This window comes from Athene noctua, chromosome 4 (genome assembly GCF_965140245.1).
Source record: "Athene noctua chromosome 4, bAthNoc1.hap1.1, whole genome shotgun sequence".
Lineage (NCBI taxonomy): Eukaryota > Metazoa > Chordata > Aves > Strigiformes > Strigidae > Athene > Athene noctua.
In genome coordinates, this window is record NC_134040.1 from 28,414,580 (window position 1) to 28,558,758 (window position 144,179).

Consider the following 144,179-nt stretch of genomic DNA (forward strand, 5'->3'; position numbering starts at 1 on the left):
CCAGTTAAATTATTCAGTAAAACAAAGAGAACTAGGGTTTTGTTTCAGTTTGTTTTGGTTTTCCCTTAGAATGATCTTAATCTGTTCAGATACTGATTCAAAAAAAGTTTAATGAAGGAACGCCAGATCTTTCATCATCAACTGAGCAGACCAAAAGTGAACCTGGAAACTGCCAGCTGTAGTAACCCAACAACAGTGTGCTTTTCCTATAGAGTAAAAGTGTCTCTATCAAGCCGTTTCAAATCATAGTTCATGTTACTTCATAGACAACCTTATATTCCTATTATTTCATGTGGACCTCAACAACTGAATGCATTTTTCTGTACCTGCTCAGTATCCTGGAGGCTCATACCTGAGAAGTTTGTGCACTTTCCCTGTTGGCAGATTGTAGTGTCTCTGTTAAGGTGAAAAGATTGGTTTTGGAGGTCCTAAATTGATCAGGCAGCTTGGGCAGTAGTTTGGAGTATGATAGCGCATGTTGAAGGTTATGTCTCAGTCAGGTGGAGAAAGGGAACTTGTGAAACCCTGGTTTCTCTGTGGATTTGTTAGAGAGCCTGAGAATGTGGGAGGAGCCTGTGTTCCTCACGCCTGAGCTTTGAATACACCGTGGCTATTCAAATCTGTGGAAGGCCACAGCAGGATACACTAGAATTTAGGCACATATTGTCACCAAGGCAGTAACTGTTAACTGTAGACAGGGACTCTGTGTTTAGCCATATTCTGGAATCTTTTGTGTCTTTTTTCATGTCAGTCATACCTCTCTTTTCTAGAAGAAACTTGTTTCAGTCTTGCGGCAAAATGGCGCGAAACTAGAGGGAGGGTGTTTTCAGTGAACAGGGTTGAAAAGCTGTAGCACTTTAAAATAAGTGGTATTTGGAAGCCCAAACCCAATGTGAACTCCTTACCAATCTATTAAATTCTAATGTTACACAGGCACGGTCATAACCCAGAGTGCATGTGTGTCTTAGTGACACTGGTATATTACTTATTCTCTTCATTATTACATAATCACATATCATTACATGTACTTATATGCAAACGAATGTGCCTGAACTATACTGTCACACATCTGGTTGTTTAACACAGTGTTACTTAAGGGGTAGTTCATTCTGCATAGGGGTAAGTAAAGCTTCTCTCTCTAACTGAAGGGGAGTGTTTGCTTTTCTCTGTGGCCCTTTAAGTGTCTTTCAGCAGCACAATCAAGGCAGTTACCCATTAAAATGTTAGATACAATATTTGAAACTGTTCTTTTAAACTGACTGAGGAGAAGTTTAGCTTTAATGAGTACAGATTAACACCTCATCTGTCTTTGTACAGCATATGACATCTGAAAAAGCTAATTGTAATCTTCCTAAAAACACATTCAAAATACTGGCTTGCTTAATTCTTTAGGGGTTATTTTGACAGCAGGTTGTATGAACCTTGTATTGTGGATTCTTTTGTGTTGTGTTGCTTCCCCACTGATCTAAACACTTACCTCATGTCTGTCTGCCAGTGCCACCAAATGCCTGTTGCAAATGAAACAATTGCCCAGAAGCCAGTGAATTTTCAGACCTGTGAAGGAACAGTAGGAGCTTGATATGGGCATCCAATAGGAATGCAATAGGAAAGGAAAAATTACTCCTTCAGAGAGAGCTCTGCTGTTCCCAGAATAGAACAAAAACACTATTAGCTGCTAACCAGCCAGACATCACAGCTTTACAAAGAGCAATCTTTCTAGGGGAGTTTTTCTGTAGGCTCAGCAGGCAACCCCTAAAGCAAACAAAAAACTTTGTGGAGATGTCAGGAGGTACATATGGATGCCCAGAATTGATCCATTCCTTCTTTTCTGCCTGCTAAACTTTAAGAACTGCATCTGCAACTGTGAAGAAGTTTCCCTGATGTTTCTGAAATAACTGCAATCTGCAACACCACAAAATGTAAAAGTTAAAACTGGTAAATATCTTCAAATAGTATGACAAATATATTCTATATTGGCATCCTTTCTGAATGCTAAACAAGTCCTAAAGCATTTGATTTTTTTTCTCCATCTTTTCTCAAGCAGGAGTCACTGTAATTTAATCTTGTTTGGGGCACTGTCTTAACTCTGTCCTTCCCCAGATGTTAGCTATCAATAAAAATACCTTTTTCTAGAGCTACTATGCTATCTCTCAAATATGTCAATGTATTTGCTATGTCTTCTCAAGCTCTATTGATTTCTAGTGATGTCTTTCTTGGGCAGTGTTTTATGACAGGATCATGAGGAATGAGTCTGAGGTTTCTGACAGATCTGAGTGTCATACCGTAGGAGTCAAGACTGTGCTAAGGGCACCGGGACTGTGCACAAATGGGTCAGGAGTGTACCTTCTGCCCTCATACCTTGGTGAAGAAACTGAAACAACAAAACCTAGCAATAACAAAACAACAGAAAAGCAGACGGATGTACTGACAAAGCCATTCACTGCACATCTCACGCTTATTACTGCTCACAGGTTAGGGAAAAGAATAGAACTGTGAAAAAAAGCTCTAGACCTTATCCCTATTTAATTTTATTTCTGTATGCCACAATTTATTAAATTCCTTTCTTTAAATAACACTTGTAAAAGGCACAGTAATAAGTGTACTTATGCTTTACAGATATCTGCACACATGACAAGACTACGACTAGCAATTGGAGGAGAAATTTTGTTTTATTTTTGACTTAGGTCGGGGGAAGCAAGACCATGTTATAAAAGCAGCTTCATACACATTATTCTCAAAGAAGAGCACAAATAATAGAGAATACAGGAGTTAATGCAGCTGCAGAGCAGGCTAGGAACCACAGATTCAGGCCAGGTAACTGCATTTAGCAATCACTCTGTGGGGTATACTCATTTTGTCATGTGAAAAGGCTACTGAATAGGCTACTGCAGTCCCTCTCCAACACATCCCCTCACCTGGACATCCTGTGGTGGTGAGACCTTACTGTCTGTGTGTCACAGAGGTCTGTAAATGAATTTGAATAGAAGATAAACACTTCTCACTGCCTTTTTGTCAACATAATTTGTTGAAACAGAGGATTTAATACTATGAGAATCATATAAGCTATGTCCTCCCCAATCCTTTTTCTCTTTGCTAATACTGAAAAATATTACAGGTTACTGTAGCTAACCAAGGCCCAAGAGATCATTGATTCTGCCAAATGAGTAAATAAAGGAGTTGTTACTGTCAAGCTAAAGAAGCATATTACTAGCTTGTAGTTGGAAAAAAACGCAGTTTAGTTTGAAGTGAGCAGTAAACATCCTAATGCTCCTGCTTCCAGAGCGACAGATCAGGGTTTTCCATATCATGCCAATAGCCATGTGTCAACTTGTGCATAGAGTTTCATATGTTCAAAACACTAGTAAAATGTTTCCAGTTAAATAGCAACTATCACAAAATGCTTTCAATTAAATAGCAACTACATAGGAAGTGGCTAAATAAATATTGGACTGTAATTATGCTCTAAACATAAAAATGGAATTAAAACAGATTCAATTGCAGTCCAATCTACATTATTTTATCCAGTTATAAACAAAGAGACATATTATTCAGATAGACAGTCAATATTTACAGAAGAAACAAAAGAAAGGGTTTTTTTGGTTTTGGTTGTTTTTTTTTTGTTTGTTTGTTTTTGTTTTTTGTTTTTTTCTTTGATGATACTGAATGTAAATGCATCTTCAAATATCAGTTCTTCAGTCCTTGCTAAAATTCAACAAATCTGGAGTTTGGGCCAAGTCATATATTGCTGTGTAAGAACATACAAAGCATAGGTCAGAACAGCAATATGTAATGGATTAGTGAAATAATATTGATAAACCTAAACAGTTTAGGGTCAACATCATAAAAAAAGTCATGTAGGACACTATAGGGCTGGTAGAGTGATGTGTGTTTATTACATTGTCAAACAGACATCAATCTGGCAGAGTACAGCTAAAATATTCCCCAAAGTATCAAAGCAATATATGATCAAAAGGACATCAGAAGAGGCGAGAGGGGGCATAAGTAGATCTTCTCATTGACAAAACTGCTCTATCCTGGGTAGTTATTTGCGGTGGATGGATAACAAACTCTCCTTCCCTGAAGGATAATGAATCTGTCACAACATATGAAACTTCATTTCTAGTTGGAAGAAAACAGGTATTTCTCTTCATGTCTAAACCCTGTCTTAGAATGAGATAAAAATAAATCTGTTGGGGCTTTGTTTGTTTGTTTGTTTGTGGGTTGTTGTTTTTTTTTTAATTAGGAGTAGTTTTCTCAAAACAATTTATCCTAATTCTGAACACCAAAAATATCTTCTGTATGTTTCCTCCAATTTAATGTATGCTGTATTTTCAAAGAAGATTAATTTTTGTCTTGTACATTATAGGATTCATGCATATCTCCCATAATAATGTAGGGATTTAGTCTTCTCTTTTGCAGAGTCTGAATGTATACTTTTGTAAATATTTTGTTCAATCTATGGCTTTCTGAAAGAGAACCTGCTCTATTAGTTAAGTAACTCAGTGCTGCATGAGTGCAAGCTATCCAGGCTATCCACATGACATCATGTAATTATTGTGACAAAAATGTTTAAATGATGTGCAACTTTCAACATACTTCACTGAGACTATATTTCAGACTTTCAAATAGAAACCTTGATGGATCAGAATACCCATATCTGGAGGGTAGTTCACAAGTCCCATGTGTAAAATCATTGTTCATACATAGATAAGGGTCATGTCTGCAGCTAGCAATTGTTTATATTTCATTGTATCTGGCTGTTTTGTGGAGGAAACCAGTTCTTTTCTGAAGGTCTTGCAATAGATGTCAATTAAACTTAGAGAAGTACACTGATTTTTAAAAAAGTGTCAGTTAAGCATAGAAGTGTACAACAATAATAGCTTAAGTATGTTGCTACATGTAAGCCTTTTTACACCGCAGCATGACAGAAATGCACATTGGGAGAGACTAAAAATATTTGACCATTAAATGTTCCATCTTATTTTCCTACAGAAAAACCTGTGTGGATTATTTCTCCCCTGTATGTATATATCTTTGTGTGTACAGTTTATGTAGATATTCTTTTTAATTAAATAAGATGTTTGGCCTTCAGACTTTTAGATTTAATTGCATATGTAATCACATCACAGCAGGAATAAGAAAAAAAATAGAGATTTAACACTGAAGTCAAGGAGGTATCAAACACTTGTGAGTATCATGAAATTCAGTCAAGTAGAAACTCCAGATGACTACGAATTGGGTCATCTCTGTGATCATAATGAAATATCACTGTTAAAGGAAAAAGGTATCAGATTATTCTTGCAACTTCATTTTTGATGGCTTTTTAAAGCACTCTTTTGAGATATAGTTAGCTTGAAATGTCTTTTTGAGAAAAAAAAGATAATTAGCATAGAAAAAGGCTTACAGAGGCTATGCTTCAACTGTTGTGGCTGATGAAGCAAATATTTAGTCATTTTATAAGCTGGCCCTACAGAATTTGAAGTATTAGGTTGAAAATTTGGAGTATATCTGAAAGATAATAAAAAATGTTTTGATTACTCAATAATTGTCTCAAAGAAATAATGGCAATACAATCATTTGTATCTGTTAATTCCCTTGAATGACTCTTGTGCTGGTTTTAGCTCCTCCCTTTCTTTTCAGAATCGTGATATATGATGTCCATATTTATTTTTAGTTTTCCCCAAGCATTTTCTAAGGCTTAGAGTGTTGGCAAAACATCATGATTCTGACCACTTTGGCTGTTCTCTGTAATCTCAACTCAGATCAGATGGTGAGCCTCAGCTGCTGTGTGAAACAGGTAAATGAAAAAAAACCCAAAACCTATGAACACTTAGAATGTTGGCAGTTTCATCAAAGATACCTTCCAGACAACAGGTGTTTGTTGTTTGTTTGGTTGGTTGGTTGGTTTGGTTTGGTGTTTTTGTTTTTGTTTTTTGTTTGGTTTGGTTTTTTTGTTTTTTTTTTTGTCTGTTTGTTTGTTTTAATATTTATGAAACTATGTATCATTTAGAGCTAGAGGAATTTGACTGCTGAGTGATCAATGTTGTTATCCTTTTAGTCTTTTATGGATTTTTCTTCTTATTCCTAACACAGCCACTGCAGCATTACATCAACAGTAATATTACCGTATATTACCTTGTTGTAACTTGAAGGGTTTCAGGAGAGACTGCAGGCAGGACTGGGGTTTTGATTTTATAAATAAATTAACATATTGAATTTACATGTCCTATTGTGCTTTGATACTATATGATGTATGCAGGACTGGAACAAATGCTAAGCACAAATAAGGTGAAGAGTTATCCAGAGCAGCAGTTACAGGTTTAAGAGGTTTCTAGATAGAACAGGGGTGTTGGGTGAGTGATATGTTTACCCTTGGTACAATAGTTCTTGGCTGTGTTGTTTGAAGGAAGGCAGGTTTATTTTTTCCAGTCAGTGTTAATGAGACTAAATTGCTATATTTTTTGTTCCTTGGTGATGTTGAAAAGAAATTCAAACCTTAATTGCTCTGATACTAGTTGGATGGCTGAAGGAGGTGTGACTAATTACAAAGGAGTAGGATACATGCTGTGGGTGCACAGAGAGCTGCAGCTGGATGTTTTTACCTCTCCTAGGTATTACACCATGGGCACTGCCTCTGGACCTTCTATTTTGTTATCTTTTCTGCATGTTCTTGTTTTTGCTCCCCACGCTATTCCTTCTGCTCCTTCTACAAAGTTTCAGAATCTAGAAGACAAATAAAAGCTCCAAATGGACTATCATAGATAACTTCCTGGTTTTTTAAAGGTAGCCTTAGGACTTTGAATCCTGTTACTTTTGAAAGTGTAGAACTAGAAAAACTTGACTGTAAACAGTAAACTAAGATTTATTTCATATCTTGTCTTTTTTTTTGCCTTTATGCCAGAAATAAATGTTACCTCTAAATACACCTTCATGTATGAAATCTTTTAGCTGGTTAATTTAATAGAGGCCCCTCATGAAATTTGCGTCATGGTTGGGAGCACAGGGTGAGAAAAGTATGAATATGTATTAACAGTTCCAGAGCAGAAGCTTCCTCTCGAAGCTGAAGTGGAGACAAGAGCAGCAGAGAGCTCAGGGTTAACCCTGAGGTTAATAGAAGATGGAAACCATTACAGTTTCAACAGGGCCTTCAAAAGAGGGAATGAAATCTCCTTAGCAAAACTGTGTAACAAAATATATCACTGATGTTTGAAAATACCATAATTCTGTTTTTTTTGTCCAAACTTTGTCAGGTTCTTTGTTGACAGTCTTCAAAGGTAACTGAAAGACTAAGAATTCTGTTAATGAAAAAAAATTTTTGCTAAAACTATGATTGTAGTAGAGTAACTGCATCTGCTTTTTGGGACTGAAGTGACACTATGCAGTCTGAAAGCAAATAATGTTGAGATAATTGAAAAAAAAAAAAACAAACCAAAACCAAACCTGAAAAAAGATCTTGGTCCTCTTTCATGAAAAGACTTCTAACTGGTAAGAGTTGGATCAAACATTCCTCTGTGAATAAGGATAAATGAGTGTGTGGTGTTATATTCCTTGATGAATACAAATTCTAGCTAATACTGTGTTCCCTAGAAACATATCAAACTATTCTCACTAAAAACATCGGAATGCCAAGCAGTAGATTTTTGGATAGGTCCTTCATTAGCTTCCTAAGGGTTGTCATGTCAACAACTGTAATCACAATTTAGTAAAATGATACTTAAACCAATGTGAATAGCAAAGCAACATACCAAATAAAATCACCATTCTATGACTGGTGGTGTGTTTGACTTATATAAATGCTGAGCTCAAAAGACAGTGTCAGATTGGTTAAACCTCATAAACCTAGTCTGCTCTGACCAGCGCATGCATGCACAGGCCAGGGGAGTATCCATCTGGCTGGGTAACTGTGTCACCAGAACCAGTAGCCTTATGCATTGGAAGTCATACACAGAACTACCCACTGTTTACATGGTTATACTTATTTAGCAACTTCTACTTAATGTAACGTAACATGACATAACACAATATAGTCATGAACATACACACTAGCTGTTATTGAAACCATTCTCTGTTACTGTTTGTAAGTGGGGCAACATCATCTTGCTCTGCTATAATCACTATTTCAGTTGTATAGAGTTTTTATAACAACACTATGGAAAAAAGATCAGCTTCTGCCATTCTACGTGAATATAATGAAACAGAGTGAATAGACCAAGTCTAGAATGAGCTATCATACTCACAGTGAATCTACTTCTGATGCATAAGGATCTGAAAGTGAATGTAGCCTTTAGGAACTATATAAAATATTTATAGTAACTTGTTCTTTATTTATCAGTGCCACCAGCAACAAAACACTGCTTCATTTTACAGAAGCTCCATTTAAATAGAACTGCATAAGAGAAGCAAGCAAAAGTAAACGGACAGAAAATAACCCTGCCTTTCTAAATGGAATTTAAATTAAAAAGCAGACAAACACAGCCCTGAAAAAAATCCAGATCTTTGAGCTTTAATTATCTTTATGTTATATATGTGTAAGTATGCATATGCCATATATATTATGGTCTCAGCTGCTAGATGCAAATCTGTGTATGGCACTCTTCATTTGATCCCTTCTGACTGCTTGTGTCAAATGGGTGACTTCAGTTTGGATAAATTATTTCTATATAAATGCTTTATATAAAAAAAGAAAATACTTAAGGATTTCTACCAGATTAGATGGAGATCTGCAATTACACATATCCAATCCCTATGGCTGGCAATAATTTACTCATTCAAAAGCATGAGGAGAAGGAAAACTCAGGAAACACTCAGTGTTCAGAGGTTTGTGCATGCAAGAAATTATATACATAACATGTGCATTTCAGTTTATTCTTTTAAGTGAAAAACACAGACACACACACAAAATAAAATGAGAACATTTTTCCTGCACCACTTATATCTTTGTCATTTTGGCCTATCAAAATCCTTGTTCAACAGAGTGGTCACAACACTTTGCTCTTTCTCAATAACCTGTTCATTTGCCTGCAGATTCATGCTGACTGATTCCTGTGACCAGTCTCTTCATCTCTTTTACTTTAATGCTTGCTTTAACTATTTAAAAAGCAACATAAAACTGACCACATCAGTCACAGGCAGGCAGAGGCCCATTAACACATATCATGCATCATTACTGTGAATCATTTATAAAATGGAGCACCGAGAAGAAATAATGGTCTGAATGTGACATCATAAAGCTGAAATGTGGATATGACATCAGTCTCTTATATCAGTGCTGTGTCTTGCAAGTCAGCTGGTCAAGCCAGAGCTTGCGGAGACTATTTCCATGGCAGCTTTTCCTGAGAGTTCAGTCATAGGGTGAGTGTGGTGTTAGAAGGTGATGAGGAACAGACTGGAATGAAGAGCCTTTCTCTTTCACTAGAAGACATGCCAGATCAGCCATCAAATATTAACCCTAAGTGAAGTGGTCTTATAAACACTATAGCACCCCTGAAGTGAAGGACTGGAATGGTCGTGGTCTCACAGTATGCTAACATGCACTTTTCTGTCTGGATGTTATTCTATCTCAGGTGGACACGAACTAACATTTTATATCAAACTGGACTCAGATCATACAGGACCACAACATTTCTTTAGGTATTTTACTTCATAAGAACAACAGACTGGTTTACAAAGGGAAAGGAAAGCAAAATCTCGTTATGCTGTTATTTATGAATGTTTCAAAATGCCTAGCATTATTTTAAATCTTTGTGTATATCTGTTTTTGTCTGGCTAATCAACCTTCATTTCCTGTTTTGGTGGAAAATTATTGATCATTTAGATCAATAAAGAGCATTAATGATTAAGAAAACTTTCTAAAGACTCCTCCCGTGATGAACCATTGAAGGATTATGCCGTTGACTAGTGTTTCATAGAAAGGCTTATTTAAAATAGAGCAAAAATCTTGACACAGCTAAGACTTTACTCAGTTCCCTGAGCTGCCTTTATGCAGCCAGTGTCTTTTAAATACTGTTACATAAGTCAGCTCTCATCCTATTTCAATAGTTAAGGCTTTTGAAACAAACTCTTTTGACAGTGCAAGAAACATTAAAAAAAAAATCATATCTTAGGAGGGACTTTCTTCTAGCAGGATATGTGTGTTCAGTGGTTCTTTTTTTCTTTATAACCCACTGTCGTTCAACACTGTTATTAGTCCCAGAGAGGAAACCTAAGTTATTCATATTCTGCAATGAATAACAATGATTTTATTCTTTTGTAGATTATATATTCATCTGGCCTTTTCTAAGGTAGGAAAAAAGTTGCAGAAGAAATAAAAGAGACTTTTGCTCCAGTTGCTAAAGCGAAAAAGAAAAAAAATATCTCAAGAGAAAATTAAAAGGCGTCAAAGACTTACATTATCCTGGTTTGGTTTATTTTTTATTTTTCTGTGTGGAAATAGTTTGTGCTCCTCCCTTCCTATCATCTTAAGGAAAGATGAGTGGAACAGGTCCCTCATCTCTTTTGAGAAGAGTAGTGATACAATTTCAGCTGAGCAGCTCTCTAGGTAACATTGTCAATTCTGCTTTGACAATTAGTGATGAAGGAAAGTGTCCTGAAGCAAGTGATATTAATATTTTAGTAGGTGGCATCCTCTCTACTAAGTCAGTATTGCTAGAGGGCATTTTGATGATGGTGTTTCAAAATCTAAAGCTGACATCCTCGTCCCTTGTAGCTGTTGAGATACAATCCAGTGATATTCTTACGAAGATGCATGATAATAGGGAAATCTACTTGTGATCTGCATGATAATAGGGAAATCTACTTGTGATCTGCTTCATTTTTGCTTAATGTAAAATGAGCTGAACACATGCTCCTAAAGACCTATACTCTTTCAAATATGTTTGAATGTGAACTATGCACCGACAGTGCATAACTACACTTAATTAACATTAATATTGGATTTATATTCTTAGACTAATGGAGAAAAATTTATATGAATCAGGAATTTTACTGAGATTTAAGTAAACATAGGTCTGGACTGCAAAGAAATTTCCTTGGGAAGAAAAACTGCACAAATGGAACTTAGCTCTTACAAGGCTTCTTTCTGAAAACCTTTAAGCAAATCTCTCCTTCTGTAACTCCTGCATTCTGAACTCCTTTACCTGATGAGCAGTTCTGTTCCTGAGCAGTTTGTCAGTCTGGGTTGGGATAATGGGCATTACCTTTACATTTACCCTCTCTTGAGAAAATTGATTTATATGTTCTCTGTGTGTTGGGGTGAAGAAGTCACAACTCAGATTGTCATTCTACAAATGTGGCCTGAGTTTTTAAAAATCCCATCTATTCCTGTGTACAAAGCAGCAACTGACTGTACTGTAACCATGGAGACCTGCAGCAGATTCAGGAGCTGATTTTAACTCTCATGCTTCAGATCAGGAAATGTTAGATACAGAGGTGACAGTCAGCCTTAGGGAAAGGCCACTAGCGATGCAACACACTGGAGACCCTCCAGAATCATTAGGTGTGGGTCTGTTCTCAGAGAAGATTTTCACTGTGTCAACCCCAAAAAATGAGAATACCCGTAGAGTTCGAAGAGTGAAAAAATCTTTTATGCTGTTATTTGATTTTCAAAAATACTTCAAATCGTGGCTGTGATCTGGATATCCATGATATATTAGCTTCTCTTACAAGGGACCTACCCCTTCCCAACCTTTCTAGTGAATAGAAAGCTATAAGCTGTAAGACTACAGAATTATTTCTCAAACTTATGTCGCCATGAAAACTTTCCTTATGAATGACATATGTCAAGACTGAATTCATCATGTGGTGTAAACTACTGATTTCATTGTTGCATTACAGGTACATTTTATCCTATATAAATAATTTTTACACTATGGCTCTATATATTTTTCTTGTTCTTCCACAATATTCTCCTATCTTAGCAATTTTTATTAGAGAAACTTTATTTAGATTAGACCATAAACAAATAACAGCTTTAAGGAACAGCTCCATTAGGATCTCTAAACTGTGTAACACTGTGATGGAAATAGCTTCTGGACGTTCCTTGCTGGGTATGATCAGAGATAGGGATGAAACAGCTTTAAACATTGATTTAGTATGAGAAGCTATGCAAAATCAAGGCTGTTTAAACAGCAGGAAATCAGAAAAGCAATTCAGGGATTGAAAAAAGAATAATGACTAGCTGGGGAGAATATAATAAAAGTGTTTTGGTAAGGGAAATAGAGGGGATGGAACATTATAGGATCTTTTCTTCGCCAAAACTGACCCTCAGTATATATCAGTCTTATTTTTCTATTCAGACAGCAGAGCTTTCAGCATTTGGCTTGGCTTACTCAGTATCAATAGCTCTGATATTCCAGTAAGTGATATATGGCTGTGTGCCTCAGAATAAAGGAGACATATTGATACTTGTGGCTAATATTTTTTCTGGATATAAGGTAGTTATATTATTGAATGGTGCAAATGATTCTTTAGAATGTCATTGCCTAATTGAGTACAGAACAAATGATGCCAGGAAGAAAAGGTTAGACATGAAGAGTAGGGTCTTTTCTATGTAGCCACATTTAAGGTTTCAATCCCTGAACTCAAGAAGACAACTCAGGGGGTGTGCAGTATCTTTTTTGCCCTTCCTCTTTCATTTTTAGATCATTCTCAAGCAGTGTCCAATCAAACATTTACTTGCTCTCTACTCCTGTCTATGCACAGGAAATTCTGTCTTTTGTTTGGTGTGGGTGGACAAAAGCACCTGCAGGATGAATTCTGCATTCTTCTCCGATTCTGCTCATTGCAATACATTGTTCCTGGTTTAACAGTAGGGAGTGATTTTGAGCATTAAATACTTTCTTTAGCAATGTGCTGTGAGGATTGGTGAGTACAGCTAAGAAGTAAGACTATGAGTGGAAGCTGTTGTAGCCTTCACTGAAATAACAGCTTCTCCCTGCTTGCTGCCAGCCCATCTCTTAAGACGCACATGCAGGATGTCTATGCAACAGTTGTCCTCTCTGAGGGTGAAATGCTCTCAGGCATCGTTCCTGCCCTGCCATACATAAGGGCTAAAGAATTTGTCCTGGCCATGGATCCTAAATACACTAGATCCTTTTCTGAAAAGTCACTTTCTAAGAATCCTCTGGCATGGATTGCTGCATGGGCTTATTACTTCCCAGATGCAGAACTCTGTATTTATCTTTGTTGAACTTCAGTAGAAGTGTCAAAGAAAGAGTGGAGCTTCAGAGGACGATGAGCAAAAAATATGCAAAAATCAGAATTGGAGAAAAGAAGCAAAGAAGAGATAAAAGAAAATATTTTGGAAGGCAAAAGTCAAGACAGATAATAAAAATATGGATAAAAGGAAATGAAAAAGCAACATGCATTTTTATGGTTGTTGCGCTTTTATATTGTATTTTCATTCTAGGAACATATCAGATCTAGGCAACAGGATAAAAAAGCAGTTTCCATGTTATATTTCAAATCCCACATTTTTTCTTGCAATGGTTGGATAAACAATGTAAAAAGGTTTGTATGGTGCCACAGGAGTCTGAAGGTACTGCTAGTTCTCCGATGGAATCTGTCAAATGTAAAAGCATATTTATTAAGGTCATGCACTTTTCTGCTTCCAGCTCTGTGAGGCTGTGGCATTTTTCCATCTGTATTTCTTGTTAAAGATCCGAATGACTCATCCTTGAATTTGCCTTTGAGGTAGACAGTTTTCCTATGACAACAAAATCCAGCTGGTACACAAAAAATGTGTGTGTCACTGTCAAGGATGGATCATTCTTAAAAGAACTAAACTCAGTCTTAGAGTTGGAATTTTATTATTAATATTTCAGTTAAATTTTATTGGTTTGCAGGTTTTTTGTATAATAACATTTTAAAGTAACAGACCAAATATTAATACCTCCCTATATAATTAAACTCTTCCTAGGGATTTTTAAATAAGCATTAAAAAGAATCTAAATCTTACTGAATCTCAATTTTCTTCTCTGAAAATATTAGTATTTTCTAATCATGACTAGTTCTACTCGTAAAAGCAAAAAACCTTTCCCTCTTACAAATCAAACAAAATTCAAATTTTCAGAATAGTTTTAAGGTTATTATTTAGCAATTAAAAGGAAGAATCAATTATGCACCAGTTTTGTTGACTAACTGCATTTTGCAGACTCCCACATACTCTTTTTTATTAGGAAATGCTTTTATTTTAGCTAAGTTTTTTAAAGTGTGGTGCTTACTCAAGCCTTCCTAAGATGTCTGTGAGTTATTAAGCTCTTTTATCTCTGTTTTCATAGGCTCAGTTAACTGTTTTCTTTGCAAATGAAAGAGACGTGGACTTGAAATATTCAGCTGCTGCAAAACAGAAAACTTCAATGCTGTTAAAATACATAGTACTCATAAAGAATAGCATAACAGGGAAAATGTTTACTATTTCTGTTGCAACTTCAGCATTACAACCCTGAAACACTTGAAATGCATTTATGAGTTACGACTTATGAAATTATAGCGTACTAAAGAAATATAGCCCCAGTATAACTAAGCATCTAAGGAAATTACAAGTTTTCTCTGATTTTGAATATTTATTTTTTTTTTACTTAAAAGTTTAATTAAAGTGAGTTACTGCTGGGAGGCATTTTGAAAAAATTTGAATTCAAGAATGCCATTTAGTTCATGGAGTCTTCTTTAATTGATTAACATATGCTAAAGAAGTAGACTGTCTTGGAACAAGTTTGAAAATCCTAACTACAGAGTTCACATCTTGATAGTTAGAGCCACACACACTGTTTGAAATTGATTGAGTGATACAATATGTGTCCCAAAATGCATTGGGGCTTTTTCCCTTGCAAACTTTATCTGGACAGATGAGGCATCATACAACCAGTCTCACTGAGTCATTGGCTGGTGTGTGCTAGGTGCATATTTGCAAAGCATAATGAGTCTTCCTCTGAGAAACAGGCCTGAAATGTCTAAAAAAAAAATAGGAGAACATGAACATGTAGAATCTGAGACACTGAATTGTCTGCCTGTTCCAGATTTAATAGTCTGTCTAAATCCAGATCTAATCCATGGTACAACGATTATCTATGGAAGCTGCTAGTGAACAAGCAACTGTCTTCTGATACCTTCACATCCTGATGTGGTATTTTGGCAGCTGGCAGTAGTGTGTTTATTGACTTTTTCTGGGGAGGAGTTTTAAGGTAAAATTATCACCATTGAGTCTGGGATTATCACCAATAGTCTGATGAAAAATTAGTATAACCGTATTTAAAATGTGCCATGAACTTGTTCAAGCAGATCTTTTGTCTGTCAGGTATTAGATAACTGAATAGATTGCTTAAAAAATTTCATTTGCCCACGAATGTTGCAATATTGGCACTAAAATGTGAATGTGTGCCACTAGTCATCACACAATTTGTGAAATACCACAGACATGCCTGTATGTAGTTGGAAAGGAACTCTGCACTACTCCATACGGTACTACTGAGTGATGTTTTCAACAGCAAAATGACCTTATTTATAAATAGCCTGTATCCAGATCAGAAAGAAATGATTTAAAAGCAGTAACTGAATTGATTCACAGGGGAGCTGACAGAATATGCAACATGGCACTTAATGTTATGTGAATTCTGAAAGACTTAATCATAATGGGGACTATAATATATATATTACACTGCATTTAAACAGTTTGAGAAATGAATCCTATCCACAACAGGAAAACAGGTTGTCTATATTGGAATACCACAGAGTGTGTACTCCATAGTATTGACGTTAAAATAGAAACATGAAAAGGGAGAAGTCTTGGCCTTGTCATTAATACTTTACAAAGATAAAGGTAGCAAAGAAACTATTTGCATCTCTCCCAATGAAAAATCACAAGACAGTGATCACCACACTTCTGCATTCAGCATCACTGTTTATCCAAATATGTCATGGAGGTGTTCAGACAGAATGAAAGCAGAAGCGGTTAGGGAAAATGCCTTTACTCAAAACAAGATAATACTACATTTATCACTAACACAGCATTTCTAAAGAAAGATTCCTTCTGATAACAACTACAATAGTCATAAATACCCAGAAGAAAACAATTGCAAGATGATCAAACTGAACACATGGGAAAACATACTGATCAGTGTGAAAAGTACATGACGTGATCAGAACGTATAGGTGTATTTGAATAACATATAGATGTATTTGAATATTGAGAGGATACTCTACAAATCAATATATTGCGTTTTAGCATAATAGGCAAATCAATGCTTCAGGAAACAAACCCACCAACATCTTAATTTTCTAGGATATTTCTGCCAGTTGGTACAAAAAGGCATGCATATTCACTTGAAGTAGGTTTAACAAAAAATAATTTTAAAAGTTAATCTAATATTAAAATTAGTACTTAAACACTTGGGACTATCTTTAATAATAAACCTGATAGAATTATCTCGCATGACTGTCCTGGCACTTGAGTGAGTTCCTCTAATTTATGATATTAATTTCTGCAGCTGCTGTCACCTAGTAGTCAGCCCCGATCCTTCTGAACTGTAACAATTTCTAAGAAAATGCTGAAGCTAATGCTACAAACAAAAATTACACAGATGAGACTAAATCCATGTTGTAATCACCTGTTCAGTGACCTTATCCAGTGTACTTAGATGAGGCAATGAGTTACCAGAACAATGTAGGTAGCTTTGCATGCTGTTTCTACATAACAGAGAGATTTCTCGATGCAGCCAAGAGGTATGAAGCAATTATCCTTAAAGCCCTTTTGGTGTGTCTTTCAGATAATGAAAAAAGTCTAAATTAAGTAAAGTATGTAGTTTGTTGTGCTAGGTAGAAATTAAAATGAGGCTCAATTAAGACATGAATATTTACAAAATGCAAGTATGAGTGTAGGTGTATTTTAGAGCAAATTTTTAAAGTGTACACCTGCAGCAGATGGTATATGCTGTTGTTATTTTGTTACAAGTGTGTTAAGTCCCAGATGTCTGACTGTAAGCATTGACCGTGAATGTTAAAACACACGTGTATCGTTGCCAACAGCATAGACATCTTTCCCATGTTACAGTTTTATGGTAAGAAGGATGACTGAGCTTAACTCTTTTGCCCTCTTGTATTAAAAAATGTCCTCACTAGTCAAAAAACATGATGCACCTTCCAGAACATCTGATTATTAACAGAGGCACAGATGTGCCCAGAGTTTTTCTCAGGTCTGGCAGATTTTTGTACAAGCAGCAGGCAGGAACAATACAAAATAACATAATATTAAATCAAACTTATTTTTGCTTTTGTTTGTTTGTTTACCTTTTGGCTTGTTTTATAATATATGTTGGGGGTATGAACTATGAATTAAAATACACTTTGCACACTGAGTAGACCATGAAATTGTAGCTGTACCCAGGAAGGGACTCTGGGAGATACTTCACCTCTCTTACAGGATACTTTCTTTCTTGCGTCTCAACAGCTTTCACAAAAGTTTGCAAAGAAAAGTATGATAAATGCAGGTCTTCTGGTGAACTGAGGCAGGTTTCTACTGAACACAGAGCTGTCCTCAGGATGACACCCGCTTTGTATTAATTTTCTCATCAGCTGATGTTGTGGCCCACATGTGATTTTGCTGATGAGACAAGGGCAATAGAATAACTCTTCATCCTCTCTCTGAATCTGTGGGATCTTCAGTAGCACAGAAATACAGCAAAACCTTTTTTGTTGGTGGTGGTTTTTTTATTTTTTTCTTTTTTTTTCTTTTATTCCCCAATTACACTTGAAGGTATGAAAGGGATGGTCAGCTAAAGAAGGTGTAATCAAGATGTGGTCCTGCAGGATGCAACACAGCAGCTATAGCCCAGGAGGAGGTTCAGACAAAACAGTTTTCTTCCACTTTGAGGCGCCTGAATTAGTAGCAGTAACAGGAAAAAAAGCAGCCCAGGAAACCAGAGTAAGATTACTTTATGATATGGTAATACAAGCATCATTCTCAAAGGTGATGAATGAAAAACAGCATGCATGTACTTAATTCAAGATTTTATTTACATAGGCTTTATTTTTTGGCAAGTGACCCTTGTTTGAGAACATTTTAATATAATAAGTCTAAAAATACTCTTATTGGCATCATTCACAGCAGTGAATAATAGTAGTAATAAAGGTTAGTTAGGAATTACTTGATGATGTTTTGTTGCTGTGAAGTTGTAATTAATTTTTACTATATTTAAAGCAATGGAGAGCCTTTATGTCTTTATAGAACATGGGTTTGAAATGTTCAATTTGATCATGATTAAAAAACAAATCTGGTAAAACCTTTAATATAGCACATAGTTGCTCAGAGTTTGAGACCTTTATGAAGAGGTGGGTGAAAGGAAGTAGGAAAATACTATGCAAGTACATTTATTTGCCAGATCGTATTAGAGCTGTAATAATAATGTTGAGCCATATATTACATAACTGCACAAAGTACTACATAGCTGCAGAAATGTTTTAATTTATCCTCATAACACAAATACAAGAGAACATTGTTACCCTCCTTGCTGTAAACATCTGGCTATGTAACATGACAAGTCTTAATATTTAACAGTTTGCTTTAACAGAAAAATTAATTAGACCTGTTCTCAGATTTTACCAAGACTGTGTGTCCTATACTTACTTTAAACTCATTAGAGAATATTTGGAGAAATGAGAATTAAAACGATTTTGAATTGCAGAGTTGAGTTTCTAATTTTAATATATATGTAATTGACGTTTAGTCTTATCTTAGTAAGCACTGGACTTCTTAAGTGGAATGGGCCAGACTCGTCAAACTTTTCAATCTAAAAAAAAAAATTGTATTTTTAAACGTGATAAAACCTTAGAGAGTTTTGTGTTTATAGTGATTTTTGGCGGTGGAGAAATGAAATGTACATTTCTGTAATGCTTTTATTAGAAGATTCATGTAAAAACTTGTAGAAAAAGTTGTTTACCAGAACCTATGTTATTTGGATACATTAAAATGCCTGATTCATTTGATGATTATTTTGTTACCTTAATGTATTTTTTCTTTCCATATGCTTTGCATATTTTTGAAAAGAACTGGGACAGAGAGAGAAAGCTATTAATCTGCCATAGTACTGTGGGAAGAAGCACTCTAGCCTGCTCATGAAAATTTTATATTTCTGAATTTTTTCAGAAGTGAGCTTGATGGCATTAATGTCATCAACAAGCAGAAAATTATAGCAGCCTGGGGCCTTTTCTTCCTTCATTTCATATCATAATACAAGAAATGTTAATTTGTCAGTTCACATGACTAATAATGACCACCTTGATCCAAGAGGCAATGATTACAGTTACATCCATGGGGAATTGCTTGACTTATCATATCTCTGCACTGAAAAGAATAATTAAATATTATTTTCCATGCCCCTCCTTAATTTCAGAGAAGGAAGAGGTCTAATTAAGGTGTTCTGAATCACCTCCAACTTTGTATATTGTTTACTGAGTCAGTCTGAGAGGACTAGCTTTCTGGTGTCTGAAGTTTGTGTGTCTTAAGAACAGACATGGTATGCATTTGTGGTGAAAATCAGTAGTTACAAATATGAATGATGACAAACGAAAATGCATTATATTCACAGCGGTTTGTCGCACTAGGTGGGCATCCACTGAGAGAGAACAGGTAATCTTTTCTTCAGTTTCCAGAGGGGATGAAATAGAAAAGATTTGAATGTTTTCCCTGAGCTTTCTCTCAGTGAGAAACCATAAAAATATGGTGGAATTCTGAGATACAACAATGCTGGAATCAAGAGACATTCAGTCCAGCCCATGGAGCACTGCTATTTCATAGAAGATCTGCAAGCCCAGTTGGAAGTATCTCAGAGATTGTTGAGAACAGTTGATTGTATCTCGGTTCTTGGTGTTTGTCATTGTGTGTGGTATCAAAGTTTTCTGTAACGATGGAGGGTGTAATAGGAATTGTATTTTCTGGTGACTGAGCTTGACACAGAGAAAGTCTGAGTTGCAGCTGCAGATTTTTGCACTCACTTATGTGGTTAGAACTGGCCACCAAATAAAAAGCATCTCTTTCAACTACATTCTTTCCAAAGTGTTCACTGAACTCTACAATGGCAGACCAAAGTGGCCTTCAGGGAGGACAGGGAGTCTACTGAGATCATAGCAGAAATGGTAGACAGCAAGTTCCATCCTTGGAACAATGTATAGTATTCATAAAGTAAGATCTGGTCAGAGGCTGAGTGTGATGCTTGCCACTACAATGAATCAGGTGTCTGCCTAAGGGAGTCGCAAAATTGTGGACAGCTCAGGGAAGCAGTATAACTCTTCTTAAAGTTGCCTTTTGGAACAGGAAGGTCATTCGTATGGAAATGTATGAAGTCTGTGTGTTGTCAGAATGCCAAACTGGTTAGGGTCATTTAGTAACTCTTACACAAGTGATAAGTACCTAAGACTCTTCCTCGATGATGTAAATCTGTCATTTATTTAAATGAGCATTGAATTCTCTCTCTGTGTTTCTGTCCCATGGACAAACACCGTAGACTGTATAAGCCATACAACATTGCAAGTAATATTTAATTTTTAAATTAATTATATCTAAGTTTCCTCTTTAGCATCAGAACATTGTCAGATCGGTCCAGACTCTGCTTCCTTTTGAATATTTACCTTAGAAGAGTTCTACTTTTGAAATAACAAGTTCTCCTAAGAACATCTCAGTGAGTGCATCCTTTTGGCCTCTGCATATACCTTTTAAATGTTTGTCTCTGAAATTGTGCATCAATACAAAAAGATCTTTTGACAACAGCTATGTAAAATAAATGGTAGTACTTGTTACTTCACTGAAGGGAAGAATGATGGAATTGTTCACAACTGGAGTCAGGGATGCCTGGAGACCCACTTGCATGCATTTTTCTCTGAGCTATTTGATCTCTGTTATGTGTGTGAAACTTCAAACTACTTTGTTGTTACATGTAACTTTTCAACACGGGTCTTTTGTAAAGAAGATTAGAAGGTAAATATTATTTTACTGATTTTTATATGATGAAACAGTACCATGACTTACAGAAAATATCTTGTCACCCAACAACAGAGTGATCAAGTCTTTAACAGTATCCCAGTTCTGCAGAATCTTATACTGGACCTTATCCATCATGACACACTGAATTTGAAAGTGTAGAAACACAGATACTTGTTATTCTCTTGTTGTACATGATCCTGGCACTCAACAAATATATGTAAATATATAACTATAAAAATCAAATTAGAAGGAATACATATTCAAAGTCCCTTAGGAGATGCTATTGTGAATGTACGTAAGACACCATCAGTAACAAGCATCTCTGATAGAGATGTCTGAGATGCTTTTTTCTGATCCTTGTAAAAAGAGTAGTTTTGTCTACTGAATCTACTGTATTTGTTTAAATTAAGGGGAGGAATGCTTTAATTAATGTTTTTTGAAGTACATAGAATATTAGCAATTTCAAAATTACATTCTACATCCATGTTGAATAAATGTGGAAATCTCTAAGTAATGCTGCAGATTAAAATAATGTTAGTCATTCATTTAGAATATAGCTATTATGAGGTAATCATCACATCAGTTATAGTCTGTTATCAAATAAATGCTATTTACAAGCAGAGAAATCAAGTTACTCAGTGTAACATTTAAGTCTAGCTATGGAATTAGGTGCAGTATGAAGTGTACTGCAATTAACTGGACTGCACTATGTGCATTTGTCTTCTCCTATATGTATATGACACCCCTGAAAAGAATGGAAAGATTGTCTAAAGATCCATGCCCCAACTATTTGCGAACAAATAAAACAAGATTGACCCACAGGATTGTGTGATTACCACAATGGCATAAGATGCCAGAGACTGTCTCGTTTATCACACTCCTGAACTGAGAGACTGTAGGGGCCACTTTGGTCTGAACATAATCACTGATCTCTTCTCCGCGGTATTCAGTGATAGGACATGTGGGAATGGTTCAGAGCTGTGTCAGGGGAGGTTTAGATTCAACATTAGGAAGCATTTCTTTACCAAAAGGGTGGTCAAACACTGGAACAGTTTCCTAGAGAGGTGGTTGATACCGCAAGCCTATCAGCGTGTAAGAGGCATCTGAACAATGCCTTTAATAATATGCTATAACTTTGGATGAGCCCTGAAGCAGTCAGGCAGTTGGACTAGATGATCATTGTAGGTCTCTTCCAATTGAAATATTCTGTTCTACTCTAGGCTAGGCTAGGCTAGGCTTGGCTATAATTACTGATCCTTAGGTGCAGTTCAAACACCATAAAGTGCTTTAGGAGAATCTCCAGCTTTTGGTTAGCTACCTTCCCATGCACAGGCAGAGGTACATGATGAAGAGGTTATCAGAATGATTCAATAGGAATCTTGTGCTGATGATTCCTAAACCAGGAATTGCTGCTAATGGTTTAGAAAAAAAAAAAAAAATAAAATTTTTTTTAAATTTGAAGTGTCCCAGGGCAGTGGCCCACTGATAGAGATAAGAATCTCTTTTAGCTTGTGGTCCTGTGGAAAGAAACTTCTCATACAATTAGATGTTTAATGGCTGTATAAGAATAAAAAAAGAACTCTTCTAGAAATGCATTATCTTAGTACTCTGAGTCTTGGCTTGAATTCAGATCCCCATCCTGCTGAATTCAGTTCAGGAATTGCAATCTGTATCCTCTAGGAATACCCATCATTAAATGATTGAGTGTTTTAACTTGAGCACCTGTTTTCTCTTCTGTTTGAACTCTTCCACTTTATATAAATGATTAATTAAGTGTTGAAAGAGTGATGTGAACCTGCAGCTCTTATGTTCCAGCTGAACTTTTAACCACTGGCCTATCAGCTGCAGCTAACTCATGCCTGTTTGCATTAGGTATTCTCTATATGGAGAAAAATGTGCTTATGAAACATTTTTCACATGAGCGAAACAAGGCAGAGGAGAAGAGGTCTATTTTAAGAATCTGATCACTTGGGGTATGTAGTACTTCAAATAGGATCAAAACCCTTTACAAGATATATGACAGGCTGAGGCCTTCATAGCCAGTAAGTAGCTGAATCTGAGTTACTTAAGGAACTGTAACGCCAGCAATGTTAGATAGCAGCAAAGCATCATTGACTGAGGAGTGTAGCGCCCATCTCAATCTAAGGAAGAAAGCTTGTCTTCACTAGATAAACTTGGTTGGACAGATAATATTAATGATCTAATTCAGATTATTTCATAAGGGAGTAACTGCCTGGTTAGTAGGCAGGTATTTTGGACAAGGGAAGCTGCTGGCTAGAAACCAGTTTAATATTTAAAATTAAGTTTATATCATTACTGATGGAAAAGCAACACCAGAAGAGAGAATATGGTTGAGAATTTTAAACTCCTGTATTGCTGCCTAGAGTCATTACAGCAGATGAGTACATTTGAGACTCTGGAATTGACTGAAATCACTAGTCTATATGACCTAGACTGTAAAGTCAAACTTGTAAGGTATTTTTAATTTCATTTGTTTTAAACATCCTGAGCATCTTTTCTACTACAAAGCTCTGCCTTGCTTCTTATGGTATGTTTATGTATCTTACAGCATTGTCAGACATCAGTTTGAAAACCACTGAGTAAATCAAAACACAAAGATTGTAGTTGCTCATTTTAGCTGTCATTGATTTGTTGATACTATCTTCAACATACAGCTTTTAGAAATTTCTTTTTTCCTTTTACTTTTGTGGTGCTACCAAGATAATTTGGACTTCATGTTTGACATGTTTTTTGTAGTCAGTGGATGCAAGTCACATTATTTTGAGGGACTGCATTTCAAAGAAATGCTTGTAAAGAAAGGAACCAATATAAATTAAAAAACCTCATCTTGTCAGGCACCTTAGCTATAAATACTGTGGAAATGCACCACAATTTTGTTTTCTTGGCTGTAAGATCTCAGAATTTAAACATGCTTCATTTAGATTACTATTCTGTTTTCTTCCCTTTTTAATGTCAAACTAAGCCTATGGGTCTCTATTTTAAACAGAAGTCTAAAGGTAATATTTGACTGAGGTAATATTCAGAAAAGTTCATGTTAGATACTTAGTGTTTTATGGATACCTCCATCAGAGCACTCCATATTAAAGTAGTAAATGCGGTTGAAATTTGCATTTGCTGGTGATGCTTTACAAGACCACTACTTTCAGTGCGACTCAGGAAGAGATGAAGCATCAGTGATTACTGAAGATCCCTGAAATTAATTGTTTTTCATCTGCCTGACTTTGAGTACCCACGTTCTCTTCACTTTTCTGTCTAGTTTAATCTACTTCTTTGTGTATATGATGGAAATCTGCCAAAACAGAGGGATTTTAACAGTCAGAAATACCAAAATGTCTTCCTTTTATACAGATAAATCTTAAAATACCATTACAGCAATATTTGAGTAATCTGATGTCTTTAAAAGCTGAAACATACAGAGTATGAGAAGGACAGGGAAGGAGATATCTTCAGTGGGAAGGAGCAGCAAGAATAAAGAGAAAATTTAAAAACTACAAGTTATGAAGGAAAATTATTTAAATACCAAGAGATAGCAACTCTAAACAGAAATCAGATAGACACCAACATTACTATGTCACGAAATATTTAGCACCCAAAAAACTCTTCAACCTGTATATGCTACCATTTTTAAAGGGCATCAGCTGAGAAAAACTCACAGAAGCTGAGGTTCATCACAGAATTTCACTTAGTAGTTGCTCCTAAATGCCATTCCTGAACAGTTGCCTAGAAAGCAGCGAAATCCGTATTTCAGATTGCATTTGTATAATAAAGATGATGGTATTACCTCCTTTCGCAGGACCAGCTGGGGCTGATTCTCATCTTAGACCAGTAGAAGCCAAATTTTTTTTAGCTGGAATCTGTATGAAGGTACTGCTGCAAGGGGAAATCAGGCCTCTCTTGTTTACTTAATGTATTAGAATAGTGGTTTTTTTTCTCCTTTCTCCCTAAATATGATAGTTTTTCTTCATTTGTATTAGCTATAGTGAAGCATATTCAAGTTGAAGTATACAGACCTCTCATAAAAGTCATCATATATTCATTATTCTGAATATCTCGCCAAGCACATAATCTGTGCTTGCTTGAAGTATGCAGTGATTTTTCTACTGCTCCGTTTTGTTAGAATATCAACACATTAATTTATTTTAAGTTTTTAAGAATTCATTGCTTCATGTAGGGCTAATATTGAACTGTTTCTCTCTTCAACAAGATTTAAAGAAAGAACAAATTTAAATATCTATAATTACAGAATTTAGAAATGTTAAGCAGGTAAAGTAAATTTACCATTGATGCATATTTACTCTCTGTGGGGATATTGACTTTATCATTTAACGGTTTAGTTCTGCAGTTATTAAAACAATTGTTTTCTCAATAGCCATTTTAATAACTGCTTTTGCATTTGAATGCTAAATAAATCTGATGTGGTTCAGCCTGAAGTGACAACTTTATACTGAAACTCTGATCTAGCTCACTCCTCTCCTGACTGCTCCTTCTTTTCCATTTCAGTTTATGTCATTGTTACTGGTCCTTGATCTTATTCTTCTTCCCTCTACCATTTCTCAGAAACACCCCACAGAAATAATGGGAAATGAGAGCTGGAAGAGACCTTGAGAGGTCACATTATATATCTTCCTTTTCTCCTCATTATGTGGATTTTACAGAAAGAACACAATTACAGAGAACTTAAATTACATGTTTGGTTCACTTGTATATTCTCTGGTGAAGAAAACACTGCTTTCCTCCTTTTTGCTGTGGGAGTTTTACTGTGAATACATGCTCTAAAACAAAACTGCGTTTCTTCCAAGGAATAAAAACACACAGCCAAATAAAGACAACTGTGCAGTCTTCATCCTGAGGCAGATAAAAAAATCTGTCAGGCTGAACTAATTTCTAATAATCAATTTACACCTGCTGAGATATATTATGTACTTTAAGGTTGATTTGCCATAGTGTTTTTCATTAATCATCAATTATCTGTAGACATGAAAAGACATAATTTTTCCCCTCTGGAATCTACAGCCACCTGATTTTGAGCCCAGACAGATCTTCTCATCATTGTCCAGCCATCTGGAATGTTCAGCATTCACTTTTCTCTCATGCCTTTGAGGCTCATGCCTTTTTTTTGTATTTTTAATGTTTTTGTATAATGCAATGGAGAATGGTTCCCTTAGAGGTACCACACAAGGTCCTGTTTCAAATTACTGGCAATCTATTTTTACTACCAATTATTGAGATACTATTAATACATTCAGGCAAAGGGTCAGGTGATGCTAAGAGGTTGTGAATGGTCATAAGAATGTTTCAGTCTCTCCTCCCTTCCATCTTCCTAGTGCCTCTACACTGATCTATCTGAGGGCTAGGGCTAAACTGGATAAAAAGAGACAAGTCAAGACAGGGACTGAAACTCCTTCTTCCTCATCATATAGGAGTCTGGGACTAGAAAGAAGTGCAAAAGATAGTCTGCTGAGGCACAAAGCAAACGTTGTGAACACCATTATGCAATGGTACCACCAGTGCCAATAATTATGGTAGCAGTTGATATGTCATTCATTGAAAAGTGTGATACTACTGTGGTATGGATGTATCATATCTCATTACTTCAAATCAATATGCAATGAGCAAATAAACTAGAAAATATATTAAATCTTACATGTCTTATGGATTCTAAGCTTAAAATTCAAGTTTGACAAAAATACAACAGATTTGAGGAAAGGAAATTTGTGCCTTAGAAGTCCTGCAGGCCTGGTATACATTGTAAAGCCACAATACTAGTCTATCAGTATGAACAGAGGTATGAGTTACAAGATAACTTATTCTTCAGTGGATTTCTGGTCAATATTTAATTTGCTAAAATGCTTCATAGTAACCATAGTCTTTACAACAATTTTTCCGCAGACTAAGCTCTGAAATTCTGTTTCCTATTGGGTAGTTATCCCCCTTATGCCACAGGAACTATGATGCATTATGATGCATCTGGAGCAAATGTGACAGAACAGAACTATGTGAAAGCCAAGAGAAAAAAAAGGAAAGTAATTCTTGATGATTAATGCAAAAGAGTGGAAAATTATATCAGACTTTTAATGAGCCTTGACTTAGCCACAATAATCAAGTACTGGAGGTGGTCATGACATCCATCAGTTATGGCCCTCTCTCTGTGAAGGAATATTTTAAAATCAGTCAAATACAATTATGTTTTATGAGTATAAAAGTGCAGTAAAATATCATAATTCAAACCCAGTATCTTTCTCATTAATGATGTTATTCTGAATAATACCAGAAGTGACTGCTGTGATTTGACCATTTGGTCAATAATTTTAACAACTTTTCCAAATTTACATCTGAATATAACCACAGTACTTCCTCATCATTTATGCTCTTGCTGTGATTAATTTGCCAAGACATTTAAAATAGGAAGTAGCCTTCATTTGCTAGAGTAGTTTTTCATTTCTTAAATTTATTTGAAGATTTAAACTTACTAGTATCTGTTTAAATAAAATATTAGAGTGTTAATTTATACTTAAGGAATCATGCATTTGTGTTCATCTGACACTAAAACTGTGAAATGTTTCTTTTCGGAATATGTATTATAGGCTTTTTTATGTTATGGTATGAACCATACATCATACTGTGAGTTTAATCTTATAAAATGTCTTACTAAAGTCAGCTAAGAAGCTGTAAGAATGAGACCTGTGTTGTTTGTGATTTGATTCGAAACTCTACAGTATGAATAACCCTAAGGAGCGTGTTTAATCTGGAACTGGCTGTTTCCAGGCTGCAGATGCTGAAGAGCGTTATACAAGATGTAGACTAGAGGAAGAAAGTCTGGTGGTCTGTAGAGCACACTGAAGGAAGGCAGCAGAAAGATGTTGACTTCAGGCGAGGAGGCATAGGATCAAGCGATGCATCAGGATAAGTGGCAGAAGTTTGACACTTGTTGGGAGAAAAAGGCATCAACAAAAGCAAGGGATTTGAGGAGAATTGAATGGTGAAGCTCTGGTGAGCAAGGCTAGACTATTCCTAGGAGGTACTAGTTCTTGAAACAGTTTGTGATCTGCCCCTGCGAGAGCTGCAGTACAGACAAGATGTACTTTCTTTTATGTGTCTGGAAGCTATGTTGACTTTCTGTAGTCACTTGCTGACACAATGACTTCACTCCCAGCCTGCACAGATACATATTACTGAATAATATTTATGCCTTATAGTAAGCTTTTAGTTTAGGGTGGCACACCGCAAACCATGATATTATTGCATAATGATGATATGTCACAAAATGAAAGAGATAACTGTTCTGCACAGGTGTTGGGTGTGGTGAGAGGATTCTGTCTGGATCTCTGTGAGAAAGTACCAGCAAGAAATGGCTTAATAAAATAGATGTTTTAATAAAACAGAATAAAAAGAGGAATATAGATAGAGAGTAAATCTTCCATCATTTTAGATGCTAAGAATATTGCTTTCATGCAGCATTAGACAGTCACTGGATGGATTCTCCCACTGCATGCTGCACAGGTGCCATCCATGGAGGGGTTCCTCCTCTCTCCCATGCTGTGGTGTCTTTTATCTTGTCTAAAACTTAAAGCCATATATTTTCTCCTAACAGACTGGATGTTATGTCTGTCATAACATCCACTAGTGTGCGTCATGGGCTGTCATGGGGCACTCCAGCAGGTTCCCTTACAGCTGCTACTTATGCTAATGTACGGGCTTCTTAAACCTTAAGTACAAGGCCCAGTAAAGCACACGTGGCTTATCAAAGATCGCTAACTCCTCAAACACAATGTCTTCCACAAGGCTCCCAATAGAATAACCAATTGCAGAAGCCCAGACAAGAGTTCAAATATTTGCAGTGGATTTTTGGCTGTCTTCAAGCCTTTTAATTATTTCCTGAGATGTCACTTTCTGAACACTCAGCAGACAAGGTATCCCAAAGAGGGGAATTATAGGTCATACATATTGTATGGGTTTGTTGGCACTGAACTGACTTTTACTGTTTTAGTGTGAGCCACTAAAGAGTAATTTGAATGTAATCCAAGCTGCTGCACTAAAACTTGCTGTGAAACATTTAATGTTTCTATGATGACGCATTGCATTTGGTAGGAAATGAAGTGCCATAGAAATTAAGAAGTGAACCTTTCTATCTTCAGGTGATGATGCAACATAAAAGCAAAGTACTTTCTGCTCCATTTTCTTTTAAAGACATCTCTAAGACCACATCATCACGGTGTTCAGATATTTCAATAATAGTTCAATTCACACAAATACCTTGAATACAACATGTCAAGGATGTTAATACTAGACAAGTTTGAAAATTAGGAAGACTCAGAACCTTAGCCTCAGTGAATCAAAATTTAGGGAAAATCAAAATAAAGTAAAATATTTTGCTTCCAAACAAACATTCTGTTTCCCAACTGACTGATGACTTCAGCCAGAAACTGAAGACAATTCTTTACTTTCAGTTGTGGATCTGTGAGTGTGTCCTCCTGCTTCTAGGACTACATGTTTAAGAAATAAGTCTCTGCATCTTGAATGTGTGCAAGTTGGATGTTTGTAAATTCCAAATATTTATACTAATTAATTTTCCTGAAAAGCAGGTTTAAGAGTTTATTGCCTTCTTCTCCAATCTACCCACTTTATTATAACATCTTGAATAATTCTCTGAGAAAGAAAATTCCACATTTTTAGCTCAAAATACAATTTTTTCTTTCATTATTCTTAATTAAAAAGATAAAGCGAATTCAACAACAAATTCTAAATGTAAAAATCAAGACATTTCATTTTTAAAATATCAAAATATTGTTCTCATGGGTTTTAGCTATGTGATTTCTTTTTGAAAAACATACACATTTTGTAATTTTAAAAAATCTTAATAATATACATTGTTTCAATGGCATATAGTTTCAGAAAGGTCCACAGATTAACTATTACATATTTCCTCTGGTTCCAGAAAGGATAAGGACTATTTAATTATGTCTTACCTCAAATTGCCAATAAATAAATATAGACTTTATTGCTATTATTAAAACCTCTATGCTGTCCAAAGTTTTCTTTAATTTAATAAAGAGACTTAAGTGCCCCAAAATAGGATTTTTTCCTACAAATGCATTTCACAGTGCATGAAAAAAGAATTTTTGTAACTTTGATTTTTGTAAAAATAAACGACACAAAAAATAGCACTTTTTCCCACACACAATTACAAGGTTCTTAATAGAAGCTATTTAGGAACACTTAGTTATAAAACTTCCCTTCAATTTTTTTTTTTTTCCTTTTATAAATTGTATTTTTTTTTCTTTCTCCATTTCTCAAAAAAATGTTGTGTGATAGCTTCCTCATGAGGCAGATTGGTACTGATTAAATGATTGAGTCAAGGACCTGAGGTTATAATAATAATAATAAATAATGCATTTCACTTAAATGGAGTTTTTCAATCTTCAAAGTGCTTTTCAAACATTAATTAATTAAAGAACGAAGGAAGAAATTAACTTTAGGGGCCATAGACTTCTTGGTTAGCAGACATACTTAGGAACAGGACAACCTAGGCTCTCACCTAGCACTTAAATTGTTTTGCAGAAGGGTAGGCAAAGTTTACCAGGCCTAGGTTTATCAGTGTCTCTGTTTCTATACTGGCTACCCATGAAATCGTTCAGTTGGTGATGATTTCTGCATTTGTGGTTGTAAGGGTTAATTGACCTCTGCAAATGAGTCTTGAGTAATTGGCGGGATAGTTCAGCTCTTGTCTCTAGAGGGCTGTGTAGCTGTCCTGTGGGGATTTTCCAGATCTTGCATTAAGTGGCCCATCCACATTGTTTCTGCATTTGTCTTTACTGGTTTCTCAAAGGAAAATAACAGACAACCACCTCTGAGAAGAAAGTTGGGCATAGATTTCTCCTTGTTCCTACATCATGTTCCTGTGTGTCATTGGCTTGAGAGCTACCGAAAATGTCCATGTATAGACAACAGTGTGAAGTTTTAAATAATGCTATGTGTTTATTGTAAACAACTAAACACCACTCTGGCAAAATTGAACCTGTACTTTTTGTGGCAGCTTTTTCATGGGAAGAAGTATCTGTGATTTTGTACTAATGGAGTCCTCATGGTGTTCAAAGATCTCTTCATCTATGGCATTTTACGGCTGACAGCAGAGGAAACAATCAGACTGGGGTGTGATTGTTTCTTATTTTTGATTTCTTCTTCCACTATTGCAAAGAGACCACCAGGTAGTCTGGATGCTCTTTGGAGTGTGAGGGGTCAGAAAAATCACTTTCTGAGTCGAGATTTACTATTCCTTTGTTTCAAATGTTTCCTTAGTGAGTTTCAATTGTTCTCATAATTGAAATCTAATTTGTAACCTTCTCTTGAACATTTCCAACTGAATGTCAGAAAAGTAGCTATTAATATTATGGAATATACACAAGAAGAAAGAAAAAGATCTTCACCTTGTCTTTGCAGGAAGGCAGAGAAAATAAAAGTGTGGTTCTGTTCATCCAAAATGTTGGAATCCTGATGACAGCATAACCTCTGGAAGGATAAGAGATTATTTAAGTATAATTTGACAGGATAAAAACATTTCTGATGGCCCCCCAAAAAACTAATGATGAAATACAGAAAGATGTTGGTATCACTCGTATGGTAGTTCTTATATTCTGCTGCTCTTTTTGCTCCTTCTCTGTAAGAGTATACTAAGAGATAAATTGTTTAAGATTAGATGTAACCAAGACTTTAATAGCATGAGATTTTCTTTATTTTTAAGTCAGCCAGCTTGATGCACTTTTGACAGACCTAGGGATTTCTTAGATGCTGTTCTTGGTTTCCTGACATGTGATCCATCGTGCATGTCTTGGGGAACAGTGAGGAGCTGTAGTGATGAAACATCATGGGGGTTTTGCAAGTGAGCAGGTATTGATGCCTAAAATAAGTTGCAGAAAGGGATTATATTTCCAGATATTGCAGGACAAAGACAAGGTTGTGAGGATATAATTGGCTCTTTCATCTCAAATCAACAGGAGAGAGAAGAGATAGTGGAATTATTAATTTAATGACAAAATCATGGGTTTCATCCTTCAACTATTTGTTCACATAGCAACCTGACCTTTGGTGACATCTTTAGTGACATAAATAACATCCAAAATCACCGAAAAAGATTTCAGGAGTATAGGATCTCAAAAGTCTTTGAGCTCAGTTCTATTTCATAAAACACTTTATTCTGCTAGAAAACATCAAGGGGAGACTTAGCAAGAGGAATAGCATCGCATTATCTTTTACATCGGTTGGAGATTGGTTTCAGAAGCATACACATGGAGGCAGAGAGTGAGTAATCTGAAAGGACCTGATAAATCCTGTAACTGGATTTGGATTTATTTGTTGTTTTCCTCTCCTAATTCCACTCTCCATCACTAAATTACTTTTTCATAGGATAACAAGGAAATGAGTTACAGGAAAGAGAGAAGTAATAAGGAGTACAAGGCTGACTTTTTAATTCTTAAATATCAGATTTGACCATCTCATCAGCTGTTATTTTTCATTATCAAAATGGACAATTACCACTACAGTTTAACTGGGCTTTTTATCTGTTTATTTTCAGATATTTTTAGAAATGTATTTAACACAGAAGTGTATATAGTCTTTGATTACTTTTCTGGATGCTGCCCAGTGAATGTACTTTTCAGCAGATTGCCTCTGACCACTGATGCTTCCCAAAGTGCTGTTATTTCTATAGAGATTTTCCTTTTACTTCCCAGGAGTTGAAGGAGACCTCATATATCCAGAAGACAGCAAAATAGATGGCATTTGACTTTGTTGAAATAAGGGTATTTTTTTGTCCTATGCACAGTTAAGGCCAGAAAACCCATTCTTTCACTGGGTTTTTTAATTCTACATTTTATCTGACCTTTCTTCATTTTCATTCTTTCTCCTATTGCTTCTTTTTTTCCTCTCAGAGATCCCTGAAGGATTCTGTTCTCTGTTAGTTCTAACATAATATTGGCCAGGTTTAAAAGATTATTTCTTATATAACGTGATATATTGTTGGTTTTCAAATCTATTTCTCACCACCACTTTTCAGTGAACTCTCCATAAATCCAGCTGAGGGCAGGCAAGATCCATGTAGCTCTGAGAAAAAGGGTAAATCTAATTTACTAAAGATTCATAAGTTGTTTCCTCACACCCTGCCAGCTATTATACCCAAGTATAGTGTATCTGATGGAATTACACTGAACATGAAATAGTGTTTCTGCAGCAACCGAATGTGAGAAAGATCACCACGTCTCCAAAGAAATAGATCTTTTTCTCTTAATTTACTATAAAATATAAATTCATTTTAGTATATGATTCTAAAATTAACTGTAATGACAGTTTAATTTCTTCAAAGACAACAATGTACTCCTGCCTTGCATGATCTGTGCGAGTTTACATATAGCACAACCCATTCCCTGCATACTCGAAATAGAGAATGAATGCAAACCAGATAGGATTCAAATAAAACTGGAACTGATATTGTTCTACTGATTTTAGTCATTTAAATTTGCAAGTGTTTGCATCTGTGTATCCAAGACTGACTTTTTTTTTTTTTTTTTTTTTTTCCCCATGAAATGCCTTGGCTTTTAGGGACCAGCACAGCAGCTGCACAGGAGCAGCAGCAGCTACAGTCACATGCATTAGGCATCCAGCTCTTGTTGCTTTCTTCATCCCTGCAGCACAAAGCATGTCCATGTCCATACTCTTGTCAGTGGTAACCAGGTGCTTGAGAAAGAGGCATGTCTCTCTTCCTTGCTTGGACCTACCCTGACTGACAATCATTGGATTAAGAACCATATATAACAGACCATCCACCCAGAAAAAGCTGCAGCATCCCTGGCAGTCAGGCAGGCAACGATAATTTGCTTGTCCTTCTGTACTATGGGGAATAGTGATAGAGGCAGGAGACACTTTGCCAAAGTATGATCCTCCGATGTTCAGCCATTTATCCTGCTGCATTGCTCCAGTACTGAGGAACAAAAACATTTTCCACACTTAGTCGTATGAAAATTAATGGTATTTAAAACTGAGAAGCAGAATCTCTTCTGTTGTAGTGTGTTTCTTAGCTATACTACTGGGAAAAATTTGAAATCTTTCTATATGCAATACAGAGGGTTGCTGTCTCTTGTATAATCTTATAATGCATGTTCTAAAAGTCAAGTATGTAAATTTAGTTTATGTCTAGGGTTATTTTCCCTTGTCTACCCCTCCGTCTCCCCAGGAAAGCTCAAACATACCATGTTTTCTAAAGCTGAGAAGGGCTTTAACTACCAGAAACCTATTTTTGCATTTTAGTTGAGTTGGCCAGGCCGCTCAGAGAGAGAAAAAGAAGAGATATCTCTTCATACCTCCTCACTGTTCCATGAATACATCAAAGCAAGGGGATACCCCACTCCTATGTGATTTTAACAGTAGAAATACGTTGTGGATATTAAATACATTGAACACTATTAGAAAATTGTTCTCAAAATTCTTTATAAGACAAAACAGAATCATTCTTACTCTTCTTACTTCTGAGTTTAGTACACAAAATACGTGAGTCTTCCCACTGTTTCTTACCATTACACTTGGAATATGCTTTTCAAGGGAAAGAGATTTAAAGAAAATAGAAGTTGAAGAATTATATTAAAACACGTCAGTCTGGAAGAAAGGTGGAGAAGCCTTGATGAGAACATAATTATGGATTTTAAACTGTATTATTTATGTAAGGGTTTGGACCAGGAACAGTGTTTTATGAAATTGTGATTTCAGCATAACATAAAGCAAACAAGCCTTTTCAAGTGGATTATGAGTACTTAAGTGGTCTGAACACAGAGCTATAACAAATATTGACTAACAAACTGAAGAGAGGGACGTAGTAGGCTACATCAGAGGGCTTCATCCCTGTCTATATTTATTTTATGTACCCCTGGCCATTGAAAATAATGAAAGAAATGTGGCTTTATAAATAAGCCTCTTTGGGAAACAAAATATTAACCTTGATAAGTGCCTGCTGAACAGCACTGCTATCACTTTATATCCTAGAATGGGAAAAGATTTCTTTCCTTCTCTTCTGTCCCCCAAGGAATCCTCTGCCCTGCTTTCTTATTCCAGTGCACAGCCCTGTGACTCAGGCTGTGCTGCAAGATAACTCCTTGACCCCACAAGGCTAGATAATATTCTTTATATACGCCTCACTGTTTCAGTCCTCTTAACATGGAATGATAGCTCCTAAGGGGATAAAGGGTGTTGTTATCAAGCTAAGTTTCTTTAACAAGCCAATGGTCCAATCCAATATAAAAATCAATTTTTCAGAGCTTCACAATGAAGTATAATGTATTTTTATTGGATCTAGCCCCGAGCTATCTTGTCAAAAGTTAGTAAAATACTGTTCACCACCTCTTATTCAATCAGGGGCTTCTGAGCTTTGCATGGTTTCCCAAACACAGAGAAACCTGTGAAGGAATGAAAACAGTAAGTTATGCTAGGTGACAGAAATTAGTTATGGATTATTTAAGTTGGCAGCTTTCTGGAGAGGTTAACCTAATAAGTTTTGGTTTGGTTAGTTGTTTGTTTTTAAAGCTAAACTGAAAATCCAGGTCCACTGACAGAGATGGCCACAAATGAAACTCGAAACTAATAATATAAAGTAAATGACCTTATGCTTTCCACTCATGAGGACACTTTCCCCAGTCAACAGAGTTCTAGGTCACTAATTAATATAGAGCAGCACCATTTAATTTCTGTCTCTTCAGAAAACTGCACAAGAGGAACTTCTTAGTTTTAATCAAGATTTATTCTGGGTGGAAGGAGGAAAAGATTTTTGAATGTTTCAGCTTAGAGTTAGTTTAATCATATTTTTTATAATACATTATATTCATCACCCATTTCATGATTCTAGCATCATCCTAATCAGGATGGGAAAAAAGGCTAAAGTCACACTAGCAAACATTCTTCTCTCATTATTACTATTTTGTAAATTAGACATTTAATTTATGTTTTAGACATTCACCTCTTTTTGTTTAAATAAAGATCAAATATCAAAGTTAATTTCTATCTAATACACAGTGGTTTTTTTCAGTGTATTCTCTCAATTATGCTTGCATTGTTCTTTTGCAAGAATATGCATTAAATGAACATCACTGAAATGCAGATGAAAACCAGTGCTGGAGCCTTAGAACTCTTGAAATCTCCTGAGTTTCCTGTGTTTGTCTTTCTATAACAGTGAAGTCTTATTTCCAGTTTGACATTTCTTTTAATCAGCAGATTGGTCATTGAAACGATGACATAATTTAAATGTGGGGAACTTAACAGGACAACATGAGATTAATTTCCTTGGAGAACACAGAGCTATTCTGGATGTAATTAGATATGCACATTCAGTCAGAGAACTGGCCAAAACCCTAGTGGAAATTTACTTCAAACCATTATTTTTTTCTCAAGCCAGAGAGGAGCTTAAATCATTACTCTGATCTTCTGTTGAACTCAAAGGGAAGGAGTTGAAATGACTGAAGTGGTGTCTAATCCTGACTAGCTACTAGAACAAGAGCTTTGCTGATTTGAATGCTACAGATATCCAGAAGAGACACTAAGGGAAAATAACACAGAGACCTTCCTTCTCTAGTATGATTTTAAAAATTATTTTAACTTGGTTCAGTTTATTTTTTTACATGCACAGATTTGTCTTCATCAGTTGGGAACATTTTCTGTCAAGCCTGACTTAATAATTCAAGGCTGTCTTCTCATTGAGGTATTTTCTGTATTCCTTATTCATTAAGACACATTATTTTAAGATTTCCTGTCAATTAATTATTCTTAGCAGTTTGGGCATAGCTGTAGCTGTGAGGCACTCCATTGTCACTTTAGCCGTTTAAGAAAATCTGACATGCCATACAGTAAACATACCGGGTAATCAGAGCTGCAGAAGCAAATCTGCATCATTTTAGCTGCAAATATATTATGAATTTTACAATGGTGCTGATTTGGGCTGAATAATGTCTTCTAAAGTTTCTTATAAATACATGTCTATTTCCATTTTTAGCAGCAACATTGCATCTGAATCCTCTTTTTTTTTTTTTTTTTTTTTTTCCCCCAAATATATCTCAGGTTTCAGAAATTATGCCTTTTTGCATATTTTTTTAAAAAAAACTATACAGCTTTAGGGTCTGGTCCCTTGACCTGTCATTCAAACATGAAATCTTATTACCTTCAGTGGGATTCCTTAAGTGAGCTGAAAATCTGGGGCAAGCTGTGCTTAAAAGTTTGAGGAATATTTCCCTTTACAGATATCTGTTTCTGGAGACACAGAAAACACAAATCTTTAACTGAAGGCTTTTCAGTGCTTCCTCCTAATAACTGTTAAAAAATTTATATCCTTGTCTCTAAACTCTTAATAAACTCTAAACTCTTCCTTCTTCATGATAAAAGAAAACAACAATGTATTAATCGTCACAAACTGTTCATGAACAATAAACTGTTTGTAAAGAGGATGTTTCGACCAACTCGAGTGGGATGCCCTGTGGGGGGGAAGTAGAGCAAGCTCTGCGGAGGTGGGGTGGTGGGCTGCTTCTCTCCCCATCCCTCCTGTTGTTGCCCAGAGACAGAACTTGCCTAACTGCACACGTAAAAGCCAGAGTAAAAGAGAACCTTCTGGAACAACCTATTGTGCATGTATAAGAAAGACTATATAAAGGCAATACCCCATGTGTGTCTTTGTCAACCTACCACCTACAGACCAAGCTGGCTACTCTGTGACAATGTGGGATCCAAGAGTGGTGATTTCCCTTTTTCCTGTCCCCTCCTCTTTTTCCCTTTCCTCTTTCTGATCTCTCTCTCTCTCCTACATAAATTCATGCATGTAAGTTATGTAGGAACTGAATTGCGATCGGTTGATCATTGTTGGGTTATTAGGAAAAGAGTCTCATCACCAAGGGGCCTTTATTCATTCTCTGGATAGTTATCAGTTGATTGTTGCCAAATTTTCTCCATTGACTCACTGAAGTGATCAGTTAATAAAGTCACCAGTACAATTGTTCCTCTGAGTCATTACGGTGACTCGGTCTGCCCTGCGGCTCTGCCGAGGGACCGGCTCTTCCACCAGCATGCAGGCTCTTGGGGAATTCGAAAGATTCACCCCCCCTCATAACCCACTGCATGGGACGAGACAATAACATTTTTGTAGCATTCACACCCAACGGCCGATATAACGCAAATATGCCCAATATCACAAATGACTTTGAAATGTATAAAAATATTTGAATTTGAGAACTTTAGTTGTCCTTAATTTTTGTTGTGGAGATTACCACTTTTAAATATTTGTAATGGGTATTTCCCTTTTGCTTTTTTTTTTTTTTTTTTTTTTTTAATTTTGTTTTAAACACATAACGTCTGAATATCTGATTCACAGTATTTCCTAAGCCAAATAAGATTTGCAAGTACGAGCTGTATTTGGATTTTCCTGTCTGCCTTGAAATGACAAATCAAGGAATTTCTAGTTACCAGTAAAATAAACATTTTCAAAAACTGAAGGAAGAAAAAGTATCACTTATTATGGTAGGTTACAAACACTAATTACCTGACTACATGACATTTAAAATGCTCAGACTTCAATTGATTCCAGTAAAGATTTTAAAAATACAGAGTGTGGTTATTTCTCGGCTTCCACTTGCATTTTGAATTTGATACTATATTCCCATTTTCAACGTTCAAAATCTGGTTTCCCATTGTATTATATCTTCTGTCAAAACATATTATTAATTCCTTGATTGACTAATAATGACTAAATCTTTTTTAAAAAGTCATTACTTCCACCTAAAGCCTTCAAGAGCTTGTTAGGTATTTGAAGTTAAAGTTTTCTGAAATATTTCCGCATTTACAGAAATGTCAACAATCTGGAATTTTCATATGACTGCCTGAAAAAGTTTTAGGCTTCCATACATTTCTACTTTTAAAAATCAGGATTAGTTTCTCAGCTTTTGAGGACTATTAGCTCTTCATGGTCATATATTCTCACATTTATATGCAATACTGAAATGCACTGTTTTTCCCAAGCTCTGCAGATTACTGATGAATGAACTTTTGTAGTGTCATAGCAAGCTTATTAAAATAACTAGGAGCTGTTGTAAGCAACACCAAAGGTAAAATGGAAGTCACATATTTGCATGAATAACATTAGAAAATATCTTCTGAAGTTTGGGGAACTAGGTACGTGTATCCAGATATGTTTAAAATTATTAAGTGGTCAAATAAGAAAAAGTGGTTTCAGGAACAGAGGGAAACATAAAGAAAAAATCCTGCCTGGATTTCACATACTCCTTACAACAATGTGCTTACAATTGTAAATACATAATGCCTCATTATGGCCTGGGTCCTCTGCCTAAATTCCATTCTTCAGCAGGTGAAGAGGCATGATAAAATGTTAGATATTTTAATTTCTCATCTTTATATGTATGAATATTTTAGGATTAGCACCACTGCCTGCTTAATTATCAAAGAGAGAAATGATACTGCAGTGATCAATCTCAAAGCAGTGATTTCCCAGGTTCTCTTGATTAAGGTAGTCTACCACTTCTGATATGATCTACCTTCTTAAAAATACTGGCCATCCAGGAAAAAAGAACATTTTTCTCACATACATGATTTTTCCGGGAGTTAAGAAAACTGTAGCTTTATCTGTTATTACTGTCTCTTAACAGGATATGGGAACTTTTATTCAACCATAAGCCTCTGTCTTTTTCTGGTCTTACTATTCCAATCTAAATGTATTTATTTTGTAGAACCTCTACTGTTTGATCCATTTCGGATGTTGTGTTAATGCAATGAAGCTCAGTCAGAGCAGAGACACATTGTACTCTCCTTTTCCAAGCTAGGATATACATAGGGGTCATTTCCCCAAGGAGACAGCAGTCTCTAGCCCTAAGGAGATAGCAATCTGCAGCCCTAAAACTACATTATGATCTCTGCAGGCAAACTGCTACCTTAGCATGTAGTCTCTTACCATCAGAAAGTTTCTGTGTATGGACAGCAAATCTCCTGGTCTCAGTGAAGAGCTGTTGACCAGGAAGGTATGGAAGAGATCTAGGCAAAGAGGGAGATTGAGAAAATAAAATCTGAAGAAAAAGTAAATGTATAGTAATTTAATTTTTACTTTCTTTTAGAGTGATTTGGTCACCCTTTGGAAACAGCATCCATTAATTTGGAAACAATTTCTTTGAGCTTTGTGAATCTAGATTTTTTAAGTGTGTAAAATATAATGCCAACATTTTCAATAACCTATCACTGAGTAATCTGAACTACATTTTGATTAACTCTAAAAAGCATAATATTATCTTGTCTACTTCCATGTTCTGTAAAAAGCTCTAAAATGGCAGGATCAATTAGTATTGTTTTCCATACCAATCAGTCCAGATGGTTCCCATTTTTTGTGAAGATAGCTGCAAACTGAATTTTTTGAACCCATAACTCACATTTTGTAAAAGATGATACTGGAATATCTTTTTTTTTTCAGAATAATCAGAGCTGAAGCCTGCCTAAGCTCACCTTTCTCCAGACTTGGAAGCAAGTTTGAAAAGTACAAAATACTGTTTTAAGAAAATGAAAAAACAGGCAATGTTACATTCTTTTAAGGGGAGATGGAAAAATGTTTCCCTAGATAATTTCTTAAGTGGTTTACATACTATCTTATTCCATGGTATTAGGAATGATGGTGGATTTTACAGTGTCTAATTTACTGCAACAGTGCAACAGTGATTCTAGGCATAAACCACTATTAGCACTCAAACATGACTATAGCTGAACACAATCTACAGTCTGATTGTTGTTATATTATAGCAAAACACTCAGAAAAAAATATTTGTAGACAATGTTAATCTAGCAGTTAGTGCAATCTTGCAAGGGGTTCCCCACAATCCACCATGATCATATAATTTATCTGAACAGCATTTAATAATACTCCTTCACACTTACAAATGAGAATTTAAGCAGTTCTGGTTCCTGAATAGTTAGAGCATATGAGTCCTAAATAATTTCCTTATATCATGTAATGTTTATTGGGTTCACAAATATTACAGATTTCATCCCACGACTACCTTTGGAATGTTAATTGAAACATTTTACCATTCCCCTTGGGTAATAAGAATTGCAGAAAGTTGTATCTACACATGCACACAAACTATATGTAGATGCATATTAGATCTTTACATACGTTATCTTTTTATATATCTTTTATATATATGTATATATAATATCTTTGAAGGTACCATTATAATATTTTCTTTAAAAGTCACTTGAATTTTCTATCTTTAGTTATTTATGAGCTGCCTGGAAGATTTGATTTAAAATATCTGGAGGAATTGTGCAGCTTTTCATGATCAAATAGTCAAAGCCATCCACAATAATAGAACATGACCTGTAACAGCCAAATTACTGTTAAATAGCAAGATAATACCTACATGGAGACAGGTATAAGTCATTATTACCTGTATCTTTTTTTATATATGTTTTAGAAATTATTGGTGTATTAATCATATCATTTGCATATCTCAAGAGTGAGTTTGAAGCATCCTCAGCTGTCTTGCAGTAGACCAAAGGAATGGGAATTTCAAAGGCAGTTAGTACTGGTCTTTGCAGTATTTGGCTTCTGATAACAAATTTATCTTTGCATGCCAATTAACTATCAGACACTTATTCCACTTTTACTAATGTGATTTCGATTTCCCAGTTCCATGATTTTTCTTTGAGGTTTTTAACCTGATTGCCAATGAAAACAAGAGTTGTGTGATTACATTGTCAGCCTCTTTTTCTTCCCCTTTGATAACATTTGAATTCATTGACTAATTACAATCCAAATTTGATAGGTGGACAGAGGTTTCAAAAATAATTAAATTCCTACAAGCTTTATAAAAGTAAGCAGCTGAGAAGAGAGAATCTGCGAGTGCCTGGATGAAGGGAATGGCAATTGTGAGCGTGTAGCTAATTAGACACTGGCAAACCCACAGTAGTCAGAGATATAAATGTCTCCACTGCTGGAAAAGCTTCAGCAGGATCTTGTACCTTCTCAAACACCAAAATAATTGCAACCCTGCAAGTAGGAAATGAAGCTTCTTGTTTCTTGGTATTTGGAAAAGGAGGCCAAACTATTATCATTAGAAACATTTGGAAACCAGATGCTGTTCTCACAGCTGATTTTTACAACTTTTTTCTGAAAAATCAACACCTACTACTTATTATGCCCTGAGAAGTTTTACATTTAGATGCTCCTGCTTAGAGAAGCTGTGAAGTAAATGAGATTGAGTAGAACAACTAATTGAGCCTTTCAGAGACTCTCAGACCTGAGGCCTAATAAACACCTTGCAATGTCAGTAGAGGTAATTGGCCTGCAGCTGCTGAAGATGCGGGCTTAGTTTTAGGGGGAAAGAGAAAAAAAAAAAAGAAGAGAGAAAAGAAAGTCAAAAAGTCTTGAGCATGAACTATTGGGTTTAGGTCATGTGGTTAGGTACCTGTGCTTGGAGAATAATTGCTAGCAAATAAATATTAAGACTTATATGGAAACATTATATAATATGAAAAACATGTAGCTGTGTGTAATGCAGATAGAAATGACCTTGTTTTGCAAAAATATACTTGTCTCTAATTGTTATATGATAATCACAGTAGCAATGAGATACATATCAGCTTTATTTTGATACTGTAGAATTAGGGTCATCCTTAGAATAGCAACTCATTTGAAGCAAAATATCCTGGAAAAACACCAGAGAACTGTGAAACAAAAAGCACTAAAAATTCCTGTCTCTCATGATAACTCTGCAGTAGCTGACACCTGCAGAGCTTCATGGCTCAGAGGTCACTAGGAGTAGAGCAGCCTGTAACCACCAGTGGCCATCAATTTAATCAGCACAGTGTGAAGAATTGCTCCAGACCGCATCTCAACCAGGCAGAGACACCCTTAAAGGACTTTAATTCTCCAAGACAGACTCTTTCTCACATTTTTTTGAGGATTTCTCTTTGATGTATATCATTTAAAGCACAAGGTATGAAGTGTCCTGTAATTTTTACAGTGCCCTTATATTTTTTATTTTTATTTAGTTCCTAAAGGGTTTTTTTTTGTTTTGTTTTGTTTTGTTTTTTTTTTTGCATTAGGAAACAATGCTTTACCTAAAAGCTAACGGATATTCAGCATAATGAATGTTGTCCATATTTTACTTATGTAAACCACAGCCAGGAGAATGCTTACAATAAATCAACTGCTTTTGCAGCAGACATGAGCAGAACTTACATGCCAGAACATTTCTGGTTTAAAATCAGTCAAACTGTGCCCTGGAGCTGCAGAGGTTTCTCAGGCTGAACTGTGCAAAGCACAGGCTTATTTACATCAGAGCTGATGTTCCCACGTGCAGGTTCACTCCTACAGCAGCAGAAGCACAGTCAGAGATTGTGGACCACTTCTTTAAAAAGGGTATTTAGAGAACCACTGAAATCATGGTTAATATACTAGAGTGCCTGCTTTTAGGTGACAGGTCACAGGGCTTTGAACTGATTTAAAGATAAGTGAATCAATGTGTTTAGATACACACATATGGCACAGTGTATTACAGAACACCTTCTATCTCCATTGAATTTATCGTCTTGTAATCTGGGCTAGACTTGCAGGTACCATGGGCTAGTGCAGATGACACACTATCCTTCTTTTTATTATAAGATTCCACATTTCAACCTCCTAGCCAACTGTGGGAGAGAAGTCTGGACAGAGGATTTCTGGAGAGGGGAGCAGTCGGAGGTTCCTCCTGTGTGACATTTGGGGTCACCAGTGTTTCCTACCATCCCCAGATGTTTTTCTCCATGCATAGCCAGGCTTTTTCATTCTCACTAGGGCAGGGATGAGAGGAACACATTCTTTCTAAGACCCTCTCCACAGATACTCTTTCACTAGATATCTACCCTTGGTTTCTTCAAAGCCTCCAGGAGGACTGACCCTTGTATTGGTAAGATAGATGTTTATTACAGCATAGTATGGTCAGGGCCTCTTTACAGTCCCTTACTGAGCAACTGGTTAAGCTTTTCAGAGGTTGTCACAGCTAATCACATAAAGCTGCAAATGTCTGAAAGATCCCTACATGTGTGTGTTTGACAGATAGAGAGAAGAAGAGGAAGAAGGTGGTAGGTCCGGAGGGGAAGATGCAAGAGGAGACCAAAATCCTTATCTTTTTTTCGCATGGTACATGTCAACAACAAAAAAAAGCCAGTGAATTATAGAAGAAGTAACATAATTCATCTGCCTTTATTGCTGATGAACCTCACAGTCTCTTCAACATAATTTTGAGGCTGTTACTTTTCACTGTTACTTCTCATTCTGTGAGAAGTGTGGGAAATTGTCCTGTGCTTCATGCACTGAGGCATCCTGTCCCCCAGTACATGTTTCTGTGTGTTCTTCTTTCTGTATGCTCCTTCTATATCAACAATATCAGTATTTCATATTTCGTTATTTAAAAGACCCAATAGCCATATAGACATATACACATATGCAAACAAATATATGTGTATATGGTATAATGCCTTATATATATACCATATATACATATATATGATATAATGCCTTGTTTCCATTTTGTCAATTTAATTGATTTGGTAGGCCTGTGGTTTAATAAAGCTGGATCTTTAACATGGAAACTAAATCTATTCCAACACAGTTGAGATTACATCTTTTCTACCCAGAGCTCACGTCCTTAAACATGGAGAGAACATTTGAGACAAACTTTAAATCGGTCTTAAAAGTAAAAACAAATTAAAAAAACCCAACTTTATCATAAATATTTTATAGCAGAGGCATATGAATTCACAATATTCCCATTATAGTTTTTAATTTATTAACTTTCTGTATGAGGCACTTCTAGACATGATCCATCTTTATTGTGAGTTCACAGATGAATGGAATTAAATTTATCCTTACATATTGCAGTTTTAACATAAATATGTCTTCCCATTTATATAACCTGACCTTGAATACTGCTGAGGAATATTTGAAAGTGTAAATTTCACCTCTAATTTATCAGGATGTTATAAGCAAATATAAACATGCATATTATTGCATGATCTGTAATAAGTTCATTTTCATAACCCATAATGTTAGAAAGGAGTTGAGTAAAACCTGTAAAAATGACAACATATTCCCCAGTTTTATATTACCTTTATGTTATAAATGTTATAAATATTTTTATAAATATGTTACAAAAGCTTTTCATGTTTTTGAACTGATGACTTTCAAAGATACACAAATGCACAAATCTTTGGTGCTGTGTAGACAATTGTATGGATCTGACTCATTAGAACAGGAGATTGAGAAAGAAGAAAATATTACTGTGTTCTAAATCATAGAATCATAGAACCACATAAAAGTTTCGGTTGGAAGGGACTTTTAGAGGTCATCTAGTCCAACCCACCTGCAATGATCAGGGACATCTTCAACTACATCAGGTTGCTCAAAGCCCCTTCCAACCTGACCTTGAATGTTTCCAGGGATGAGGCTTCTACCACCTCTCTGGGCAACCTGTGCCAGTGTTTCACCACCCTTATAGCAAAAAATTTCTTCCTTGTATCTACTCTAAATCTACCCTATTTTAGTTTAAAACCATTACCTCTTGTTCTATTGCTACAGGCCCTACTAAAATATCTGTCTCCAGCTTTTTTTATAAGCCACCTTTAAGTATTAGAGGGCAAATAGAAGAGCTCAAAAAAAAAGTGCACATAAATAGTAAATGAAAGGTACAATAGCAATCTTAAATTGCATTATGTATTTTATAGTCTTTTACAAGCTATTCCATAACATTTTGGAATGAATAGGTATTAAACAAATGTTTAACTGCCTCACCAAAGCAGCAGTAAAATTATGCTACATTGCAAGCATAATTCACTACACATTTTTTGAAAAGAGGAATCAATTGGCCCAGCAAACTGAATGTGCCAACTGGTTTAGCAGCTACACATCCCTGTGGCCAAGGTAATAAATGCAATATGTAATGAATGTCTAATAGACAAATCTAGTCAGTTTTTCAGTCTACAGATTTTACAATCTTTTTTTCTGATAAACACATAGATGAAAAGAGTTTTACATTATGATGAACTGTTTTATAATTCCATTTTAAAAAACCAGAGTTATCACAATGTACGCAGTAGTATTACATCTGATAGGCACCTGGTGGAACTACTCATGAATTTTTGGTTCAAAATTGACTAGTGCATGTTATTCTGTAAGTGGGATGGGGTCAAGTACAATACCCTCTGCTTAAAACAGTAGGTGAAACCCGTACCTCTCCCTAGGCTGCAAATAAAGCTAAGATCAGCTGTGGTGCTTGAACAGCTCACAGATTCAAAGGTCAGGAAATTGGGAGCATTCTCTGCAAACCTTGGAATTTCTGTTCTCCACTGTCAGACTGATTTTGACCTTTAAAGGACTGAAAAAGCCCTGTCTCTCAAATATAGTAAGACTCCCAATGCCCAAGCACTTCCAATCCCTACCAGAGTTAATGGAGCAAATATTTGCTCATTGGCTGTAATCTACCTCTGATTTAGGACTGGTTCTAATGTACATCTTCAGGTGAAAATTAATCATATTTTGGTAGATGCATATGAGTAGAATAAGGGTGAGTAGGTTTTAAAGGGTGTATGGGAGTGTCAGGAAGTCAGAGAAGGAGGAATAGGAGTTGATGCAAAGATGTTCAATATGCCCCTTCACTGAATTTGAACCACAAGTGCTGTTTGCCCTATAACAAGTGATACTGATATTTTGCCCAGAAGTATTTGAAAGGCTATATTTATTTTGCTTGTAATACATATATTCATATTATAAAATGCAACCTCTTTAGCTGTTAAGGTAAATGCTATGGAGAATTTATCCCTGCTTCATATACAGTTCAGTAAACTGATTTTGGCCACCCAAAGCTTTGTAGGAATCACTTCAGTTGGAGGTCAGTACACCATCATTCTGACTTGCTTTGCTATCAGAACATAGGCATTTGAACCCTGGCAGAGGCAAAGCCTGTCAGAAACACCTTTCTCTCTTTGGGATTTTCAGCTGCACAGTCTCTTCAAATTCCTTTTTGAATAGGGTCAACACCATGTTCAGTGAACGCTGTGAAAGGGTGTCTTGGTGCCTGATTGTTGACTCCCATCATAATTTTGGCTGAAGCTCATTATATGAGTATAGGAAAAATCACAAGCTCCATGATTGCTGTTTATCCTCCTTGTAGAGCTCCTATGTAGTAATTCTGCAAGAAGGACAAACTCTACATACAGATAAAGCATGAGTACTTGTGTACATAATAAGGTGTACTGAAGAAATAATTTGATCAATACAAACACCAGTAGAGAAAATCATCATCTCTGACTTCACTGTTCAGTGAGAAAGGGTAAGATAATGCTGAGAAAACATTATCACTGCCTGGCCTCATTTAAAAAAATCGCCTTGCTTCTCATTCTCATCAGATAAAGGCCAGTTTATTTGGTTAGGAATGTTGCTTTAGAAGTAAGGAGCAGTATTACATTATTTGCATTCAAACAGCTGAGCAATTTTGTTTCTTATTAGAATACTTTTTTTTATGTACAAACAACTACAACACTTCATTACTGAACTGCAGAGGCCTAAGGAATTATGGTTTCCACTGTACTGTGTACAGTAAGTGGTTAGGGATGGTTAATATTTCAGAAATTAATTTAAGTCCTTGATTTTTATTGGTGATTTGAAATTAGAATATAGCTTTCTTCAAGCATAGGATATCATTTTTGTTTGCAAACTCTATCCTCTGAGCAGCAACAATCTTTATATTTTTCTAGACAAAAATCATGACTACCCTATGCACTTTAATTTTTCCCTATTTCTGTGAAAGGCTTAGATTTTGTAAAATGAATTTTTCTCACTGAAAACAATTACTTTGTAAAAATGGTTTCAAATACGGACTCAGGTAGCTGATAAAACAAAATGGATTAGTAAATCAAAAAGAAAATATGACTTGAAGTGAAGAGGGTGGCAATTTTCTTCCTATTTAGCTCAGGAGGCACTTGAAAAGGACAGTTGCAGCTTGGTGTAACATTTTGAATATGAGTAGCACTGTGATGGTATCTTTAAAGTAAAACTGAAATAATTACATTTGAAGTATTGAAGACCTGAAGTGAAGTATGAAAGCCTTAGTCTGGGGAAGGACAAAGGGGCTGAGAAAACCACATTATATTATCGCATACCATCACCACAACCATTCTGACCAGAAAGGAATATAGTCTAACAAATTGCGTCTGAGCTAGGGAATGAGGGAACCTGGTTTCTATTCTTGGCACTGCTGATGACTAATGGAGTGACCCTAGTGAGTCATTTCAAGTCACTGTTTCTCTCTTTTCAGGACTGGATTGGAAATGCTTCTGGGTAAGGATTGCCTTTTTTTGTAGGGTTTCTATAGTGCCAAAACAGATCTGGGTCTTCTAAAACCGTGATAATATGAATATACTTAGAGAAATCCTTTGCTGAAACTTGAGGTGACCCTGAACAAGATATTTTTGGAGTATCAAAAACAGTATGAAAAAACCTCTTTCCTTGTTTCATTGTGTGTTCTCATAAAATGTTATTCCTGCCTCCGTATATAGGAACAGAAATTCAGTCTTTAAAATATCTCAGTATCAGCTGTATTCCAGTATTTCTCTGCAGTTTTGCACCCCAGAGTATTTCAGTCATTCAGACTTTTGGGTCTTTAATTACACATTGTCACTGAAGTGAACTTTCAAACCTTTTTATTTCAGCTGGAGAGTTTTTTTTAAAAAAATGAAGCAACTTTTATGTACAGTGTTCATTTTCATGATTTTTTTCAGATTATTAAACACTGACTTCAAAAAACTATTTCTTCAAAGAATTGTCTGTCTTCAGAAATGATGAGAGGCATTCCTCTCTTTAGAAACTTTGCCCCTCCAAATGTAAGATATTACAATATAAGCAGACACAAAATTCAGCTTTAAACAGTGTAAGGGTTTGACTGCCTTAAGTTTGCAAGAGATATAACCATGACAGGAAAAAAAGTGATGTTTATCTCATTTGATAATATTGCTTCTACTCTGTAAGTAGCTGGCAGTCTTACAGGTAAGCCCCTGAACAGACGAGACGGGTAAAATAAAAGCCTTTAATCATCTCGAAGTTAAGGTTAGACATACACATCAGTGAATACACATCAGGGCAAGAACACTACCATTAGCAAAACCAGTCATTCTGAAAAGTAAAAAAAAAAAAAAATAAAATAATTATTTGAAACCCATATATTTGCAGCTTGCTATTTTTTTTGTGAAAAAGAGAAAGTCGTTACACCTCTTTTTCTGTAGATCTTAGCAGTTACACAAGGGTATAAAATGTATACTCCCCAGCAGTGCGTTGGAGCTCTTCTCAATCCTTGCAAAACTCAGATTTACTAAGCTTCCCCCTGAAACCTTATGTGTCTGCTCAAGAATCTGATGGCCCACAACCCTTACACAACCTTTACAAGTCTCCTCGGGAACTTCTTAAATATCCACCCCCTCCTGCAATCTTTTGGAGGAGACGGCTCATGATCTCACACCCCTGCTGGGTCAGGAGTTCTGTCAATGCATTTTTATCTGCATCCTTAAAAGCCTTCCTAGTTTTACCAGGTTCCATTGCCATCTGTGGTAAGCTGTTGGGGATGCTCATGTATTCTTTGATGAAACTCACTGGTTTTAAGCAGCAAAACAACACCCCCTCTTTGTACAACTCAAAATAATCACATGAGAAACTAGAATAAACAGATTGTACTTAGGTCCTTTAGCATCTAGCAAACCTTAAGACCATGGTAATAATGACGCTAGCCTTAATTAAATAGATGAAACTGTGACTATGTCTTTCCAGATATCGCTGTTGCCAGAAATTAGTGTTTTGACTGGGCTCACAGGTTGTGTCATTATGTATTAGGTATTACCTATCATCAGGTGTTTATAATTTAAATTTATGGCTGAGCTAGTTACTGAAGCTCCATTTGTAATCAGTGGGGATATATGCAGAAGAGTCAATGAAAGTTAAAGTGTGATTCATCTTACCATATGTTTAATTTTCTTAATGGTAAGATAGATGAACAGTGTTTCCAGACTTAAATCTGCATTGATTTTAGTAGGAATCCAAATGATCCAATGAAGTCCAGGTGGTTTTAAATGGAATCCAAACTTCTTGTATTATTCCCAGCTTACCTTACTGTGGTAGAAACCTTTTGGGAAATGTCCAGTTTTGGGACTACCTACTCTTTCCTCAGTAGCAGTCTGGGATGTTCTGGTGCTACTAGGACATTTAATGTGGATCTTCTAGATAAATAAGACATTTCCAGAAGAACTGATATATATTCATTATCCAGCTAAGTGAATTAAAGCTGTGTTTTCCATCAGTAAACCTAAGAACCATTTTGTACTTGGAATTCACCTTTGAGAAAAGGTATCAAGACTTTTGTGTCTTAATGATATCTCAAATATCAAGAAGTTAGTGCAAACATTTTTGATTTATAGTAATTTAATGGGTATTGTCAGAGGTATTAATTTAACAGTTTTTATTCAAGTATTTGATCTTTACCACATGCACTGCAGCTTGGGTCTATGACTGATGAAATTAAGTCTTATTTCACCCTGTCATGTTTTGCTTCAGAATAAAAATAAAACTTTTTCATCTACAGTAAACATCTCTATATTTAGATTGCCATGATCTCAGCATCACTTTTTAATTGCAGTCAAATCAAACAAAAGTCCTAATACAAATCATGCTTTACTTTGTTTCTTATAACAATAAACACAAATATATCCATTCTTATTTTTCTTTCTCCCTCTCGCATACTCACTCAGCCATATATAAGGCTGACTAGCCATTCTGCTTCTGTGCTCTTTAGCTCATTTCTATCATTACTTAACAGCCCTCCTTTTGGAGAAGAACAGCTGTAAAGAGTAAGCAAATTTAGCAGTTCAGTCCATCAAACAAAATAAAACAGATTTCTTCATGCAGAGGTAAAGAATATATGACATTGCATGTTTTCCCATCTGGTGACTTATAAAGAAAAGTCTTTCTGCTTTATAATCAAGAATTGATTAACACATTTATCTTGATTTTTAAATGCATCTGGGCTAGAGAGAGCTGAAACAGAAATGAATGTTAAGTAATTGACATTTGATGGTTTCTAAAATATTCCTGAATTTCTTGTTTATTTGCAATGTTTGTCTAGATTTTTATTCTCTATATTTGTAACTGAATTTCAGTCATGTGAACCTTCAGATACAGTTTTAACAGACATGACAGTACACTGGCAATATATCTATGTGACGTCCAATTTTTCAAAATAGGTTTTTCAAATTGAATCATCTTTTTTCCCTTGAAAAATCTGTCCTGAATAAATAAATGGTGTGTTACTAGAAGGGAGAAGATGTTGTGTTTTGGTTTAGAGTTTTGTTTTTAGTTTAGTATTTGTCATACAATGACCAAGACATTCATTTTTGTTTAAATATGTTTTACCTATATTTTCACAGGAAGACTTTTGACAACACCATTTATAATAATAGGAGCAGAACTAAACAAATTGGATAACCTTCTGCAGGTCTCTGAACACTCATGTTTCTCTAGTACATCCACCGTCTTAGAGAGATTGAAACAGAGAAAAAGTTCTTTCCAAGACAAATGTGTCCATTTTGCAAATCAGATTTTCACTGAGAGCTCTGTATCATCAGCACTTTGGGGCTACATGGCACAGGGAATTTTTTTTTTTTTTCCAAATGTAATTTAATACCTCTAGCTATGCACTTCAAAAACTCTACAGATAAGTCAATTCACGAAGAACTGATGGAGCTGAAAGGTATGTAGAATCAGCTGACTGTAGTGTGGATATCCTTGCAGAGTGCAGATCTCAAAGTAGCAAAACAATTTATGGAGAGGCTGAGAGAACCAGCAGTGATGAATTTTCAGGGTGGTTATTTAGTGTAGCTAATTCCAGAAACGCCCTGTGTCTCCATACTTTTCTGACTGTTTGCCTATCTGTTATGGACACTGACTCTGCAGAGATGGTTTCTGTGTTTTCTGTTGATACTTCTCTCACCTCCACTGTATATATATATATATATATATATATATATATTTTTTTTTTTTTTTTTTAAACTCTGACTTGTACCCATACTACCCTACAAACGTCTTTAAAACTCTTCCTTTCTAGGTCTTCACCAAAGATTTCTTATTCTTTTTGTCCTGCTGTAAATTGTTTTAAACATAATATTTGCTAGGAACTCCACAATAGAAACTTATTTTAGCTCTGATTTCCTCTTTTGCTAATTTTGAATTAGTTTCCTTGTTGCCTCATGTATTCTATTTTGGATTAGTTATTGATCTTTCTACATTTCCTGTCAGTCATGGCCCTTTCCTAGTACTATTCCTCAAAATGTGTCTTACAATTCAAGCAGAACCATAGGTTCTTTGTACCTGCATGACATGTAAAGCTTTCAGTCTCCGAAATGATACTGGAAGAGGTTACTTACATGCAGCCATTGCCAGAAACCTTTAAAAGTCTCACAAAACTCCTGGAGTCCATATTCCTCATTCATGTTCCTTATTTATCTGTATATAAAAGCCAAGAAACAAACAGGAAAACCCCTTTCCAAAAGGTCCATACCACTGTCACTGATCTGAAAGGGAGGATTTGTTTTTAAATGAAGAGTGTTTTCCACTATATAAGCTTTCCCCTGTCTTTTATGGATCAACAGACTCATTATTTTTCCTCACTTATCCTCTGCCTGATAAACCAAAGTAATTAAACTTGTCTAAAAGACTGTGATTTCTGCATTTTGGGAATAATTTATTGATACCTTGAAGCTATTCTACAGTTTGATATTCACCATTGAGAACTTCTTTTGATTGTTTATATTTGATTACTCAGTCCTGCTATGAGTATAGCCTATTACTCTGACACAATTATCTTTATTCAATTTATTTTATTTTGAAATATTTTTCAAGTTTGAGATTTATTTTGTCTGTATTGCTTCCAAGAGATTGTTGTGTTGTCCCAGAAAGAGGACAAGATTTAGTGGAGAGAGTTAAACTTAGCCATAGCTTTTCTGGGCACTAGCTGGGATTAGAGCGCCTAGGACAGTTTATCACTCCTCCTTGAGCTGTTTCTGCTTATGAAAGTGTCCCTTCCTGGTCATGGCAGATCTTCAGCCCTGCTCTTCCATGTGGGACTGAGGGACTAAGGGAAAATGAGAGGGCATCCTTGCTGTCCTAGGTACCAAATTACTTCTGCCCCAAGTGCTTTGGAGAACTTTTGAGGTTTATTAATGACAGACTCATCTATAGGATTATCTATATTATTTTAAGTGGGACCAACTGTTTCTGTTTTGTTTTGTTTTGTTTTGTTTTGTTTTCCTTTGTGGTTAAATGTTAGAGAGTTCAGCAGTGGCTGTGATGTCCTGGTGACACTGCTGGTGGGCTGGGAAGAAGTGTGAGAGGAGTGGGTGAGTCCTTCTGCTCTGCTTAGCTCTGCCCTGCAAGGACTGTGGGAAGCAGAGTGAGCTGGGAAGGGCAATGTCCCCTGTCTCACCCAGACCTGCAGTCAGGGCAAGGCCACAGGACATATAGACCTGTGATGTATGAAGGAATAATCTGGTGATTAGCTATAAATAAAAGATGTCAGAAATCTAACAGGGATTTTGCTGCAAGAAATTTGTCCTCAAGTTGCTTTTCAGAAATTGCTTGTAAGAGATTTTTATTTACAAACAATACATTCTTGTGTATTCGACTTGATATGTGAAACCGTACACCAGTTTATGCCAGTTTACTTCTTGGTAAATAAATAATACTGTTTTTTTTTTTTTTTTTATTAACAGTAGCAGTGTTCTAATCCAAGATATTGTTCCTCAGATAAAGCTAGAAGCTAGTGCTAAAATGAGTCATATAACATTGTGTGTGCTCAATAAAACATTATACTCCATCCCAATAGATCATTTATCAAATTGGTAATTCTATTTTGCTAGTTTACAGTTAAGAAATTAACTAATAAACAGCCCAGCAAGTGCATAACATTAGTTTCCCATTCAGCAATTAGAAAATTTCATCAGATGGTGGATCCTCTATTCTCTACCCTAACCTAACCTCAAGGATGAAAAAAGACCCAACTCTATTTTCTCCATTGCTGTGAAAAGACATTACACCTTTTCTGGTCATTTCTTTTTCATCCCATTCATTCAATTAAGTTACTGGCTGACCATTTCAGACTGATGGATGTGCCAATCCTGGTCTTTGTCAAACATTTTCTGGACTCTTATTACCTCCTTCTTGTCTGGCTAGATTAAACTGAGCATAGGTACCTCGGTTTTAATACTTATAAGAGTTTCTTACAGAGTACTGAATCAAGTATTGTGTTGGGTAATATGGTTTATTCATGGATATTTAAAAAAAAACCAACCCTGAAGAGGGGAAAGAGTCAAACACTGAAGAAAAATTGTTGGGGTGCAGTTACTTTAGTTAAATCTGAAACTGGATTGTCACACTGATAGGTGACTCTCCATGGCATGTAGTGTTTTATATATGAGATATAGGCACATGAACTCATTCTGGGCTTTCATTTAGGCACTGGGACTCACAGAACTATTTCAATATTGTAACGGTACTGGTATAGATTTACCTTTATGGACTTGTAATGCCTTCTTTGACATTAAGGTCTCTTGTTACACTGAGATCACAATAATTTTAGGCCTATACAGACCCATGGCAAATCTTGTTCTTTCCTTGCACCCAGTTCTTCTTCTTGGTTCTTTCACACATCTGTCTACCCCCTGAAAAACTCAAAGTTTTGCAATCCAGTAAATTAGTATGCACAATTACCATACTGTCCTATGTTATTTTTCTTCTGTTCTGTTTTGCTTTGTGTATTCCACTGGCCCAGGTACAAACTGTTTTATTTTTCCCTCCACCATTTCCTTCTTCCCTCCATGTGTCCCTCCCTTTCCTCTCCTTTCCCTCTTCCTTTCATTCACCCAGCTTTACAAGTATTTGAAAATAACTGATAATCTTAGTGTGTCTTTTCACATTCACTTTGCACACAGAGTTGTGTGTATAAGCAGAGAGAGAGAAAAAATAATGTGGATACTTCTTCAAGAGTGCCTGTATAGCTCTATTGCTTCCTATTTTGGAATAATTGCATTATGAAATCTACATTTTTCTGTTGCTTTAAGTGGGTTAATCAAGAATTCAAGTCAGATCCATGTGCAGTTTGACACTTAGAGACCACAGGTTACTAAAGCTTGGTGAGCATCTGCTCATACTAGCATTTGTAAGAAATTGCTTGCTTTCTTTTATGACAATTTTCTGGCCTGCAGCATATATCTCTTCAGCAATAAGTCGAGCATAACACAAACAGAAAGATCTTTTAAAGATTATTTTGTAGGTCATGTACTGTGCTATAACTGTGGCTATACAAAACCGTTAGAACTTTAATCATTCTAGTAGGACAGGATTTGGATAGGGTGATGGAAATTTTACAATCTTTAGGAAGAATAAAGGTAAAAGATACTCAAAGGTGATGCTCCCAAATGCCCTTATCTGAATTTTCTCTAGTGCTTTTCGTTTATTGTGCAGCAGAGCCAGGTAAAGACTAGCTATACTACAATGGAAACTCCCTCTTCACAGCTTTGTTGTGACTTCTTTTGTTGACTTCTTCCACATAACATCAATACTTTGACTTGACAGGAGGATGAGGAAATATTTTAGTGAGAGGCTTTTGGAGAAATGTCAAGCATATTTTGAACTGATGTTTTCAGTCCTCTTTTCTGCTTCCAAAAAATTGTTTATATGCACAAATTGCACATGTATATATATCTGTATAAGAGTGAAGAAAAGATGCACACTACATTTACTTGGTATCAAATTATAAATTAATTTGCATCGTATAAAGCTAATCACAAGTAGCTGCCTATCAGTCAGATTTACAAGTGCTTCTTTTGTGTACTTGTCTATCTTGCAACACTGCACAAGTTCCTCACCACCCGTGCAGCATCTTGCAGTGCTCTGAGGCCAGGCAAGCATCTACAGCAAAAGAATGTGGATCTGATTCCCTGCATCTTCTCTGGGCATCTCCTGGCCCTCAACAGTGTACTTGTAGGGAACCAGAAGCCTCTGAATATGTATATACATACACCATGTAGCAGAAAGAAATTAGCCTGAAAAATGCACCCTAGATGTGCTTAATTTGCCATTTTTTTGTCATTTCTCCTTTTATGGATTTTTTGTTATTATTTCTGGCTATAAGTCAATGATTCTGGAAACTTGCTAATAGACACATAAAGAAGAATTTCTACTGTCACAAGAATAAATGCCCACACTCAAGACTTCTTAGTGAGTGTGCCTGCAAGTCTAATGCTGATCAGTAAAGGTACGACAGAGTTCAGACTGTAGGGGTGGTTTAGTGCAGGCTTTGTACTCTTTGTTTATTGTAATGTTTTGTTACTTATAATGTTAGTGTTCAAAGAAACTGGTATTTTGTTGTGCTTTTTGCTTTCTAGTCTCTGCTGCATGATTAGAAATAATAATCCGCCCTAAGTTGCAATTAAATTTGTCTTCAAATCTGGGGAAATAAGAAGTGTTAGTGGTCTTCAAAATGTCAGCTGGTAAAAACATGAAATATTCTACATTTCCCCTTCACAACTGTTACCTGATTTGTGTATTACTTATATTACTTGTATATTACTGACTTGTGTAGCCTATCATGTCAGGAATAACTTACAGGCCATTGCATTTATGAAGTATCTTTTCTTAAATAGGCCAGACCATCTCCTGTTCAGTGTAGCCTCTGTGACTGTCATGTCTGTTTGTCATCTGAAAGACAGCTGCCAGCCAATGTCATCATCCCAAGGGAGCACCTTCTCTTGTCCTCTGCTGCAGGGAGTGATGGTATCACTGACAGGACTGGGAGAAGAATCTGTGCCTGTCTCTGTGGTTTTTAGTGTTTTTCATGACTTGAAATTGATAGATACCCATGACGATGGGTATTTATTTTAGTTGAGTTCTTATTCATTTGCTGAGCAATGAAATTTAAAAAACAGAGTTACGATCTTTACATTATTCTAAGTTACCTTGATGGAGCCTGAGTAATTTCCAGTTACACTGGCTTAACAGTACCTTCATGAATGAGTGATAGTGGTGTAAATAAGGCGTTTTAAAGGAAGGAATCACAACTCCCACTTCCTAATGCTTTAGATATATGCTGGAGAGCCCTTGAAAATCAGTTACAAGACAGCGTAACATTTTCTGGTACTGTAAATTACTTGCAAAATGGTTGTAAGTCTCCGTGCACCTCCTTGGTGACTTAATTTTCTAAAAAATCTTGAATATACTTATATGAGTAGCTTTATGAAGAATTTCTATTAAGGTTGTCAGTGATGAAATTATTGAATCTCCAACTGTAATTGGTGTAAGAGAAATATATCATCCTCTTTGGGGACTTCTAGTAAGAACAGACTAGAGAAACAGGGATTCATCTGAGAAATTTCTGATAACTGTGCCTTCAGGACATGTCTACATCACAGTATAGAATGTAGCTAAAATTAATTATTAAGCATGGTTGAACTCAGTTGACATATAAGCTGGCCAGAGGTAAAATTAATTGTTGAAAAATGTGTCCATGTAATTAAATTTCTGCACACAGAATATAAGTGAGTGAAAGAAAATACTGAATAGTCCAGGGATTGTAGATTTTTTCAGCACCGACTCTAACACAACTAAAATTAGTTTTAAAAACTCTATTATGCAATGATGTTCTGGTATTACATGAACTGTTTTAGCCCTCAGTTCTTCTGGTGGAAAAATGTCTTGTTTGAATCAAAATGGAAAGGGAAAAGGGAAAGGGAAAAGGGAAAGGGAAAGGGAAAGGGAAAGGGAAAGGGAAAGGGAGGAAGAAAAGATAGAAAAGAGCAAAAATGAGAGAAAAATTCTTTAAAAGTTAATTGGAAAATCAGTTAAAGGCAACAAATTATCATAAGAGAACAGTGCACAGCAAATATATATATATAAATAAATATCTGCAAATTTTAACAGACAGTATTTTCTGCAGAGCTAAGCATAGATTAACACTTGAAATAAGAAATTAATTCTTTCTTTTTTTTACAGATTTCCACAGGAGAAATTTCACAGTTGCTGATGATGCTGCTGTTGCCCAGAAAGGACTTGGCTTCTGTAGCAATTGAAACCAAACCTTTCGCAACCCCTATGAGCTAAGGTCCTGCTGGCCACCTTGTTTCTAGCTGATATCTGAGAAACAGCTCAAAGCCAAAAGAACTAAATGGTACAAATCTAAATTAAAAATAATTGAGTAAACTAATTCAGTCAAAGATACTGCTAGTATTCCTGCTTAGTTTGGAACCAACCAGTTTATAGAAGCTTAACCATCCATACACTGAATGGGAGCTGTGTCCCCTAGAAGGAATGAAAGCCAACACCTCCAGGACTGGTTCAACCGGCTGAGCTCAAGAGGCAGTAGGTCAAAGGAAGTGATGAATAGACGATAGCAAGACACTGTGTCCAGTGTTGGGTCCCACAATGCAAGAAAAATGTAGCTAAATTGGAGCAAACTCAGCAGAGGGTCACCAAGCTGGTCTGGGCAGGAACACTAGTCTTGTGAGAAGCAGGTGAGGCATAATAGCTTGTTCATCTTGGAGAAATATGGCTTTGGGAACACCCAAAAGCATCCTCCCGTAACTGTGGTGATGTGATCAAGGTGACAGAGCCAGGCTCCTTGCCGTGGTATATAGTGGGACAATGAGACAATGGTCACAAAATGAAGCAAAAAGCTTTCAGGCTAGATGTAAAGGAAAGCTTTTACCTGGTGAGGACAGTCCAGCGGAGGAGCAGGATGCCCAAGGAGGTTGAGCTGTCTCCATCCTTGCAGATCAGCAAGACCCAGATAGATCAAGCAATGAGCAACTTGGCCTGACCTCAGTGCTTGAGTAGGAGGCTATACTAGCAAATCCTTGTGGTCCCTTTCAACCCATGATCCTATAAGCCCAGTTGTCTTTACTAGAAACACACAATTGGGAATTTTTTTAGCTCATCTGTCAGTTCTGCTTAAATGGAAGTCTAAGGACCTCTCAGATCTTGGAAGTTGGGAAGATCAAGAAGTCCTGTTATCATCAACAGTGAAGTTTGCTGGAAACTCTCTGAGATCTCCCATGTAAAGTGATAGTGTAAGTGTAACAACTTGACAGATACATGACGTTTCTACATCTGATTGCTGAAGGCACACAAAGCTGAAAATAGTTTGTACCCCTAAGGGGATATGAAGGTACCTTGGAACTAGTTTAATACAAAGTTTTGGTCTGCTAGCTGAGCTTGAATCAACGATATGAGTTTCTGAACTGGTTACTGTTAGTATTTGTATCATTTTGTATTGCGGTATGGTTCATGGCAGGTAGTCTGTCTGAATAGTCGCTCAGCTCTTTAATCTGAAGGCATGAAGCTGATCCTAGAGAATGAAAGCCAGCTCCCTTCTTCTAAGAAAAACTTAATGTCTAAGTAAAAAAATGAAGGGGGCTTTCATTTTTTTTTTTTTTTTTTTTTTTACATGCACTAGTCCCCAAGATGTATTCACACTTTAAACCATGTTTTTTTGAAAACCATCAAACAATTACAAGTCACAAATTGAGTAAGTAATTATACCTCTTGAACTTTTTCTTGGACAGATGAAAAGGTACATATTATTTGCCCTCCAGTAATTTTTTTATAGCTGTCCATATGAAAGCTATTAAAGCCTTGATTTAGAAATCATCACCACCAATGTGTCTGTAGGTTAATTCACGTGGCTGAAATTGTCATTGTTTCCCACATGCTGTATCCATAGAAAATGTTCAGCCTGAACCATAAACAAAACAATTACTAGATAAAGTGTTAGACAGCAAGGAAACTCATTTGATTAGGAAAAGTAAGGTTTAGGAGAATGAGAGTCAAACTCTCTGTATGACCTTAGGCATGCTGTTTAAACTCTTCGTTTTCAATTTTCTGTCTGTAAACTGAGGATCATAGCAATATCTGCTTTCCTGAAGGGGAACCTGATCCTATATTCAGTCTTTGCTTTGACAAGCTTATCAACTAAATAAAGAAGATGAAGAGTCCATTAACATATGCACATACAAGACATGTGACAAAACTCCATTGCTGGACTTCTAGATATTCCTGTGAACATCAATGCAAATAATCAAATAACATCTGAGTTGAACACTACTGTCTAAGCTGGGCTTATTTCTCATAAGTTTTTAATATCACATAGACATTCACCCCATTGGGAGTATGTTTGGAGGTTCAGTCTTTAAAATTGCTGCAGTCATGAGAAATGACACATGAAGAAATCTTCTCACTTTCTAACTGAATGAAACTTTTTTTGCGTAGAGTAATTAAAAATAAAAGGTACTTCTGTTGCAGAGTTTGAATAAGTCGATTTCCTAACTGATCTATGTAAATTGATGCAGATTTTAAATTTCAGCTACCTATGTGCATGTAAAAAGCATATAAACTCACTAGATGAACTTTACAACATATGTCATCTTCTTGCAGTATAAATATGTAAGTTAGCTGTTTTATTATAGTTTCTTAGAGAAAGGATTTTGAATACTCCAGTACTTTTTTAGATTATTTGCCACCAGCAACCAGTGGTTCCAGGGATTAGACATGCAGATTGAATTTTCAATTAAAATTATTCCGTTTTTCAAAAACATCCTTGTCTGCAGTCAAAAGCTACAGGTACAAAGGTTTCTCAACAGTCAGTGGTTTTCAATATCAAATCCATTTTTTGGTACACCTGAAATAAATAGCATTATACTGATGGTTTTAAAAAAACAATGAAATTTTGAAACCTTTAATTTGATTCTGAGCTCAGGATAAAAAAGTGGTATTAATAGAAGTTACTTCCTTTCCACCTATCAATTTACTCTTATGTTCAGAGGATAATTGCCTAACTTTTAAAGCAAATTTGCTGTTTGCACAAAGCTTTTAATTGACAGCTTTGGAGGCTGAACTCTCTTACATAGCCACAGAGTATATGTGAACTGAGCAACAGCTGCACAAAGCTTGCAATACTGCCCTCCCAGTGTGGCACACATCTGAATAAAGGGAAAATTGTTTTTAAAGTTTATTTGATAAACACCATGAACAGAAGGCATTTGCTATAAGATACAAGTATCTGAAAGGGAATCTGGTTCTATGTTCCATTTTGGATACAAGCCACCACTTATGACAGTTTTTGATGCTGCAAACATTTCCAAGGAAAGAGAAGTAAATATCTTTGTGCTACACCTTTTCTCCCTCTGTCCACGTCAGATGCACATGTAAAAAAATTTCTTGTTATGATTTTGCATATGTTTTCTAAAATACTTAAATGTTATGCAAATGCTAGTCATCTCTCTGATCAGAGTCTCAAATATCAAATATTAGAGACTTGAAAACAAAGGCAAAGAGTAGTACAGAGACTAGATTGTCTGAAAATGTAAAAAGAGTGTGGGGGGTTTTTTTTCTTGTAAAGCAGAGCAATAGGATAACGGAAAATGTTCAAAAAGTATTTCTGAAATGGCAAGAAGTGTGAGATATTTCAGTTCAAAGACTATGACTGGCTGAGAATAGAAGTACCTTCTCAACCTCTGAACCATTATTCTGGGGCTAATGGTATATGTATCTATATCTACACCAAAAAAAAAAAAAAAAAGAAAAAAAAAAAAAGAAAAAGCTATGAGATATAAATATATCAAAATGCACCTTAAACATCTTCACCCTTTGTATAATAATGTGGTTTATGTCTAAAAATACTTCATGGTACATTTTATTTTCAGAAAGGATCAAAATGTCAAATCTAGGAACAGTTTTAGTACAGATGCTATTGTTTCTCTTAAATTAAAAAAATGCAAAGGTCTCTGAATAAATTAGCACAGTTGCCATGGAAACATAGTGGGCAAGAAATATTTATAGTTGCTGCAAGCAGTAATTTTGCAGTGTAATACTTTAAAATGTCAAGAAACACATAATCTCTAAAACAAAATAAAATAGGGGGTCTTTTGTTTATTTGTCAGTGTGTATATTCACAAATTTCTGTTAAAACATATTTTCACTTCTTAGCTCCAGAAGGAAAAAAGCAAGCCCTCACAAAAAATCAAACCCCAATATATTCTGCGGTTGGCTAAAAGCATTTTTCAGCTATAAAGATAAATAACATCTTGTCAGACTTAGGCATGCTATTTTACATGTGTGATCATTAAAGTCAACAACTTCAGATTTTTCAGAGCTAATTAAGAACCTTTTTAAAGTGTCTAAATTCTAACACTAATTGCAACTAGCAAAACTGTATGTGCCTCATTCATAAATGCAAGATAGCAAATATCTAATATTCTTATTTAAATAATTATTATTCCTAATTTTTTTTTAACTGAAATAGTGCATTATTATAACATATAGGGAAGCACTGGGAAATTATCTCAGTATATATTGGATACAAGAGATCTGATGAATTTCCTTAATACTCCAGTATCTGTTCTCATCTAAACCCAGTAATCTTGGCAGGGAAACAACACAATTAGGCTCATTATGTTGATACATTGGTATGAGCTTTGTAACAAGGAAGAACTAAGTCTTCACTTTTCCTTAGTTCTACCCAGCCACAGCATTTGAAAACTCTTTTTCTCAGTTCTACATTCACTCATCATCTATGTATTATAGAAAGGATTCTGCATAGTGGAAAGAATTGTGTGTTGTGAAGTGATGTACGAACACATGGGATGAAGGGGAAAAGTTGTGAGGAGTGAGAAGGCAGCATATTGGTATACTCAGGTGTCCTTAAAAGGTGCTCTCAGAAGATCCTAATAACAAAATAAGACTTGAGATCCAAGTACTAATAATGATGGTTCTGGCATTCATCCTACAATTCTTTCTCACAGATGTTTTGTGACATGCTGCACCTATCCACAATTTTGAAATGCTCCCTCTTATCATACCTAGCCTTGTTTGACTGTAAGTACTTTGTAACAATGGGAGAAAACATCAGACTATTAACTATCTGACTTTCAGCACGTATGTGCTGCTCTAAATCTGAGGAACAAAGATGGGCATTATGACAGCTGATAATTAAGACCTTCCTTGGTGGGCCTGAACATCTGAAGGTACAGCTGGTAGACACCTAAATGTTGTAGTGAAGTTGAAGACTGTCCCCTTTCCCTCTCACTAATGGGATTGAGAACAATTCTCATGTACTTCAAAGTAACACAGACTATTGCAAAAATTAAAATATTTCCTTAAGTTAAAAATTCAGTTTCTAGTTTATGTACCACTTCAGTACAGTCTATTAGATGGAAATGTCTTTTAAACTCTGACTTATTTAAACATTTGAGAAACTGCCCTACAGACTCTACATTCAAGTGGATCCTGTTAAAGCACATCACTAAACATGGGCACACTTGCACATGTACAGTTATCTCTAAGGAAATCAGAGGGTGTCAAGAAGATAGAGAAGAAAAACGCCAAAATAAAAGTAGATAGTTTCTACTAAATTCCTTGAATGATTAAAGAATCCCTTTTAAAGCTAGAGGGATTCTTTCCGTATAGTTCTTCTCTTTGAATAAGGGGTAAAAGCATAATTAATCTAATCTGTCATAAATTATGTGAAAGAACAGAAATAAGACATTCACTTCTGATGTACACTCATTCATTTTCAGGATTTGAAACTGAAAATAACTACAAAATGCTGTTAATTGTAGTGGCAAGTAAGCTCTAAGCAAGGCGAAAGTATTATATACAATATTGCATTGGATAGAATCGAACACATTTAAGAAAGACCACACCTTTTAAAAGTTCATATCCTCCCATTCAGCAATGCAGATCCTGAAGTATTAAGAACATTACTCAGAAACAGAGGCAAAATACTGAACAGAAGCAAGAAGAGCTCAGGTTTCCTTCTTTCAGGAAACTTCAGACAACCGAGAACTATGTATGATTTTACCATCAATCACAACAGCAACTGCTAACTGTCTGCTTTGTTTACCAAACTGGAAATTCTAATTTCATAATTTTCATAATTTATATAACATTCAGGGAGAAAAATGAAGGTGACATTTCTGCTTGCATATTGAAAGTGAAATTTCTGAGTGCTGTTTGTAAATAACTAGAAGGCTTCATGTTAAAAGATTTTGATTTCTTGATGATAGTTTTAATGTGCTAAGTTGCTTAAGAAGATTTTAAAAAAATTTTAGCCGTGTTCCTCATCTTAAAAATTATTGGTTTGCTCTGTAAGTTCCCTGTTAGAGAATTGATTGTTTCCTTATGTTTTTGAAGATGTGCCCGTAGCTTGATTTCTTTTACTTTTTCAGTTTAAATAACATATTTAATTAAAGGTTTCTAGAAATAAACAGATCTTGCCAGCACTTTGCTAGATAGTTAAATTTGTTGTTGTTACTCATGATGAACACATTGGGATTTTAATTGCCATTGCTGTACACCATATTCTTAAAAAAATATTTTGATTTTTTTTTTTATTGTTTTAACAGATAAAATATTTTTAATGTGTATGTAGTGAATATCTTAATGTGGATATGTCAGCAGTATATTCAAGGTATTGTACTGGCTCTGGCTGAGCCGGAATTGTTTTTCCCCTACAGCAGCCCTCCTGGTGCTGTGTTTTATGCTGGGAGCTGGCAGGGTGTTGATGGCACCCTGGTGCTGTTGCCACTGCTGAGCAGCACTTACACAGCACCAAGGCTCTTCCCGACATTTCCCCCAGTGGGACCGGGGGGGGCAAGATCTTGGGAGGGGACACAGCCAGGACAGCTGACCCGAACTGACCAAAGGGATATTCCAGACCATATCCCGTCTGCTCAGTATAAAGCTGGGAGAAAGGAGGGAGGGGCTGGGGTCACCCTTGGTCCTCCGAGGCAACCACTATGCGTACGGGAGCCCTGCTCCTGAGAAGGCCCGACAGCGCCTGGTCATGGGAAGGAGAGAATAAATCTGTTTTCTCTTTTTTTTGCTCCTGCTTATATTAAAACTTCTTTTGTTTTACCCATGAAGGCTGGGATTTTTTCCTATCTTATTTTCTTTCCCCTTTTTGCCCTGTTGAGAAAAAAGGGAAAAAGGCGGGGGGAAGTGATAGAGCGACTTGGTGGGTACCTGGCATTTAGCCAAGGTCAGACCACCACAGGTATACAACATCATTGGTGATTCAGTGAAGTGAAACATTTTTCATTGTAGCAGCAAAGTTAGAAATAACAATGTGTATTCAAGGAACATCATATATTTTCAAAAAATAAATTGCATATTATGTAACATACTGTGAAGCAAAGGATAGAAGATAAAGTGTGTAGCATTGCTTCTGATCTTCCAAGGAATCTAGATTAGGAAACATTGCCTCATACTTATTTGCATGTCAGCCTCCAGCAGGATGCAGCTTGACCTCAGGTTGACTCCAGAGTCACAAGCTAAAAGGAACAGTTATGCAACTGAGAGTGGCTAAAATTAACCATGCGGAAACCCCAGAAGGCTGGGGTGAGGGTACCCAGAAACCATGTAATTTAAGGAATAACAATTTGCTTCTTTCACTGAAAGAACTGTCTTGTATTACTGCAGTGTCCATCTTTATTGTAATTATAGATGATTATCTTTCAATTTCTTGGCAAATTTTTCTATTTGCCAGCTCCTTTATTGCAAAATACAGTATTCTTCCCTTTAAATGTAAGTTGTTTAATGAACGCTCAGAAACTTGCTTCAATTTAAAAAGCAAAGGAAAGAGAGAGAAGGAGGAATAGAGAGACATAAAATTTAAAATGAAGGTGGGATTTTTCTTTGAAAGCTTCAATTTTTTATTATTATGTGTATTCCGGTCTACTGTTTCTCCAGTGAGAAAAGCAGAATTCCTCAGCAGAAGACATACTCAGAAACTGGTGGGAGGACACAGATGGGAGGAGGAGCAGAAACTCCCTTTCCCATTTTTGCCCTTTCTGTGACCAGTGCAAGATTACCTGCAGGCAGGGTATGGCAGAGCTATTGCTCCACAGAACCACTTAGGAAAGGGGGAGTTACTCCCCATAGTAACCATCTTTGTCCTGAATCAAGAGTCTGAAAATTTCTAGTAGGTGGGTTGGGAGCTCATAGCATCTACTGAGAGCCCCTTTGAGGACAGGATGACAAGGACAGAGATCATCACAGGTGATTCCTCTGAAACTTGTCTTGCCATGTCAATCAGTGTTGGAGAACGGCTTGCAGAGAGCAAGGCCATGGGTCTCTGCAGAAGCTGATTGCAGCCATCTGAGGTAAACAAAGGAAAAAACCCAGGGTACAGTTATGCCAAACAACAGACTGTTATGTTAACAAAGAGAGAAACTGAGGTACACAATGGCCTTGATGGTAAAAACAACCTTGGGAAAGGAGGCAGGCCAGAAGAGGGAAGATGTTGTGACATGTCTGAGATGCCACAGAGGGCTGGGATATTATAATGTAGCCTTTTACATGTATCCAATAGATTTGTGAGTAGTATGCATGATTATTGTAGAGTGCTTATATAAGGTGTGATTTCTTCCAATAAAGTTGAAGCTTGCTCTATCATTCACATTGAATCGGCTGCTTGCTTCCTCCGCCCGCCGCAAGAGCAAGCTTCAACTTTATTGAAAGAAATCACACCTTATATAAGCACTCTACAATAATCATGCATACTACTCACAAATCTATTGGATACATGTAAAAGGCTACATTATAATATCCCAGCCCTCTGTGGCATCTCAGACATGTCACAACATCTTCCCTCTTCTGGCCTGCCTCCTTTCCCAAGGTTGTTTTTACCATCAAGGCCATTGTGTACCTCAGTTTCTCTCTTTGTTAACATAACAGTCTGTTGTTTGGCATAACTGTACCCTGGGTTTTTTCCTTTGTTTACCTCAGATGGCTGCAATCAGCTTCTGCAGAGACCCATGGCCTTGCTCTCTGCAAGCCGTTCTCCAACAAATCAGTATCTTAGAAGTAATAGCACTTATTGATTGTCTACTAACTAGCTCGCTCTTTTCAGAATAACCTGAGGTTCATCATGGGTTTATGCACATGCTACACTCCCACAATTAGTAGCTGTGGCTTCTGGAGATTTGTATTTCCAATTTTGCCCTCAGAAACAGAAGCATCCAGTATAGCTTATTACACAGTAAAGGCATGGACTAATCGGAAAACCTGAAAAGCAGAAAAATAAAATATTGCAGAAAAAAATGGTTCTTCATACAATCCAAGGCCTATGCCTTAAAAATATAAAATAGCATGACATCAGAAAACAGTAGATCAGAATTGTTATGTTAGAAAATAGACCTAACTAGCAATTAATTCGGGAGAAGAGAAGACTACTCTGTCCACTGCTACTTTTAGCTATCATTGCAGGAAGGATAAGCAACAGGATTTAGCAAAGTTTGTTATGATTACAGACACCATGCCCAACTTTCAGACCCATATCTCATTTACCAGCTTTTGCACTGAGATCTGTCCTAGAGCCCTGAGGCTTTGTTAGTGTGGGAAAGTGAAAGTCATATGAAAAGATTGGGTGAGAGATAAACAGAAAAGACATCATCAATGCAATCTGCATACTTGTATTCTTGAACAGAACCTGGAACATGAGTCTTGTGTTATTTCAGCCAGATCTTCCTTACTTATCCTTTCCTTTCATCACCAATTTATTTTCTTTCCTCTTTTTGCTTCTTTCACCTTCAGTTTAATAAAAGTCAGGCTTATCAAAGTAAGTCGTTATCTTTTGCACACTTTTCTGTACTGATGACCAGAGAGACTAAAGAAATCAAAGTTTAAAATAGTTCACTGCTAGTCTCAGATAGAGAGTCTCTACCTGTTATGTAGAAAGGTGATGCCTTCAAGTTAACCCAGATGCAGAACAATACAACACAATACCGCAGAGACCTGTTGTGGAGCACAGGAGGTAGAAACTGCAGCTGCATGTGTCCTGTGTCCAACTCCCTCATCTGTGGAAACTTCACTGCAGTAAAGTTACTGCAGGAAACTTTACTACTACTTCACTGTAGTACACTGCTAGTGCTGCACAAGAGATTTGTGTTAAGGCTGGTAAAGACTCGTGTTGGGTTTGTTTTTCCCTAGCAGTGAGGTTGCAAGTAAGGTAACTTTAGAAAAAGAAACTGTGTTTTCTATCTTTGCAGTACTTCTGTTTGTATTGAATGGGTTTATGGGTTGGTGTCAACTCTGATGATAAGACCAGACATTCCAGATAATTTTAGAATTATTTTTTTTTCCCCACATATTTTCACGGTCACAAGTCTTTCAAGCAAGGCAATAAAAGCTGTGGAGAGGGTGAAGCAATGTTAAAACTGAAAGCTTAATTCTTCACTGTTCAAATGTTTAACTGTATTTCTGGGTGTTTGGGGGTTTTTTGGGTTGGGTTGGGATTATTTTTCGGCATTTTGCTTCTTTCCAAGACGTCTAAAAGAGCTGTAATGGTCCTTATCTGACAAGATACTGAAGTGCTAAGGCTTAGACAACTGGCCCAAGCCAGAGTTGACCTATAGATGAATCCTGTATATTTTATAAGTGATAACCATTGTTCTAATAGGTATTATACTGAGTTATAACAAACCACCTATTCTGATGTAAAAAGTGGAAGTATTGAAGCCTGAACAACAGGCCCTGAGCCAAAGCTGCTCAGTATGTAATCATTAGTGAAATATGTATGGAAGATGTAGCTATCTTGAATGTATCTTTCTCTTTCTTTTTGTGTGGATAAGATAACAGGGTCATGGAGACAGTTTGTCTGGTCCTGTGACCTGATATGTGACCTTGCTCATAATCCAATTAGATAAACAAGGAAACACCCTGAGCTTCTTCCTTCAGCCCTGGCCAGGATCTGGGGGAATCTAATGTGAGAATGAAACCAGATATTTCTGTCTAAAACAAAGATACCAGCTATCCTGGCCTGTCGATCTCTGGTATATAAGGCTGGGCCCGTTTGCAGCGACTTGGGCAGCCTCACCTACAGGTGGATGCACCGCGTAGGATTTCCCCCTTGCCGGGACAGGCTCTGCAAACCCTCGCTGTAACCGGGGCTGCCCAGCCACTGCGGGGCTGGGTGATGGGAACGTATGCAAGTGGTGATGGATCTGTCTTAATCAGTGTTCTCTCTCTCATGTAGTAATGATTTAATGCATTATCCTGTATTTTCTTATTTACATGCACTGTTCTGTCTTTTCTTACTGTATGTTTTCTGTGTTACATTATTTAGTTATCCCCGGTAAAATATGCCTACTCTTCACTCTGCTGTCCAAGTTTAACTGGTATCCTTACACAGCAAAACAGATACTTAAAAAGCCTATCTCTATCGTTAAAGCTTCAAATCTCTAATATTGTAAAGTGAAAGGTTCATGTAGACGCTTGTGTGAAATGCAAACACTTCCTGGAAAATGATATGATCCAGGGATATTAGTAAGTTGAAATTCACAAAATCCCTGACACCAAGACATTTATTCTGGTGTAGAGAATTATTAATTTACTGAAGTTCTGACATTATATTAATCTTTTGTATTAAACACAGGGTACATCTGAAGCCTAAGGAGTATGCAAATTATAAAGGCAGATGGGAAAAATTTCAATGACATACTCTACAATACAATTAGGAGATAGGGTTTAACATAAGCATATAAAGAACTTGAGGACTCTTTTCCTTGAATAATGTATCTACAGTTAAAACTTCACAAGCTCTAAGCTACCGAGTATACCTAAGAAGGAAAGAAGAGACTAGTTCAAAATTAAATCATGACCAGTTTTTACACTGCAAGGCAACAGATGGTAAAATCTACTTCACACTACGAATTTCTTGTTCTAGGCCAGTAGAAGGCTTTATTATACTGCTGTCTGTCTAGTACTATCAACAATATCATAGATAAAAAAGAAAGTTACTGAGGCCACGATGCTGCAGTAGTATGCTCAGAAGTACCACCTGTAAAGAGAAAACATCAGGAGCTTGTTTTTACTTGTTGAGATTCCTGTGTCATTTCTCCATCTAATAAATAAGACTACATGACATTTTGCAGAGCGAAAACCACTGAATTAAAGACTCTTTAGAGCTGCATTTTGTGTAAAGCTCTTTAATTCACACTACCTTTGTTCTACTTGTTATTACCCTTGCTTGGAATATCAAAACAAATCCATCTTGTCATTTAGGACAAATACTGGGTAACTTGAAAGTGATAACGTGACATGATGCCTCTTGTAAAGAGAGCCTGAACTCAGTGATGTAGAAACTTTCTTGCAAGCAGGTGTCCATATACATATGCATGCACACAAGCCAGGCTTGTTTTCCTCACCTAGGAAAAGGCTGAAGGGTATGCTCAATATGGGAAAGGAAGAAGGATAAATTGTTAAGGATTTTTTTTCTGATTAATGCATTTTTATGTCAAAAGAAATATCTGAGTGTAGTATAACATATCATACGTGCATTCTCATGTTTAGAAAAAGAAAATTTGTGAAGCATGTCATTAAAGATTAATATTAAATAGAAATTACTAGTAAGCATTTTGATTTCTTGATCTCTTTAGGAATACAATCACAGGCATCTTGGAAGATGTCTGTGACTGTATTCCTAAATTCAGACTTCTTATTTCTTATGATATATTTCCTACTTTTAGTGATTGCAAAGTAAATTTAGTGTTTATTCAAATCTTTATTTATTTATTTAGTTTTAAATCTAGGTAGAATACTTCAGTGCTGAAATATGCAGAGAACAAATGAGAGAGAAAAAAATGTCATGTAAAAATAATTTCATTCTTCTTTGAGCTCAGAATGAAGATAAATGACAGCTGTAAGTGTATTACTTTTCAATAAAAGAAGTAAAGCAAAAGCTATTAAGGGAATTTTATAAACTTGTATGATTAACAGAAAACATTTGATAAAATGCACTTTAGTGTTCTATTAGAAGAAAGTAATCTTTTTTTGATTGAAAAATCTGCCTTTTTATTTTTCATGCCCTTTTCAATCACCATCAAGGCTTTGCAAACAGTGAAGTTCACATTTTGCAATCTTGACAGTTATCACTTTTAAATGATATGGGGGAAAAAATACAACCCAGAATCCAAACAAGATCTGCTTTTTCCTGTATGACTGTTTGTCTGTGTATGTATATATACATCTCTGTGTATGTAGGTGGTGGGTGTGATTGTAACATTTGAGCTGACGGCATCCCCTATAAAGTTAAAGACGTCTGGGATTCTTTTAAATTGCTTATGACTTGGCCAAAACTGAAATGTTTGGACTGAAATTTTCTGCAGTAAGTTTATGCATCAGACAGAATCTTATTCAAAACATTCAGACAAAATAGTTCAGCTATTTCAGAGAATAAGATTAGGCAAAGTATGTTGTTTTACCAGTGTTAACGAACATTAGAGAACAGTGTCTTACAAAAGCTGGAACAGAACCCAGAAGCTGTTAGTTATGCTATATTTTTCTGGCAGCAAATAGTAGTAAAACCAGCTGCTGAGTGAATGTCTCCTTTGCTTTCTGATCCACAAATAGGAAAGGGGAATATGTTTGCTATCAGACCAGGACTGATGGTGCTGCAGGTTAATTATGTAAATGTTGCAGTTGTGCCCTACAAAGTTGATATTTCATTTTAAATACAAGTTATGAGAAAGTATAGAGAAGAGGAAACCAAGTTCCTGCTAAACTAGTTAAAATTACAAGTCAAGTGACAGAAGAGAGCAATTGCTGAAATTTCCACCCATACTTCTACATTATCATGTTGTAGATGATGACAGACTTTTTTTTTTTTTTTCTCCTTTCCAGAAAACCCTTGTTTCATCCAATGATTAGTTGTTCAGTTACTAAATATTTTTCTTTTCACTATGTAATGTGATGTAACATTGTTGGATAATGTACCTCAGATCTTGACTTTACTAGACCAACTTTAAAAACTGTCCATATATGAAGTTGAAACTTATTTGTATTTATGATGCAGGTCCTTATCGAATCCGAAAGTGCAGATGTTTGGAGCATGTTCATTCTATATTCCTTTCTGGGCTTGACATTTCTCCCTTAAACCCTTAGAGCACTCTTGGCCCTTCCAGTCCCCCATACATATTTGTTTTACTATCTCCATTTCCTGTAAAAGAGGAAAATTGTCTGGGAAACCTCATACAGGGGCCAGAGCCAAATGCTTGAACTTCTCAGTTGCCAAGGCTTGTCAGTTCCTGTACCTGAAAATACACACAGGACAAGAGGATGAGTCCATAGCTGCATGGCTTAGGCTGTAGGGATGGTCTGATGGAGCAGAAAGGTTATTTCCCCACCTTAACCTCCTAAGCCACAAGATACTGCTGTTCCCTCTGTCATTTTGTCTGACAGAAGGATCCCCTCTTTGAAGGAGTCCTGCAGGTCTGAAATCACCAGGACTCACCAGGGACAGGCAACAGACATAAAGAGGGAGCAGAAGGAAGGAACCATCTTCAAATTTGTGTTTGGGGAGATTGTAAGAGTAAGGCAACAAACAAAAAAACAGTGGAGTACATAAAAGCAATTGTTATGAGTGCCACACATGTTATTCCTAGCAAGGTCCTGGGAAAGGCAACTACTTGCCTCTCTCACAAAAGCTTTAGACAACAAAATACACTCCATAAATATGTAGACGTCTAGAAGTTACTCAAAAATACATTGAAAAAAGCTTACTTTTGGGGACCCAAATGACAGAGAAGGTTACAGATCACTCTGTAACAAATACCCAATCTCTCTCCCTAAAAATTGTTCCTGATAGTTTCACAGCCTGAGACAGGTCCAGTCAGGATTCAGGTACAGGATGGTCCAAACTGCCTCAAGGTATGCATACAAGTGTGGAGTGGTCATCATCATCAATGTCATCTTCCTTTTCTATGCTAAACATGCTGCTCTCATGGCATCCGGACTGTGTATCAGGAGCTGGACTGTGGCGAATCAGAGACTTTGGCCCTAAGGACATAGCAGAGCTCCCCTGACAGGACAGGGTTATGCCACTGTGCCATCTTAGTCTCCATGCAGTCTCAGTAACTTGGCTAGGCCCAGGATTTTATTTCTGCTATGTATCAGATAATTGTTAAGAATGCATTCCTATAATAACAATATTATTATCCCGAGTAAAGAAACATTAATGTAAAGACGTTTTAGCTATATTCTGCATCTTAATAGTACCCTTCAACTTTCCTGGGCTAAGCCCATTCTGTAGTGAATGGCAAAACTCTCACTAACTTCATTCAAACCCCAGAAATATATGGCTGTGGGAGAGAGACTACTCATCTTTCAGGGTAGTGATACATGAGTATTCATCAATCATCACTACTAAGTCTAGAGCTGGCTTCTGGTTGGCACATTCATACATAACTCCCTACAGACACACAGAAGCTATGTGCACTAATGTCTCCTTTTGCAAAATATTGTGTCCTAATTAAACACCACAAAATCCACCAAGGGTTTTGTTGAGCAATCTGTCAATTACCAAAAAGTAAGTGTAGATCTATTTCAGATTATATTACCTTTTTTAATAGCTCTGCTTCCAACTAGGTGAGGCAGCATCATTCAATAAACTTCATTTATCATAGAATCATAGAACCATATAATAGTTTGTGTTGGAAGGGACCTTTAAAGGTTATCTAGTCCAGCCCTCCTGCAATGATCAGGGACATCTTCAACAGATCAAGTTGCTTAGAGTCCCATCCAGCCTGACCTTGAATGTTTCCAGGGATGGGGCTTTTACCACTCTCTGGCCAACCTGTGCCAGTGTTTCACCACCCTTTAAAAAAATTTCTTCCTTACAGTTCTTCCTCTAAATCTACTTTATTTTAGTTTAAAACCATTACCCCTTTTCCTATTGCTACAGGCCCTGCTAAAATGTGTATCCCCATCTTTATAAGTCCCCTGTAAGTACTGAAAGTCTGCAATGAGATCTCCCTGGAGCCTTCTCTTCTCCAGGTTGAACAACCCCAACTCTCTCCGCCTGTCTTCATAGGAGAGGTGCTGTTACACCCTGATCATTCTCATGGCCTCCTGTGAACCCACTTGAGCAAGTCTAAGACCTTATATTGGGAGCCCCAGAGCTGGGCACAGTACTGTAGGTGGGGTCTCATGAGAGTGGAGTAGAGGGGGAGGATCACATCAAAAAGTATTTTTGAAATCTATCTGTCACATTATGAGGCAGATGTGGTTTCACTGGAAAGCATTTTAATACTAAGATAATAGGCAGAGCAAAAGGTTATCAGTCAAACTCTGATATTAGTACTTGCAACTGCCACAGTAAGTCTGCTTGTGTTTACATTTTTATCTTGTATTAAAGACTACTTCTTCTGAAGTAAAATATAATTAGTTAATAAAAGAGCATATTAGATTCTTCACAGAGTTATAACATATGTGGTCCTGACCTTTAATCAGCTGCCAGAGTTCTGCAAAACCTGAAAGATCAATATTTTTCTTGTTGAGAGGAAGGCAGCAAACTGTGGCACATGCAAATTACAGAGACCATCAGAATGGAGAGAAGACAAGTCATGAAGAAGAGTACTTCTGCAAAAATCTACCCAGAAAAAGCAGTTGAGGACTAAAGTTGAGTGAGGAAAGGGGGAGAATGGGTTTTCTGGGTTAGCATGTATATGTGTATACCTATGTCTGTCTCTGGGTGCAGTCAATTGGAACATCATAGTTAATTTGGTTTTCGTTGAGGCATAGAATTAACATAAAAAATTGTACATGGTAAATGCAATAAATTTCATTCTTGTCAAGTATAACACTATTTTCTTCTCTATTCTAGTGAACAACACCTCTGAAAGGATGCAAAGGTATTAGTGCCAACTTAGAAAACACCTGAGCAATGTAGCATAGAAAATTCTGATTTGGGTTCACCTTAAGAAATTTTTCTAAAATGTGTCATGTACCAATGACATAGGGCTTGGGCTAGTTGGGCATAAAATCCAAAGACTCAGAGAAAATCAGGGACTTCAGAAAGATGCCTCCAAATCAACCTACAATCTAACAGTGCCTCAGACACCGTAGCATTTGTCCCTAATGAGGTCAGCATCCCACAGCACGAGGAGTGCAGCTCTTAGCCCAACTCATTGCACTTCAGTGATCTGTTTCAAATCAACACAGAATTTACTCATGCCTTTTACTACCTAAACCAATTGCACTGTATTTTCAAACAGCTCATCTTTCCATATTACATTTTTGGAACTCAGACAAAATATAGTGAAGTGCTTTGAAGACTGGTCTTTTCAATATTTTCATATAATGAGAAAGTACAGATTGAAGAGCAGGGTTGACTTATACCTAAACCACTATTGAGCTTTTGAAGTCTTTTTGCACAGATCCTCAAATTTCTCTAAACTGCTCTAAAAGTTCTACCCCAGGTAGCTTGACAGCTCTGTCCTGATTCATGTATGGGGGCTAGCAAGAAGTTGGATCCACTTGTCCAAGTGGGACAGCAACATGTTTGCCAAGAGGCTTGCCATTTTACTGAGAAGATCTTTAACTGTGTCATGCTGGGGATCAGTGATAACATCTTATAATTAAGCAAGAGAACATAAATCAGAGGAGGTAAATACATGCATCAGGTCAACAGGAGATACAGATCCTTCAGAATGAACAAGATGAGTCAAAAAGGGGCCCACTCCAAGTGCCTATGCACAAACACACACAGCCTGGGGAACACACAGGAGGAGCTGGTGCTCTGCACGTGGACGCAGGACTCTGACACGAGTGTAATAACTCAGCAGTGGAATAGCTTATATGACAGGAGGTCTGTGATGGGTGCTATGGGCTTTGCAGAAATTATGGGTGGGGAAAAGAAGAGTGTGGGTTGTCATTTACAAGAAGCAGCAGCTCGAAGGTATGGAGCTGAGTGATAAGAAATATGAACTGGCCCAATCCATGTCTCTTCTGTTACTGTTTTCCTTATGTTTCATATCATATTTCCTCAAATTTTTGAAGCTATGTGTCAGTGTGCTGTTCACCAACAGCCTGCATTGAAAAATTATACACAATAAGATGTGAATTAAATTAACACAGATGTGCTTCTGAGAGTGATGTCATTATCCCAGCATAAAAATTCTGTGTGGTGATCATATGGTGTTTGGAATTGCCTTCTGACATAATATAAAAAATCAGATTGCAGCAATAAAATTCTACTTGTTATCTACTTCTACGTTTTAAAGATACATTTTAAAATGCACAATCTTTTTCGTTTCTTTGTGTTTGTGCTACTTAAGACAGTTTGTGACCTAGGTAGAAGCAGAATTGGATCCATTTGATCCAGGGTGAATGACCTTTTAATCTTTTGCTGCTTCTTTTTTTTTTTTTTTTTTTTTTTTTCCCTCAGAGCAGTTTGCTTAACAACTTTATTCAACAGGTTTTAGTTTGTAAGACAGAGACCACTGATGGGAGGTTAACAAATAAACTGTTTATATAGAAAGTTAGTGAGATTATTGCCAATAAGCTTAAATTTGCTGCATAGTAGTCCTTTTCTTCAATGGAGCATGCGTAAAATTTTATAAACTGAAATATGCTTTAATTTGGTACCTTAATTAGTACTTTTCTTAGTAGCATTTACAGTCTTATTTTAGAACAAGAGAATAATAAGAGTAGTAGTAATAGGGATAGTAATAGTGACAGTAATTGCTACCTCTGTTACTATTGCTACCATGACAACTGATTATACTATACTGGCTGTCATATTTTCCTGAAGTCAGAAATTAGGATTTGAACTGGCAGTTCTCCATCAATTTCAGAACTATGTTGATTTGTACTAGATGAGGATCTGTCCCAAAACTTCACAGTCAGCTCCAAGCTCTTCACTCATTTCTCGTTTGTATAGTACTTTGCACAGAATTCAGCAGAACTGCTCAGCAGTTTGTATCTTGTCATGCTGCTGTCGGTCACAATAGGCAAAACAAACTTCTGACACGCTTTGACCCTTAGACAGGTACCTGTGACTTGACACCAAGTAGTGAACATATATCTGTTGCTTGTTTTTGAAGACAGGCATGATGTCTACATCTTGTATTTTAATAAAGATACTGTACATGCTAAATTAGACAAATATTTTATATTAGAATATTGTTATCACAGTATAGTACTGCATTATGAAGACTTTGATTCTTCTGTCATTTTCACACATGCAAAGGTGTCTAATGTATTAAATAGAATGACACCAGTTTATCATAAAAACCCAGACTCATACTCCCTGAATATAAAAATGTCATGAGTTACCCTAAAGTATAAAAACTATGGTATCTTTTAATTGTATAAAAGTGAAAAGATACAGAATGTTTTTATGCTGATCTTAGAAAATGCAAGCAAATTACACCTAGACGGGTACAATGTAAGAGTACAAAAAAGCAAGACAGGGAAAAAAGATTTTTCTAAAAGAGTTAAACATTTTATCTCTCTCCCCAATGAGCTGAAGGAAAATTTCTCATTGTGCTTAAATTTAGACCAATGTGAGTCCCAGATTTATAATAGGGAAACAAAACATGTTTTTTAAAATCTTAAAGATTTTTGACACAATGGTCTTTTCATTAAAAGATTTCTTTATGAATTTCTACATTATGCATACTCGCTGGAAGTCTAGTGTTAATGTTGTTATATTAATGTTGTGTTGCAGATGAACAGTATGTAGCATCTTGGATGTCATTCTAGAGTGTTTTCCTCAAGACTTTACTGACTGATGTGAATCTCTGGGTTAAACTCACTTCCTTTATACTGAAGTAATTGAAGCAGTGGAACAAGCAGCACAACACGGTGAGAAAAGCCAGAACATCTTCCTCTCCCAGGATGTGAGAAGTGAGTCATGACCACAAGTTGTACAATCGAAATGTCTGGGTTGAAAAACACATGTATGTCAATAATCTCATTGTGAGCTATCCTGAGACAACTCTGTGTGTGCATAAAGCTATATAGATACATACACAGCAGTCTGGAGAACAAGATGTGGCATCCTTGAAGTGTTCTCTGAACTAAGTGTAGTTATTTGGGGAGCTGCAAGCAGAAATAGATACTATTGATTCTTTATCCTTACTATTTAAGCCAAAATGTAAACCAATTGAATCAATTTTTTGGATAGAGTCTTAAAGCTGTGAGGTGAATTTAGCACAGTCTTGGGTCTATTTTACACTGGCAATTTGTCTACATAACACACAATATGTGGTGACCAACGGATGTGTTTCTGCAGAACATGAGTGACACCAGTTCCTTCCCTTCTTCCACAGAAATAGTTTAGTGTTCATCAGCCAGCAGCTGTGCTCAAGTATCTCTATCCCTTTTCCAGATCCTGAGGAAGCATAGAGTCATAGAATCATAGAATGGTTTGGGTTGGAAGGGATGTTAAAGCTCATCTAGTTCAAACCCCCCTACCATGGGCAGGGACACCTTCCACTAGACCAGGTTGCCCAAAGCCCCGTCCAACCTGGCCTTGAACACTGCCAGGGAGGGGGCAGCCACAGCTTCTCTGGGCAACCTGTGCCAGTGTCTCACCATCCTCAGAGTGAAGAATTTCTTCCTTATATCTCATCAAAATCTACCCCCTTTCACTATAAAACCATTACCCTTCCTATCACTCTGCTCCCTGATAAAGAGTCCCTCCCCATCTTTCCTGTAGGTCCCCTTTAGGTACTGGAAGGTCCCTACAAAGTCTCCCCGAAGCCTTCTCTTCTCCAGGCTGAAGAACCCCAACACTCTCAGCCTGTCTCCTCATAAGGGAGGTGCTTCAGCTCCCTGATCATCTTTGTGGCTTCCTCTGGACCCACTTGAGCAGGTCAATGTCCTTCTTATGTTGGGTGCTCCAGAGCTGAACACAGTGCTGCAGGTGAGGTTGTGATATGTTGTTGCTGCTCATGGGTTTCATCTTGTGCATACACATGCTTGTTGCTGACCTTAATAAGTTCTTAGTCTCCATAGTATTTTGTTGCAGAACTCCACTGCTAATTGTGAAGGTAATGCTTTCACGTCTCAGCATAGATTTTCCTGCCTTTCCATTTCACTGAATTTTTTTTATTTCTCTATTATGGAAAAAGATTAATTCAAGTTCCTTAACTGTCTCCTCTATCATGGACCATTTTATCTTTCTTTTCTCTGAAATAAATACTCTGTGTTTTTAGAGTATATTGCTATGAGAGCCATCCCATGCACGCTAACTTCTCATAATGATATGTCAGGAAGAAAGTCAGTGGTCTGAATGTGTCCCTTGGGGTGATCAGCTCAACGGACCAGCATTAGCTAAAGAGAAGAATTAATGAACTGAGACACAGGGTTACACATTTGAAATAAGTTTTATATTTCAATCTCTTTTGTATTTTTTAAATTATAATTTTAAAATATTACAGTATAATTAAAGCTTTTTTAAGCTGAAAAACACCCTGTCTAAGGCAACATTGAAGATCTTGAGTTGAATAGGTGCTCTGGGCTATAACAACATTTATTCATGCATTTAACTCAACAAGAAATTTTCTAGCCCTTTACAACAGAAACAAAATAAGGGAGTTTATTGTGATTACTTTATATGTGGTTTTAAACCTGAATATAGCAAGTGTTAAGACTGGTTATTTTATTAAGTGATTAAAGTGAAAAACAGTGATTAAAAAACCTTCAATTTTAAGCAGAAAATAAAACTTACATAGCTTTTAAAACTTTCAAATACCCCACAGATATGCTAAATGAATGTGCAAATTAGCCTGGATTTCTCTTTGCAACTGGATTATATTCATCCTTCACTCAGTTATCCATCAAATTACATATCTCCAATACTGAATCACTTTTCTTATCAAATTACTTGCCTCACCTATCAAATCAAATTATGTCTATCTTGAATATACTACAAACTCCTTATCATTATTTAGAACACCAGCTATAAAATGATATTGTATATCGCTCAGTAAATGATTAGATTAAAAAAGGTATATGGCATACTTGATAGTAATATAATTCAATACAGTTTTTATAATGTAATATGCGGTTTGTCAAAGTTGAACTTCCTTGACACTTTCAGAATCTGTGGATTTTTAAGCCATATGATTATCTTAGTAAAGGATTACTGCTCCTGACAGTTCCTGATGAATACTGGGAACTGTATACTTGTAAAATGAACATGATTCATTAGATACTTTGTGAAATTCTTGGTGGTTTTAGGTCAAAATAAATGACCATAATTGCCCCTTTTCAATTGTCCTGGTTTCAGATGGGATAGAGCCATTTTTTTCTTCCTAGTAGTTAGAATAGTACTGTGTTTTGGATTCAGTATGGATATGGTATGAGAAGAATGTTACTAATGTACTGAGTTGTTGCTAAGAAATCAAAGACTTTTAAACTCCCCATGCCCTGCTAGTGCTCAGGTGCACAAGAAGCTGGGAGGGAACATAGTCAGAGCAATGGACCCAGACTGGCTAATGGAATATTCCATATCATACAATTTACTGCTCAGTATATAGATGAGGGTTGATTGGATTGAGATGCGGGTTGAACTGGGATTGCAGTTTTGGGATTCTTGCTTCTCTGGGATCACTAGCAGGGAAGGGGCTAGTCAGTGGGTGGTGAGCAATCACACGGTCCATTATTAATTTGTATTTTTTATTATTATCATTATTATTTTAATTTTATTTTATTTCAATTATTAAATTGTTTTTATCTCAATCTACGAGTCTCCTTACCTTTACTCCCCCGTTCCCTGGGGTGGGGGAGGGTGAGTGAGCGGCTGCATAGTGTTTGGCTGTTGGCCAGGTTTAAACCATGACATCAGTTTAAAAAATATGACTGTTCAAAAAACAATTTTAAATTATGAATTCCAAGAAAAACCATCAATTGCCTTGGTCAGTACTTCCAGTGATATCACATATATCACATATATTAATTGTTCCTCTCTTATTCAAGAATGTTTGTGAGAGGAACTATGAATACTTTTAATGGGCAAGAAGTGTTCATGTTAGTATGTGTTTGCATAAATGTTTATACTATTAAAATCTTTCAAGGTCTGTTCTTATTCATAAATCTTCAATAAGGAAGCAGCACATGGAGTCCTTCAGAAAGAGTAAATACTTGCAATAATTATTGCAATGAGGAATTCACGAAAACCATAATGCATCTCCATGAAGGAGCTGAGGAATAAATTTCAGTAAAGAAGAATCCTAAAGATAAAAACTCCTGTTAATTTCTTCCCCAAACAGAAGACTGTGAGGGATACATTTGTTAAATTTTCAACTGTTTTACAATGAAACAACTTGAGTATTTCAAATATCATTAAAAATACATTTTCTGTTCTGCTGATATTATTATAAGGAAAAACAGTTGTGAAGCCTCAGACTCCTCCAGATGGAGTGCCTTAGAGGGGACATACTGGAGATCTACAAAACCTTAAGTGATATGGGAAAGCGGGACAAGCAGGAACTATTCACCCTGCCCTCCAATAAGAGAGCAAGGGCTGTCAGGTGAAGATAGTAGGATCCACAGTCTGACAGGATTTAAGGGTTGGGTTTTCATGCAGCTGATCATAGACTTGTGGGACTCTTTGCAAAAGGGTGTTGTGGGTACAAAAAGTATGCAATAGGTCTGGGGGAGATTGGCCAAATACTTTGAAGTGTGAACTATTGTCACTACACAGAAAAAACACATCAAGTTCATGATATTCCTTCAGCAGAAAATAGTAAGGGGTAGGAAAGTGTGCAGGGAAATGCCATATCCACTTGCCTAACCTTGTTCTTTCTCCAGCATCCACTGCTGGAGACAGCATCCTGTGCTTGGCAAATCCCTTGTCTGAATGGCTGCTCTTGCACTCTAAGGCGACACAGTTTTTTACTATCTGTTACTATCAGGCAAGCTATCAGCAAAAGAGACAGTTTGGAAAGATACTCTGTAGAGAGTGGACAGGAGTAAAAGTTGAAGAAAACTGACCCAGTTTTGGTCTTAATTCTATTGATGTGAGTTAATCTGAGCCTCATTAAAGGCCTGCTCTTGACATCTAACTGAAATACATTGAAATATAGACAGTAACTACTGTGGGTTTGAATCAGGTCTAAATTGGTTCTAAAGAATTCCATCGTGTTTACAATGGACATTTTAAAGAGCTCTCAGTTCTGGCTTAATATTTTCCTCACTGAGAAAAAAACAAAAGAGATAACATCCCATGGAAGGCAACCAGAATGCACCTTGCAAGCTCTTCTGAGTCATTAAATGAAGAGAAACTGGGGTGTAGGTACCCCTGACATTTTTCCTTCTGTCAATATCTGTGTTCAGAAGATCAAGACTTGAAAAAAAAGTTTAGTCTTTGGAGATTAGGTTATATATTTTAAATTATGTATATGCTAATGAATAATATGATAGGTCTTTTATTTGCTCTTCAGAACACCACACAAGACAGAAAGCCACACATTAATGTGTTTCCAGTTTATTTTCCTGGTTTTGCAGGTGCACAGTGGTTCTTGCTTCTGTTTCCCACTGTGGAATCTTGGCTGCCAAAAGATTACAGACATAAAATGTTTAATTAACTAATGTTTATACACCGGTTTGAAAATTATTTTAAACTAGTGTTCCTTCTTTTTTTTTTTTTTTTTTTTAATAGAATGTCCTCAAGTGTATTATAATTTCTCAGTTTGGTTTTTAATGAAATTTATGGGTAATCTTAGTCACTAATTCTTAGCCTATGGATTTTACAAAAACAGTTTATCATCAATATACATTGTGCTTCTCTTTATTTTTATGTAGACACCTGAGTCACATTGCTTGTCGGAATGCAGTCTTCCTGGATTAATGTTTCTGATGTAAATACAAGAATTTTCATGTTCTAAATTCCTGTTTCAGCAAGTATTTCTTACTAGTGACTCAAAATTCAGTTTTCATAGACATTACTCTTAAGTGACTTGAGTATATGTACATATTTAATAGTGTACAGTGTGCCACATGATCAGTTGAAGTAACTCATTACTTTAATAATAATAATAAAAAAAATCATGCTGCTTTCACTCAGATGAATCCACAGTAACTCACAGACTAAGGAACAGTAAGTAACAGCCTGTAGTTATATTTATTATACACCACATACAACTTCAGGTATCACACCCTGAGACAGAAGCACTGGTCACAGAATCCAAGTTACATGTCTATTCTTTCCAAAATCTATTCTGGAATGTATTTCCCCCTTTTGAAAATTAGTCGGAAGAAAGTCAATTCTACTAGTTCACCTGAAAGGTGTTATGTTGAAGAGTGCAAAAATTTCCTGTCCTGCAAAGTCAAGTCATCTTTGGGAATATTTCTTTCTTTGTAAGAGACAAAAGAAGGTGGGAAGTGAGACGGGGAGTCTAAACAATCTTAGACTGATGGTGCAAGACTTGCGCAAAAACAAAAGGAGGCGTATGAGGCTGTTCACAAAGACGTACCAGGTGCTGATAACGTTGCTAGGCTACTATCTCCTAGCCCAAAGAGAAGCCTCCTCTGGTCCTTGAAATTCGGGGTATCAGCAACAGATTACCCCAAACACCGGCACAAACTAGCCTGGCAGTCTGGTCAGAAGCCAGAGAACAACTGAGACTGCGCAGAGCGACAGGGTGAAAAGTTCATCAGCAAGGAAGAAGAGGCCCTTCATCTTTACGACCCCTCCCCAGGAATTTGCGACCCCTGCCCAGAACTTGAAGAGCTCATTGCGCAGGCACAAGGGGAGGAGACCTGATTACCATGAGAAGCGAGGGGAGGCGGGGGTAGACTATGTATATGTATAGGCTTCTATGAATATGCACTATTTTGTAACATATAAGCTGGACGGGAGCTGCAAATGGCGCGCATGTTTGTGGTGGAGCGATCCCCCATGCGCCCAGCGCTGAATAAAACATACCAACTTTATAACTCCACAGTTATAGAGTGATTTCTCCACAAGTCAGGAAGAATATGTTTTGATATGCTTTATTAAATATTTTTTTCTGAAATTTTAAAGTCAGATGCTAAAAATAATAATAATAATAATAATAATAGATAATAACAATACTTGTACATGGTGCTACAACCTGAACACCTCATTGTGCTTCAGAAGCATAATTTAATTTAGCTTCCCAGAACAGCTCTATAAAATGTACAATAAACTGTTATTTTTCTGAGGAAATGTAAGGAAGTACAAGAAGAAATAAGAGTCAGTACTGTAGCTTTCCTATGGAGGTGGAAATTGTACCAACAATTTGGTTTGGCAACATCAGTCAGTGGGATGACGGAGTGGATTATTTTTACCTCTTTATATCTGGATTTGTGACTCAAGTAGCTAAAATCATAAATTCTGGGTTGTTTTCAGTTTGCAGACCTAATGTACGCCTACAATCAGACAAGCAGAATTTAATTCAGGTGAAAAAAATACTTTCTTTTCTCGGTCACACTGCAGCTGCAAGGCCCAGAGTTATTCCCTAGGAGTTTTAACTTATACCTTACCTTCCATATCAGAAGCAGATGTTCAGTCTTCAATGCTTCCTTCCTCTGCTTAATATCTCATAGTTTAAAAGAAAGATAATTACATCCTTTCCTCTTTCAATTTCTCCAGATTTAATGAGTGTGAGGTTAGAAAGGACGATTTTGAAATTTGTCAATTTGTCTGGGCCAGGATGTCCAGACAATTCAGGAAAAATGTTTAGGCAGGACCACATGTTTGTGGAAGAAGTGGTTCAGCTCTCTCACAGCACTTTCTTACTGATTTTTGATGCATAGAGTATCCCAGACTCCTATCTGTTTCACTTATGATTTTCCAAGTATAACATTTAAGCCTGTTGAGACGATCAGTCAGCAGCCATTGCCTGGAATCATAGTTTTAGTGGAATACAACACTCTAAGGCATGTAAAAAAGAATCATGAATGTCTACCTAGACATGGATGAAGAAAAGCTGATCTAAATATATCATTACAGACATTAAAGTCATACATTTATATGTTGGAAACAATTCACATGCTAATTTTCTAGAGATACCCATTGATTCTTGAGCTAATCAGGTATTTCAGTTGTGTTATAAACTGACTTCTTAAAATTGGCTGAGTCAGAGTTTCCAATTTCTTTATTTAGCAAGCGGCAACAAGCAAAACAGCGCTGGGTGGCCGGGGAGTCTCCTGCTCCAACAACGGCCTGCACCTCTCAAGGAATTTTGTCTTAATTTTATATTACAAAGCATTGCCTATATATTAAATGCCTATACATATACATTACCTAAACCCGCCTACTCCCGCTTCGTATGGTAATTAGCTTATCAGTCCTGTACGCTTGCGCAGATGCTGCTAAAAATTACGGGTCGGGGTCTTCAAATCATGGGAGGTGGTCTTTGTGAGGAAGGCCGTAGGTCCTCCTCACAGTGTACTTTTCACCCTTCGCCTGGAATGTGATGATTTTACAAGCTTGCAGTGCTCTTATCAGTCTAGGCTCATTACCGGTCTTGAGTAAGGAGATTTATGGACATCCTTGTTCATGCTTTATAAAGTACAGACACTTCTCTCTCTTGTTGCCCCCCCTCCCCCTTTCTTTCACTCTTTTACACAATATCATTCTATCATGTTAGTTCAGTTAAGCACTTGCTGTTAGTTCTATATAATGTGCAATAGTTCATATGACAGTTCACCTTTCTATTGTCTTTTTGCTGATTTTGATGAACAAACACTGTACTGTCCATCACAATTTGCATCCTTCTCCATGTTTCTAACTCCTGACCTATTAACATACTATTTTAAGGCTGTTAAATGAGCTAGCTCTCCAATGCATTTTTAGGTCCTGATCTCCCAGTGTCAGTGTAACAGCTAATTAACTCTGGGGTTTTCTCTTAGAATGAGTCAGCTATTTCCTTTTCAGACAAACCCACTTAGGTCAGTCTGTGGAGATTGTTACCTCCAATAGAAATAAGGTGGGTTTATTGGTATGTATGTATGGTATAAATGTGCGAGTAAACCTGCAGCAGATTTAGCTCCTTTGACCCTCCACTGGTTTTGTACCCTTTAACATCTGCACACCTACTGCACCCTAAGGCATGCAAGACTTCTAAAATCCCCACCAGTTTCAGCGTTTCAAGCTATCACACTGAAGCATTTGAACAGAAGGAAACACTCCAGAGATAACTAGTATGTCTGCCACAGACACAAAAGTCCCAGGGGAGTCCCAAGGCAAGGGTTATACAGTGCAGCTGTAATCGGTCAGCTCTAGACATAACCTTCAGCAGTACAGACGTAATTGTCCTGTAACAACCTGTCTGAGAGCTAACGGAGCTGGCCTTCTTGCAGGGCATGCTTGTTAACAGCACAGGTAGAGCTTCAGAGACTAGTTTTCTCTCAGTCTTTTCTTTGTCCAATTTCCTTAGCTTTTTATGCAAACTTTGCCTTAAGCTATTACCAGTGTTACAGGCACTGATTCTTCATTTTGGTTAATCACTGTTACTTCTTGCTTTTTCTATTTTACACTCAGCACAAAACTCCCATGATACTTCCTAGTTGCAAAATAATAATAGATTTATTTAATAAAAACCCCTCCTGGCTTACTGTCAGTTTTCTAGCATGTTCCAAATATCTCTTTTGTGCTTTCATTATTTCAAATGAACATCAAAGTCCCCTGTGGTCACCTGAGAAAGTGTCCATGCTAGAACCTGCTTTATTACATTTTTAACACTTTTCTTATCCCAGGAAGACTCTTCTGATGGCTTTTCCAGAAGTGACGACTCGTCTCATTTCCTTAAATCCACAGGGTAAATTGCAATAGTGAAAAATGCAAACCTCTCATAGATTTTAGCAAAGGCATACAGGTGTCATAAAAAGTTTTTGTGTGTGTTAGGTAACCTATTTTCTACTGGAATTTTAAGTTTAGAACAGCTTAGTGAAACTGCTATACTGTTTGCTAATTACTCATCTTATGGTAAGTCTTAATCACCAAAGCTCATACAAACTAATTCTTCCTTAAAGATTTATCTGTTTTGACATACTAACAAGTTCAGCTGCTGTTTAACATGTTCACTTTTAAAAAAATTTTTTACTGTTTAGAATTAGTTATCCATAACAGGATGTGATACAGCAGCCTCTTCTGAAGCTGAAACTCAGTATCTACAATAGACATGTTTTGAAAGAACTACAGTGAGAAAGACCCTAAGTCTGCTTTTTCAAAGATGAGCCTAATCTAAATACTAATTAAATCCAAAAATCAATCTTTTGAAAAATCTGAAATACTCTAAAAAAACAGAGGCTACAAGCACTAAACACTGTGATATAATTGCTTACTTCTTAGGTCAGTGTGTTTTTTTAATGTTATCTAGGTATAATGATATTGAAGACCAATACAGTTTTATTTTGATCACTCAGTGAGTACTATATACTACTTAGGTAATGAGGTGATTGATACTGCTATAAGATAGGCTGAGTATTGCAGTCTTGGGTGTTTCAGAATTCATCCCATCCCTAGAAAGAAAGGCAGAGCCCTAGAAAGCACCTTTAAGTGCAGATTTACTGGTAATAACTGTGGGTGGGATTTAGTCAATCTGATTTAAGAGCTCTTTCATAAGAAATATGAAGTTCTGACATATACATGGGATCCAGTCTTGTCTTCTCTTGAGGACTGCAGCTAAATGAACAAAACAACCACCCTTCTTTTGTAAAATAGGAACACTATTGGGACACTTGGGCTTTAAACTTTAAACATTTAAAAATTCATCCCCATCCTCTAAAAACAAATATTTCTGAGACTGCAGACAATTGAACAACAAGGAAAGTTTCAGTGATGTAGAGAGAGTTTTAATGAGTTCAGGTACCTACAGTGAGTTGTAGTCTCAGAAAGGAACTGATGTGGATCATATGTTAGGACAGAGGTTTTTTTTGTCATTGGCAGATCTGTATCCATGCTACCCTACAGATTTATATTAAAACATGCTAATACACACACATATTTAATATTTATTAATTCTTAAACCTTTTTCCCTGCAGTTCTTCCAGGATTAACACTTGATTTGTCTTGACCCTGTGAGGCTCACTTCTATTTGCACTTTCATTTGCATTGTTGCATGTGAAGTTGGGACTGCAGCTCCCAGTGGAAAACATACTTCCAGCTGTTAGAGGGAAAAATCCATGTTGATTTCTTTTGTGCAACTAGAGATTTGAGAAACAGTTCTTAAGACAAAATTCTAAGGTTCTTTCTTGAGGAGTATTCTGGGCTGCTATTCTCGTCCTGAAAAAGCTGGAAGACCAGAGGAATCAATATATGCTTCCTTTCATAAGACCTCCATGAAGCCTGCAAAACTTTTTGTTTATGGGGATTCTGGAAGCTACTGATGTCCAAATAATAAATAACCTTATCCATATTTATCACCACCTCTCAAGTTTTATCCTAGGATGTATCTTATACTAGAAGATTTGGGGGTCAAGTGTAAAGTCTACTGTCCCAGTATATCTTAGACAATAGTTCTCATGTGTTGACGTTTCTTATCTGATATAAAAAGATGATAGCTTGGGGCTGACTTCTGGAAAAGTACTGAGCAGTCCTGTAGATAGTGTCACATTCATAAATAATTTTATCTCATATCATGGCATACAGAAAGTGCGGTAGGAGATGTTGTGAGCTTGCATGTAGCTTCTGTAAGCCCTCTCCTGAGATGATTGTGTTTTGGGGTTTACATATAAAACAGAGAACAGACTAGGATTCTCATGGAAGATGATCCCTTTGATAATGACACAGCTGGTGACAAATATCCCACTACTGAGATTATGGCAAGGAATTTCAAATATGTGACAATAAAAACCAGCATGCAGCTGCCTGTTGGAGTTTTTTCTAACATTTATTAATGTTTTACTTATTTCTCTGTGAAAAAGGTGGGTTGTTTTCTTTTTAACCCTGCTCTGAGGGAATTGTGGCCAGCTTAGGTTATTTGCAGTGCAGAAGAAAAACAGAAATGATATATGGAACATATGTCGAGGCTTATTTCCTTCAACCTACAATATGCATGAGATTCTTCTGTAGATTTATTAGATCCTTTATCCTGGGAATGCCTGTCTTGCACAAACAATACCTAGAAGAAGTTACATATTTCAGCTAAAGTCTCTCCAAAAGTTTATATTTTTTCATATTTCTGTCATAACATCAACTCACGATCAATGATTTCATCTATTGTTTGTGGTAGGCTGAGTGCAGGGGCTGCACTGACAGATCACTAGGTATAACTCCAGTAAGTGAAATAAAAGCAATACTCAAACTCTGAAAGCTGTGTTAGTGGCAGCAGCAGCAAGGAGACAGTGCTGTGGAAGCAGCCTTTCCTGACAGGAGCAGAATGACACTCCCTTTCCTCCCAAGGTTTTGCATATTGTGATTTGATAAGGTTATGTCACGACCTTGCTGCAAGTGTCTATGAATAGTGCTGCCTCACTGGATTTTTTCTAACTTCTCTTCAGGTTTGCCATGTAACAAAAGCACCACAGTTGCATTAGTTTGCATGGCCAATAATAAAATGATCCCTGTGCAGTAGAAAGTATAAGATAGTTTCTACTGGCTACAGAAAACATTTTGAACTTACATCAGTAGTACTCATAAGGTTGTTATGCTTGGAAAATGATTTTTAAGTGTGCTATGTAATCGTTTAGGAAGGAGTGTGCTATGTAATCGTTTAGGAAGGAGAAGACAGCCAAAGGGTGAGGAGGACCAACAGGGTGGGGGTTACGCAGAAGCTGTACATGTGCAAATACAGTTCTACCAAGGGGAGTGTCACGTTCCTCTCAGACGAGGGAGACAAGTCACTCAGATTCGCAAATCCCCAGTGGAGCGGACAACAAGTCTCCAAGTCCAAGCATTTATTAACTACCCACAATAACTGGCTAAGTATATAGCAAGTTGTGGCAAGCAATACAATATGCCTTGCATTTCTTAATGGAAAAATGAAAAGAGGGAGATAGAGGGAATGGGGTAATACTGGTCTGATCCCGCCAGTGAGGGTTCCAGGAGGCAGCCATCTTTTTCGCTGGCATCTGCCTTCTTCAGTTCACTGCACTCTCCAGGCCGCCCCCCCCCCCTTGATTTATAGCCACTTTCCTTGGGTCCATCCCCTAGGTCGACCCACATACCTATGTATCCCATGTACGGGGAGGGGTAAGGTGTTTCATGGAATGATGTAATTAGCATGATCATGTTAGCCTTCATTAGCATATTGAGGGATGTTAACTTTAATATGCATTTCATGGATAATGAAGCAAAGTTCATTCACTGGACACATGGCCCTTGAAATTTGCCCAGGTACCCCAGAGCAGAGCCGTCCTGTCTTCACAGGGCTCCCTCCCCCAGCTGCATGGGGCAGCGTTATCAGCTTTGGCCTCCACAGAATGCACCCTGTGACTCATAGCTTTGTCTTGCGAGTGTTTGAGGCATTTCTTTGATCAGCCTCAACTTTTGCTTTCTCAGGCTGTTTTTCTTATTTTCTTGCAGGCCTGGTTTCTCATCTCTCACAGGGAGTCACCCAAGGGTGCTAAAAGAAGTAGCATGAACAGCGTCTATCTTCTAATGAAAAGTTGTGGCACTCAAGGTTCACAACGACTGGAAAAAAAGTGAATGCTACTTCCATCTAAAGAACAGCAAGAAGGAACCAGGGAAGTCCCTGACCAGGAAACATGTCCTCTTGGAATTAATTTCCAACCAAGAAAGAAATCAAATTAGTCACCACGGATTTACCAGGGCAAATCTTGATCCAGCCGCTTGCCTTTTCTCTGAAGAAAAGACCAGATATGTGACTGAGAGGAGAGTGGGTTAATGCACCTTGACTCTCGCAATGTTTTCGACACCAGTTCGCAGGCATTCTTGCTTGGAAACAGAGGAACCGTGGGCTGTGCAAATGGGCTGTTATACAGGTTGAAAACCAGCTGGACTGCCAATCTGCCAAGCTCATAGTGCAATAATCAATAGCTTGATGTTCATTTGGCAGAGGTAACAGAGCTACCCTAGGGTCAATACTGGAGCCGATATTATTCAATATCTTCAGCAGCAGCCTGGATGATGTGACAGAATACACTCAGCATATTTATGGATGATGCTACATTGGGGAGAAAATTGACTGACATGCCAAATGGCAGAATTTCAATCCAGAAGGACCAGAGTAAAATAAAAAAATGGACCAGCTGAAGCCTCATGATGTTCAATATGAAAAGTATAAATGTTTCAACCCAGAGACAGATAACCATGTAAATCTGCACGGGCTGGGAACTGACTGGCTCATTAGCAAACCTGCTGAAGAATACATGAGCAGTCAGTTTGAATATCAGCCAACATTGTTCTCATTTCAGATAAGACAAACCTCATAAACCAGATAAGATGAAATACAGAGGTACATTAGGAGGAGCATGACCAATGGATCAAAGAAAGTTGTTGTAGCTGTTATTTCCCTCTGCTTGTCACTGGTGAGGTCACACCTGAAATTCATCCAGTTTGGGGCCCAAATTTCAAGAAAGATGTTGAGAAAACAGAAGAATGTCCAGTGGAGTGCTGCCAAGATGGGACCTAGGAAAAACTGAACTCTCATGACTGTCGATAAATGTGTAGGACCATATAATGTTGATACCCCATGATTTCATTATCTCATGCTTACAATGTATATTTGAAGATCTTTTCTGTATTACTGACCTGATTTTCAGAGATGATCATCTTCATAGTCAGATTATTATGTAGAAATTCAACAGATATGACCTTTCATGCCTTTCCCAGGTGATCCCAGCTGGGAAGCAGTAGACTTCAAAGATAATATGAATAGGGATGTTCACTCCTGAAGAAGTTTTAAGATGTCAGCAAACTCATATAGAGATTGCTCAGTTATTTTTTGAAGCTTTACTTTGCATTGCACATAGTTAAGATGTGTTTTTAAAGTAAAACCATTGATTTTCATGTAGTGACAAATGATACCAGCAACTGAGACCTTTAGCACCTGTTGATTTAGTGTTTTTCTTTATCTGCAGGTGTAATTTTTCATCTAAAATGATGAACAAGGATATGCAGATGGCTGCTTCTAGAAAATCATGCCATACGGTACCTGACATTACAGCTGGTGCCTTCAATTCACTGCAAGGAATTTTTTTTCATAAGCATGAAACTGCATCAACAAAACAGTGACCTGGTTTAGTTAAAAAATGAAGTCTAGCTCTACAGAGCTCTTTGCAAAATAGGGGTCTTATTTTTACTGTATGGATAGTGTATATAAAAGAAAATAGCATAGTCATGCGGAGGGTGGCCTACTTTTCAGTGTTCCCGATACTGAAAGAGCTCAGCAGTGCCACTTAGATACTGTGATTCTCTTCTCACTGAAGTGAATGATCTTGACATGTGATGTGTAGATAATAACTGTAGAGTCTATAGTCACAGCTGTGTCATTTGGACCACGAATTGTGTTACTGCCAGAGCAGGCACTGAATACAGCTCTAAGTGGTCTGCAAGCCAAGTTAGGACTCACTTGCACATCTTACATGTAGCTCTATTTATTGTTCCCTTCTTGTTGGTCATTCAGTTGCTATTATGGACATAATGTCTTCTCTCCACTTCTTGTCTGAACATCTAGTTCTCTCTATAAGGTTCCAGACCTGTTGGGAAATCAGCCAGGGGTGTTGAAGCTCTTCTCTTTGGAATTTAATGTGCTGCAGTAAGTCTGTGCAGGCTGCTAGGGACTTCAGTGTTTTAGAGGCTTACAAAAATAGGGTGGCTAGTTTTCCTTCACAAATCATGGTAACAAAGTGGCAGTGTAATCTCAGGGAGGTGATTTCTCACTCCTACAGAAGCTTGAAGTATACCTGACACTGGCCTTTGGCACAGAGCATCCACTTTCCGTCCTTTCTTTCTATTATATTGATGAGTCTGATAGTACTTTAGCAAGCCACCTGGTGCCAAGGAGTTAATTTACTGAGCCTCTTCACACAGAGGCATGTCTTGGTGCTGCTCTGATTGGTTACTTGGACACACTGCTGCCATGGCTGGCTGTGAGACACCTGCCTATATATGTGAAAAAGCACACTGATTCTTCTTCTGCAGCAATTTGTCTCGATAATTTTAAGACAAATTTAGTGTAAGATCCAGGGAAAATATAAACATATCAGTGAGTCTGGAAAGAAGGTAGTGCTAAAACATGAAATACAAATATTGGTTTAAATGGTTTGAAATCAGATCTTCATAACAAGGGACTAGAAATACATACATTAGTTCCTTGGTTTGGATGTTGTCCTCTCTGTATTCTGAAAAGTTAGAAGAAATGACATTGAGAATGGATAAGAGGAAGTAGCATAGATTATTATTTAAACTACAAGTAATGTTTTTAAGGAGAACTACATGACTCTCAAACAATAGAGACCATCTGATTGAATCACCTTATACTGCTTTGAAAATGTAGTTAAATATTGACAAACACCTAGAAGTGTAATTCTGAGAAAGGGAGAGACTTTTAAACAGTTTCTTTCATTCAGATTCTTACATAATACATAAAATACAAAATTTATTAAAATAATGTGTTATTCCTGAAGCAGAATACATTAATGAAGCCTCCTGCTGATTTTGTTTTCTACTATTCAAAAACATAAATAAGGAAAGAATAGGGGGATCTTATACCCAAAGAGATTAGACCCTTTAATTAGTCCCTAGTATATTATTTGTCTGATGGGAAACTAGTGCTAGTACAGATGGTACTATCAGGATATTGCTCATGCAATTTAAAAACAAACAACTGACTTGGAACATGTTTGTAAAATAAATAGCATTTTAATACACATATTAAAATATATATAATTATCCAGAATAACAGTGTTGAGACAGGAACTTCTTATAAGTATGTCAGTACATAAATGTAGGTCTGTATATGTCTCTCAATTTAGAACAGGATCCAATAACAAGATCCACTTCCCCACCTTTGGCAGTCAGCTCTAGTCTTGCCATCAGTCCCATGGAATGCAGAGGCTGTATCCCACACCATGGGGAGACCTATTTCATGAGGTGTTGTTCATGTCAGGTCATCTTGTTTGTATTTCTGAAAAAGGGAGAAAAGGGAGTGAAAAAGAGCCTGTTTTTTTCTAGGATTCATTTAGTTTGGAATTCAGGTGTTCACAAATTATATAATCCACTGATTTCACTGAAAAAGATTATCTTTGGTTTAGGAAAATAACTCCAAAAACCGATTTGGTTAACTTTGCCGATGTGTTTATTGTCAGATAACTTCAACGTCTTTTCCAGTTCCTGATCTCTTGCTCATCTGCCCTGTATGTATTTTGTTTGGTCCTCTGTTTGTTTTTGGGATGAGCCAACTGGTGTCCATGAGATAAAATCCACCTGCACCTCTGGGGATAATTTCTCCTGTGATTTCTTATAACTAGAGATAAAACTGAGACTTCAGCTGGCTATCCAAGTAGACTTATGCCCTCAGTCTCTCCCACACATCCTCCAACCATACCACAGGACACATAACAGAGATCTAGTGGCCATTCTACTGAAGAGATGAGAGGTTATGAGGGCCTGCCCTGTTCTGGGTGTGTAAGAATCAAGAGGGGGGCAAGTGGGCAGACTTTGAGAATTTTTAAAGACAGGAACATTAGAAGGTCTGGAAGTCTAGATACAAACATCAGATTACTCATCAACACTGTAACTCTGAAAAGGAAGTGAAATGTACACTCAAAAGTATTTCTCTTCCCATCTTTATGGGATCCCTTCCATAGACAAACTTTGTCCCTACAATCATAATTACAACAATGAGCTCAGTACAGTTACTGACATCATGATGGGTAAAGCAAGAATTTTATGTTTCTGGAGGCAATAAATATAATTATTGTATATCTAACTTTCGAGGTTATGATCTTGTCATGTACATAGAATCACTGTAGTTATCTACTGGGATCTGAAGCCTCAAGGAAAGAGTCACTACAGGTCTAATTTTGTAATTGTAGCTGGACATTTTTCCTCTGCATCACTACTGAGCAAATGATTGTCAGTAAGGCTTTGAGCATTGATCGACTTCCTTAAGTATATGACTACTATTTATTCCTGGACAACTTGTGAAAAAGTGGATTGCATTCTTCTAAATCAGGTTCACAAGGACAGATTCATCTGAAGGAAGTAGTCATATGTACAGTCCTGCTGATGGAATAGCAGCTCCAAAATACAGATCATGAACAATTCCAAAGGAATGAGTGATTTAGCCTGATGAACAAGAAAGGAAAAAAAAATATATAGAGATATATATAGAGGGATAAAAGGTGCAAACTTTTGTTTATAAGGAAAAATTCAAGCACTCGGTAAAGGAGACAATGTGGCAGAGTGTGGTGATCAGAGCTGGAGGTGGAGGTGAGACCCATGATCAGTGTGGAAAGAATATTGTGTAGAAGTTCCAAAGCAAGGGCACAGAGACAGAGCTTTAGTCAGAATAAAACAAGGAACTACCAAAAAATTGGAGAAGATTCTTATGCTATTGAAATATAATAGAAGACAAATAATAGTTAAATATATGTAGACTAGTTCACAGGAGAGAATGAGAAAGAAAGACGTGCCAGTTTGAAAAATGCAAATAAAAGTAAAGGGAAGGAAGAGTCGGATTCCTAAGCGATGAGTAAATCTGTGAGGATGGAAGTGAAATCATGAATATGAGGAGAAAGGAATAGGGAGGATTAATTTTGACTTTGCAGTCTAGTCTCAGTGACAGGTGAAAGGAAGGAAGAAATACTGAAAAATATATAGAGGTATGTCTTCTGAAGTTCAGTGTCTATTTTAGAGAGTTTTTATTTTATTGATTTGAAAAAGTTAGAAAGGTAATCTGAGGAGACACAGTAATGTGAATCCTGATTAAAGACAGTGATGGCAGAAGTCGACAAAAGACAGTGACTGAAAGTAAAAACTCCTTATTTTCCAAATTCCTCCTCCCTCTGTTTTGCATATACAAAGTATAAAAATAGTGTTAACTGCAAGGCCAGGTAGTCTGAGGAGTTTGTTTTGTCACTGCTATAAATAAAGAATATCAGACCAGAAATTATCAAGGCTATATATAAAGTGGATTTGAAATGCCCATTCCTCCTAGACATAACAATTGTTATGTATGTATTTATTCATTTCTGACTATTCAAGGAATAGCATGGTATCACGGCAGATGAAAGCTTTGGTAACTAGTCCATTGTTTAGTCAGGTTCAGATTATGTTAATATAGTTTTGAAAATGGCTGATGTAAATAGGGAGATGCCATCCTAGAAGAGAGAATGAAAAAAAGGGCCTAATTCTTTCTGCTGCTGCTGCTGTTGCTCCAGCTGCTCGAGGGAGACAAGGCAGTTCTGCAATGTATGTCCTCTCCAACCACTGCACATCTACTGCTTTATTATTGCCCTATTTTATTTCAGGGATGAGTTTCACCAGCAGATAAATTTATTCCTACATGGACTGTGTATGTAGTGCCTTGGGAAACTTCAAAAAGTCGAAGCATACAAATAAAAATAGTTATCATTTTTGTGATTGAAAGAAAAATTATAAGGGTGTGTTCCACCAGCTGGGAATGCCTTCTGGTGAATGACTCATGACTACCTACAGCAGACAGTCAGAAAGTCTATTCCTGGGTTTTGCTCTCTTCTTGATTTGGTCCCTGACAGTACCTATTTATGGCTCCTAAATTCTTCAAAAGGCAAATTGAAGCCACATAAAAATCTTGATACTTCTCCACAACAGCCATTCAGCTAAAACTGCTGAGAGATACATCAGGAGAAATGGTTGCTTTTTCAGGGGGAGTTCCACCCTGTAGCTGACTGGTTTATGTCTATGATTTTACATCAGGACTTTGGTAGTGATCAGAGAAAACTACCAATTTGCCTTAGGCATATGACATAATCCAAAATAATTTGGGAGGGATATTTTCGCAGCATGAACTCCTCAGAGCATAGAGCACTTGAAGGGCTGCATTTTCATTGTCATTCCATTAGTGCAAACAGAAACTGTACTTGTAACTCCCTGTGTAATTCAAGAAACTTCAGTGAGAACTGTAAACAACCTGTCAAGTCTTCCTGACTTTATAAAAATCTTTTATTTAACTCAGTGAGGTTTTACCTCACAATCTCATCTGCTGATTTTTTTTTTTTTTCTAAAAGTGTATGGGTTTATTTTTCTGTAAGCAAATTGAAAAGTCCAATTTTCTTCTCACTAAGCTTGATCAACTTTTTGTCTCTAGCCTAGTAAAATTGATTTTCTGTACAGAAGGATTTAACAAATTATATTAATGTAAATACACTCAAATCCGTGATGTTCATTAACGATAGAGCAAATATGCTTCTCAGATTGCAAGATGTAACTATTTAATTTTGCAGTTCTCTGCTGGACTGCATGCTAAAAACCAATATATGCTCTGTGAAGTCTATAAAATGTGTAATAGCTATTTCCCATTATTCATTATGACTGTAGTGAATGTCAAAACAGAAGTTTAGAGGCATTTATAGGAAGATGTAGAAATCCTGGTGAGAAGTCAATGTGCTACAGCCTGTGCCTAGAAGATGTCAGCACAGCTGATATGAGAGAGGAGATAATCATTGGCTGGAACAGGTTTCAGCTGGGGACCCCTTCATTCCCCAAATGTCTCTCTTCTCTTCAAATCTCTGTGAGAATACTTGATCCAGGCTTCTCTGATCCTTTTCGGATATTTGAAATGGTAAAAGCAGACATACTGTCATGAATGGATGCTACTGAAAAGGGGATATATCTGAGTGAGGCATGGAGGAATGAAGATTTACCTTGTGCCAGAGCAACAACCTTTGTGACTCATAGAAGGTACTGGTGATGAGTTGGAGAGCTGAAAGATGGAAAAGAGGCTACACTCTGTCCATTAGTGGCCACAAAAATAATACCAAACAAAAGTTTGTGCCTTGGTGCTATTAGACACTTGACATTGCCATCTTGGAGAGAATATTTAAGATTCATTTGCCCATTTTTGGTCATTTAAGGGCCAAAATAATTTCAGTGTCTTCTTTGTTGAGGGGTGGGGCATCATCTTTTTGGAAGCATGGCTAGGGTTTGCAGATTTAAACCTGAACTGCTTGTGTGTTAGCTTACTAAAGAGATTACAGTTTCTTAGGCAGAGGGATGAATATCTGGCTAGGAAAAGAAAAAAAAAAAAACAAAACAAAACCCCAAACATAATAGAAATTTCAATTAGTGCTCAGCCAAAGCAGGACTTGTGACTATAACTTGCCTCAGTCATTTTTCCACTTGTTCTCTCATCTCAGTAGGATTCAGTCTGATGGGATTTCAATACTAGCTAGTTGTGAGGTCAAAATAGTAAGCTTTCCTTTATCTGTGAAAACTGACATTTTTCATTTTCTTCTTGAAATAGCAGTTTGAAGCTATACTGTATGTAATAAAGGGCTTCTGCTTTCTTTTTCAGAGATAGCTAGTGCCCACTACCCTAGGGAGTGACCTCTATGTTTACTTTTTAAAGTGCTTTGGTATCCTGAAATACAACTTGCTGTGTAAGAACGTCAATTTCTGTTAACATCAAGTCAGAAGCTTGACAGTTTCACACTTTTACTACTTCTGCTTGCTGTTGCTGCTAAAAAATATAATAGCTGAAATGTCATAAATTTCACACTCAGGCTGGACAAAACTTCGCCTCTGGATTTGTAAATGTTCATATAGAACTGACAACATATCTTAAATGCTTCCATTGTGGAGGCTTTGCTTCTGGTCTGACACAGTCAGAAACTGAATCATGTTCTACACGACCATTTTTCATCTAGTGGAAATACAGGAGACTCACCAAAATCAGGAGTGACTATGATTTTATCCATAAAAGAAGATTAGCTCACTAGGGCAGAAATTGTTGTTTAATATAAAGATGTATGACGTGCACCCAGAGATAGGTACTGCTACTGATTAACAATACTTAGGTGACAGATGGTTAACAAAAGGAGTCTGAGTCAGGGCCTTTCAGGAGACATTTAGAAAAGAGCAATGAGATCCTGTGGAATCTCCACAATCCACTTGGTCCTAGAGGGACTTGAGAAGCAATCCTTCATACAGCTGCAATAGCCTTTAAATAATGCTGAAATTTAGCTCAACTCAATAACTTCAGTTATTATTATCTATATCAGTGGCCAGCGACCCCAGTTGCAGATTACAACTGCAATGAAATGATAAGGTATAAGCCAGGGCCAATTTTACATACATCTAGCATAAGATATCAAAGTGAAAGGACTCACAGTCTACTTTCCTATATTATGAAATGCACCTCTCAGGCCCTCAGACCCCTGCTGCCACAGCAGGTCTACCACTGCTATCAATGGAGATGACAAGTTGGAAATTACGATCCTGAATTTGATAAAAGTAAAAGGCAGGTTCTAAGCAGAGTATTGAAATCTCAGAGTATTGAAGAATGGAGAGATAGTTAAAAACACATCTTTGTCTGTAGGGTACAAAACTTTGTGACTTCAGAACTCCTTGAACTCTCACTTGCCATTCCAAGACACTCTGTCCTCCCTTGCTGTTGTGCAAAATTATCTTTACTTCCTACACAAAGACACCCTAAGCTTTATCCTATACCTGCATACACAAATTCCTGACAGAATACACCCTATTAGTGAAAGAGCAACCATCCATTCCAACTTCAGGAACCCAGAACATGATATTGAATGGATGTAATCATACCACACAACCCCTTTTTATTACATGGTACTTATAGCTTTTACTTATCTATGAAATCTTTGGACTTTAATTATCATGATTATAATATTTTTCCTCTTTATGAGAAAGAACACAGAATCAATGAGAACAATATTCTTTAAAGAATAGGAAAATGTAATGAGACTTGTACTTCACTTATCTGAATTTTTATATATAGATACATTAACAGAATTCTCATGTAGCAAAAGCATAAGCAATTTTGTTTTCACAGCATGCAACTTCTATTTAATAGTTTTTTATTTCATATATATACATACATACTTATATATTCATACACACATATATATTCCACACTATATGGACACATTGGATTTAGCCGCATAAATCAAAAGTTAAAGTGAGAAGACATTAAAACTAAGAAAAGAAAAAAAGGAAATAAACAGAAACTTTATGTGTGACATTTCAATAACTTTCCCAAATTCATTTGGGAATCAAGAATACTGTAGATGTTTACCTCAATATAATTACCTGCACAACTATTAGCACTGAAGTTTGTAAGGAAAAAAAAAAAAGGACATTTCAAGTCCAGTTCAAAATATAACGTTTTGACTTTGCAACTATGACAATTCAGGAAATTCTGTATAAGTTATTAACTCAATTTCTGTTTTAAAAATTGTTGCATCCTGGAATACTCCAGCAACAGTTACTGAGCCCAACAGTAAGCATCAGGCCTGGCCCCCCTGAGGTTAGGGAGATGAAGATGATGGAGAACAGCTTGCCAGGAGGGAATTTTATAGTGCTGGGATTCCTTCACCCAACCCTCTACCTCTGGAGGTAGCAGCTGGACAGACACAGAGGTTCACAGAAGCAGAGAAAGGTCAGGCAGGGGTTTATTTTCATAACAGATGAATCTTACTTAATTTTGTGAACAATGTAGGGAGAAAGAAACTAATTCCACACAGAAACTGTGCTCCTGTGGTGAAGACATATGCACAGCTGTAGGAGGGCTATATGCTCCCTTTTAAGCAGGGGTCATAAACCTCAGAGCCTGGGTACGTTGCTGGTTGTTGCAGTGGGAACTGCTGGAAGTGTAACTGTTCCTTACTTACTTTGTGCATATACAGGGAGGATCTACACATTTTGGGACAATATTCATGCACCACTCTGTAGCAGCTGCTAAGACAAAACTTGTGTGGTATCCTTTGGCAATGCATACCCTAGAAAAATGTCACCTAATTCTGAAGAACTTGATCAAGAAACCACATTCACAAAAATGCACACTGGTGTTGTTTTCAGTCTGTATTTTTCTTAATCTCAAACGGTTATTTTCAGAACTATGTCTCTGAAAAGGTGAACTGTAAAATCAAAGTACTTGCAAGATTTCAGCTCTAGAAAAGAGTATCTAAACTAAGAATTTGGGAAGGGGCTCAAGCCACCTGACTCAGTTTGTAGGTTGGATCTCTCCTCAGCAGATTGTGAACCAAATATATACAGTCAGAACTGGACAGGGGAGCAGAAAAAACTATTTCCCATATGAGAAACTCCATTTTATATTCATGCACAGCTGGTATTTACACAGTACTGTGTTCATTTAGATTTTAACAGCATATTGTAAATGCTATCATTAATATTGAACCTGGTATTAATACTAACGATCTGCTGCTTTCAAAAAGTACCACATCAAAACCACTCCAGAAATAGCTCCTTAATATTTCTATCACTTTAGAAGAAGAATGCCATGAGGGCTTCAAACACATAACAACAAGCCTCAATTTAAACCTGAATTATGAGTTTCTGTATGCAAAATACAGTGTGTGTGGCGGACAACCAGCACGTCGAAATTTTTTGTGCATTATGAGATTTTCATTAAGAATCACAAATATTAATTCATTATTAGAAATTAGAAATTGAAAATATAGGTAATTATTTTATAAAAGGACTAAGCATTTTGTTTCAGGATACTGTGATGATTGTTCTTAACTGAGTCTCAACCTTTGAAGTTATGAGATGTTTTTTATTCCTCATGACAAGGTGGCTAAATTTGGTGATCTAATGATGCTCCATGAACTATTCCTGTTATACATTAAGCTATATTAATTCCTCTGTGTATTTCTGACATACCTAGGATATGGCTACATGGAGAACTTAATTTCTTCTGAATTCCAGAGAGGCTATTCAAGTTCCTTGCATCCACATAAAAAAGGTCTCTAGTTTGGTTTAAGGTCTTTAGTACTCCCTCTTATTTTCATTGCTAAATTCACCCTTGGAGACCTGGAAAGGCAGCAAGGTAAAGTGCTTTTAAACTTGTACTAATAAAATTTTTCCTCCTGTGAGTCTTATCTAGCAGCTTTCTGAAGTCATTGGAAGCTGTGTCAGAAGCTTTAATACAAAGAGGCTTCATATATTCTGTATTGTCAAGTTCACTTTCATTGGCATGGGATTTTGCTAAAGCTAACCCTTGAAAATCCCTGAGAGAAATGACAGACAAAATTGCTTTCAGATTTACTTTGCACAGTTAAGTCAGAGACCTCTGGTGTTGTGATATGTCAGCTCCTTTTTAGAACACCAAAGAAAATTTTTTCTAGACATTATACTAAATTATAAACATTGTTAAGACAGATTTAGTGGAAAATAAATATATCTAAGATATTCAAGGTTACAAGTAGAAAGTTACAGAGAGAAAAGAGGCCTTGACTGTAAGAGAAAATACAAACATGAATCCATATGAAATGCAATAGGATGGTTCTTGCATGGTCATGTGAGACACAAGACATTATAAACCAGGAAATGATAATTAATTTTTCATTAAGCAGATGGAAACATCATATTTTCCATTAATCTTTTTCCTCTCAGTTAAAGCGTAGACTTAAAAATTATTATAAGCAAAAAGTTAGCAGTCAGATTCCCAATCAAAGCTTGGTTAAAATAACAGAAACAATGAAGATATTTGCAAAACTGAAGTAACAAATATTATTATTTGCATTTAAAATAATACAGATATTTATATGTTTTTAATAAAGATTCTATTTCAATCTAAAAATGTAAAGAATTTTTTTGCAATTAAAAAGTTGTCTTCACACAGTTATCTTCAAGGATTCAGGAGAAAAAGCAGCATAATGGAAGGCTGTGCTTTACTGCACAAGATTAATTTGCTCACTCTCTGCTTCTTGTTGCTAGTTCATTCAGGATAAAGCATGGCATTTTGAAAATTATTTGCAGGTGAAAGCATGACATTGAAAAGCACAGCATTTAGCAAAACTTATCATAGGATGTTAGATTCATTGTGGAGGCATCCGCTGCCCTCAACTGGTGAGGCATCCCAGGGAGGGAATTTAAGACAAGGCTGCTCACTCCCATGCTGTGCCCGGAGCGTGCAGGCAGCAGGACAAGCGGTTGAACCCACAGAGTGTTACCCAGAAGCTTTCCTACCTGATTACTCCAGGTCACAGTGTCTCTCCCTTCTAAGTACTGGCATAATTTTAGCTTTCTTCCTATACGGTGACATGCCTTCCTAAAATTCAGCATTAATGATCCAGAAAACTCTCAGCAGCTTTGAAGTGGTAGGATATGAATTACCTTGACCTGTGTATTTTAATACATTCTCCAAGTCCACTCTTTGAAGATCCTGTTCCTCGTAGCGGTGAAAGAAACTCACTCAAAATACAGATTGGCGGTTCTTCACAAGCAGCCACTTGCTTCCTTTCCTTATAGTGTGTGTCAATATTATGTGTGTTTCACACGGAAAGAATAATCAGCTATTAAAAACCTAAACAGCAAACAAACAGATGAAGCTATAATATTCACTGTTTGTTTCTTACTTTAGGAAAACCAGAAAATATTTATTGTCAGGCATGCACGATGAGTTATTTATCAAGCAAATTCAGAAATGCTGAAAATACTCCTGAAAAATGTCTATAAAGTAGTTCTCTGATAAGGAACTGTTGAGTAGAACTAATGAGAAAGAGAGAATCTCAATTTGAAAAATATTTTTCAGGTATTTGATTTTGTTAAATATAGGAATGGAACTGATGCTTTTTGAATTATTTCATGGAAAATGAGAGAGAGAGTCCTCACTCTCTAATAACTGAAATCTTTTGTAAGCTTTCATGGATTTATGCAAGATACAAAATCCCCAAGACAATTCTTCAGGAAAATAATTTGGTTTTCAGATTGGGAGGGATACTAGAATCTGGTCTACATGAGTCAGAAAATAAAATGTTTGGTATTCATGAACTGTGTAAGATTTATGTACTTCAAACACCTTCAAAGGAATGTACAAATTAAGTTTTTCTTATTCTTCCTCAAGAAAAGATGTTGAATCCAGCTGATTTCTCTTACAAGTTCAAACTGATTAATCTTTTGAAGGTATAAATAGTGCTACCCATTTGTAACATACTGCTATGTGTTTCCAAAATTCCTATATTCCTTTAGTAATTTTCTAAATTAGCTTCCTTTGGAAAATCTATTAGTATTACCTTGAAAAGTTGTAGTTAAAATTATAAAAGAGTTTTCCAACATGACATCCTGACCATCTGGAGGTTAACTACTCTCTAGATAGAGGTCTTTCTCTAGATGATCCACTGTTTTAATCTTCATGAAACAATGAAAGGAGACTGAGCAAGTTATAATCTTGGCACCTGCTTTGCACAGCAAGTATAAAGTATTCATGTCTGAAATAGAAATAGTTATGATTAAGAATGAGGTATTTCTGTCCCTTGTTATTAGCATGAAAAGAGATTTTCTAAAGCAAAGACTAGATTGTGGTATAAATTATTTTGATAGTATCAGACATACGGCCATTATTATCTTGTACTAAACATCTTTAAACCATAATTTAACTATTTAGCCTAGGAGTACAAATTCCAAGGATTTTTCCACTGTGCAGTATTATATACTTATTTACATAAAGTATCAATATTTATATACTCTGATGGAACAACAACATGACTTGGTTTTCTAAATAAAGATGGCACATATCAGTTTGACAGACACAGCTGAGACAGCTGAGTTTATGTTTCTAAAAAAATATTCATTTTGTACTTTTTTATAGAATACTGACAAGGGAATTGCTAATGAAGATAAAAATGATAAGGGTGGGACGTGTAACAGACAGGTGGTTCTGTAGAAATTACAAAAAGATATAAGGCACTGTTTTACTTTCCAGTACTATGCTGAACATTGTCAGTGTGACTATTTTAAAAGAAATGAGATGCACAATCTGCTGTAAGAAAGAAAATCTGTTTTATATTTCTACAAGTTACAGACCATATCAAAGAATTTTCTAATTTGTGGGTTGTAATTAGAATACAGACCTGAGAAGGTAAGTGGCTTCAGAAAGTTTTACAAATACCTTTGCTATAGCTCTTTAAAGCTTTGGTTCCTTGATGAAATTATTACTATAAAACAATACATTTCAATGATTTTCATAAAATCATAGAATCATAAAATGGTTTAGGTTGGAAAGGACCTTAAAGACCGTCTAGTTCCAAACCCCCTGCCATGGGCAGGGACACCTTCCACCAGACCAGGTTGCTCAAAGCCCCGTCCAACCTGGCCTTGAACACTGCCAGGGAGGGGGCAGCCACAGCTTCTCTGGGCAACCTGTGCCAGTGTCTCACCACCCTCACAGTGAAGAGCTTCTTCCTTATAGTTAATTGAAATCTACCCTCTTTCCTTTTAAAGCCATTACCGCTCATCCTATCACTACACTCCTTGATGAAGAGTCCCTCCTCATCTTTCTTGTAGGTCCCCTTTAAATACTAGCAGGCCACTGTAAGGTCTCCCCGAAGCCTTCTCTTCTCCAGGCTGAACAACCTCAGCTCTCTCAGCCTGTCTTCATGGGAGAAGTGCTCCAGGCCCCCTGATTATTTTCATGGCCCTCCTGTGGACCTGCTCAAGCAGGTCCATGTCCTTCTTATGCTGGGGCCCCAGAGCTGGACACAGTGCTGCAGGTGGTGTCTCATGAGAGCAGAGCAGAGGGGCAGAATCACCTCCTTCAAACAGCTGGCCACACTTCTCTTGATGCAGCCCAGGGAACAGTTGGCTTTCTGGGCTGCAAGTGCACATTACTGGCTCATATTCAGTTTTCCATCCACTAATACCCCCAAGTCATTCTCTTCAGGGCTGTTCTCAATCTACTCATCACCCAGCCTGTATTTGTGCTTGGGATTGCCCTGACCCATGGGCAGGACCTTGCACTTGGCCTTGTGGAAGTTCATGAGGTTCACACAGGCCCACCTCTCAAGCCTGTCCAGGTCCCTCTGGATGACATCCCTTCCCTCCAGCGTGTCCACTGCACCACACAGGTTGGTTTTGTTGACAAACTTGCCAAGGGTGCATTCAATCCCACTGTCCATGTCACCAGTAAAGATGTTAAACAGCACCAGTCCCAATATTTACCCTAAGGAACGCCACTTGTCACTGGTCTCCACTTGGACATTGAGCTGTTGACCACAAATCTTTGAGTGTGAGCATCCAGTCAATTCATTATCCACTGAGATGTCCATCCATCAAATCCATGTCTCTCCAATTTGGTGACAAGGATGTCATGCAGGACTGTCAAATGTTTTGCACAAGTACAGGTGTCGCTTGGTCTTCCCTTGTCTATCCGTACTGTAACTCAATTGTAGAAGGCCACCAGATTTATCAGGCACAATTTGCCCTTAGTGAAGCCATGTTGGCTGTCGCCAGTCATCTCCTTATTTTCCATGTCCCCTAGCATAGTTTCCAGGAGAATCCACTCCATGATCTTGCTGGGCACAGAGGTGAGACTGACTGGATTGTAGTTCCCCAGGTCTTCCTGTTTCCATTTTAAAAAATAGAGGTTATGTTTCCCCTTTTCCTATCAATAGGAACTTCACCATACTGCCACAGCTTCATAAATATGATGGATATTGTCTTAGCCACTTCATCCACCAGTTCCCCCAGGACCTGTAAATGCATTTTATTTTCTTTTGATAAGGACTTATTCTTAAAAAACAAAGATACAAATATTTTAAAATTTCAACCTTATCAAGTGTGGCTGCAATTTAAGCTGTTAAAATTATTTCAGAAATATACTGAAGAATTACGTGATGGTTTCTCCATTTATATGGATCTAAAATTTTGTAACTGTGTAACTAATAATAAGAATTTTCTCTGTCAAGGATCAATTACCTCTTTTTTGCTAGTGCATACCAAAACATCTGAAGTCTTTTATTGGATTAATAATAAACAGCAACGAAATTTCAATTTTTCCTGTTGTCACCAGTGAGAATTTCAACATAACATCAATTTAAAGGAAGCAATCTTGCTTGATTCATAAAGTAATGTGTAGATAAAAATAATGACCTTTCTGATATTGATATAGGTTCCATGTCATGTTGGATTACCTCACCCAGGCTGCTTAAGACTGCATGAATCAGGCATGATTAAAGCAATTTGACATTCTTTGATACAATTTAACACTGTCACCACACTCTAATGAGTCATGTAAGTCATTAGAAAATAGACTTGCATAGTTCCAGAAGACTGTAACTATTTATTTTACATATATTTTGCATATATGTAATGTATATGTATATATATATTTTTTGTAATGTATATTTTTGTGTTTTTGTAATGTATATGCATATATTTTTTTTGTAGGTGTCAAAGGACACATAAACAGGTTGAAAACCTGAATGAATAAACCCATTCCTCTTATTTGAATCGATTCTATATATTAAATTATACACATGACAACAGCAACAGTCTCTAAGTCAGCAGCAGGGGGAAAAGGTTCTGTATGATGTCCTAACTGGTTATTAAATTATAATTTCAAATGCTCCTGTGTGACTTCCATGCCTAAATTAATAAAACTTTGTTTCCTCTCCTCTTAAACACTCTTGATGTCCAAGCCATTGAAGCAGCTGAGGAAAAGGATAAAAGGGTGCCCATTTGTAGCTGCTTGTCCCTTCCTTCTCAAAAACCAAGTAGATAAAGGCTGATAAACAAGTAATCTTTGGCTGAATCCTGAATTCTAACTCCAATACATGTTCTTGACATGGATACTCACATTTGTGTTAGTAATTGGTTGAGAAAGCACAGGAAACATGGTGTCAGAATAGAGGTTGATAATTTTAGGTAGGGGGGCAACCCTTGAAAGACAAGAGGTGTTGCCAACAGGATAGACAACATAAGGCAGGGAATACTTTGGGAAGCTCATCATCTGAGTCCCAATTTAGTCACACAGAAAGGAAACACACATTACTTACAGGAAATGGGCTCGTCCCTTCTTGGTCCAGTGGTTGCCTTCCAGGTCTGTAGTGGACATTAACTTCTCAAAGTTAATATTCAAGTAATGCCTAGAGACACATCCTAGAATTAAAAGTCTCTTTAGTAAAGAAATCTATAGACAATAGTAAAAACCTATCTCTGCAACAAATGCTTGTAATCTACATCAGCAAGACTGAAAGGGGAAATGGAAAGAGAAAGAAGTGAAATCACTTGCCTGGGACCATAAAGCAGGCTAAAGAAAGAGCTAAGAATAGCACCCGGTTATCTTGAGAGCTAAACACATGCCCCTCATTATTCATCAAGCCATGTTGCAATATCCCCTCATGGTTCTTGTTGGGATGCATGTTTCAGATAAAAACAGTCCTTGAGCTTTTCTGAGTGCAGGGAGACTTGATAAACCTCACCTTTGCCAGAGAAAAGGAAACAGAATGGGGGTCATATTTCAGCATCCTTTCTTTATTATTTCTCACTATTTTTAGACACTGATAAAAGGTTCAAGCATGTAAATATATGTACTAGTCAAACTACCACTTTTTTGCTTCCCTGTATTTCAGTAGTAGTCTTCCACTGAGTGAGACTTCTGAACATACATGCTTTAGCAACACTTTATGCAGAGATATGACTTTTCAGCAATTTAAGTTAAGAGAAAGCTTTCAACATCCATTTGAAATATTTGCAGCCTTATATAAGAGATTGATACTGTGCTGTAGTTTATGCTCCATCTTTTTGTGTCTTTACTTACGCCTGGGTTTAATTACATTTAATTGTGTTGTGAACTTGACAGTCAAGGTGAAAATTTTGCCCCATCATAGAATGAACAAAAATATTCCTGCTATTTCTCTTCTTCTCTGTGGTACACAAAACCTGGGGCTTTCTCTCTTAACATCAGTTAGGAGAGTTCAGAAAAACTCCCTCCTCGAAGCAGACATAGATGCACTGCAAAATGCCCTAACAGGCATTCAGGTACATGGTCAGAATAAGTCTCTTGCCAGCTGGTTTTGCTACTGTTGACATAACAATGTCAAAAGTGGTGTTTTGTCAGGAGAAGCTCTGTTTTCATTGCAGTAATGTCTTCATAAACCTATCTGAGTATGCTGATGAAACAGTGTAGCTTTACCATCATCTTTTCCAATTTGAAAAGGTCCCTGCTTCTGCTCTTGTACTTGACCCATCAATGACACTGAGGCTTCAGTGTACCAGTAGCGATGAGCAGAGTCGCATTTTAGGTAATATTATTTCCAGAAAATTTATTTCAACAAGCCTTGCACTGATTTCTTGTTTTTTAATAAGGAATGGTGAGTGGTAAAGCATAATTTTGCTTAGCTTTTATTTTTCTCATGGTGGGTTGGAACAGACATTCTTCAGTGACACTAATTTTCATATGAAAATTCTGATTTCTTAAGTGAATATTTTCATACGAATAAGTAGGTTTTGAAAACTAAAAAAAAAACATTTTCTATATTGAAATGTTGGGGCTTAAAAATACATAAGATATACTTTTGAAATCTTTGTGTGAATTTTTAAATGTGAAATGTTTAACCTTCTCAAAAGGAGGTATAACTAGAACTAACATGTATTCAGGATTTCTAGTTAGCTTCATTGCCTTCCTTCAAGCACCCATGAGTTATTTTAATTGCACATTAAAAAGATTTTCAAAACTTTGAAATATTTTCAAACCTGGAGTTTTAAAAAAATGATATTTAGTTCTATTCCACTTCTTCTGGCTCCCCTGAAAGATGGAATGTTTGAGAAAGAAGCTGATGGTCCCACAACATCACACTTTTCCCTATGTCCTAATGAAAAAGTAGTGAATCCACTGTTCTGGAGGTTCAGCTTCAGCAACCTGCATGTTTATTATGAAACTGCTGTAGAAAACTGAGAATAAATCCTTTGCATCTCCCATAAAAACGAGATCAGATGTTATAGAGGCTCTCAAATAAACAACCAACCATCAAAAATTAAGAATTTATTATTAATACAATTAACTAGCTCTCCATAATTACAGGTTCAAATGTCTGTGAGAGGAGAACAGAACAACTCCCTAGGGCTTAACAGCAACCCAAAACGCAGAACAAAAGCACCTCGGGTTTAACGGCAACCCAAAACGCTCTATCACTCACCTGACAAGTGAGGTCTCTCAACCTCAGGTCCCAATCCAAGTCACCTTGAGGAGTTTCCTTGGGCAGTGTCCCAACCCAAGGGGAGAGTCCTCAACCGCAACTGCTGCTCCAGGGGACGAGCTCCCAATGGCTCCCCCAGGGGACCCCATTGATCCCCAGGCCCAACCTGACCTGTGGTCAATAGCGGCTCCATTGGCCAAAGGCCCCAATGGCCATGAGGCCCTGAGAACAGGCAGTCAGGAGCTACTGCACTTCGGCAGCCAAGAAGCCCTGTTTTCATTGGGCAGATGCTCCTGCCACACTGGGCAATCCAAGAAATTAGCTATAATGAATTTATAGCTCTAATATTATTTTTGCTATTGGTAATGCAAATATTGGTAATGATACCAATGCATATAAGAATTCTTAGAACACATATTTCTAAATCTAAATTAAAAGCATGTGTGTGGAAAGGAAGTTATCTCCTACTTCCATTGAATGTCTAAGTCTCTATTTTTTTCCTGCAGCAGACATTTTGGGCAAAACTCTAGCTCAGACTATATGGGAAAAATAAGGTGAGTTATTCTGGCAGTACAAATAACTTGTTCCTTGAAAGAAATTCTTCAGGGGAAGCATCCCTGGCACTAAACACATTAATAGCTCTGACAGTTACCAGAGAGCAATTGGAAAAAACCACAGGCAGCATGTTACTTACTCTTACTAATAGCTTCACTGGCGACCATTTTTATTGAGTATTAGACTGAACAAGGAGTCTGGGGACCCCAGAGTCAGGGTATTTGCAATTTCAGATTAGTCAGAACTGCACAGTGTGGTACAGAAAGGTAAATCCAAGAAACAGATATGACAGCTTCCCTAGATTTGCAGATTTGCCAGCACACTTGCTCATAGATTCTTTACGTCTTTTTTTTTTTTTCTTTTTTTTTCTTTTTTTTTTTTTTTGTAGTTTAGTGTTGTGTTTCCCTGGGACACATCACTCCTGTCACAGACAAAATCTGTCATTCAGCTTGCTCAGCTTTGGCTGAGGGCCTTTCCTTTGTATACAGAGAACCGATACTCGTATCCTTTTTCCCATCCCTTTCAGAAAATGAGATTACAGTCTCAATCCAAGACACATATCAGTTCAGAAAACTAGAAAGCAGAAAGAAAAATGGTTCAGGTGATGCAGACAAATCTTGGGAGTCTGTGGATCATCTAAATGCATCCTCTGGGCCGTTGGTTTTCGACAATACTACTGATGACTGCAGGAAAACTCATAGTCTTCCCAATGTCCTGGGTGCTAAATAACTACTAAATTCTGTATGAGAATTCAATTAAAAATCCAGGTCAAAGGCTTTCCTAAACAAGGTAGCAAATCGGAATGATGAGCAGAGACGTCACTGCTCACTTTACCAAAGGCAAACTGCACAGTGACATGGCTATCCTCAGATCACCCACTTTATCTTCCTTGGACTGGGGGATGGATAAGGATTGCACCAGTGCACAGACACTGGTGAGTACACTCCAAGGCATTCAAAATCAGGCCTTCAGTTCCATACCAAATGTAAGGACAGTCTGCTACCATGCCACAATTTGTCAAAGCAGCTTATTTTCTGTAGCAATTTTATCTCAGCTTTTTCTAATGCATGGTATATTGCAGCACTTAACAGATACTTGTTCTGACTCCTTCCTGCATTTCTCATCCTGATTCCTTCCCTTGTAACATTGTGTAGTTTCAGTTTTGTTAAGTGTCTCACTGACTGCAGGCTGCTTACAGCTTCAGCTCTTTCTTTGGTAGCAATTATATGAATATTTAAACAAAAGGGTTCTATGACCAGAATCTTTTTAAAGCACATTCACTTTTCTTAACTCAGGACTACTTACACTAGAGTAGAACAGTGGTAAGGTGTGTATATATATAATTTACAGAATTTGTTTTCTAATGCAATTTTAAATCTTTTATCTGGAACTAAGCATGTTCTAGCTATACAGTGGACCATCAGAACTGCCTGGAAAGTTGACCTGGTGCTCTGAAAGACCTGGGCCATTAAGAGGGTCAGGGATGAGTGTTAGCAACACCTTAGCAGGTGTGCTTGGAGTTTTTTCATTATAGGGGTGGGAACAATGTCAGCTGGTTTCAGAATCTCTGGTTTGAAGGGGTAGTGGGAGCATCCAGATGGAGTTAAGATTGGTGTAACTAAAGCTGTAGCATGCATGGTGGTTAACAACTAATCTGTTGAGTGCAAATCAGTAGAGGTGCAGAGGTCAGTTTGGTGTATTGTTTGGAGTGAGGCTTTAAAAGGAATGCTCAGTATTATGAGGGTTTGAGACTAAGGGCAAGAAAAGGTAACTGAGGAACTAATATGTGTAATATGGGGCTGGAAGTGTCCCCCCAAAAGAATTATTCCCTGAATAATAAGGATATCTTGGTTAAATTCATATCTCCCCTCCACAAGCTTGGCTGGGAGAGTTCTTAATTCAGTTGTATGTGACAAAATTTTTGCGTATATAACCTCCTCTGACTTACTGTATTAGGCTGTATCTACTTTCTAAGGGTGACCTTGAGCCAAAGAGACTGAGGTTGTGTAATCACAACCCTTATACTCTGCACAAGTAAGATCTGGATAATATTACGCATTTTGTTTGAACTTTAATATTGTGTAAGTAGTGGTATTAGTGAAAAATAATAGTAAAAGCTGGAACTCCTGGAATAGTGGTTCTGGATATTTCTAACTCCACACAGTTTATACGAGGTAGGTGGAGACCCAATTTCTAATTTCACAGATGGAGAGATTTAGATGCAGAGAGATACAAGCAAGCACTTTTAATATAGACCAGTGGGAGTTGCATGTATGCCTAAGTGGCTTTTATTTTCATGATTGTGGTAAACCTACCAATAACTTTAAAGACTCAGATGCTGAATTGTTTCTTGTTTCGAATGATCTTACCATGGTGTTACTAGTCTAAGTTTCTTAATCAGGGCCACAACAGATTTATGTTGACAAAAGTGAGATTAAAAAGCATCTGCGACATAATTTATGTTGCTTACGAACTGCCAGTATTCTATATTGAATTCTTGACAAACAGCATAAGAATATTACCTCTTAAAAGAGCATTTTGATACACAAGTGTATGTTTCGTAATATTCTGAGTCAGTTTTCATTCCCCTGCTCAGAGACGTTTCAACCTCGTGCCTGAGTACCCAAACCATGTTTTCCTCCTTCATATTCATCTTCTGCTTACCCTAGAGGATAGGACTGAATTAGTGACAGAATTATGCTATTTCCTTGTGTCCTCTGGGGAATGAACTATCAACAACTCATTGCTTTGAGAAACCTTTACAGCTGTGAGTCAGAGATGACCTTTTCTGAGACAGACTGAAGGCTTTGTCAGGGTTGTGAATTTGACCTTGAATTGTGAACTAAACTTTTCCACTTTGATCTCTTGTGATGCTTATCACTAGGATGTGGCTCTACTTGTGACATGCTATGAAAATGGGGTTTTGTGCAACTTTTAAGCAAATATGATACACATGCTTCCTAAGTCTTGGTTTCATCCTGTAATAAACCTCCTATGAAGCATATGTACAGACAGTTAATTGTTTCCTGTCTCTACTGAGCCAAAATCTTGAGCTTTCCAGGCAAACTTGATATGTTTGAGCAAAAATATGATAACAAACAATATAAACAAGCAGGGCACATCCTCATAAGCTGTTGTGTTTATCTTCCTTGTTCTGTACGTGGGGAGATGTACTTGGCACACAGTGGGGGTGGCTACCATGAAGTTTTTCTAAGTTCCCTTATTTTTAGGGCGGACTTCAGCTCATGATCCATATGGAAAGTTCATAATAAGACTGTAAAATCTGTTACTAATGTAGGCTGCAGTATGAACGGATGTAATGGTAAGACTGCTTCACAGTCTTTCACCACCAGCAAAGTGAAAGAAATTCACCACATGTATATGTGATGTGAAAAAGTAATGGTCTGCTTTTTATTGCTTGGCATGATATACAGTCTTAGTTGTATGAAAAGGGACTTGGACAAGCAATGCTCTTCAAGTACATACTTTGCATTAAATGTTGGAATTTCCTAAGCAGAGGAATATTTCAGATAAGATTACTGTAATTTTCCTGATAGGAACAAAAGAGATGCATAACTTCTACCTTTGATGAACTATTCCCTCAAGGAAAGAATATCAATATTTATCCTACGAGTATTTCTTTCAGAAGCTGTAGAAGCAGTAGTTAAATATGCCAGGGGCTGTACTAAAGAAGCCATTTTGCAGTCTGTAGCACACTGCTGTTTCTGTGAAGTTAAGGAACTAAACCATGTATCCCTGAGGAGCCATTAAGTAATGTTTCTATATTCCTTATTGTTATTATTATTGAGTAGAATGTCTGTGATGTATTTTTTTTATTGTCCCATTTGTGAATAACTGTTCTAATTAGATAGGTACATTATTCTATATGTATAAATCCTGAGTTGTGGTTTATATGTGTATGACACAAAGGTGTTACACCATGGATAGCAACATAAAAGACTACTCAGCTGGAGCACTGTACCCCATTTGGCCATCTCTCTTCAACAAAGGGTTGAATCAATAAGAAATAGTCCAGATGAGAGAAGCAAGAATGGCCTAAAGTAATTTTTTGTTGTTGTTAAAAAACCCTCACAACACAAAACCACAAAAAAGCCCACTACAAAAGAAACCCCTTGCTGTAGGAGGACAGATTGAACGAATTTGTGATATTTTTAACCTATGGAACAGAAAAGACATCCATTTTTATATATACAAAAAGCTGTTACAAAGAAGAAAGGAAGGATCAGTTTGTTGATTCCTGATGAGTATGACAAGAAGCAGTAGACTTAAATTCCAGCATGATGAATTCAGGTTAGATAGTAGAAGTGTTTCCAGTCAGCAAAAACAGTCATTGCCTGTGAATGCTGTGAATTTGCCATCACTTGAAAGAGAGAGGCATCTGTCAGGAGTGGAGCAGCTCATTTTACTTTGGGGTTGATTGATAATTTCAGTGGTTGCTTGAGACCCCTTTCAGTCTGATTATGCAACACAGAATCGTAAATCTATGGTAACAGAAATCCGGTGTACCTAGGAAGTGTAAACCCCATAAGCATAATTTTATATGTGTTTGCATTTGAATTGTGACCTATGTAGTACAGAAATGCCTGAGTTTTGTCCTCCTTCACATTGGCCATCTTTCATAACCAAAAACTACAATGAATAGAGAGTCCTTCCCCCCTCCCTGAAACCAAACCACGCCAACCTTTTTGTAATTTGCTAGTACCCCAGGGTTGTCATTCAATGTGTATAAATAAGTAAAACATAAACGTTCATCTGCAATACAGTTTCGTATCTGTGAAAGGTCTATGTTAAGCCCAGTCCTTAAGACTATTCTTTTTCTTGGGTCTTACTGCTACTGTAAAGTCTTTTCTTGCATATTTTAGGAGTCAATGAATCATTAACAAAAGCTACTCTTTTGCAGGAGTTTACCAGTGTTGAAAATTAAGGGTTTATTCGTACCCCAGTTACTCTCTTCGAGTTTCAATGCAACAGCTTGAACACCGTGCCAAAAATGAACTCCCTTAAGTCCTTAGTGGAGTAACCAGAAGTTGAATTTATACATTTATATCCACAAATGTTAAAAGGTAATATTGTGTCCTGGTTATCAGAAGCATTGGCAAGAATTTCGTAAGCTAATACTAGGTACTGCAGTATAAAAGCTATTTTGTAAAGATATTTTTAAATGTTAGTAGAAGACAGAGTTTAGAATTAGTTATTTATTCAAGCATCAAAGAAGATATTTCCAATTTTGCCTCTCTAAGACACTACCTTATTGACTTTATATCTAGAGATAAAAAAGAAGAGTCATTGGAAAGAATGAACTTCACGTTTTCAGGGGTTTTTATGTAAGAAAATGTAGCCTCTGGCCATGACACTTCTTAAGAAAGGGTCATAATATTCATCCTCTGCTATATCTGCCCTTTTCTGTCCTGAAGCTGTCATTAAGGATTATCAAAAGGTCAAGGAGACCAATAATAAATTCTGTTTATCAGTAGTAAAGTTCTATCATTGTGAGAAATAAGTTCTCTCTAGAACTGGTGCAGTAGAGTTTGAGAATTGTTTTGTAAACATACTTCTATACTATAACAGCTAGTTTTCACATCCAGTTTCACTAAAGATAACATGAGCAATCCAAGTTCTATTTGATTTTCAGTTTACTGAAAAAAACAGACAAGGAAAAAGCAGGGATAAAAGAATACAAATTACCGTCACCTTTGAACTAATGGTAAGACAAAGCTGAACAAAGACTTCTCCTTTTATGATTCCAAATGTTGAATGACATTAATATAATTTTTATACCAAATTTCACTCATATATCTATAGGATAGTATGCATTTTATTTTGTTAATATTGTATTTATTAAGAGCTTTGGTTTATTGAAGCATTCACATAAAATCTTATTTGCTAGTAATACAGAAATTCTAGTCAAAAAAATATAAGATGCGTGGTATTAAACCAAAAAGGTGTGAAATCTACTGGTTGAGGATTTGTTGTTTCTGCTTGGTGGACAATTCCTTCATTCTCCAAAGAAACTGATCATCCAAACTGACATAGCAATTTTCTGACTGGCTAACTGAGGACACCTTACATTTCTGAGGACAGCATGACATTTTCATACGCATTATTTTAAAATGTTTTCTGGAAAGAAATCACCTAATATTTGGCACTTACAAACATCTGAGAGTTATTGCCAGTGAATATTTCTTGATTATTTTTTATGTCTTTTTCACTCTTGTTTAATTAATATATAATTAAGGCATTGTGAATACTTTTTCTATAAATGCATGTGACAAGTAATAAATTAAGATTACCTTAGTTCTTCCATGTGTTGTCCAAAAGGAGGTTTGGAGCAGGATAAAATAGCAGAGCTCACTTACATGTTGTCCTCATAGTCCTTGGGACTCCTCAGTACACCGTTTCAGTGTCTGTTAGAGTGGGACTGAAGAGGATCTCTACCTCCGCCTGCTATATCAGAGATCAGAACTTGGACCAGGCCGTTAATTTTGTACGTTCAAATTGACTTTTTTTTTCTCCTTATTGTGTGTTTTATGGGCCATGTTCAATAGTGAAAGAAAAATGTGCTCACAACATTTTGGCTTAGACTAGGGTGAGTGGTGTGGTGAGGAAGATAACTATTTTCTAAGGAGTGGAAAGCAAATGAGACTTTACCTACTAAATCACAGGGTTATCTCCTGAAGTATTGCTGGATGGAGCTGGATTGAGGCTTTCCAGTAAGAAAGTTTAGATTCCAAACCTTCTGAAATTTGTGTGAGTGCTTTAATAAAAGTCACGCTAAGTGAATGTGTGCTGCAAAGGATCTCAAGGAGGATATGGTCAGTTATTCACTCCTGATAGCACCTGGAGTGGTGAAAACACTCAAGAACACTTATTTCTGTGAATTGTCTCACTGCACATTATCAATACTCAGAAGAGAAATAGGCTAGCTGTCTGATTCTCTCATTAATTTAGATGCAGGGTTCATTTAGTCAGATGACAAAACAAACTTAATGTTCATGATGTGTTGGCCTAGCTCCATGTAGGAAAATAACAAGGCTCTGAATGAAGAAAAAGATTAAATTTCTTTTAAGGATCTTTAATGATCTTGTATTAGTTTTTAAGCCATGCTTTCTGTTTTTGGGTTGGTTTGTTTGTTTGTTTTTCTTTCCTCCACAATATAGTGTATGGTGTATTATCACAGTAGTTCAGTATTCCCCTAAAGCCAAAATATGATTTGTTTTGTCTGAAATTTTACAGCTGACTGTGTTCAGTTTATTAGTACAATATTCCTTTAAGAAATCCATAATAAAACCAGAAGACTGAAATGATTTTGCAATTACATTTTAAAGCTTTAGGGCTAACCTACATGTTAAGCTCAGAGTGAAAAATAGCCTTCAGTGATGCTGGTTGGTATCCTGGCTCTGGCTGGGGAGGCTGCTTTTAACATCTTTGGAGGACCTTCAGGTTATTTCAGATTATAAAGGTATGAAACAGTCAGTATGAGGAAATGCAATTCTTAGAAATGATCCATAGTCTGCCCATACCTCAGGCTTTTTACAAAAATATTCTCCTTTATCAAATTCTCAGGGGAAGGTAAATATTTAAATGAAAATATTATGAAGGTAAATATTTAAATCAAATACACTATCATATGGAATATTATAAGACTATAAAGGTTCTTAAATAATCACTCAAGAGTAAGAAAACACCTGAATTAATGTTGTCCACATAAACCTATTTGGTTCCTCTTCATTTTAGGTATCCCTTAGTGCATAGCTATTATGATATCAGCTATAAAATGTTTTCCAGAAGACTTCCTTGTCATTCCTTTCAAAAAATATATGGTGTTCACTGAAAGAACCACCATTCCATTTTATATCCTCAGCAAATATGTACCTGTTGCCTTTTTTGCTGCATAGTGCATAAATCCTGCATCCTCATAGGTGTTTCAACAGCTTTCATCATTAGCATCAGGGATAGCAATGAATGTGCCTTCCCAATGATCTCAAACTCTTCACAAAAGATTTCAGTCACACAGATGTCAGAAGAGGTCAATCCTTTTGTGTATTACTTTGAAAAGACTTTCCCTGAATAGATTGCTGATTTCTAGTTCTAGATTTCTCTAGGGAACAATCTCATTATCTTTTAACTTCAGATGTAAATTTTCAGTGCTTCTGTGGATCAGACACCCCCAGTTTTCTGAAGCTGGAAAACCACCTGTGAGTAATACAGAATCTATTGACCGTAGTGAGTGGTTTAATTTAAATTATCTGGCCAGGATCTTGTTAGTAGGGTAGGGTTTAGCAGTGTGCAGCTGCCCAGATCATAGGACTGTGCAACTTCTCCCATAAATGAGACAAGCCCATTCCAGACATCAAACTTCATAGTTCACACCTCCCATTAATTCTCAGGGCACTGTTTATAGCTTTCACTGAAACAGCCCTGGAGTGGATGTGTTTGGAGTCGGAATAAACAATTACATGTGATCTTGTCCATTCTCATCTCTACATTCCTTTGCTTCCAGGATACTAAATTTAAAATGCTCTATGATACCAAAGAGCCATATACCACAGTGATATAATCCTCATTTCTTGGAGGTTCTTAGTTTTACTTCCTTTTACAAATACATTTTATTTTATGTAAGCAAGTCTATTGAGAGTAAAAAAGATAGTTGTGAATAAGTTCTAGATTTTAAACCTCATTCTAACTTTAAGATTTAAGACATTTAATAGTTCAGCAAAATGTATGTTCTGAAATGCACATACTATGAGTTTGTTTACTGGTAGGTTTATTGTACCTGTACACTGCTTCCTGCTTATAAAATCACTCCTGAGATAAGCTGCTTATGTAAAAATATTTTCATCTTGCTCCAAAGAAAGTCGAAATATTGGAAGGGTAAATATTGTCAACAGAGATGGTGGTCCATCTGATGAAATGATTCATTATTTCACTTCAAGTACTCACAAACTTTGCTGAGTGACTTGCTGAATGGCCCCGCTTACACATTAAGATACTGACCTGTCTTCTAAGGTGAAAGTTGTGTTTTCATCATGTATGCAGAAACTTCAAAGTTTGCTCACAAATAAACAGGGTTTTGTAATTAAATAGTTTTCATAGCTTTCATAATGAAGTGATTCTGCATCTTAAATGTCAACATCTTGGATTTGTAAACTCTTAGAGGGCAAAGTGTAAGGATAGACTTTTCAAAGGGGAGTTACATGCTAAATTTCTATTAACTAATCCTTTAGGCAGTGTTGAAAATCTCAGTCTTACATTGCAAATGCCAATGAGGAATCAGCTCGTTAACATAACGGGTTCTGAGGTGAAGGGGAGGGATGACGCTCAGTCTGGTTTTACAAAGAATGTTTCAGAAAAGAGGAATAAGACTGAGTGCTTCTACATACAAAATACACTGTATTACTTGGAGATTTTATCTTTCTTGTTTCTCTCCTTTTACGTCATTATTTGTCTTAAAGTTTGATTTTTCACATCATAGTGTACAGCAGTGGGAAGAAAAGGGTATCCTCCTTCCTTTGCTCTCACGATTGGTTGTTGACTCTACCCTGAGTTGTCCCTCTGTCCTGGAAGCTGGGGAGCAGAGTTCCCTTCATTTTCTGGCTGCTTCTGCATATCCCTGTGGAAGAGCAGAAATATTAGTCACAGAGCTAATGTGTCTTTGCAGTTTAGATATGAAGAGTTAAGGGTAAATATCCTGACAGTTGTTAGGAGTAAATTAAGTTTATGCTGTTAAACTTGGTCCTGAATGAGGTAGAATTATTTCACCTCTACCTTAGAGGCAGAGGTGCTTGATCTTTAAATCACATCTAATAAAAAATGTAGGCACCTAGGAAAATTTGTGCCCTCAGGAAACCAAACATGATCTAAGCTTTGGACCTTGGTAGTGATGAACTAACTAAATGATGTTTGATTCTCCTTGAGGTTTTTTCTCTGAGTTTTTACAAAAGCCCTACCATGTAAAGGGCACAGCCCTGAAGGTACCATAGGGCTCTCCTGTAGTGCATGTAATAAAGGGGTACAACAAATCTTTACACTAACATGTGTGACAAAGAGAATATCCGAGCGGTTAGGAGAATAAATGCTTTCATCTCAGCATATTTAAAAATTCTTGCAATCTTCAATGGAAAACTCATGCCTAGTTCAAAGGAGATATTTAAAAAAGAAAGATTTAAGTATATTCAGATATTCATGTTTTAATTCAGTGGGCCCCAGATCGGCATGAGATCACAAGAGAATCTGCTCATGATGTAGATTTTTAAAAAAGTCAAAACAAACCCAAACATATTTAGTTTTTCTTTTCTGACAAACTCTTTACATTTATTTACTAAAGCTGAACCACCAGGAAAGGGAGTGGAGAGATACGTGCAGATGAAGTCTTAAAGAAGATGAAAGAGGAGTTGTCATACATGAATATAAGTGACAGAGCAAGAAATAATGACATTGAGTGTTGGTTGATAGTGAGACAAAGGCAAAAATGTGTGAAGGAAAGTGTACAGAATGAAAAACAGATAAGTATAACGATGATGTGAGATGAGAATATTTCACATTATCATTCTAATCTAAACTGGAAACCTCTTCATAGACAAATACAGTTGCACAAACGTGAGTGAATCAAATGAAAATGACATCCAGGTCTATGAGGCAGCACAGCCATCAGCAGTTTAACCATGTGACAGTCCCAAGATTCGCTCTCACACTTCCAACACAGCTGCCTATGGACCTTGCTATTCAGCTAGATGTTGCTGTAAGATGAGGACCTTCCACAGTTGGCATTTAACTCTTGAGAGGGCAATAGCAACACTTGGGCTTTATTTTAATGACTGAATTACATCTTGCTTCAATAACTGAATTTAAATTGTCATAAACTCTACAACTGTTTTAGTAGTGATTTTTATTTTGTCATGTGTTATGTAAGACATCCTGATCTAATTAAAACATTGCTTTTTCTGTGAGAACATTAATACTGAACTCCATCTCAGCACTATCATATACTACTTCAATTAAGACTGCCTTTATTTTGGAAGGAAAAAAAGCAAAAGTACAATTTTTAATATAATAATAACAAATATTTATTAATTATAGACAAAACATCTAATAAAGCTTATGAAATTATGGGGCCTTAGAAACCTAACACAACTCATCATCCCATGTCATAACTTTTCAAGCACAGTTTCTCAATGTAGCATCAATATTCCCCTTTTGGCTATTTTTGAAATATTCCCTTTGTAGTAGGTATAAGAATTTGTTCTTATACAACCTATGTGACAATTTGTTTGAGAGCACTGGTGTTATTAGATGTCTGTTCATCAGACACCTTCCGATGTATAAAAAACATCCTGCCTTTATTGAACCACATTTGTTGAAAATACCCCTTAAAAACTTCAAACTTTTCTTAGGTGTTTGTAGAGAAGCCATTTGGACTCAAGACACACTTTGAGAACTTCCAACTACCTTAGCATGCTCTCATGTTTCCACTGTGGGTGGGTTTTACTTAGTTGTAATTCTCTGTATTTCTACACTTCAGATTTACAGGAACTGATTATAAGAAGATTTATTCGTATTTATAAAGGATGATGATACGAAGATACCATATTTGTTGCATGTAGAGGAACACCATATGTGGAGTTTTCGGTAGTTGGCACATTGGGTACCCTGCTACAATAGGCAAGTGTCTAACCTTGAAAATGAATGGCTATTTCTCTCTAGTATGGATTGTATTAAAGATAGCATATATAATATACCGTTGTTCCTCCAACATCAGCCAAGGAATGTTGACATTCAAAAGACACTCTCTTGATATAATTATATGGCAAGCTGTTTTAGAATATTGGTACCTGTAAAATGAGTAATAGAAAAACTAAGTGTGGTAAATCGGGCAATGTTCTTTTTCTAGCTTACTTGATAAATGCTATTGCAGTAGAGTTTAAGGTTGGAGTGAACAACAGGAAAGGAATAGGGTGAAAATGAATTGTTTGGTCTCTCTTGTGAGACTCATTCTAATCATAGAAGCATTTATGTTTGTTAGCTTATCTCTACTGTTCTTGACCAATGTAAACCTACAAAGACTATAAGACAGAATAGAGACAAGTACGCATTTTGTTTTGTTATTTGGATAGAGCTGGTAAAAAGTACTCTTTTTTTTTTTTTTTTTTTTTTTTTTTTTTTTCCCCAGTAAACAGGAGTACATGTCTTTAATGAATGACTTCCTCTCCATATCTCTAACTCCCTGTCTACAGGTACCTCTCTCCCTTCTTCACATTCTCTCTACATCAGTTGTATGTTTAGCTGGTAACTGCAGAATTTGTTAACATTCATAGTGGAATGTTATAAGAGATAAAAATTGCCAGAGATTAAGAAATAGTCACTATTGCATAAGAGATGCAGAAATGCAGAAGATGGCAGAGGTGATGCTTAGATAGTTCATCTAATTTTCCTCTGATCTTTATGGGAATAGGAGCTACAAACCAAGGAATTAAAGGGAGACTAAACTGAGAAGAAATAAAAGCTTGCACTAATTGTTTAACTTTCTTAAACAATCTTTCTTAACTAATTATTTCAACTTTTCTTTCATGGTATATCCAAACCATAATTATTACCTTTCTCCTCTGTATGTGACCTCTGGATATTTTTCTGAAAATGAAGTCATTTGCGTAACCTAAATTAATCAAAATATTGAGAAGAGAGTAAATATAGGGCCTCAGGGTAAACATAGGGTGAATTTTGTACAAGATATCTGTTTTGCAAATTTCAAAAGACTAGAGGAAATAAATATGATTTTATATAAGCAGAAGACATTTTGCACGCTATAAAAGCCTACATGGTGCCAAGCTCAGCCTCAAAGTGTAAAGCCCTATGTTATGGTGATGTTTAGCAGATTTTTTGACACGTTCACTAGAGAAACTTCTCAGGAATCTTGCCAATAAAATAGCTTAAGAAATCAAAATTGTGTTATGCAGCATTAGCTGATCACTCCCCAGGATGCTGACATTGTAATGTTCATAGAGTAACTCTTCAAACTCACTCTCATCCCAGCGTTAGTAAGTAAAGATATTGGCAGGTGGCAATAGCTATGATAGAAGACCCAAAAGTGCACACCTTAAAACTAAGCAGCTTTCAGCATGTCCCAGAATCACCACCTGTAAATATAGATAGGGGTTTCTATGTTTCCTTTTCAAAATGCAGGCATGTCAGCTACAGACTGTGCAGGTAGTTTGTAGTTTTTAATTTTTTTTCAAGAGTTGTTTACCTTACTCCAGTTTATGAGTATATGTGTGAGAAAAATTCATTTTTTGAAATGAAGGGGAATTCATTCAGTTCTAATCTGAAAGCTACATATGACCTTTATGGCAACACAGCATCTATTGTAGCTATACAGTAGTCTTATCAGTACTCAGAAGTGAAAGAGAAGCCTAAGACAATGCCAAAAGTAAATCCAAGTGGAAATAGTGACCTACATGATGAAATTTGACTGTCAGAACATGGGTTAAAAAATAAAGTGAAAGCAATAACTGAATGAAACACTAACCATAATGTACACTGCAAAGCTGTAATCTTCACTATAAACAAAGGACTGTATTTAATCAGTTTTGCATATGTGCATCATGTTCATGGATCTTGGAGCATTAATAATTAGACAACTTTGTATGGATTCTTCCTGTAGTATAGTTGCTTCGTGCTGCCAGACTTGGCTTTTTTGACAAGTTAAAATTGTAAGCTGGTACAGAGCCACTGTGGCAGCTCCCTTTTGGTACAGCTTTAGACAAATGGTGGAAAAGGAAGTATGGCCACAGTGCATTTAAACCCCCAAGGTTATTTTCTTGCCATAGTGGGATGTAGGCAGTAGAGAATCAACTTGTAGAAATGTCTGGTGTTCATTTCCAGCTTTAGGACGCATATGTGTGAGTGCATAGGATGCTTTGCATAAACCTCTCTCAAGTTCCCTTTTTACTTCCCCATCCCTTTTCTGCATGCAGCTTGAATTTAGAGCTTGATCCAGTAGCCCAGGATGTGGCCTTTCTTATTTGATGTCTGACATTAAGAAACTTGTGTGTATGCATTAAAATGCAATCTAGAGCTGAAAACAGTGAAATATGTTTTCATACATGTTTCAGTTACAGTGCAGTTTCAGTGTACTGAACATGCACTAAGAGTTGTAGGAAATTACTAAGAATACGAAGAATTAACCCTAGGAGAGATGCTGAATTTGCCTCTCAATTTATGTAAGTTAGATTTTTTAAAATGTTGCTCTAAAGTGTATTATACAATGCATGATTTTTAATATTCTTATTTTAAATTGAATGTAAGAGTAGACATGAACTTCCATCAGAGTTTAATTCTATGCTTTGCCATATTGTGGGGTTTTTTTGTTAAAATTTAAGCCTTTGTAATGCCACTACGTTTAAACTGCAAAACTTCATGAAGTTGCTGTGTAACTGGTGCAAATCAGAACACCTCCCATGACTTTGGTGCTGGTATGCTACTTTATACTAACTCAGATTCTCGTTAACTTAAAACATCAGGTATTTCCCTTTGATGTGAGAGTGGTGGGACTTTTTTCCCATCCATTACAAATAAAAACTCATCAGCTGACTCTTTGACCACATTGTCAGCTTGGCACTTATAGAAATGTGGGATTCTTTCTTCTGATTACCAGTCTATTCAATCTATTCAAAACTTATGTATATACAATGTAAGAGAGACATGATGAAAAAAATTCCCTGTGTAGAGAAACAATACAAAACAACTTCTGGTTTTTGTTTATTTTTTTTTTTCTCCTTCTTTTCCAACAGTTCTGAGGAAACCATGAGATAGTTGTTTCATGGTTATACCACTAATTCATGAAGCAGACTGTAATGGCTAGGCATGAAGAGTATACTAATCCCATACTTAATAAAAAATGTGTAATGCCTTTTTTTTTTTTTTTATAACGTGCACCCCTTCTTTCATCCCAGTTCTGTTGCTGCACATAAGCTATGTGAACTTTCACAGAAAACTTTGTCTTACCATTATTAGGTCAAGCGCTTTTTTGCCCAGCAAAATCGAAAACCCAAGTCTAGCACTTTCTGGGAATTCACAGCATAGAGAACAATCATTTCACTGTGAAGTCTTGCCAGCCTGACTCTCTGTGACTGGTGGGGAGGCATGTGGGGAGCCAACAAGGTGATGCTGGATGTGAACCTGATGGAGCTTTAAGCCACTGCTCTGGTTGCCTGCCCATGGATGGTCCACCTGGCCAACATGCCTGAGGTCAGGGTACCTTTACTAAGAGGCAGTGACTAACTTACACATTGTATTTCTGATAACCTGGATCTGACTTGTTTTCAGTCTTTTGATGATTTCTCTAACAAGTAGGTATTATGAAGGCACCAGTAATGCAATAGGTGGAGTGAAACTCTGAAGATCCATAAGCTTCAGAAAATGGGAGCTTACAGTCATGGTGCGGAACAAATAGATCTTAGCAACTCCTGTAAGCATTTATTGCTGAATCCCTTGGTTTGGGAGAATGCATATGCACTTACATTGGGAAGTAAGAAAAAGAGGATAGCTGGGAACAATTAAAACCATCACTTGTAAATATTAATTTTATTTTAAAAAAAACCAAACAAACAACTGAATAGTTAGAAAAATCTATTGTTTGCTTTACGGACAGTTAGTGTAACATTATGAATAATAAGCTCAAATCACTGAAGTGTTACACAAAAAAGGATTTTAGTCCTGGCTGACTTGTTCAAATCAAACTCTATGCCACCTCTGAGGTTGTAACATATGTCTGTATAGACTGAAAGTTGAAATTCCTTTTCTGATAACATTCAAAATGTTCAACATTCACTCCACAGAACCTGATATCACATTTGTTGTCTACTAAGATGAATTTTCTCCCCACCGGAATCAAGACAAGTTTTACGTTTGACTATAGCAAGTCCCAGTTTTACTTCAGGACTCCAGTTGTTATTTTGCATGCAGAAAATAGAAGTCCTGGGTCTTAAAAGGCCAGCCTCCCTGCCCACCACCCAATTTTTTATTTTTTTTTTTTAAGATTTCACTATCTTCTTTCAAGCATTTTTTTTCCTTTCCTTTCTTTAATTTACTGACTCATTAATAAGAAGTCCAAACTGTTCAAGCAAATATTGTTATAATGAATGCTTGACTTGTACAGTGTCAGCTTTTGTACTAAATTATTGAGACAAAAATAAACATGGACAATTTGGAAACAAACACAATGAACTAGACTGAATAAAGAATTCATGAAAAACAGTGCAAATATTTGTAGGTAAATTTAACTGTGAGGATTAAGTGAAAGAGGAAAAAATAATTTTATTTAAAGAAAAAGGTAAATTAAACATTCTTCCTCATGTTTGGCTTCACTGATAGATCTATTGTAGATCTTTATGCAGGGATTTTGCTAAGGATTTATTCCATATTCTTGATGTTTTTATGGTCATTCAATAGGTGATCCAAATTACTCAAGGAGGCCTCTACCTGAAGGCTGGTTTTAACTTGGGTTATTCTATTAATTAACTGCACCCTAAGCAAATGCAACCAAGTCGTCACAGAGAAGGGAAATTCCTGTGTGATCTCATTCACACATGTATACTCTGTCCTGTTGTGCATATATAGGTGTATAGTGCTGTTTTAAATGATCTCATTTTTAATGGTGATTTAGTCTAGCTACTCTCCAAATGCTGCTGGGCACAAGGTGGGTCTCTAAGTCACAAGTGTGTGTTTCACCTCTGCAAAGGACACCAACAAATGGGATGTTCAGGCTCTGGACTCTGTGTTCCCATCGCCACACTTGCTGCCTGTCCAGTCAGGTGTTGTGGGACTGCCACACAAAATCATCAGCCCCCAGGAGGCATCTGCAGCTGACAACTTTTCATGACCATGGATGCTCTCATGCAACTATGCTGCTGTTAGACACCCACACATGGGGGGTACCACAGATCCCCAAGGAGTGCAAACAGTCCCCATGACAGCTGGGTTCTAGAGGCAAAGTCTTCTCCTGTGCTCCTGGAGCCAGTGGTCAAAGCAGACACCTTTAATGAGAGGACTCAGATGTAAATAGAGGTGTAGATGTGGAGAAAAGGAAGGCATCTTCCCATGGATATTTGTTTGATTAACTGGACGGGACCCTATAATTCTTGTGCAAGTAAATGGGTTAGGTTATCCATTTTTCAAGTCCTGAAAGAAAGAACGTCAATTCAGTGAGCTGAGCAAGAATTCAGTAACTTATAAAGAAAATATAGGTATTTTGAATTAGATGGGTTGACAGAACTGCAAGAGCAACACCAGTTGTGAGTACAAGGGTTCTTCTTAGTAAAGAATCCAGGACAAAGTGGTGCAGGGCCAGCCAGTTCAGACTGGGCAGACCGAAACATTAGGTCTTTTTTTCAAAGATATAGCTTCATTCCAATTTTGTTCCTGTAAAACATTCCAGAATACTGAAAGGAGGATGATTTGTACTTTGTTGTCACATCATATAGATGCTTCTGAGGCAGAAATATGGATACCCTGTGGTCTTTCATTTAACTGCTGCTGTGATTTGTGAGCATGTATGGTAGTGCCTCACAGTATTCTGCTATGCTGTACAAACCCAGGACACATAGCTCCAGCTCCAAGGAACTTTCTGAACTTCCCAGTGTTTCCATATGGAGCACGTCCTGTAGTGCCAAAAATCCCACTGTAGTTATTACTATCCTTTTAGACTACCAGCACTCTGTACAAACTTTCACTGCCTATGAAAGAAAAGCAAGATATGTACATAATTCATAGATAACTCCATAACACACAGAAATTTCCAGGTATACCCAGTATTTCATTGTGCCTTAAGTTTTTGGTTAAAAAAAAAAAACATATTTGAAGGACTATACTATTCTACTTTATCTGAACTCATATAGATGCACAGAAGAGAGATATGTGCAGAAATTAGCGTCTTTTTTTTTTTTTTTTTTTCATTTTGTTTGTGACAGATTCATTGTTTGCTTTTGCCAGGCTCCAAACCACCCACTGAACAGCATGAATATTCAGGAGTTGTCAGCAGCTGCAGCCTGATTTTTCTCAAGAATTCTAGCACATACAATGACAATGAATTCACTTTTGTATGCAGTGGTTGTGCATGAGATATTTCCTGATATTATTATTTTGGAAACTTTTTGAAAAAGACTGAGAAATATTCATGGTTACCCCAAAACCTCATCAGCCCAGGGAAAAATAAAACACAAACAATAAAACCCCAAACTACAGATCTCTTTGTTCAGACATAAATATCTGTTGCCTTAAAGACAGATTTAGGAATACACTTGAAAAACCTTTTTCATACAGGCAGACACAGTTAACTCAGTGGGATACATGAACTAAGTTACTTGGGTGTGATTTCAGAACAGGATTTCAGTCTTCAGTGACTATGTGTCTTTTTGGAAGGGATGGCTTGTGACTACCCAGAGAAAGAGGTTACAGATTAAGCACAGGATTCTGGATCAATCTGTGAATGTTTCAGATTTTTAGTGGAATTTGTGAGTGACATTTATTCTCTTTATCAAGATTCTGGAGACATAAGGTATGTCTATGCGTGATGTTTATGTTATAGTCAGTGATGACTGTAGTGAATAATGGTGTCTGTGGGGTTTGTGCTAATAGAAAGCCATAGCAGCAACATGGACTTCTGAGAATGACTTGGAGAAAATCTCCATTTAAGTGTAGTTTGATTAATTGGAAGGCACTGTTTGATGTGTTTGAGAATGCTGTAGTGCTCTGAGATATCCCAGATATAGTGTTACAGGAAGAGAACAGATTGCTATCCAGACTTGAAGAGCCAATTAATTCAATCAGACTCCCAAATAACTTAGTACTTGCTGTTAACATCTGCTTGGATTTTTACAAATGGTGATCAAAGTTTTCTTTTAAGACGCTATTGTTTAAAACATGCATGAATAAGAACCTGCCTTGACTATAGAGTCTAGTCAATGTGAATATTCCCTTGTCTGCCCATGTCTACTCTTCTAAAGAGCACCACTATCCTTTAAATGGTCAAAGTTAAAATAGATTCTTGCTCTTTGAAACAAAATAGTTAAGATCAGATAGACTGGAGAGGTTTTTATATAGTTAAGATTTCAGAACAATCTGCTATTTATAATAAAATTCTGGTTTTGGTTACTCTTAATTTCTGGAAAAAATATTTTGGGCCTGAAATTTTCAATTCTTGATATGAATTTATTTGAAAGTTTGATTGCAACTCACATAACCTTTGAGAAATTTGAAATTATACAATAGTGTTTATTTTTAATAATGGTCTGATTGCATCTTCACACTAAACAAAAATCGGTACAAAGGCATTGCTCGTAATCAGCAAGGCTTTTCCAAAGTCACAATGCAACATAGATGCCAGTTGTAGAAGGCACCTTTCCTCCCTGTTCAAGTGTCCTTATTGCTTTAGATCTCATGAACCCTTAAAGTCTGTCTTCCTGCTTCCCTTAGAAGAAGATCTAGATTCCCAAACATCCTTATACAGGATCCTTGTACTTAGTTTGTTTTCAATTAAAAATAATAAGAGAAAATCATAGTAAAGCAAAAGATATAGAGGTACAGACTTAATTGTATACTCATGACTGGTCATATATGTATGAAAAGGAAGTCAATAGATTAAACACACTTACATGTGTCCTCTTTTCCTGAGGAGCCTTCCCCAAAGTCTACATTATGTAGGTATTTCCCAAACCCCACCATGTTACCCGCAATTTTATCAGGCCTTCAGTTATCAACAATTCATTTTATATGTAGTTATGACAAAGAAAATATATTTTGCCTTTTGGGCCTCAGCAGAATACATCTGAGATCCTTGAACATCGAGAACTAGAAAAAAGAATGGTTCATTTTTTCCAGAGTTGGACTTGTCAATGTTCAGCATGAACAGTGAGGAAAACTGGCCTACGTTTTTATCTCAGGCAGAAATGTTCCAAACCTGTCTCAAACATAAGCAAAGCAAACAAAAATAAAAGCATGACTGCAGTGAAAGGCTCTCTTCTCTAAGGCTGTTCTATATTCTGTCCATTGGAAGAGAAAGAATGTGATCTTAATGGTCCTATGGGTTCCTCACTTTGCAAAGTTTTCCAAAGGAAAGTATAGTAAGGATTTTGACTGTTTGGTTTTTTTTTTTCTCCTCTCTGATGGATTATTTCTTTTGGGATTTTTTGTTTGCTTGTTTGTTTGTTTAATTTTTGGTTTTAGCAAGGGAAAAGGGGAATAAAGGAGAAATCCAGCTTCATTAACTTGTATGAAATAAGTAGCCCAAGTAAACTCCTGGTGTAAAACAAGGTGACAGCTGGAATTCAGTTTCTTACTGACACAACCTTAGCCAGCTTTTTCTTTCTGCTCTTTCTTCCTTTCATAATTCAATTATTCATTGTTCATAGGAGTTTGGGCCTCTTTAAAACCTTTCCAGTTGTCCTTTAAGCTGTGAAATATGAGGATAAAGACCACCTGGAAGTTGAAAACCTCCCATTTGGGTTTTACAGAATCCTAGTAACACCTGTGCTAGCTTTGCCCCTGTAGATCCATATAGAATTCCATTTCTTTCACTCACTCTCCTTATATTGCAGCTCTGACAGTTTTAATAAATTTACAAGAATTTTCATTATAGTAAAAATTGATTCTAAGTTCCAGCAAGCTATAAACTCTTGGGGGAAAGAAGGGGAAGTAAAAAGAAAGAAATATGGAGCAATAAAACTATATGGTGTTTGCAAACAAAGCAGAAAAAGATTTTAAGCAATACATGTTACTAATGCAAATTAATGACCCCAAAACCTCTGAGTGCCATCCAGATCTTCCTTCCCAAACTGCTTCTCTCTTTGGTCCTTCTTTCTTCATTCAGATAATTCCTAGGGAAATATTATGACGATGTTCTGATATTTCTTCTTCCCTCCTATCAGTCACCCGTATATTAATTTGCTTGGAGAATGGATCTGGTTCAGCCTGAACCATAAGAGTATTTAACAAAGTGAGAAAATAGAAAGATTTATTTTTGAATCAAGATAACTTTTTTTTTTTTTTTTTTTTTTTTTTTTAAGGGGTAGGGGGGTGTGGGCATGGGGAAATGAAACACTTCTATTTTTCATTCTTGAACTGTGGTTCACTTACATAAACAAGTTGTCCTTTTTTCAAGCAAAAATCTGGAAGACATATTTCAGGCCAGACTATTTTTATTGAATAACCTCAGGGGGCCTCTGGGATTCCTATTTGCCTCAAAACTTGGTGAGGTTTGTCCTAGGTCTATGACCAGGATCAAAGATGTTCCAGTGTTCGTGGTTCTATGACAGTCCAGGAGTAATCTAGAAATAACTCATGAAACCTGAATTGTGTTTGTTAGAACTGCTACAAACTTGAGGTCTTCTGAAGGACCTTCAGAGCCATTTTATTTGAAAAGCTCAAGGCATCTGTAGTCACACTTGCTTCTCTTGTAAACCTCTTCTCCCCAAGATTTAACTTCAATAATGATGACAATGGGTGACAGAGGCAGCTAATGTTTGATTTAAAGTACAGGTTTGATCCCTTCCTTGTTAACTCTCTTTAATTCTCTCCTTAGACTGTGAGCTTTTTATGCCAAAGACTCCTCCTTTTACTTCTATGCAGGACTTTGTGAGTGCTACCAGAAATTCTTGTTAAACATAGTGATTTTATGGCTAGCTTTACTTACTTTTAGAAACTGATTTTCGTGATAGGTGTGCTTCTATAATACCATGAAAGCGTTAATTTTTTCTTGTTGTTTCAAGCAGTTTGTAGCTCAACCTCACATGAACTGCACACAGCAGTTCTTAGAATTCACTTCTTAATAATTACATTACCCTCATGGGGGTATGGACTAGCAGTCATACAAATGAAAATAAACATTGATATTACTGTTCATTTATAGACACTGACATGTGGCTCCGTAATATATTGGCATAAATATATCATTTCCTTTTATAATCTATATTTTTTTTCATAGGCATCTGAACATAGTACCATTTCTTAGTATTTTCAATACTCAGAGTTGCATGCTGTTGTGGGGCACAAAAAAAAAAAAAGCTGGTTTTCTAAACATTCAATAAGCTGAATCTTGATCTCCCATGGACCAGCTAGAGAAAGAATGCTTCTTACTCTTCTATTTCTCTGGTGTGGAATTCTGTTGTCTCCCTTGGTAAGTCTAAAAATTTATCACACAAATTATCCCTAATTGTGGTACAGCATATGTGACAACTCAAAAATTACTTCCATTGTAGTCTTTAAAAGTCATTCAGGAGACTTATTTGCAGTATGCCATCTACCATTAACACGATGCCAAAGTTTCTTTAGTCTTTGATATGCCGAAATTATGTTTTCGGTCTGTTCCTTACTCCATTCAGAACAGAACAACTCTTCTATTGCCTGCACTTTACATGGTCTCATATAAGGAAGGTCTGTAACCTTTTTGCTCTGTACATAAGGTTCAGTAGTCCTAGTCCTTACCAGGCTTTCAGTCTCTGATCCTCCCTCTCAATTTTTTCTCGGAAAGCCTATATAAGGTCTGGTATGAGAAGTATTGCCAGAAGTTAAACTCTTTTCAACATAGCTCTGAAGATGATAAAACTTGCAAAGCGTTCCACTTTGTGAATGGCCAATAAATTGTTAGATAAGAGAAATACGCAGGTAGTTAAATATCTAGCAGAATAAAAAATCAGGGAAATCAAATGGAAACAACCCATAATATAAATATGTTTCACAAAATTAAAAGTATGTTAGTGATGACCTTCTGACAGTGAAATGCAACTAGTTCTTTTCCCTTCAATGTATTCAATTTGTTCAGTGTGGGACAAAGTAGAATATATATGTGTAATCCATAGTACAGCACAGAATATCTGGGATCTATGCAGTCCTGCAAGAAACACATACCAAATACTTGTGTTCAGACAGATGCTCTTCAAAGGAGCCTTTAAATGCATTTGAACTGAATGGGTTGCTTTCTGTCTGTAAACGTTGGACACAGTATATCTGTAAAAGCTGTAGTAATATGAATGAACTAGCTAGCAATCAGATACAGAAGTCTCTTAGATTTGTTTTGTTTTAAAATGTAAAACCAGAAACAAGTAGGAAAATACAAAACAGTTCTATTCTCATATATGTACAGTATGGTTTTCCCTCAGAACATGAAGAACCTTTTTCAGATACCAGAAGATTTATAAAATTTTATTATTAACTACTTTGTTCATATTTTATAGCATACACTTTGGCAGATACTTGTAGATTCACTTTCACTACGAAAATATGATCTTTAATTCAATTTGTAGACCTTTTGCTTAGGTATGACAAGTATTCAATTTTCATCTGACTGAAGAAATACAGCTCAATAAATAGCTAAATTCAGATATATTATCCAATTTTGTTCAAGTAGTGAAATGGAAGACAGGAAAAATTGGAAAGAATTGGAGTAAGAGGAGGAATCAGAAGGCCCAATAATGTTTCAGGTCTGTTTGGACATGGCAGATTCCTAGGGATCTAGGGATTCCTAGACATCATCTTTCTAGCATGTGAAAATAATAAGTTCCTATAAGGAATTATTGGATACTGTAAAAGCTTGATTCAAATTAACCTGATAAAACTAAAGCTGGAAAATATATACAAACTATCCTTATGATATAAATGTATGTGTTATATTCTTTAAATTACAGCATTTAAAAGTACAATACGTGTGATTCTGATTTGTCAATTACACTTACACTTCAAAAACATATGTGTTAAAAAGAATATAGACAATGTACTTACCATTATACAATTCTGTCTATCTGAGGAATCAAATGAAAATTTCTGGTATTCTGTGTTTTCTTGTGTTAAAATGAAATCTGTTCTTTAGATGAAACTATGTACCCTTCATGACTGTTGCATCCGGACTCTTCATTAGGGAATGCAAGGGATGAAATTTTAGCTCCCACTGCATGCCATACAGGAGTGAAATCTATAGACACCTGCTTCCACTCCATGTCTAGTTTTCTCTTTCCTCTCCTCTAGAAATACAAAATATAACTGGTAACATTTAGTGAACTTTTGCACTAAGTAATTTTGTGTTTTGGGGGGTAGAAATTGATTTCCCTTATCTTCATGTGTGAACACTCCGAGTGTATCCTTTTTTCCTCTTGATGGGAGGTGTTCAGTGAAACCAGCAGTGCAGGATAAGAAAGTACTGCCTTTAGGGCATGAAAAAGAACAAATTTATCTTCAGACACTTTCTTTATTTTGGAAGGAGAGAACTTGATCAATCATCAATCATGAAAAAGGGGATAAGTGTACAGTTCAGATGGAAAATGATATAGAAATACAGAAAATGGAAAAAAACCAAAACCAACTATAAACAAGAGGCAAAAGCTCAGCTCAACATGAAGTTTACTTATTTTGCTGAGCTGGATTATGGTGATGGTATGCATGTTTATTTCTTATGACTACCCTGAGATTTCCATCACTGAACATAAAATTTTTCCTTGTGGACAAAACCTTGCTAAAACATCTGCAATATTTCTATCTTACTATTCTGAATCATTAAATTAGATTATGATGGAACATGGGCTTTTTCTTGGCCTTCTTCCACAGGCTGTTTTTTACCCATCATATCTGCTGACTCTGATGACAAATATAGCACAGCATGGTATGAGACTCACGAGTAATGGATACATTCAGGAAATACAATTATCCTGTGCCTAAATGAAGTAGAAGTTAGATGAAGGCATTTGGACTGTAGGTGATTTCCCACTAAAAAGTCAATAATAAAATCCTCCTAGATTTAATAGAGGCAAGAATTTCACTCACTATTTTGCTACATATTTTGTTATATGCAAAAGAAAGAGGGTTAACTTAAGAACTTAAGAAAACCGTTTTCTTAGTGACCTTTAGACATGATGCCAGGAAATCAGACAAGTCCAAAGCTTCTGCCAAATGGTCATAACAAAATGGCCCAGTAAAGTGGATAGATCAGGACCACACAGAATAAAACTTCAAAGAAGACTCATGATCAACAGGTGATGCTTAGAGTGTTCAGTATATAATAAACAACAGTGCAGTTAAATGCTTGAGATGGAAATAGATCACATTCAATGGATATGAAATATGATCATCATCAGTGCGGAAGGGACTCAAACAGATGCTAAAAGAAGTGAGAAACATACTTTGTAACAAATAGCTGCAAAGAAAATGACTCACAAACCAGATAATGGAAATAACAGTTACAGTATAGCATACAACAATAAGGGAATGAGTCATAAACCACTTGAATCAGAGGACAAAAACATAACTGACAAGTTTCATGGTGGGGAGAAATGCAATGACTGAGACTTCTGAAAAATCAGAAAAGCTGGGTTGTAAAAAACAATTCTCTTGGAAAAGGCAAAAAAAATTGGCATTTGTTGTATAGCTCCAAGTTCTGCCTCTGTCATTTAGGCTAATGGTCACACTGTGGCAAACTGCTCTGTGTTTGCATTTTTTCTAAGTGACCACAAAATATGGTGTAGTAGTACAGACCCACACCCCTGTCTCAGGCCACATTGCAATGTCAGGACAGCCAACATTGTGATTCTTGTCTTGGTTACAAGTGCAGTGAGCTGTAGTGATCTGTCACTTTTTTGTCTTGGCTATAAGTGCAATGAGTTGGGACAATTAGGCATTCCCTAATGGTACCTGAAACTCTGGATGCATGACACCGAGTTAGGACATTAGGCACTACCTAACCATACCTGAAAATCCTGTTACCTGGGAACTGTATCTAACACTCCTGCTGCCTGAATCGTAGCCCTGACAGAAAGATGCCAGAACTACCTGACAAGAATTGTGGCCAAAATGGAGAAAAAAAACCCTGAATAAAGTCAATCATCTCATGATTCTATAAATAGCAATCCTAAGTGAGATCCTTTGAGCTCTCTAGGATGGCAGAAGGCTGTAACTCAGTATCTCCCTCTGAGTCAGGACATCTCTCAGGGTAGATCTTGTGAGGATTTCAAAGAATAGATTTCACAAGGATTTCCAAGATCGTCCACTGATAAATGCCAATGAAGAAAAAGGGTTCAAAGAACATCTGCTGACAAATGCTGATGAAGGAGAGAGAATAGCAAGTAATTCACTATAGTTAAATTTTGTAATGTTTCAAAGATCATTTGGTACCAATAATTTACTATCATGTCAAACTCTATATCTCTATCTGTGTGTTTGTGTCTGTGCATTCGATTTAGGAAACTTTGTAGTGTTGATTATAACCAACTGCATTAAATCACTTTGATACTTGGCTGATGATTAAGTATTGTTAAAAATCATGCAAGTTAAACTTGTGATTTACCATAAAAGTTTTAATAGATCTTAAATTTCTGCTACCTCAAAGATTTGTAGGATCCATTATCACTCATTACTTGACAAATTGGCATAATCAGCAGAATACTTCCCTTACTCTTTATATTAATTCCATTAGACATAAACCGTTGACCAAGTCCGGGACTAAGACTGGATCCAGATGTACCCAGACTCCTCTCTGAGAAGGAGTTTAGAAAGCAAGAGCACCCACTCTGAACCTCAGGACTCAATGGGAGAGTCTCATTTATCCTTTTACATCTCTGGTCTCTGATTCTAAATTGATTCTAACTCAAGTTTTCCTTCTTATGTTTCTTCTATGTAGTAAGTGGTAGAATGAACCTTTCCATTGAACTTTAAGTCAAACTCTCTGTTTTGTTGATAAAGGATACCAATTAAACTCACACACTAGAGTGAAAAGAGTAGGGTTATTTTAGTGGTAATAACCAAATAATGTAATATAGAAAACAATCAGTAAGAAAATGCAGAATAGTGCACTTAAAGCAACAAACAGGAGAATACAGGGTAATGCATCAAATCGTTACTACATGAGAGAGAGAACAGTGATTAAGAAAGATCCATCACCACTTGCATACGTTCCCATCACCCAGACCCGCAGTGGCTGGGCAGCCCCAGTTACAGCGAGGGTTTGCAGAGCCTGTCCCAGCAAGGGGGAAATCCTATGCGATGCGTCCACCCATGGGTGAGGCTCCCAAAGTTGCTGTGAGCGGGCCGCAGCTTTATATACCAGAGACTGACAAGCCAGAATAGTTGGCACCTTTGTTTTGAATGGAAAATTTCTGGTTTCATTCTCTTGTTGGATTCCACCCAAAACCTGGCCAGGGCTCGTGGTGGGGGGCGGACCAAGGGAGTTTCTAACAAGGGCAAATATGTGGGTTGTCAGCCTTGAACAAGGCTAAACAAGGGAAGCTGGATACATTCTTTTAGCATTTCGTCCTCACTGCTGGTTATATTCTGTCTAAGCTGCATCTTTCACTAGCAAGTTTACATATTTTATTAATGACTATATGCTAAGTTAGCAGTTTCAGCTTGGGGCCTGTTTTTCAGGCTTCAGTATTTCAACACTTTAGCACTTTTTACATCAGCATAAGGGGGTTGTTATAACTTAGTACAATACCTACTAGCACAATGGTTTTCAGTTATAAAATATACAGGATTCATCTATAGGTCAACTCTGGCTTGGGCCGGTTGTCCAAGCCTGAGCAATTCACTCTCATCCGTGACAGATGGGTGATTCTTCATTCATGCTGTATAAGTCATGAGCAAGAGCACTGAAGTATCATTGCAATGGCTAAACTGGTATCTCAAAGAATAGACAAGATGCATTCTGACTGAACTTTGCTCAGCTCAGTGAAGCTTAGAAAACTGAATTGCTGTGTGAGCCCCTAATCCTCTTTCTAGTTCCTTCTCTCCAAGGCCAAAGGTGATTATCGTGTAGTGGGTGACACTTGAAAGAGGGTAAGCACAGATCCTGTGCCCTATTTCAGAATACTGGGTGGTGCTGACAGGTACGCAGACCTCCATGCACAACACAACTCACTTTTTAACTTAATTCTCAGGTTTCTTTACATCAAAACAAATGTAAAGTGAAGTCTGTTTTACTTCCCTTTCCATTATATCAGATGCATTAAAATTTGGCAGAACTGCCAGAGGAGAAGTAGTTCTTATGCAAGCTTTCTTTGATTTTCTTCATGCCTCTGACCTACACAGCATCTGAAATTCGTGGTGCTTAAGAATTTAAGCTAGTTTAGGTTTAAATTTTAACAATTTAAGGTGTTTAAGGAATGTGCAACAGTGATTTCTTGGAGTGAGTTAGCACTCTCCTCATGCACTATGATATGTGTTTTAAAGTCATGTCTACACAGAGAGCTTGGCTTAATTTAAGCCAATTCTCAAAACTTCGCCTGCTGCCATATGCCTGAAAAATACCAGGTTGAATTCCAGCTCAGCCTGTTTCTGAAAGATGTTCCAGATAGAGAACAAGATGTTCCCATTAGTTTTCAGCTCTCCTATCTTTAGAGAGCATTTGGCATCTGGTCCCTTTGTACTTAAGTTTCTATCTATCTGTGCTGCTTCCATGACACAGAGAGGGTCAGGATGGCTGCAGGCCAGGTCCTGAAAAAAAGCCTCACATTTCTTAGAACAAGGAAAACTGGATTACTCCATACCTCAAGCAAAAAGAAATGGAATGTGGAAAGAATGCAATATGGACAAAGGAGAAACTGAGGAAACGGTAACTTGGCTCTGGTAAAACGCGATGGGCTTTAACTTTAAAGAGGTAATATCTCCCTATCTTTTTGCTTAAGTTCAGAAAATTGTTTTGTAATTATTTTCTTGTAAGATATATTCAATTTAGAAACAATTCTGCAGCTTTTTGCACATATTTTTTGATCTTATACCAAGCTGCTGGTTTAAGTCTTCTGATAAAATAAATAATGCTTTCAGCTTGGCCAAAACTTAATTTCAGACAAGACTAACCATATTACCAGTGGTATCAAAATAAGGGGTGTGAAATGCAGTTCAGAGAGTCTTTCAGCCAATGACTATACCTGAAATAATTGATTTCTTTGGAACGTTTCATTCCTCTCAAAAGATATTTGGATTCTATTATCTGAAATTGCATTAAACTCAGAATTTTTTTGTGTGTGTGTAAGATGAAAGTAATGTAAGTTTTATTATATGAAGCCTAAGAAACTGAATAAATTTCTCCTAACATACTCTATAACTCTGAAACATCTATATTCCTTTCAGCAGTAATTTCCTTTGTGTGAACATCCACGGTATCTGAAGATGCTTGCACTTGCTTTTTAATCGTCTTTACTATAAAATATTATCAACATCCCAGGACTATGAGAGTGAAAAGAAGGAATGCTTCAGAACTAAAATGGAAATTAATAAATTTTAATTTTTTTCTCTTTTGATATTTTCATAGAATCATAGAATGGTTTGGGTTGGAAGGGACCTTAAAGATCATCTAGTTCCAGCCCCCCTGCCATGGGCAGGGACACCTTCCACTAGACCAGGTTGCTCAAAGCTCCGTCCAACCTGGCCTTGAACACTGCCAGGGAGGGGGCAGCCACAGATTCTCTGGGCAACCTGTGTCAGTGTCTCACCATCCTCACAGTAATGAATTTCTTCCTAATATCTAATCTAAATCTATCCTTGTTCAGTTTAAAACTGCTACCTCTCGTCTTATCACTACACTTCCTGATAAGGAGTCTCTCCCCATCTTTCTTTGAGGCCCCATTAAGTACTGGAAGGCTTCTATAAGGTCTCCCCAGACCCTTCTCTTCTCTGGGTTGAACAACCCCAACTCTCTCAGCCTGTCCTCATAAGGGATGTGCTCCAGCTCCCTGATGACCTTTGTGGCCTCCTCTGGACCCATTCGAGCAAGTCTATGTTCTTCTTATGTTGGGGGCCCCAGAGCTGAACACAGTATTTAGGTGGGGTCTCATGAGAGCAGAGTAGGGGGGGAGAATCACCTCCCTCAAAATGCTGGCCACACTTCTTTTGATGCAGCCCAGGATACAGCTGGCTTTGTGGGCTGTGAGCACACATTGCTGGGTCATGCTGAGCTTCTCATCAACCAACACTCCCCCAGGTCCTTCTCCACAGGCCTACTCTCACTCCATTCTCTGCCAAGCCTGTACTGATACTGGGATTGCCTCTACTCATATGCAGGACCTTGCACATGGACTTATTGCACTTCAAGAGTTTCACACGGGCCCACCTCTCCAGCCTGTTCAGGTCCCTCTGGATGACATCCCTTCCCTCCAATGTGTCGACCACACCACACAGCTTGGTGTCATTGGCAAACTTGCTGAGGGTGCACTCAATCCCACTCTCCATATCTCCAAGATGTTAAACAACACTGGTCCCAATATTGCCCCCAAGAAAGTCCACTCATCACTGCTCTCCACTTGGACATCAAGCTGTTGACTGCAACACTTTGAGTGTGACCATCCAGCCAATTCCTTATCCACTCAGTGCTCCATCAGTCAAATCCATGTTTTTCCAGTTTAAAGACAAGGATGTCATGCAGGACAGAGTCAAATGTTTTGTATAAGTCCAGGTAGATTTTCTTGCTCTCTGGTTGATTCCTACTGTGTTGATAGTATTTTATGGAATCAAAACAGACGAAGCTAATGCAAATAATTTTTTTATTGCAGTAGGAATGAAAAACTGCATGAAACCTGGGAAAATAAAGTATCAATTTAATTTCACAAAATATCATGTGCAGTTCAGGTTTTCAGGCAACACTAATGCAACAGAACATCCTGCAATTATCTTCAAGTTACTTTTCGCAAAACAGTAGATAAACAATGTTCAAAACAATCATGATTTCTGAAATTTTTTTAAAAAATAATTATAAAATATTGCTTTATCAAGTTTTAGGGAAAAATAAAAGAAATTAATATGAAATTACAGAGGAGAAGAAATGTTACCAAAAACCAGAAAGTTGTGCTTCTGTAACTATAGGTCTCACATATATTTTAAAATTATGTGTATTACCTTATATATGTATATTATACATTATTATGTATTATAGATTACACTCTGTAGATTATACAGAACTGCCTGTAACAGACAGGTTCAAAAATCTGTTAGAAAGAATTGTGTTAGGCTGAAGCCTCCAGAATGATCTTGATAGCAAACTGTGTGTTCATTTTGTTCAGGATCAGATAGCAAAAGATTGCAGCACAATCTGAAAAAAATCAAACCAAACAGAAGCAACTAATGAAGTTTGGTGTTACGTGGGAGGAAAAATTGTATGGAAAACTCCTATTGCTGACATTGTCTTCGGTGTTCAGACAGACTACAGGAAATGCAAAGAAACACTGTGAAGTTCCCAGCTTCTGTATCTCTACTCAAAGGATTTTACTAGAGAAATATCAGCAATACTTCTTTTTGACGGTCCTATGGGACAGTCCAGAACCACAGCAATGTAACTAATGGGGAAAAGAGGGACCATCCAAACTTTCCCCTCATCACATGCACACTAGCAGAGCTGACTGAGAGCATGAGAATATACTATCAATACTGTAGTGCGTTTCTCTTGTCACCCTTCAAATATAAAAAGGAAGCTCAAGAAGAAAAGCAAGCTGAAGAACTAAACATTGTACACAAGTGTCAAAACTCGAGGAGGAACCTAAAAAACTAGGTACAGTGCTAGGCCACCTGGGCGTGGCTGATAAGGACTATCACAAAACTTCTTTACATGGATTTTGCAATTCTTTATAATGTAAGGATTTTGAACAGAAATTTTCCATACCTGTCATTTAGTCAGTGTACTGTGAATGACACCAAATTACATGGAACTGCAAAGAGGATGGAGTTAATGGAGGAAGTACAGCTGAATTAATAAAGAATGAAAGTATGAGTGGGAGGTAGTTTCTAGGCACAGCAGGACATCTAAGACACATCTTGTTTTCCCTAATTGGATGAAAAATAGATCACTCATGCATGCCTCATGCTGGTTTTCAAAACACTTGTACTGAAGCCCAATTTACCTTTATGGACTAATCAGGAGAAAAGAGTTGCAGAAAGCTCCCTTCGAAATGCAGCTCAGAGAGAGAAAAACAAACCCCAATGTATGTAAAAAGCAAAGTACTGATTGAAGTCACTGAAACTCTGCTATGTAATCTGGCTGCTAAAATTAACTCTCATTTCTGGCTATCCTGATTACCAGTTTTCCACTCTAAACTGGAATACTTTCCTATAATAACTGAGGACATTTTCGGTGGGCTGAGAATTATTGGTTGTAGCATTTAGGGTGGGGTCAGTGAGAGGTTCCATGAGATGCTTGAATGTCTTTGGACAAATTTTAGGGTTTATTTTTATAAGCACTTTAGGAAATATAAGATGAACTATTTACAAGTTTTATTTGAAATTTCTTGCTGTTATGTAAGGCCCCTTATATTTGCTTCCGTGCATTTTCCATTCACATAGAAGGAGTAAATGTAATTTGTTAAGGCCATCCTTTGCCACCAGATTGGTCACCTCTGCTGAGCTCTTGATACCAGAATATGAAAATAATGACTGTGTTACCCTCAGGGCAAACAATACTGCTCAGATTAAAAGTCTGGCTCAAAGGAGATCCATCAGGCTTTCTTGAAGAGAAAGAAGAGAGGAAGGCTCTGTCTTAGGACAGGGAGTAGGGAAACAGTGGTGGTAGTTTTATGGCTGTTTTTCCTGAGGAAACTCAGGCTTTGCCCTAGAGAAGAAGGCTTTTGGGCAGTTGGAGGGAAAGAGTCCTTAACAAAGTTTCTACAATAGCCCCTGTTTTTGAAGATTGTCTCCAGGGAGCTCATGATAAAAGACAAATGGACTTTGACTCACAGTCACATGGTCTCTGGCCTTTTCTATTTTGATCCTCATTTGCTAAAGAAATACCCTCAGGGTCTGTTCCTATATCTGGACTTCAGCAGCAGCCTGGATTACTGGGAAAGGATCTCCCATGCTCCCACTAACACCTTGTCTTGACACTGCCTTCCAGGTGAGAGAACGTATTCCCTAAACTGAGTTCTTCAGGTGAATTGTCTCTGCTCAGATTCCCTTTATTTCTTGAGAGACATAGGTACTGGTGCCCATACAGAGGGAAAAAGAAGGTATGAATACAATTGTTTCATATTTTCGCAGCAAATTTCAATATTCTGACAGCTAGTAAATGAGAGAGAAGTGCCTGAAAGTCCTTCTCAAGTTTTACAATAAAATTAAAACTTCGATTAGAAGTTTGTTGACCTAGGAGTAGTGTAGGAGGGATAAACCAGGGAAATAGAAAGTGTTTGGGGTTTGGGTTTATTGGCTTGTTTTTTGGGGTTTTTTTCCTACATTTTATAATGGTATACATTAGTGATCTCTCTGCAGAACCCAAATGTGTCCCTAGATATTGGCAAGACTAATCCAGACAGATGTGAGTTTACCCTAACTGGTTTCCACCTAGATGCTGAATCCTGATTCATAACACCATTCTTGTCCTTCTAGGGTCTCCCCTAGAGCACAGAGAACCAAGCTGAAATGAACAGTGTGCAGGGCTGGTGGCAAGAACTCAATAAAGATTAGACTGAGAAAATTCCTGTGAAGTCTTTCACTTGTGTGACTGGGATGCGTTTTCATGAATGCCTCTACAAACTGTTTCTTTGATATTGCAGTCGGGGAGTTTTGAGTGGAAATCATGGTTCACAAAAAAAAAAAAAAAAAAAAAAAAAAAGGTATTAATGTTCTGTGTTTCATTTAAACACATGAAAGGTTTCTATACCAATTTTGATGTCAGAACCACCACACTGACAATGTACTGTACTTCCTCATAAGGAA